We start from the raw sequence: 144,179 nt of genomic DNA, 5'->3' as shown, positions 1-144,179 counted from the left end.
TAAGTTAGTTATATGTTTTAATCGAATTTGTATGTAAATCATATGGTTTGACAGAATTTGTATTAATTTTGTTAAAAAGACGCTCAATACTCTTTGAAACACCTAGAATCTCGCTAAGTTGTATAAAGATCATCCATCCAATTTCTATGCCTATAGAAGAACCACCACCCCACCCCACCCCTCCTTTTTTGTTTGGCAATATAGGTTAGTCTAATCCACCAGGTTAGTGGACTGAGTTGAAGTAAGAGCCTGTATTTAAAAATATTCTAATCTAACAACATCCAACTAGTGAGTTGTGTTAGAATGATTTAAGGACTAATCGAGATTGGGATACATCAGGATCCCAAGGGACAACGGGTGACACCCTTACTAATTAATGGGAAAGGGCCTAAAATACCCTCAAAGTATTGAAAATTGTACAAAATTATCCTTCATCCACCTATTGGCTCCAAAATACCCTTTCCACCCACCTGTTAGGTCCAAAATACCCTTGTCATCCACCTTTTGGTTCAAAGTTGACCACTTATTTAACGGTTTTATATTTAAACTATTTAAATATTTTTTTAAAATACGCGGTGCTCAACTATTTGTTATAATTTAACTTATTGGTATAATTTATATATCAATCCATTACCCACCCGTTACTAATTAAATTCCTCTTAATAAACAGTCACGTTATTAATGCAAGCTACTGCCAATTGAGCGTTTTAAAAAATTATAGAAGTAAATTATCATACATTCATGTGGCTAAATAAAAATCACCGATAAACTTAAAAGTCTGACTATGTTCATCTTAATTATTCTTACGTCTAAATTATGTGATGTTACTTCATAAGTAACTTTTTTTCAAAATAATATATTAAAGGTTTTAAAACAAATCATAAATACTTATAAAATTATATTTATAAAAAAGTGCATGAATTAATTCAGGATGTATTACTTGTTTACCTTTAATCATAAATTTCTAATTCAATTTTGAAAGAAAGTGTCTTACTAAATAAGCGGCTCAACCTAAATTTAATTGGGGTTTCGATTCGGACTCGAATAATTTTGAATGTCATTTTCAGGAATCTATAATTTCATCGTGTTTTAGTAGTGTTTATGACAATTTTGATATTATAATTGAATCATTAATTGAGTGAGGTTTAGTTAGTAATGAGTGGGGAGTGGGTTGGTTTATAAATTATAGGGAAAATACCCAAGTACCCCCTCAACCTATGTCCGAAATCCCAGAGACACACTTATACTATACTAAGGTCCTATTACCCCCCTGAAATTATTTTATATGTAATTTTCTACCCCTTTTTAGCCTACGTGGCACTAGTTCGGAAAAAAAAGTCAACCATCGTTGGACCCACAAGATAGTGCCACGTAAGCTAAAAAGGGGTAAAAAATTATTAATAAAATAAGTTAAGGGGGTAATAGGACCTTAGTATAGTATAAGTGTGTCTCTGAGATTTCAGGCATAGGTTGAGGGGGTACTTGGGCATTATCCCTAAATTATATTAATAAATTAAAATTATAATCAATAGTTGAACGCCAAGTATTTTTAAAAATATTTAAAGAGTTTAATTTTAATTGTGGTCAATTTTGAACCCAAAGGTGGATGACAAGAGTATTTTGGACCCAATAGGTGGATGAAAAAGGCATTTTGGAGCCAATAGGTGGATGAAGGGTAATTTTGTACCATTTTCAATACTTCAAGGGTATTTTAGCTCCTTCTCCCCTAATTAATGCCTACTAGAAACATAAAGGAGAAAATGTTGAAAGGGAGAAACAAGTGAGAGCAGTAACCGACCGTTTGTACCAACTGCACCCCTTGATTCTAAGAGATGCTGTGACTTTCCTTTACCTGTCGTCAACCCCCTTCGTAGACTTCAAAGAATTCATAGTCTCAGAACTTCTTTCACAAATCCAAACTAGGATTCGTAGAAACTTTTACGGTTTATAGATTCCCTTCGTCAAACTCAGGCTTTGCAGTGCACCTTCATTATCTTGTTTATGACCCATAGACCTCACTAGCATAGTATATTTAAGGTGAAGTACACAAACAACCAATTTAAGGACCCTAATTTAATGCATAGGAGAAGTTAATATGTTTTTATAAGTCAAATCACTTTAAATGCAATTTTAGACTCGGAAATCTAAAATTTCTAAAAAATATTATTAGGACATGTTTTTTTTACAAAATGTCCTAAAATATTCATCTGAAAATTCACTTTTTGTCCAATGTTTTCCTCAAATATTTAAAACTAGCTGCAATTCCTTTGCTCTTCAGCTTCAAGTTTCGATCCAACCCTCCTTCAATCGGCCCCAAAGATTCCCCCCCCCCTTCCCCAAACCCCCAACACAAAACCAAGCACCAAGTAAATATAAATTATCTAACCTTAAATTAGCTATCATAAGCTAAAGAAAAGAATTGAGTGAAAATCAAATTACTTGTCTGTCCAAGCTAACTTGGTAAAATACAAATTGCTTGTCCAATATTGGCACAAGTTGTTTCTCTTTAAATATATTTATTCCTGAAGCATGTATGACAAAAAGCAATATTTACAATAAGCAGATTCTAAAAGCTTGGTGAAACAAATTATTACTCCGTTTATTGTACCTTCTTAAAGTGCTTGTAGTTGTTATATTCCGAGTTGGTGAATGCGAGATACATGTGAATATCTAGGTCCATTGTTGTGGAACACCTTCAATGCAATTTACATGCTTTTGCTGGTATATCTTTTTTAATTTTCATGGATTTACATTTTGTTGAATAATCATAAATTGGATTTTTATAGAGTTTTATGTTAGAATTTTGTGAGATCTAGTCTAAACATTTGAAATGTTACAGATTTGATAACATGCATGTTAAATTATGTGATCATCTGATTTAAAAGGTTAGATGACTAGAGAGAATACATTCATGGTAAATTATATCTTCTAACATGTTTTTTTAATGGGTTGAAATAGGTTGAGCTGATGAATGAGCAGGTTACAATAAACAGGTTGGGTGGGTTGGGTATGATTTCACCTCCTCCTGCACTACCTGGATTAGCTTTGCTGCAGCCATCTGTGTTGAGTTTATGCTATAGAAACATCTTGATGTTGATCACCTGCTTAGCGATTTCATGCCATTCAAGAAGAGTGTTAAAGATAGGAAAAAGACCGTTCAAGGACATATGCATTGTCTTGGTCACATGTTTACTATTAAAAATAGCAGACATCTTAGTATTATCAAATATAGCACTACAAGACATAACAATTTGTGAAATCTAAGTAGACATGTCGATAATCAAAGAAAACAATGTTCGTCTTATGAATATCAGGAAGTCATATCAGTGTATTGGAAGTTGTCACCCCCAATGCTATCTATGGATGAGTCAATCAAGGACCAGGTACCTTCACTCAATCAAGAAAAATAACTAAAAATATGTGTCCAGTTAAAATAACAAGGAGTAAAAAAGTGCTGAAAGTAATGTTTGAACAGATAACTTTACATGGAAACCTCCTCAAGGGAGTAAAACCGTGATCTGTATCAACAGGACTTTTCAAACTGCTTCTACTAATTTTCTCAGAGCAAAAGTAAAAGTTATTTTACAAAATGAGATTAGCTTTCTAATCTCTACACTAAGCAATACCACCTATTACTTAGACGAGCCAGAGGAGATGCAACATTGTACACTAAGCAATCACCTCTAGATAACTTAGACTTCAACTAAGCGGATACCACACCGCTCACTAAAACGTCTAACTCTAGATGACTTAGACTTTTAGAAACCGAAACAAGATCTGAATATTGTATAGATTAGGATCAATTTACAATGTAAGGACATAATACACAAAACTCTAAATACAACAGACTCTTCTTTACTCTATAAGGCCACTTTGTTGAGTTGAGCAATGTTCTTCCTTGAAGATGACCTTCTTTTCAAGCTTATGAATTTTCATACAAAATCCAGGTTTTATGTGCCAAATCTTAAGTTTGTATTTGTTGGAAAGAGATAATATAAATTACCACAAATTTGTTGAGACCTTCCCATTGACTGAAGGCTTGCTGTTAGAAAAGTTGTGCACCTACCGTAGTAGCTTTTCTGACAGCTGTCTTGTCACCTTTTCACGCAAGCAATGTTACAGGGATCAAGTCCCTTGCAAACTTCTTTATGAGTTCTTGAGAGGCTTTCTGGTGACTTCCTTCTTTGAATGAATGAATTTATTTGTTGTTTGTCATGTTGACTAAGTCAACCATAAAGAGTTACTGACCATAGGACAAATAACTACGTTCATTCTTATTGGTGTAGTATGTTGACGCTTTACCAACCTCCTGACGTGAAAAACTTCTAAAGTTGTGACCCATTTTGCAGGGAGTCCCTGCATTTGTGAGATACCAAAACAGATAATCTCGTCCGCTATTCCTACTAGCACCTGGCATGACAACTTTATAATTGTACCTCATTTGAATCTTGACGAGAGCACATGTCTCTGTATTTGTGAGGATCATCTAAACAGCTAAAATATATTATTTTTTCATTTTTGATGATAACACAAAAATATACCTCACTCTAAGTGTATCATTGATTCACTATCCGCAGTCACAATAACAAGAATTTGATTCCTTGTTAGATCTCTAAGTTTGTTAAATCATCAAAACTTTATATCATCTCCGAACTAACAAGTTTCTTTCATCTACGTTCTTGAGAGTGGTTTTAAGGTAACCACAATATATCTGTATTATCTTAATAAACACGTATCTCGAATGAAAATTTGGAATATGTGAATAATGTTCAATAGTTTATGAGACTAAGCCAAATTTTAATAAGCGTAAAATATAAAGAAGTGAATATTTGAAAAAATCAACGACATTCAATATCTATTATATATACATAAAACATAATTTTTATCTTATACATAAGTGTAATATCTGTTGCGTTTGATGACCTTCCTTCTTCTCCTTTGACTCTGTCTTGTATGCATCTAAGACACATGGTATACCTAGTGCTAAAGCATCCCTTCTAGCACGGTGATATGTTTGTCACTCCTGATTTTCCATTCTGTTTTATATAGTGTTTTTGAATGATTTTTCTGGTTTATGGGGCTATATTGTTTCTTGGATTATATGAAATGAATGGTGTACAGCCACACAGGTTGAACCTCTCATAGTTATGAAAATTCTGATACAAGAGAAGGGAATGTCCTATTGTTGTGCAACGCCTGAACGCTTCTACTCGATAGTACAGGTCTTGTACCTAGTGGTACAGAAACTTACTGAAAAACCTTGTTTGCTGCGTCTAAAGTATGTGACACAATGTTTTTTGAGTCTTTCAAAAGTATTCAAGTTCATCAGGTAAACATTACCGTCCTTACTGCTAAAGTTTTATGTATAATTGTGATTTTCTTTATAAGTATAATCTATATCTCTCTTGGATTTATTGTTTGATCAAACTTCACAATACAGCCATCTGAGGCATTCATAAGCAGTTCCTCCTCAGCTATTTGACAACACCTTTAAGGACATTCTTCGAGTGAGTTCATCAGCCCTTCTTAGAAGACCTTAAATCTGTATCTTCGATATAGATCTTTTCAACTACTGTCACAACTTCATATGTATAATTGTAAAACTTTTCTATATGTCTTTGTAGGATGACCACAAAACGGCATGGATGTTGCAGGTGCTACATTTCAATGTTTATGAACGTGTATTTTCCGTTGAATGAAGACAGTATCAACTATCAAGAATGCAATGCAGGATACAACAATTCAGGGAAAAAAGTGAAAATTTTCTGCAGAAAAAAACAACAAAGCATGACCTGAGTAGCTTTTAATTAAGTTAACTTTTGGAATGTTGAAATGACACTTTTGCTCTGTTGTGTGCTGAATTGTGCCTTTATGTTCAGCTGGAATGAAGTTATATGTACTTGTTGTTTTCTTTAGTATACCATTGTTTCCAATCTGTGTTATAAAACCAGAAATTACTGATTCTAAAGAATTGTTCAAAAACACGAAGTAACTGAAATTTATAGAACCAGTAAGAGAGATAAAAAGAAATTTAATTCACAAAAACAAAAATAAAAAAAATGTACCAGAATCTGAAAACCCTTTTAAATCGGAAAAACATCAAGTCCACTGAACTCATAGTGTCCCCTTAAGGAAATTATCCCCCTCTAGTATCCAAGGTTTGATTTGGAATATAACCTCCCAAGGTAAAATGATCTTAATTAGTAGAGTGTAGTTACCAAAAACTCTACTGTTAATGAACCAATCCACAACAGAAAAGTACACGAAGAAAAATGCGTCGCGTGCGGATCCAAGTAGGGTTGGCTTAGTCAACTAAAAATTTGAAATATTTCGGTTTATTTTCAACTTCTGTTATCAACTAATTAATTGAAAACATTTTTGTCCATTTAATTAATTAATTAAATAATCATTAATTAAATAATTAAAACAAACTTTGTCCAAAAAATAATCTCTCGATCATTTGTTGTAGTCGTAGCCGATACGAGCGATGACGACGACGGCGCGAGGGGTCCCTCTTTCCAACCCTTTTAACAATTAATTGGATTGTTTTTGTATTTAAACTCTCATATTTTTCTTTCTACCACCGATGAGGGACAAATGCATTTTCATTAAATCATAAGAGAACTTTTCAAGTTCCCAACTCTTCAAGTTCTCAACTTTTCAAATTCCTCTCTTTCCCATCAATTCTTGCTACATACCCAACAACCATTTGGTGTTAATTGTTTTTGTTTTTTTTCTTGTTTTATATATCTTTATTTTGACAGGTAAATGGGTTTTGGTATTATTTTGTTAGGGTGGTTAAAGTCCCACACGTGTGATTTGCTATATGGACTTGGATCGTCCTTCCCTCGTAAAGGAACTTTTGGGATTGAATTGTGTTAGGTACCATATCTTTACTTGTTTCTTCTTTGTTTGGATCTGGAAAACAAATGTGTATGTGATTTAGTTTTGGGAAATCGATTTCGAGCCTTTTAATAAAAATAAAGAATGAAAACATTATACATTAGGGGTATGATGGAGTATATTTTCAAAAAATTTCACGTTCAATAAGCTAAGCAAAAGAAGCAACTATTACAAGGTTTGTATCAAAATAACAAGTTGACAAATTTAATGTTTATTTCGGTAAACTTATATTAGAAATGCATAAAATTTATTGAGAGAATAATTTCCCCTACATAAAACTCTTTAAGAACCAGATTGTTGATGTTATTGTGTGCTGGCATGAGAAGAAAATATTTTCTTTTTTTGTAAAAATTCAAAACCTCTCTTCCAAGAAAGTATCAACTAAATAGGGAAGAAATTTTTTCCAACAAGAAACCTTTTAACCAAGAAAGATCTAATTATGGTAGATAATCAGGGCAAACCCTAACAAAACTCCCATTTTTCCTGAATTTTTTAGAAGAATAATCTTGATCTTTTTCACACAATTTTCATATATCAATGTTACTTGTCATGGTTAAAAGTTGACTTAAACTAAAAATGGAGTCATATGTGTTAAAAAATAAACACTGGTTAATAATATTGGAGTTGTATATTAAAAGTGAATAGGATTAGAAGTGAAACATATGCGTTTTTTTAATTCAAAAGTGGATTTATTAATAATAAGAAAAAAAGTATACAAGACCCGAAAGAGGCCCAAACCTTAAAATTGAAACAACAAAATTAAATAATAAAGCAGTGAAACCTTTTTGAAAATTGAATCCCCAAAAAGGTCAACCGACTTTCCTCAAATCTCCGGATAAAGCTTCGTCTTCTCCGATGGAAAGCCGGCCAATTGATCGCCCTCACGCATCCACTAGGCATAGCTTAAATCTTCAACGCATCCAACTTCTCAGAAAAATCACTTATACGTCAAAATCTTTCACTATCGCCATAAAGCAGCACCTAGGAAGACCTCTTCAAATTAATGAGTGAAAATCTTAGCTGAGATAGATCTGCAAGATGTTGAAAACCTCACACAAATCACTCTATGGAAAGATTCGTTTAGAGGTCAATTTCAGGTCATCATCAATTTTAGAGCATCTTCCTCTGTATTTCATCGCTCTTACACGAGATGAGCTCCAACGAAAGTGATACCACCCCATATGATTTTAGATCTAGAGAGGTAAGAACCCTAATCTGGATTTTATACCATAAAATAACATATTGACACACTTTATAGAGCTCTAAAGTGATTTTAATTTCTTGTTATTGTATACTTGTCCTGAATTTGTGTCCTTGTTGTTGTTCATGTCATTCTCTACGTATCGGCTTGTATTATCTGCATTTGTGGTAGAGCCTCTGTATGTAGAAGTATCTCTATATATAGTTCCTAGATATTAACATCAACTTCCAGACTTGGAACCCCTCTCCATTCCACTATCTGAGGACTATGTCTCTTGCAATACTTTTTCCACAAAAATTAAACCAAAGAGAAAAGTGATTCCTAAAATTTTACCACAATTTAGCAAATAAAGCCTTGGAAATATCAAGTAGAGATTCGAAACCCAGACTGCTTTCTGCTTTAATTAGGGAGACAAATATCATTCCATCCAATCCAATGTGTATCTCTGCTCTCTTCCTTGAAATTCCATAAGAACTTTGCCAATATTTTGTGAATATCATGTATAACACATTTTGAAGGCTCATGAGACAATAATTGGTATATGCGGGTACTTTGAACACAATTAATTAACACTACCCTACCTCCAAAAGAGAGTTACTTCCTTTTCCAAACTCGTAGTTTGTCCTTATCTTTTTTATGGGTTCAGAGAAATGAACCTTCTTCTTTTTAGCATGTCTAGATAATAGGACATCCTAAATACATCTTAGGAAATCTATCTCTAAGAAAATCAGTAATATCCTTCATTTCTTGAACCACAGAATGAGCAACCTTACTAAACATATAAAAAACCTATTTCCTTTATTTATCAGTTGACCAGACTGAGATTCATATAGAGTAAGAGTTTACATTATTAATTATAAAGATCTTTTATCAACCTTAGTAAAAATAATAGTATTATTTGCATAGGCAATTGATTGATTTAATCACTCCACTTAGGTAATCTATAACTCTTAATTTCATGATTATAAAAACAAGTGTGATAGAATGTATGCGTCCACTACCAGTTAACGGACCAGGTTCCTTCACTGCGACCGACAGATATTGTAAAGTAAATAACAATAATAACACAAGACAAATAGTTTACGTGAAAACCTTCTTGCTCAAGGAGTAAAACCACGAACTGTTGTGCAAGATTTTCAACTGCTTCACTAATCTTATCAAGCAAAAATGAACCCAGTTAAAACCAATGTGCGAAAAAGTTATTATTCTCACGAACAAGTAATCTAGCTATTACTTGAAGAGCCTAAGCGGATACAACACCTCCCACTAAGCTATTTCCCCTAGATAACTTAGACTTTATAAAGCGGATACAACACCGCCAACTAAAACACCTAACTCTAGATTATTTAGATTTTCCCTAGACAGATACAACACTGCCCACTAAACAGTTAACTCTAACTAATTTAAAATGTAGCACCAAACAACTATCTGATTCCTTTATAGATTGAGGATCAGATTTACAAGATATGTTCAGAAGAAAAAATCCTAAGACCACTAAGCTGGCAGCTCTATTGGTTCGAGTTTGATCTTGAGGATGAATCTTCACTTTTCGGTTAGCCTTTGCAAAAGTTCTTGAAAGTTTTTTCAAGTTGAAAAAACTAAGATTTTAACTATTGGAAATTAGGTTAATGTAGAATAGTCACAACCTTCAAGACAACGCCATTGGTCGAGGTCTCTGCACTTTCTGCCACATTTTGAGATTATGAACTAACCACTTGTACTTCTTCCAACCTCGCGGTGTATGTCGCACCACGGCAGTTACCTTCTCAAGGTCCCTAGTTTTATCAAGTCATCAGTTGGAGACCGTGCACCAACCACTTGTACCTTTTACAACCTTAAAGTAGAGAGAACTTTATAATACCATGGACCAGTTCCATTCACAAGTTCCCTGGGTTTAGCATAACTACAAATAACATTTTTGTCCCTTTTTGATGATGACAAATCATATACGGGTGTATGCATTTTCTTCCCCTTGTTAAGTAGACAGGCTCCTTATTTATCTTTTCATCCTCCTATCGCTCACATCAACCTTAACATCATCTGAAGACCCCCCAATTTATTCCCCTTTTTGGCATCATAAAAAAATAGTGTAGTAAAGAAACAAAAGAGGTAAGATTGATAAGTGAGACCACAGTCAAGGACAACACCAACATAGTTATTAAGATAGAAAGAAAGAGAATTTAGCCAAAACAAAATAGGATTCCATTTCATAAGCATAACAAAATTAGCAGTCAATACATTTAAGTTAAACTGAAAACTAAGAATCAATTCATTTAAGTTGAGCAATTTCAGCCTCCATGTTGATCACTAGCACAGTCATCACAACCAATTCATTCTTCAATTGGTCCTGCTTCTTAATCAACTGAGATACCTTACTCAATGGATTCCTCTTCCCTTTAATACACTCACATTCAACCAAAGTGCTTAGGGTGAACGTTTGTTTGGCATTACCAATTTTACATGCTCCAACAAGGATGATGAAATGGTGAAACACCTTCATCGAAAAGTATCCACAACTCATGCCATGTTTTCCCTTGTGTTTTATTACTGTTTTGTACATGTGTTCCATCATTAGAGCAAAAAGATCCAAAGGTTCAAACTTGCATAGTGACTCCATGATGAATAGATCACTTGCAGAGGTCACAGTCCTTTTTTCCATTCAAGGAAGAAGAACTTTGTTGACAAATTCGAAGACCAACTGATACTCACCTTTCATGATCTTCTTCTGAAATCCAGCACAACGAGCATTAGGAATCTTTGAGAATTCCTTCAAAAATTCTACACTGCATGTTTTTCCAGCAACGGACTTGATCCTACCCCTGGGTACTCCTAAAATATTCCTAAGCAAGTCATCATCCAACTTCAGACTATGATTGCTCACCCTAGTGCTAATGCTTCCATCTTCTAAAATATTAATGTTGTAATAGAACTCTCGCATTCTTCCTCATAAAGCATTAGATTTTGGTCTTAATAAGGTGGCTCCAAGATTGAATCTCCAAAAGATCATACAGTGAGTCCATCCCTGGTTTGTGAATGATATCCTTATCGAACACCCTTCCACCCCAGAACCTTCCTCAAATGCAAATTATTGAAGATGGTCTCTCTGTTTTTCTGTTTGGTCTTCTAGATTCCATTTGGAACCAGGTCTTTCTTCAGATATTTGTTGGTCAACCAGAGAAGTTTCTCTCTTCATCTTTGATGTCTCCCTCTTCTTTTGTTAATCCTTTCCTTTTCTCTTATCCAATACAACCCTTTTCCGCACAAGTCTTAGGTTTTCTTTAGATTTTTTCCTTACTCACCTTATTAGATGATTTGTGCTTTTTATCAACAGAAGCTTCACACACACTCCTCGTCAGAACCTTCTCCAAAAACCTCCACTACATTTTCAGCAGGCACTTCGAAAATTGCCACACTAGATTACCTCGTTGGATTTCATGGCATCATCAATGAGGTTTTGAGTAACTGCTCTGGTGGAAGGTCTCCTTTTAGGTGAATCTTCAACTACCTTCTCCTTTTCTTTTGTGGATGTGGGAACCATCCATCCACTTGAGGGGACAGTTATCATCATCAGTGTTAGTGGAATCAAATGAGGGATATTCACTAATCTCAAGAGTTTGGTCGAACATCGATTGAAATCTATCTAGAAAATCTTCCACACCTTGGTCATGTTCTTCATTTAACACTTTCTCCCCATACAAGTTAAACTTTCCACAACTAAGTTCTCGCTTGCAGCAAGAATTGGACTCCGACGACTTTGTCATTGGAAGGTCTCCCTAAAAAAAAGAGCAAAGAGTACTTAAGAGCAAGGACCAGGTCAGAATAAAGGTGCTAGGTTATTGATATAGAAGGTAGCAATAACTACATACTCAACCTCAGCCATTGAGAGAGCTATTGAGTTTTGCTTTTTGGTTCCCCAAGATATGAGTGAGGAACCAAGGAAATGTTCCAATCGTGAAGTGTTCTTCCTATCCACTTAATATCCTGCAAAATCAGCATTTGCATATCCCACAAATTCAAAAAAAAATACCTGCAGGATAAAAAAGAACCAGGTCCCCTATTTTTTGCACATACCTAAGGATCCTCTTAGTTGCCTTTAGATGTGATTCCCAGGGGCATGCTTGGAACCGAGTACACATTCCTATGTTGAATACAATGTCTGGCCTGTTTGCTATCAAATACAATAGAGATCCAATCATACCTCTATACATGGTTTTATTCACTAAACGATCAACCTCATTTGTCTCCATTTGCTTATTTTATACCCATGAGGGTATAAATAGGCTTAGAATCCACCATATGAAACTTCTTTAGCACTCCTTTGTATACTTCCCTTGAAAAATTGAGGTGCCACTGGATGTTTGCATGATCTGCAGACCCAAGAAGAAGTTCAATTCTCCCATCATGCTCATCTCGAATTCATTTCCCATGAGAGTGGAAAATTCTTCACACAGATGTTCAGAGGTTGCTCCAAAAATTATATCATCCACATACACTTAGATGATAAGCAATTTTTGATATCTTTTCATAAAAAATAGTGTGTTTTCAATTTTTCCCCTCTTGAAGCCATTCTTCAAAAAAAAAATTGACCACTTTTCGTACCAATCCCTAGGTGCCTGCTTCAGCCCATACAAAGATTTGTTGAGTTTGAACACATGATTTGGCATATTGACATCATTACATCTAGGTGGTTGTTTAACGTATACTTCTTCCTTTAGATCTGTCTTCAGAAAGACACTTTTTACATCCATGTAGAATATCTTGAAACCCATGAAAACTGCAAATGCCATGAGGAATCTGATGGACTCCATCCTAGCAATAGGAGCAAATATCTCGTCATAGTCTATGCCTTCTTCCTGATTATTCCCTTGTACCACTAGTCTAGACTTCTTTCTCGTGATATCCCCACTTTCATCCAGTTTGTTTATGAACACCCACCTGGTCTCTATAATGCTTCTTTGAGTAGGTATTGGGACCATGTACCACACATTGCTTCACTTAAATTGTGTGAATTCACCTTGCATATAGATTAACCCATCAGCATCCATCACGACTTCTTTCATATTTTTAAGCTCAATAGTAGAGATGAATGCTGAGAATGCAACCAAATTCCTTCTTACCAATATTTATTTAATAATTGCAATAAAAAGTCAAATTAGGCAACTTTAGTCAAAGTTTAATTGATTCTATTAAAAAATATTTATAATATGTGATAAAATTTATTCAAGACATTAGTAACTAACATTGAATATAACTATTTCAATCCATAGTTCACACTATCTAATATATAACCTCCGAAGCATTTCTTAGAAAAACATATATACATATAATTTTAAAAATATATGAAATGGAAGATCCAACTATCATTGAAAGAATTCAGTTGTTAGTTTCACCACTTGGTAGAATTCCAAAATGAAGATTTGCCCGTTTTTTAGATCTGATAGCTACTTCGGCTGAAGGAACAAATTTGAAACCTCCTTCAACCCACTTTTGATCCGAATCTGAGTGTCCATTGAAAGTCACGCTTCATGGTTGCAATGGATGGAGGGATCAACAAAAGAAATGGAAAGAATGGGTTGAAACAATAGAGGTTATCCATCGCCTTGTATGGATAGCTGCAGGATTTTACAGAGCACTAAAAGATTCAACTTATAGAGCCCATACTAACAAAAATTTAATCTTTGGGCTGGTAGAGAGGCGGTCTTTTGAGACTAACAGTTTTATGTTTCCGTGGGGTGAAGCTAGTGTTAGTCTTGAAGACATAATGATTTTGGGAGGGTGATATGTTTTGGGTGACTCAGTTAACTACCCCCCCCCCTTTCAATCCCATGAGTTGGTAGAGATTCAAGAGTATCTTGAGAATGCGAGAAAAGAACTTATCAGATCGAAGAAAAATAATCGTAGTAGGTGATTGAATCACACTGAACCACTATTCATGAAGTAATTTAACCACCTACTATGATTATTTGTCTTTGATCTGATAATTTCTCTTCTCGCATTCTCAAGATCTCTATCAAATTAGGAGATTGAAGGGGATACTTAACATAGTCACCCAAAAAAAAAACCTCCCGAAACTATCATCTCTTCAAGACTAACAGTAGGGACACACCACGAAAACATAAAATTGTTAGTCTCACAAGACCACCTCTCTACAAACCCAAAGATTAAATTTTCGTCGGTATGGACTCTATAAGTTGAACCTTTTAGCTCTTCGTAAACTCCTGCATCTATCCATACAGGGCGATGGATAACCTCCATCGTTTCAACCCATTATTTACGTTTATTTTATTGATCCCTCCATCTATTGCAACCATGAAACTTAACTTTCAATGGACACTCAGATTCTGATTGAAAGTGGATTGAAGGATGTTTCAAATTTTGTCCTTAAGCCGAAGTAGCAATTGGATCTAAAAAATAGGCAACTCTTTGTTGTGGAATTTCACCAAGTGGTGAAACCAACAATTCTACTCCTCTAATAATATTTGGATTTTCCATTTGATGTATTTTAAAATTATATGTGTATATGTTTTTCCAAGAAATGCTTCGGAGGTTATAGAGAAATAGAGTGTGAACTATGGATTGAAATAGTGATATTTAATGTTAGTTACTAATTTCTTGAATAAAGTTTACTACAGATTGTAAATATTTATTAATAGAATCAATTGAACTTTGACTGAAGTTGCTTTATTTGACTTTTAATTGCAATCATTAAATGAATATTGCTTCTTTTGTTTTTAAGTAAGAAGAAATTAATGAGGTTTATTAATTGAATATTTTGCTGCAAAGTTAATTTTAAGATAATTTACTCAAATTATGAATTTGAATAGTCATTTATCATTTGATATAATATTTAGGGATTAACACAACACATAGTGTATATACTTTTTCCATGAATTGGTGTTAATTAACTCTTTTCGAATATATGTGGCTCTTCCACTCATAACGATGTATATTACTTAAATCTTTCGTGAAAGGCTAATATTGTACCAAAAGGTACATATTGATAATGTTTTACGAAAAAATATAAGAAAAAGAAAAAAAATGACTAAGTTTCAAAAAATAAATTAATATTATGATTTAAAAAAACTCAATTTTCCAGCTGTCTCATTCTTTGTTCTATGAAACATCACCCATGTATACCTGGAAAAATCATCACAACAACAAGAATAAATCTCCTACCTTGAATGAGGACTTTGTTTGTTTGCCCTTCGCACAAGCATCACAAACTTTATCATTTGTAAACTTCACCTTGGGAAGTCTACGGACCAGGTCCCCTGACACAAGTTTGTGAAGAAGAGTAGAACTTACATGACCAAGACGTCTGTGCCATAGATTAGATTCATCAATTTGAGCACTTAGACATGAAAGGTGATATCCTTCAATGGATTCTAGGTCTACTACGTACATATTTATTACTCTTGTAGCAGACATCACTACCTTCCATGTTATGCAGTTTGTAACCAAACAATTATTAGCCATGAACTTGACTTCATTTCCTCTGTCACACATCTGAGATATACTCAAACGATTGTATTTTATCCCTTCCGCATAATGAACATTGTTGATTGAATTACTGTCAGACTTTCCTATCTTTCCAATTCAAAGAATAGAACCTTTCTTTCCACCACCAAAGGAAACACCACCACCCTTGTGTGCCAAAGAGAGGAAGTTTGAGGTATCCCCTGTCATGTGCCTAGAGAATCAACTATCCATGTACCAGCACTGACTCTTTCCTCTCTTCTGCACAATAATTACTTCTTAGTTTTAGGAACCCACTTCATGTGGAGTTCCTAGTAACTATCAAAAGTCTTAACAAGAAATCTTCCAGTCCAAGGAGGTGAGAAGTTTTTACTAAAATTAAAAAGAGAACCATGTCCCTTTTACAATTTTTCACAGGTCTGTCATTTCTGACAGATTCATCACATGAACCAGGTCCTTGCTCCCTGTTAGTCTGACGACTTTCTAATTTCACAAACTTCACATGCCTTTCCTTAGCATATTTTAATTTATCATACCTTTCTTTTACATGTACACTTCTTCCACAATGAGTACATAAGAAATTAGAAACCACAGACACATATGTGCCTTTGGGATTATATGGTGGTTCTATTCTTTTGCTCCCTAGACCTCTTTTCCCATTTAAACTTTGCTGAGAGAGATTAGAGAAAATCTTGGAAGAGTCGGTCCATTTTAGGGAGTGACTTAACTCTTCTTTGATTTTCTTAAGATCTTTCCTTAGCTAAGAATTATTTTCAAGAGAAGCAACTAATCAGATTCAGAGATTTTAAGCTTATCCTCCAATTCTTCCTCATAAATGCTAAGTTTTCTTTTATCATGTTTAGAGGTACTAAGCTCTTCTTCTGTTAGACTCCAGTATCCCTATTCTTCTACCTATTTCAAAAATCTGTGTTAGAAAAGATGCATTTTCATTTTGAAATAAACTTAATTTTTCAGTCAGCATTAAGTTTTCAGTAGATCGCTCATCTACAAAATCAATTAGTAAAGTAGCAAGTTTCCTTAGACTTTCAGTAGAGAGATTTCCCAGATCATCTTTTCATTCAAAAAATTTACCTCAAGTGCATCATCCCCGTCATCTGATCTTGCATTAATGAGAAGATTGAGTTGAAGATGCTTTCATTATCTTCAATGTCCATCATAGAAACATCTTCGTGCTCCTCAACTTCTTCCCCGGACTCACTTCAATCATCATCCCATATAGCAAAGGCCCTTTTTACCATCTGATTAGCATGTGCTTTCCTTCGAAAGTTGTTGGGACCAGTTCCTTCTAACAATATCTCACTTCATGAGATTCTTGTTTTTGACTTGGACAGTCTCTCATAAAGTGATCTGGCTTACCACATTTGTGACATAAGTCATTAGTTGCTGCCACTATGCTGGTTGTTCATTTCTTTTGGAAGCCCATTTTTTTTGACAATATTTTGGAACCTTTTTGTCATGTATATCATCTTAGCTTCTTCTTCAGTCATCTCGCTTTGTGAAAATTTCAAAGAAATATTCTTTTCTTTGTTTGACTCCTTCCTAGTTTCTCCTTGCTTCCTGTTCAACTCATCGGTCTGCAGATTTCCAATAACCTCATCCATAGGCAAGGTCGTTAGATCTTTTGCCTCAGTAATTGCATCCACCTTTATTTCCCAAGATTTTGGAAGAATCTTGAGAATTTTTTGGAACTTGCTTGAACATAGGTATAGGTTCTCCTAGACCTCTAAGCTCATCTATGATGGCAGTAAAACGAGATTCATTTCAAATATAGTTTCACCATCCTTCATCAAAAAGTTTTCATATTGAGTAGTTAGCATGTACACCTTTGATTCCTTCACCTTCTTAGTTCCTTCATGAGTAGTTTGAAGGCAATCCCAAATCTTTTTTGCCGATTCACAAGCTGAGATTCTGTTATATTCATCAACACCAATACCACAGACTAGGATTTTTTTTGCCTTGTAGTTCTTTTCATACTTTTTTAAATCAATCTCAGTAAAATCCTTTTTGGTCTTAACCACGAAAGTGGTGAGACTTCCATCCTTCACCTCTTTCATCGAAACATAAGGACAATCCAGGATAACATCTCACAACTCTGAATCCTCTGCATTAATGTAGTAATGCATTCGATTTTTCCACCACTCATAGAATTGACCATTGAAACGAGGTGGTCTTGTTGATGATTGTCCTTCCTCCAAATTTGGTGGAGCAGCCATTCCTTCAGGATCTTTCTTTTCTTGGTGTTAGCAAAAGGGAAAAGTAAAGCTCTGATACCACTTGTTGGAATGTATGTGTCCACTTATATTAGATGGGAACTGGTCCCCTTAACAATATTGTACATTTAATAAAGCACAAAACAGAAAGTAAAAGAGACAATCACTTTTACGTGGAAACCTCCTTACTCAAGAGAGTAAAACCACAACCTGTTCTCAACAGGACTTTTCAACAATCACTTTTCACTTATCTTCAACAAGCAAAAGTAAAAGTCGGTTACAAAATAAGATACTAACCTTCTAGCCTCTTCACTAAGTAATACACCATATTACTTAGCTGAGAACGAGCAGATACAACACTACTTAATAAGAACCTAAGTTACTCGTAACTAAAGCCTTTCAAATGAAACACCCAAGGTTTGAAACATTTCTATCACGTTCGAAAAAAATCTTACATTTTTATAACAATTACAAGAAAATATGAAAACAGCAAATAACAAAAAGAACTGAAAGCCCTTTGATCAATATCTTATTGTTTTGATGTTTGTTGGTATGGTGTTCCTTTTAAATAAATGAGTTGCTATGTTGTATTATGTTTGATATATATATCCTCATGATTTTTTATCCATCAAACAAAAACAACCTAGTCAGTTGTGATTGGTGAAGTACTCTGCTCCTCACATTTTTCTCGGTCACAGACAACTTTTTACAACTAGTTGTACTTTTCGCTGATAAAGTTGGTTCTTCATATTCTACAGAGGACCGGGTCCCTACACGAGTGAGGAATCATCAAAACATCTTGAGGAGAGCCTCCTGTTATGCCCCAAATATAGACATGGTAAGTAGGTAGTTCAGTAACATGCTTTTCGAGCCTTTGTTCCAACAACTCGTATGTTAGATATCATCCTCAATTTGGATGGGGTGGGTATACAACAGATAGGGATGTTATCTATCCTATTCGAGATGATGGTCAGGCTAGCAATACTTAGCCCAGTTGAGACAATTCGTAGGCAGGTGGTCAGACTCACTTCTATGGTTTTTATTGGTACAGTGAGGCAGAAGTATTTGATATAGTGACCATAGGTATTATTGTAGTCTATGATTGAATGTATACATCCTTATTTAACCCTGATTGCACCATTTCATACATGCCCATTTATTTTGTTGTGGGTTTGAGTATGATTTGTGAATCACTTGATATTCTAATTCATATTTCTACTCCTTTGGGTGATTTTGTGATTGTTGATAGAGTCTATTATTTTTGTGTGATGACTTTTATGGGGTATAAAATCTTGAAAATCTTATTTATATTTGACATGATTGATTTTAATGTCATTTTGGGGATTATTTTGTTGTCTTCATAAAATGTTGTTTTTGACGATCATGCCAAGATAGTTTTCATATCTACATGTCAGGGATGTCTAGGCCTTAGTGGAAGGGTAGTTGTAGTTCTACTAAAAAAACTCATATCTTTTATTTTTGGACAAAAATCACATATGAAAATTTATTCTATAAGAGTGTAAAAGGAATCCTATTTATGAAGTATCATTTATATTATGAGAACAAACTAAGAAAGCCCAAAACAAATGGTGGGAGGCCCAAGATAGTTTGTCAAAACGGGTCTTCCAATCAAACCCGGCCAAAGCCACGTGGTTGGCATTTGAAAGGCAAAGGCAACTTTCACTTTGCTTACTCCGAAAAACTTCCAAAGGCGTTACTCTACTCATCTTCTTAACTTCAACTCTCTCAATTGTTCAACGTCATCTTTCTTGAGGATATCATTATCTACATCATGTCAACAAACGCGAAGCTACAAATATAACTACATTTGTCAATGTCCGACTTCAATTTCTCTTAAAGGTAAACAAACAATTACTCACTGTCAAACGCGTCATTTTAGTGTCTTCTTTCTCAGTTGGAAGATCATTTAAACAAATAATTTTTTTGTTAGACTTTTCAATGGAGAATCTACCAGAGTCACCATTTTTTGAATCAACATTGGGATCTTCGTCATCATCTCCATCACAAAAAATTCCTAATGACTTGGGTGCTCTCACTCCAAATCAGTTGGTGCTATTGATCGATGATGATAGTCTTCGTGGAGAGGTCATGCATCACCTCTACGAGGTATATGACACATTTAATTTTTACAGTACTTTTTGTTATATGATCTATTTTATGTAAGTGTTAATTTTTGTATTTATGGTTGTTATATATTGTTGTTTTCTACTGGATAGTTTTTCGATGGGTGAGATAGAAAGGCAAACAAAATCATTGATATTTGATTTTTTTCGTGATTTTTTAATTGGACATTAGATTTCACAATGAATGAACTTTTGTTAGTGGTCTTTATAGAAATTATGATGATATGATTAGTTTCTCTTTCAATATCTTAAGAAAATATGTCATATTTACCCAAAATGGGCATGATGTAAATTCAACATGACCCCAATTTAACATTTTATTCAAAAATCAAATTTTGACACGTACGTTGCACGTGTATAATTCGATTAGTGCAAACTTCTTAAAACATTAGAAATAATATTCGAATAATTATGTGATGCATTGGACAAAATTGATCAAAGGGAAGGATGCATTCTCAAATTTATGAATAGTACAATCAATCGATATTTATTACCGTTATAAAGTACAATCACACCCCAAATTTCATTCAGATGAAGTTTAACTGATCCCCTTCATTCTTCTCTCATTTAAGAAAAATTAATTCTTATTTATTGAATTATAATTAAAATATACACCATGTTTTTAGGAAAAAATAATGTAACGAATGTTTTCTTGATTCAAGATCATACAAAATGTATGTACTTATTGAAAGTCAACAAAATCACTTTACTGCGGATATAAAAGAAAGTTGACCTTCTCCTAAAAAAACTTAATTGAGTGACCATCTTAGAAATATCTTAATCTAACTACTGATTTGTGTTAGGTTGACATCACAACCAAATTTTATTTGAGAGGAAGTGCACGAATAACCAATTTGAGGACCCATTTTTTTTATATTGAAAAAGAACACTTTTGAACTTATAAGTTAAAGCACAAATTGTTGCCCTAATGTTATCATGAATAATTTTCATATAAATAGTTAAACATAAATTGTTACACTTCAAAAGTATTGATAAGCATTTTTGACAAACAACACTTCCCATTTTAAGCATTTGGCAAAACAAATTTAGTCCTTTTTTAATCTTCTAAAAGTGCTAGTAATTGACATATTCTGAGTTGGTGACTTTTATATATTTCAGAAGAAAGATTCATGCAAAAATCTAGCTCTGCTGCTGTGGAATAACTTCAACACAGTTTACATGCTTTTGCTGGTATACCTCTTTTAATTTTTGCAGTTTTATATTCTGTTGGATAATCTTAAATTGAATTTTTAGAGACCTCTCATTTAAAAATTTAAGGTATTAAGTTATGTGAAATATAATCGGAAACATATAAAACACTCGCATTTTGATGTCCAAGAAGTCGTCAATGTGACCGTAATAATATTTCTTATGAATTTCAGGAAGTCCTGTCTGTGTATAAGAAGTTTTCACCCTCAACGCTATCTATAAGGGAAGCAACTCGAGTTTGTTGTGCTATTGCTTTGTTTCAGGTCAGTAATATACCATCAAATAGTGTGTTATAAATTTATTCTATTGAAGTAACAAAAAAAGGTTAGAATGATTGAGAAACAGAACCACCTCATTTTATTCGTTCTCAATAACCACGAGATGATCAATGTACTAGTAAATTACACAAAACTTGTTACATGTAGGAAATAATGTATGCATAACTAATCCAAGCATTACTAAGGACACACTCTATTGAACATTATTTTTTATACACTTTACCAAACGGTTCCTAAATGTTTTTCGAATTAACATTTTTTCTCAAATTTAAGAAAAATAACTTACCTCCAAAAAGTAAAGAAACATTTTCTTAAACTTATTCAACCTCCCACCTCAACTTTCCACCGTAACTCAAGTCTTAGGTACTGAATTCCGATACTAATACGAAATATGATCTGATTCTCGATTTGAAAACTGACTCTCGACCTTTATTTGAGATCCAACTCTATGGTCTCGAATTGGGTCGGGGTCAAATCCCAATTTGGGTGTCGGGTCTTCAATCAAAATTTGACTTTGTGTGTCGAAGTTGAGTCTCGAGCTAAGTTTTAGGGTGGGATTCATAGTCAGGTGTTGGAGTTGGATCCTAGGTCAAGAGTCGAGGCTGGGTTTCAAATCGATCATCGGGGTCAAATGTCGATTTGGAAGTTGGGTAATGGATCAGGTATCGATATCAAATCCCAGTTCGAATGTTGGATCCCGAGTCAAAAGTTGGGATCAAGTCTTGATTTGAAAGTCGATCCAAAGTCGGATCGTGTTTTGTGGTCGGATCCTAATTAATTTGGGTGTCTAGTCTCGAATCAGGATTTGATATCAAATTTGGGTCGGGTGTAGGGGTTGAGTTCCGAGCTAGGTGTCGAGATGGGGTTCCAAATCGGGTGTCGGAGTTGGGTCTCACGTTTAAGAGACGAGGTTGGATCCCTAATCGATCATTATGGCCATATGTTTGAGTCAGATGTCGATTTGCAAGTTGGGTTTCTTGTCAGGTCCAGGTTCGGAAGTCAAGTCTTGAGTCGGGATCATGTACCAATTTAGAATTTTATCTAGTGTCTGAACTCGCGGTCGGATGTTGAATCGATCATTAGGGTCGTGTCCAGGTTCGAGTGTTGGGATCGTGTCTCAATTTGGATATTAAAGTTGAGTTCAAGATCAAATATCGAGCTTGTTTTTTGGGTCAATTTCTGATTTCCTAAAAAGTATTTTCTACACTCCGACAAAAAAAACAAAACAATTTTTTGAAAAATACTTTTCAATCACCAAACCAAACACTAGAAATTAAAATACTTCCCAAAAAATAGTTTCCACTCATACCAAAAACACACCTACCTGAGTATTTTTATTTTTATTTCTTAAAACTCTTGTGGTATTAATGTTCTTCATATTAAGTTCCTGTGACACATTTTCTTAGAAAGAGTAAAAGAGTTTTAATGCAATTTTTTGTGTAAGACGACCAATAAGTGTGTGCACAACATATAATTTTCATGGTTATATTCTTCAGGTTATGGCTAATAATACAGAAACAAGAAGGGGGCTCATAAAAGGTAATATCAGTTTTAGAAATGACACCAATTGAAATGAATTTAACGCGCGAAATAACTAGTTAGAGTGAATCAAGTTTCTGAAAGAATTCTTTTTACTGTAGTGTAAGAAACAGTTAACTCTTTTAGTAATTTCATTTTGCAGCTGAAATACCATGTTATTTCTATCCATTTCTCAAGCCCTGTGGAGATGATAAGCATTTGGAGTGTGTGAGGACCACTACCTTGGGTTTTCTCAGTGACCTGACAAAGGTATCTGTCCATTTGAAGAGATATACACATGTGTTCTTCATTTGTGGAAGTGCTACTTCATGATTCAGATATTTTGCTTGCTGGTGTAGTTTGATGATCCACATGGATCAGATGCCCTTCGTTTCTTCTTGAAATCGGAAGTGGTTCCTTTGTGCCTGAAGTGCATGGATGTATGTGACGAAAAGTCACAGAAGGTTAGTCCATTCTGTTCTATTAATAGTGTTTCTGAATTACTTTGCTGGTTTGTGATGATATTCTGTTTCTTGGATCTCATATGAAATGAATGTTGTACCTCCACAGCTTGCAACTCTCATAGTTATGAATATTCTGAAGCAAGAGAGTGGACTGACCTATTGTTCTGCTACGCCTGAACGCTTCTTCGCGATAGTACAGGTCTTAAGACGAGTGGTTGAGAAACTTTCTCTAAAACCTTGTTTGCTGCATCTAGAATATGTGATACAGTGTTATGTATGTCTGTCAAAAATATATAGGTCCATCGGGTAAACATTCTCGCCCCTGCGGCTCAAGTTTCATGATTGCGATTTCTATCTAAGTATCAACTATATCTCTCTTGGATTTATTGTTTGATCAACCTTCAAAATGCAGGCCAGGTGATGAATTCATAAGACAAATTCCTTCTCAGCTATTTGACAACACCTTTAGGCGCACTCTTCTCGTGAGTTTCATCTGTGCGCTCTCCTTTACTGTTACAACAACTAGTCTTGTTACTTTAATGTTACAAAAAGTTAGTTACTTTACTCATACAGAAAATAATAGTGACTTTAGTATTGCAATGAATAAGTTTAGTGACCATCGATAAATCTCTTTTGTATCGATAAAAAAATATAGATCTTTTCAACTACTGTTACAGCTTCATGTGTATAACTGTAAACTTTTGTATGGCTTTGCAGCACAACAACGAAGCTTCGCGGATGTTGCAAGTTCTACATCTCAATATTTATGGATGTCTATATTTTCCGCCAATTGAAGAGAGAAAAAGCATTGCAAAGAAGGTTGCATCAAGTTATGCATCAAGTTCTGCATCAAGTTCAAAGGGTAAGGGAAAGAGAAAGAAGTGAAGTTGTTCTGTAGGAAAAGACAGTAAATAATGACCTCAGTAGAGGGAAAATATGTTTTAAGTTAACTGTTCAACTGTTAAAGCTCGAGAACTTCTTGAGCCTCCTTAAGACTGATACTTTGCTTTGTTATGTACTGAATGGTTGCTTTACTTGCTTTGTGTGTACTGAATGGTAGTTTTGTTCAGCTGAAATGAAGTTATCTTAGCAGTTTCCCGTATTGCAACTTTGTCAATGTCTTTCTTTCATGGCATATTTATATTTTATTTGAGACGAGGGTCTATTGGAAGCAACCTTTCTACCTTCACAGGATAAGATCTGCTCATCTGCATACACACCATCCTCCTCAAATCCCATTTGTGGGATTAAATTTGGTATGTCGTTGTTGTAGTTATTGTATGTCACATGCATCCTAAGCTTAATTAGAAAATACTCGTTCAGTTATATGAACTACAAGAGGCTCACGATAGAGATGTGCTTTTAATGGACTTAGATTTCATCATGAATGAACTTTTGTTAGCGGTCTATATGGCATTTATGATGACATGATTAGTTTTTTCTTTCTATATTATAAGAAAATATGTCATACTTACCCAAAATGGGCATGATGTAGAATTCAACATGACCTTAATTTAACATTTATTTGAAAATTAAATTTTGACACGTTGCACTTGAGAAGGGTACTCTTTCAAATTCAAGAATAGTGCAATCGATCAATAATTGTTATTGTTATAAAGTACAATCACAACACAAATTTCATTCAAATCAAGTTTAAATGATCCCCTTCTTTCTTCTCTCATTAAAGAAAAAGTAAGTTTTATTAATTGAATCACAATAAAGATACACACCATATTATTGGAAAAATATTTCAAGATCATATAAAATATATGTACTAATTGAAAGTCAAATATCTATCTCAAACTGTTATGGAATTATGATAATCATACTAGTATTTGTTTTGTCAAGATGTATCTTATGATCATATTTTTTCAGTAAATACCAATAGATATATGTCATTTTAAATACAAAATTATATGAAATATTTCGAGATGAACGTGCAACACATGTTTCTAGAACTATATTATGAGATATTTTATAATGTTGTCGTGTGGCTGAGAAACTTTGGGTATATTTTGAGCTTGGTCCTCTACTAAACTTCTGATAAAACATGAGATCAAACTGAGAAAGCCCAAAAGAAATGTTGAGCAACCCAATATATAGTGAGATGTCCGTGTCCTAGATAAAAAAAACTTTCTTAAGGTTAGTTTGTCCAAACGGGTCATCCCACCCCCAACCAGTCGAAGCCACGTGGTTGGAATTTGAAAGGCTAAATCTTTCTTTTCTTTGTTTACTCCGAAAAATTTCTCAAAGTATATTATTATTCTTCTTTAATACTGAATCATTGTTCTTTGAACTCTCTCAATTGTATCGTCGTCATCTTTCTTGAGGATTTTGAGCTCTATCATGTAAACGAAGGCGATACCATAAATATAACTAAATTTCTTTATCTCCTTCTTCAATTTCTTTTAAAGGTAAGCAAACAATTGCCCTTTGTCTTTCACTAAAATCAAACACGTCATTTTAGTATTTTCTTTCTCATTTGGAAGATTTTTTAGAATAATTTTTTAAGACTTTCCAATGAAAAATCTATCCGAGTCACCATTTTTGAATCAACATTGGGATCATCGGTATAATCACCACCATAGAAAAATCCTTCTGACTTCGGTTTTCACTTTTCATACTCAAAATTAGTTGGTGTTATTAATCAATGATGCTAGTCTTTGTGCAGAGGTTGTGAATCAATTCTACAAGGTACATGGCACATTTAAAATAATATTTTTTTATTATAGGATCTATTTTATATAAGTGTTATTTTTGTGTGTATATATATATATATATATATATCTTTTATGTACTGATGTCTTGTACTTGATAGTCATTTGATGGGTGAGATAGAGAGGAAAAAAAGTTCATTGATCATTAATGATTTTTATTCATGATGATTTTTAAATGGACATTATAATGAATGAACTTTTGTTGGTGGTCTTTATAGAATTTATGATGATATGATTGGTTTTTTCTTTCTATATTATAAGAAAATATGTCATATTTACCCAAAATTTGCATGATGTAGAATTCAACATGACCTCAATTTAACATTTTATTTGAAAAACAAATTTTGGCACGTACATTGCACTTGAGAAGGATACATCCTCAAATTCACGAATAATACAATCGATCGATATTTATTATCGTTATAAAGTATAACCACACCACAAATTTCATTCAAATGAATTTTCTATGATCCCCTTAATTGTTCTCTCAATAAAGAAAAATAAGTCGTATTTATTGAATCGCAATAAAAATATACACCATATTTAGTGTCTACTTTCTCATTTGGAAGATTTGTTATTTGCAGTTTTGATGATTTGACAAACTCAGGGACCTTGTAAAGGTACCAGGTTTCTTACTTGAGTTTTGAAGATGAAACAAACTCAGGGACCTAGTAAAGGTACCAGGTTCCCATTGTGACTAGCCGATTGACTGCCAGCTGGAAAAGGTACAGAAAGTGGGTGCACATTTCCCAACGACGTCAGAAAGTCATACTTCTCCGACCAATGGCAAAGAGCTTAAGGAAAGTGACTTGTCCATATAAAAGTCACTTTCCTAAACATTATTCCTTAGTTTTTGCAACTTGATAAAGCATTTTTGAAGAACACTTGCAAAGGCTATCGAAAATCAAACAGCAGAATTATTCAGACAACAACTGAAATCTCTGGAGAATTTAGCGTAGTTGTTTAAGAATATATTCTCTTGGTCTAACATCGTAAACTATTCCTGAATATATAAAGGAATCAGTGGGTGGTATTGAAATTCTAAGTTGTTTAGGTGAGATATCTTAGTGGATAGATTTACTTCTACTTAGGCTTATCAAGCAATATAGATTATTGCTTCAACGTGAGATTAAAAACTTCTTCTCACATTTGTTGTAATCGGGTTTCACTTTTGCTTGTGAAGATTAGTGAAAACGATTGAAAATCCTGTGAGACCAGTCGTGGTTTTACTCCCTTAAGCAAGGAGGTTTCCACGTAAAATCGTTGTGTTGTTTAAATTGCATTTACTTTCTGTTCATTCTTGTTAGTGTGTCAAGGGACCTGGTTCATTGACTGATAAGTGAAGGCACATATTCTATCAAGATTTTTTAAGCAAATAATTTTTTTATGAGACGTTTTCTGAATCAACATTGGGATCATCGTCATCATAGAAAAATACTCACCTAGGTGCTCTCACTTCAAATCAATTGGTGCTATTAATCTATAATGTTAGTCTTAATGAAGAGGTCATGCATCGCCTCTACAAGGTATATGACACATTTAATTTGTAAACTATTTATCATATGTCTATTTGATAAGTTAATTTTTTATATATGTTTGTTTTATGTTGTTGTCTAGTACTTGATAGTTGTTTGATGAGTGAGATAGAAAAGCAAAAACACTCATCGATCATTGATTTTTTCGTGATGTTTTTTAATGGATATTAGATTTCACAATGAGCGAACTTTTATTAGTGGTCTTTATACAATTTATGATGATATGATTAGTTTTCTCTTTTTATAATATTAGAAAATATGTCATATTTACCCAAAATTGGCGTGATGTAGAATTCAACATGACCTTAATTGAACTTCGTATTTGAAAATTAGTTTTGGACACGTACATTGCACATGTATAATTCAATGCTAACTTGTGCAAAACTTCTAAAAAATTAGAAATAATATTTGAATAATTGTGTGATGAATTGGATAACATTGAAAGGGATGGATGCATTTTCAAATTCATGAATAATACGAACTTCATTCAAATGAAATCTAAGGGATTCCCTTTATTTGTATCATGCAATATGTTATTAATTCATTGGGAAGATTAAAATTCAATGAAAACATGTTTAATGAGTACGAAAATGTAACAATCTCAAATAAATGTTATGGTAATAATTTATAGAAAATTAAATTAAAGAAGACTAATAGTAAAATAAAAAATAGACATAGAAGACAAAAATAACATATAAGCATCGTTCCTAAGACTTTAATCATAACATTATATAAATGAAAAAAGAAATACAAAATTGACACGTAATTTTCTATGTTTTTGTCTACACCTTATCTCATATCCAATCAAAATTCAAAAGTTTTCTCCATCTAGTCAAAATAAAGTATGAATCAAATAGAAAAATCACTTTATTTTTATAAAGTGATATATATAATCATATTAAGGCAAATATATCATATACTTTAGATGTTGATGGCTTCACTACTTTAACTATAAAATGAAAAGGATAATTTTGGATGTGAGTTTCATGAATTAAAAAAAAGATGAATTTATATAGATAAAAATAAAGAATACCAAGAGACATCTTAAAGCTTTAAATTAAATATTATTTGAAGGTTTGAAGGGGGAAAATAGATTTTAAAAAAAGAACAACTTTAAGAATATTAAATAAATGCAATAAACCTCGATCAAAATTTGAAAGAGTAAACAATCCTCCGTTGAACCCATGAACTCTCCATTTTGTCAATGTAATAATTAATTATCACTAATATTAAATATGTAATTAATTAAATATTTATAATATTTTAATCTAGTATAGGGCAAAATAGTATTTCAATTTTCAAGTTTTTTTTTCTCAATATTAGTAATAATAAAATGAATATATGATCACTAATATTTAAACATGTAATTAACTAAATATTTATAGTACTTTAATCTAGTCTAGGGGCAAAATGATAATGTGCAAGAAGTTGTCAATGAACGCATAATAAAATTTGTCTTATGAATTTGGGGAAATCATATCAGTGTATTGCAAGTTTTCACCCTCAATGCTATCTATGACGGAAGAAACTCGAGCTTGTCGTGCTCTTGCTTTGTTTCAGTTCAGTAATATACCATCAAAATAGTGCATTGAAGTAGCAAAAAAATCAGAAAGATTGAGAAATAGAACCATCTGATGTCATGCATTCTCAATAGTCACGAGATGATCAATGTACTAGTAAATTGTGCAAGACTTGTTACATTTCGTGATTGTGCTTTATGTTGTAATGTTTTAGTTCGTGGAAATCACTGGAAATATGTTGTTTATAAGCATATGATAAGACCACTACATCAAAAATGATCTTTAGCGATAATTAATTAGCGACAATAGCTCAATTCCTGCTAAATCTGTATTTATAGTGGCAATTAGCGATAAGTGTGTGCAAAAAAAGTAATTCTCAAACACTAACATACTCGGTAAAGATTTTAAATTGTAACTGGTTTTTGATGAAGCTTCTTTCTATATGAGGTCTTCATGAACTGAATTTTGATCTTTGTATGAGTATTCTTCAGGTTATGGCTGATAATTCAGAAACAAGAAAGGACCTCATAAAAGGTAATGTTAGTTCTCGAAACAATACCAATTGAAATGAAATTTATGCACAACTACTCGTTAAAGTGAATCAAGTTTCTGAAATAATTCTTTATATTGTTATGTGAGAAACAGTTAACTCTTATAGCAACTTATCTTTGCAGCTAAAATACCACATTATTTCCATCCATTTCTCAAGCCTTGTGTCGATAACAAGCCTTTGGAGTATGTGAGGATCACTGCCTTTAGTGCTCTTGGTGCCGTAATGATCTTTCAGGATTATCAAAACACTACTTCCATGTCAAGTGCCAACGATTGCTATTAATAATATAACCCAATTGAGGGTTGAAATCGTTCAAAAAGGAGTGTTTTCGAGAAATAATAAGTAGCCAAGTGAAAATCAGTTCAAGTCAATCATAGTTAAAAGACATTTATGAATGAAAACATGATTCAAATTATAGGGTGACACAAGTGTCAAATATCAAAGGGGGTTTGTAATTAATCATAAAGAAAAATGGTAAATTAATACGAGCATGGAGACGGAATTTTTGGGACGTGATCGATATGATTATGGGCTAAGGTAAATAACCGGGTAATTGCAATTAATAGTTAACTGTTGTAAATCAGTGACTAAGCTAGACTTTGCTGGGAATAAACTCTCTCTCGAGCAGTTTACCCCGAATCAAATTGGTTTCTCTCGAACACCAATAAGCCGCAATGTATCACAACATTCTATTTAGTCCATTTTATAAGTAAATAATTTGACCTAGGATTTATCTTCATACCTTTATTTCTGTAACTCTCGATTACGCTAGAATTTGTATGGTTCATTTCGTTTATCACATTGTTTTAAGTGATTTCCAATTACTATTAGGAGAAGGTATATGCATTATGTGGATTATTTTTTTTTGTTGATTAGTCATTCTTGATGGGACCTTTTGCTAAATAAAAGTATGGGCTACCAACACAACAACAACTCTCAAGTCTCAAGTCAGTCCATCATTTCAAATCTAAACAATAAATTGTAAGAATATAATTTTAGATGTTACTTTTGAATGTTTTGTAATTGAATTTGAGTGTCAGTGCAATTATATAATATAATTGTTTAGTCAAATATTTATTTGGTTATCATGAAATTGATGTAATTGAGGGTAGCAGTTAGAATCTTCCATTTCTGATGATAATTTTTTTTTAGTAATTATATGGTATAGTTATCAAAGTGACTATGTTAGAAATGTATCTACTTCTGTAATCTATAGATATGTATAGTATCAAAGTGTTGAAGTTGACACTAAGGGTGTGTTTTGGTATGAAGGAAAATATGTTTCATGGAAAATATTTTAATGGAAACAAGTCGATTTTTGACTCATTTTCTCATGTTTGGTTGGTGAATAGAAATATTTTGTGAAAGAGATTTTTATTAATGTTTTCCTTATGAATGATTTTTTTTAGAAAATATATTTTATATAAGAGAGTAAAAAATAATTTTAAAATTGAAAATGTTTTTTAAAAAAATAAACTTAATCTTTTTGGGGCAAAGATGGGGTGGGGCTGTTGGGGTGGGGGTGGGTGGGTAGGGGTGGGGTGGGGTGGATGAAAAAAATAAAAACTTGAAACCAACACATACAAAACTTAAATATCTGCATAAAATAATATCCATTTCGGTCAAAAATAAAAAGAGTGTCATTTAAATTAGAAGGGGTTAAATAATAAATACTATTGTAAAACATAACTTTTCTCCCTTAATTGTAAGAATCTACATAAGCCAAAAAATTAAATATAATTATACATTTGTCCATCTCCTAAGTTTCTTCCAATGAATTGAGCAAATAAATCTTTTTTTCTTTCACCGTTAAAAGTGAGTCAAAATGTTTCTCTTTATTGTCTTCTTTCTCATTTGAAAAAAAAATCAAAAGGATAAAGTTTTTCCTTAAAAAATTTTATGGAGAATCCATCAAAGTCACCATTTCTTGAATCTACATTGTTATCATCGCGATCGGTATGCAATATTTCCTCTTCTCCTGCGGATATGCAACAAAATTCTCATGACTTAAATGATCTCACTCCAAATCAGTTGGTGTTGTTACTCATGACAATAATCTTCGTGGAAAAGTCATGTGTCAACTCATCAAGGTATATTACATATTTCAAATATTTTTTTATATACATTTTTCTTAATTCATTTGTATACATTTGATGTTCGTGTTTGCTATTCTATATATGTGCTTGTTATGCATTTTTGAGATATAAAGACAAAGAAATTTATGGATCTCATATTTTTTTAAGATGCTATTTTAGAAAGACCGTTAAATTTCACATTAGATGAATTTTTGTTAGTCCTTCGTATAAATCACTTATATGATTATTTTTCTCGTGTTATATATTATTTAATATGTCATATGTACCAAAATGGTCATTTACAAGCCCTAATTAAGTGATTCACAAGCTAGCCTAAGGGTAAGCATTTCAATTTTTCAAAAAAGAGAAATTTATTTAATTTTGTCAATAATAAAAATTAGGAATGTAATTTCTATAAGTAGACAGATTACTAATGCAATTCTTGAGTAACATGAATACAATCATCTAATTTTTTCAATAAAATAAATAATTTGTATTGTTATAGGATGATGATTACAAGTACTTTTGGGAATTTTACGATATACAAATAAAATTATATAGTTAATTATCAATATGAGGGAAAATCCTATTTGATTACTAAATAAGTTTATTTATCATTTGTGTACAAAGTAAGCAATACTTCATTTTTCTTAATTTTAGGCTTCAATAACTTTGCTAAAAAATTTCATTGACAAACCAATTGAAGTGATCTCTCACAAAATTGTTATTTATTCGGATTGAATTTTTTCCGCAAACTATTGATGATATCCTTTGGAGTTAATTGTATCAAAATTTCAATTAGAGAGGTGGTTTCATTGAAATATCATATTGAAACTTGAAGAGGAAGACAAAATAAATTGTATACATTGAAATACACATGACATAAAAATAAATTCAATAACAAATAAAATACATACAACATCATAATTGTATGTAAGTTAGTTATATGTTTTAATCGAATTTGTATGTAAATCATATGGTTTGACTGAATTTGTATTATTTTGTTAAAAAGACGCTCAATACTCTTTGAAACCCCTAGAATCTCGCTAAGTTGTATAAAGATCATCCTTCCAATTTCTATACCTATAGAAGAACCACCATCCCACCCCACCCCTCCTTTTTTGTTTGGCAATATAGGTTATTCTAATCCACCTGGTTAGTGGACTATCTGAGTTGAAGTAACAGCCTAAATTTGAATATATTCTAATCTAACAACATCCAACTAGTAAGTTGTGTTAGAATGATTTAAGGACTAATCGAGATTGGAATACATCAGGAGCCCAAGGGACAACGGGTGTCAACCTTACTAATTAATGCCTACTAGAAACAAAAAGGAGAAAAATATTGAAAGGGAGAAACAAGTAAGAGCAGTAACCGACAGTTTGTACCAATTGCACTCCTTGATTCTAAGGGATGATGCGACTTTCCTTTACCTGTCGTCAACCCCCTTCGTAGAGTTCAAAGAATTCATAGTCTTAGAACTTCTTTCACGAATCCAAACTACGATTCGTAGAAACTTTTACGGTTTGTGGATTCTCTTCGCCAAACTCAGGCTTTGCAGTGCACCTTCATTATCTTGTTTACGACCCATAGACCTCACTAGCGAAGTATATTTGAGGTGAAGTTCCCAAACAACCAATTTAAGGACCCCAATTTAATGCATAGGAGAAGTGGATATGTTTTTATAAGTCTAATCACTTTAAATGGTATTTTAGACTCGCAAATCTAAAATTTCAAATTACATTATTAGGACATATGTGTTGAGTTTATGCCATGGAAACATCTTGATGTTGATCACCTGCTTAGCTATTTCATGCCATTCAAGAAGAGTGTTTAAGATAGGAAAAAGACCGTTGAAGGACATATGCAATGTCTTGGTCACCTGTTTACTAATAAAGTTAGCAGACATCTTAGTATTTTCAAATCTAGCCCTACAAAACATAACAATTTGTGAAATCTAAGTAGACATGTCGATATCGAAGAAAACAATGTTTTTATGAATATCAGGAAGTCATATAAGTGTATTGGAAGTTGTCACCCCCAATGCTATCTATGGAGGAGTCAACTCAAGCGTGTAACACTCTTGCTTTGTTTCAGGTTAGTAATATCCCATCAAACAAGTGTACTTTCCCATATTTGTTTACAATGCGAATGTTACGTTAAGAAAGGGAAGTTGTTTGGAACCTTTTAACTAAACATATATGTCATGGTTCCTTAATTCGATAGGATAAACATATCTAAATGTATCTGAAACAGAACATACCATATGGAAAGTGAGAATTCATATAGCAGAAATGATTGCTGTTGTATTAGTAAAAGAACATACCGGATCCCTGCCTTTTCGAGCAGCAATATGCAAGGCTTTTTTTCAACGAAGGATCAGTTCTTTTTAGATTCTCCACAACATAAGATTTTTTTTCTTTGACAGCCATATGAAGTGCAGTTTGTCCCTATTTATGTCACATTTCGTGACAGCCATAAAATTCAGGTTCATACTAAAATCACCTAAATTATACATTAGTAAATAGTTTGGGCCAACAACAGTTCTAATCACAGTCAGACCTCTCTACAACAATCACTTTATACAACAGTATTTCACTGTAACTGATATTTCATGTTATGTTATGTTATAAGTTCTCTATTAGAACATTTCACTATACAAGTAACTGAAAGTAAGTATTGAATGCTTAATTATTATTACTTACTTTTGTGGTGCAATGATCCTCCATATTCACTTCAGTTAAGTGTATGAACAACATATAATTCTCAAAAACTAACATACTGGGGTAAGATGATTTTTCAATTGTAACTAGCTTTTCAACAAGCTTCTGTTGAGATGAGGCTGTCATGAAATGAAGTTTTGATCATGTATTATTGCTTATTTCTCGCACCAATTTTCTACAACTTTGTTATTTGTATCCACCTTATTCCTTTATGGATATATTCTACAGGTTATGGCCAAAAATCCAGAAACAAGAAAGGAGCTTATAGAAGGTAAGTCAATATATGAAATGATAAAATTTAAATGAAAATAAGGTCAAGGCCAAATGACTAGTAAGAGTGAATCAAGTCTTTGTATGAATATGGAAAGATTCTTTGCTGAAGTTAAACAAGAAAGTCTTTCAAAAAGATAAATTCAACTTCACTATTATTTTTGCAGTGAGAATGCAGATCATGCGCCTGCAAATTATTTTTGATGGAAATATGTCCTTTCAATGGTCTAGTTTACCTCAAATTCTAACTTTGTGCCTTTAAAGAATGTTTTTTACTTTTGTATGAGAAATAGTTAACTCTTCTAGTAATTTCATTTTGCAGCTAAAATACCATGTTATTTCTACCCATTTCTCAAGCCTAGTGGACACGACAAGCCTTTGGTATATTTGAGGCTCACCATCTTGGGTGTTCTCGGTGCCCTAGTAAAGGTATCCGTCCATTGAACAACTCTTTTCACTGTTGTCACTACGTTCATTTGATAGATTTACTTTTTCTAGTTTTCTTCAAGATTGAATGTGTTCAGTGATTATACTTTGTTGTTTAATTTACATATGCCGTAGAATCTCATAGGTTTTGGGAGGGTACAGTAAATATATGCAATACCTCTACCTCAGAGGTGAAGTAGAAAGGTTGTTTCCGATAGACCCTCGTCTCAAGACAAAAACAGTCCAATAATGACAAAAGTAGCAGAAGAGTGTTAAAATAAAATAATCCTATAATCAGACTATATATAACCATAGATAGCAAAAGAAACCTAAGAATATGAAATTATGAGAGTACTACTATGACTACCAGGGGCAGCGAGACAATGCAGTCCAACCTACTAGCTAATATGGACACACTCTTACCAACTAACATTTTACCGTATTTTGTATCTTTCGCACTTTCCTATCTGAGGTCCAGTCCTCGAGAACTGGAAACTATGTCAAGTCCCGTCTAATCACCTCTCCCGATACACTTTCGGTCTACCTCTACCTCTACTAAATCTATCCATAGTCACTTCCCTGCACCTCCCCCCAGAAATCCTGCCTTTCGACATTGTGATAAGAAACTCAAGGAGATGGAACTAAAAAGGACATTATGGCATCCATGCATCTCCTCATCACATGTTCAGAGCGCATCTTGTCTTCCACCGAAGTTACTCCTACCTCGTCTAAGATATCATATTTTTTATCAAAAGACCAACTGTCTTTTGTTTTCTTTTTGGTGGAGTAATCAAAATTATCTCTATTTGTTTGATAAAGTGGATTGAACTAAACAAATGTACTATTTTTCCATCATCTTTTACTTCCCCTTCCCCTACTCTTCCTTGTTAAAGTTGGAAAATGAAACAACTAAAAAAATGAGTAATAACTTCTACAATAGACTGGTACAATTCATTTTGTTGTTTATTGAAGTTTGATTTTGTCGTAGCTCTATAATTCTAATTAAGTTTATTGTTAGACAAATTGTATTCATGATATTGATCCCCATTAAAAGATGTTAGGTATATCTAGGCTGTATTATAAAACTTGAATAGGTTCGATCTATAGCATCCTTACCAGACATAACGTGCATATAAATAAGGTTAATGGCTTAGAAATTATGAGTTTTGTTGGAATGTATGCGCCCACTTATAAATCAAGGACCAGGTACCTTCACTCAACAAGAGCAATAACTAAAAATATGCATCCAATTAAAATAACAAACAGTAAAATAAGTGCTGAAAGTAATGTTTGAACAGATAACTTTACATGGAAACCTCTTCAAGGGAGTAAAACCAAGACCTATATCAACATGACTTTTCAAACTGGTTCTACTAATTTTCTCAGAGCAAAAGTAAAAGTTATTTTACAAAATGAGATTAGCCTGCTAATCTCTACACTATGAAATACCACCTATTACTTAGACGAGCCAGAGCAAATGCAACATTGTCCACTACGCTATCACCTCTAGATAACTTATACTTCAACTAAGCGGATACCACACCACCCACTAAACCACCTACCACTAGATGAATTAGAATTTGACTAAGCAACGACAATATTGCTCACTAAATCGCCTAACTCTAGATGACTTAGACTTTTAGAAACCAAAACAAGATTTGAATATTGGATATATTAAGATCAATTTACAATGTAAGCACATAATACACAAAACTCTAAATACAACAAACACTCTTCTTTAGTCTATAAGGTCACTTTGTTGAGTTGAGCAATGTTCTTCCTTGAAGATGACCTTCTTTTCAAGCTTATTTTCAGACAAAATTCAGGTTTTATTTGCAAAATCTTAAGTTTGTATTTGTTGGAAAGACATAATATAAATTAGCACAAATTCGTTGAGACCTTCCCATTGACTGAAAGCCTGCTGTTAGAATAGTTGTGCACCTACAGTAGTAGCTTTTCTGACAGCTGTCTTGTCACCTTTTCACATAAGAAATCTTACAGGGATCAGCAGGTCCCTTGCAAACTTCTTTTTGAGTTCTTGAGAGGCTTGCTGGTGACTTCCTTCTTTGAATGAACAAATTTATTTGTTGTTTGTCATGTTGGCTAAGTCAACTATAAAGAGTTACAGACCGAAGGACAAATAACTGCGTTCATTCTGATTGGTCTAGTATGTTGATGCTTCACCAACCTCCTGACGCGAAAAACTTGTAAAGTTGTGCCCCATTTTGCAGGGAGTCCCTGCATTTGTGAGACACCAAAACACACAATCTCGTCCGCTATTCCTACTAGTGTAGGACACTGCACTTTTCACTTAATCACCTGACATGACAGCTTTATAATTGTACCTCATTTGAATCTGCACGAGAGCACGTGTCTCTCTATTTGTGAGGATCATCAAAACACCTAAAATATAACATTTTTCCCTTTTTGATGATAACACAAAAATATACCTCACACTAAGTGTATCATTCATTCACTATCAATAGTCACAATAACAAGAATTTGATTCCTTATAAGATCTCTAAGTTTGTTAAATCATCAAAACTTTATATCAGCCCTGAACTAACAAGTTTCTTTCATCTACGTTCTTCAGAGTGGTTTTAAGGTAACCACAGAATGATGTAGTTTAGTTTTATTGTTATTCATCAGAAGAATGTATCTGTATTATCTTAATAAACACGTATCTCGAATGAAAGTTTGGAATATGTGAATAATGTTCAATAGTTTATGAGACTAAGCCAAATTTTAATAAGCGTAAAATATAAAGAAGTGAACATAGGAAAAAATCAACGACATTCAATATCTATTATATATACATAAAACATAATTTTTATCTTATACATACAGTGTAATATCTGGTGAATGGTGTTTGATGACCTTCCTTCTTCACCCCTGACTCTTTCCTGTATACATCTAAGGCACATGGTATACCTAGTGCTAAAGCATCCCTTCTAGAACGTGTGATATGTTTGTCACTCTTGATTTTCCATTCTGTTTTATACATAGTGTTTCTGAATGATTTTTCTAGTTTATAGTGCTATATTGTTTCTTGGATCATATGACATGAATGTTGTACATCCACACAGGTTGCAACTCTCATAGTTATGAAAATTCTGATGCAAGAGAAGGTAATGTCCTATTGTTGTGCAACGCCTGAACACTTCTACTCGATAGTAGAGGTCTTGTACCTAGTGTACAGAAACTTACTGAAAAACCTTGTTTGTTGCATCTAATGTATGTGATACAATGTTTTCTGAGTCTTTCATAAGTATTCAAGTTCATCAGGTAAACATTCCCATCCTTACTGCTCATGTTTTATGTATAATTGTGATTTTCTTTATAAGTATCATCTATATCTCTCTTGGATTTATTGTTTGATCAAACTTCACAATACAGGCCATCTGAGGCATTCATAAGAAAAGTTCCTCCTCAGCTATTTGACAATACCTTTAAGGACATTCTTCGATTGAGTTCATCAGCCCTTCTTAGAAGACCTTAAATTTGTATCTTCGATATAGATCTTTTCAACTACTGTCACAACTTCATGTGTATAATTGTAAAACTTCTCTATATGTCTTTGTAGGTTGACCACCAAACGGCATGGATGTTGAAGGTGCTACATTTTAATGTTTATGAACGTCTATTTTCCGCTGAATAAAGACGATATCAGCTATCAAGAATGCATTGCAGGACACAACAATTCACGGAAGAAGTGAACTTGTTCTGTAGAAAAAAACAACAAAGCATGACCTGAGTAGCTTTTAATTAAGTTAACTTTTCGACTGTTGAAAATGATACTTTTGCTCTGTTCTGTGTTGAATTGTGCCTTTATGTTCAGCTGGAATTAAGTTATATGTACTTGTTGTTTTCTTTAGTATACCATTGTTCCCAATTTGTGTTATAAAACCAGAAATTACTGATTCCAATAAATTGTTCAAAAACACGAAGTAAATGAAATTTATAGAACCAGTAAGAGAGATGAACAAAATTTTAATTTACAAAAACTAAAATCTATAAAAAAAAATGTACCAAAATCTGAAAAAACCTTTTAAATCGGAAAAAGATCAAGTTCGCTGAACTCACAGTGTCCCCTTAAAAAAATTATTCCCCACTTGTATCCGAGGTTTGATTTGGAATATAACCTCCCAAGGTAAAATGATATTAATTAGTAGAGTGTAGTTACAAAAAAACTCTACTGTCAGTGAACCAATCCACAACAGGAAAGTACACGAAGAAAAATGTGTCGCGTGCGGATCCAAGTAGGGTTGGCTTAGTCAACTAAAAAGTTGAAATATTTCGGTTAATTTTCAAATTTTGTTATCAACTTATTAATTGAAAACATTTTTGTCCATTTAATTAATTAATTAAATAATAATTAATTAAATAACTAAAACAAACTTTGTCCAAAAAATAATCTCTCGATCATTTGCCACAGCCATAGCCGTAACCGAGACGAGCGATGACGACAGCGGCGCGAGGGGGTCCCTCTTTCCAACCCTTTTAACAATTAATAGGATTGTTTCTGTATTTAAACTCTCATATTTTTCTTTCTACAACCGATGAGGGACAAATGCATTTTCATTAAAGCATAAGAGGACTTTTCAAGTTCTCAATTCTTCAAGTTCTCAACTTTTCAAATTCCTCTCTTTCACATCAATTCTTGCTCCATACCCAACAACCATTTGGTGTTTGAGTGAATTGTTTTTTTGTTTTCTTTTTTTATATATATTTATTTTGACAGGTAAAGGGGTTTTGGTTTTATTTTGTTAGAGTGGTTAAAGTCCCACACGGGTGATTTGCTATATGCACTTGGATCGTCCTTCTCTCGTAAGACTTTTGGGGTTGAATTGTATTAGGTACCATATCTTTACTTGTTTCTTCTTTGTTTCAATCTGGAAAACAAATGTGTATGTGATTTAGTTTTGGGAAATTGATTTCGAGCCTTTTAATAAAAATAAAGAATGAAAACATTGAACATTAGGGGTTTGATGGAGTATATTTTCAAATTTTTTCACGTTCAATAAGCTAAGCAAAAGAAGCAACTATTACAAGTGTTTGTATCTAAATAACAAGTTGACAAATTTAATGTTTATTTTGGTATGGTCAAGTAGTAGCCTACATACTCGAAAGAAAGTTGAAACTTATATTAAAAATGCATAAAATTTATTGAGTGAATAATTTCCCCTACATAAAACTCTTTAAGAACCGGATTGTTGATGTTATTGTGTGCTGGCATGAGAAGAAAGTATTTTATTTTTTGTAAAAATTCAAAACCTCTATTCCATGAAAGTATCAACTAAATAGGGAAGAAATTTTTTCCAAAAAAAAAACCTTTTCACCAAAAAAGATCTAATTATGATAGATAATTTGGGCAAACCCTAACAAAACTCCTATTTAGCCTGAATTTTTTATAAGAATAATCTTGATCTTTTTTCACACAATTTTCATATATAAATGTTACTTGCCATGGTTTAAAGTTGACTTAAACTAAAAATGGAGTCATGTGTGTTAAAAAATAAACACTGGTTAATATTATTGGAGTTGTATATTAAAAGTGAATAGGATTAGAAGTGAAACTCATGTGTTTTTTTTATTCGAAAGTGTATTTATTAATAATAAGAAAGAAAGTATACTAGACCCTAAAGAGGCCCAAACCTGAAAAATAAAACAACAAAATTAAATAACAAAGGAGTGAAACCCATTTGAAAATTTAATCCCCAAAAAGGTCAGCCGACTTTCCTCAAATCTCCGAATAAAGCTTCGTCTTCTCCGATGGAAAGCCAGCCCATTGATAGCCCTCACACATCCACTAGACATAGCTAAAATCTTCAACGCATCCAACTTCCCAGTAAAATCACTTATACGTCAAAATCTTTCACTATCACCATAAAGCAGCACCTAGGAAGACCTCTTCAAATTAATGAGTGAAAATCTTAGCCGAGATAGATCTACAAGATGATTAAAACCTCACTCAAATCACTCTATGGAAAGATTCGTTTAGACGTCAATTTCAGGTCATCATCAATTTTAGAGCATCTTCCTTCGTATATCATCACTCTTACACAAGATGATCTCCAACAAAATTGATACCACCCCATATGATTTTAGATCTAGAGAGGTAAGCACCCTTATCTCGATCTTATAACATAAAATAACATATTGAAACACTTTATAGAGCTCTGAACTGATTTTTAATTCCTTGTTATTGTATACTTGTCCTGAATTTGTGTCCTTGATATTTTTCATGTCATGCCCTGTGTATCGGCTTGTATTATCTGCATTTATGGTAAAGCCTTTGTATGTGGAAATATCTCTCTATATAGTTCCTAGCTATTAACATCAACTTCCAGACTTGGAACCCCTCTCCATTCCACTATCTGAGGACTATGTCTCTTGCAATACTTTTTCCACAAAAATTAAACCAAAGAGAAAAGTGATTCCTAAAATTTTACCACAATTTAGCAAATAAAGCCTTGGAAAAATCAAGCAGGGATTAATAACCGAGACTGTTTTCTGCTTTAATTAGGGAGCCAAATATCATTCCATCCAATCCAATGTGTAGCTCTACAGTCTTCCTTGAAATTCCACAAGAACTTTGCCAATATTATGTGAATATCATGTATAACACATTTTAAAGGCTCATAAGAGATAATAATTGGCATATACGGATACTTTGAACACAATTAATTAACACTACCCTACCTCCAAAAGAGAGTTACGTCGTTTTCCAAACTTGTAGTTTGTCATAATCTTTTTGATGGGTTCAGAGAAATGAACCTTCTTATTTTTAGCATGTCTAGCTAATAGGACATCCTAAATACATCTTGGGAAATCTATCTCTAAGAAATCAGAAATATCCTTCATTTCTTGAACCACAGAATGAGCAACCTTACTAAACATATAAAAAAACTATTTCCTTTATTTATAAGTTGACCAGACTGAGATTCATAAAGAGTAAGAGTTTCCATTATTAATTATAAAGATCTTTTATCAACATTAGTGAGAATAATAGTATCATTTGCATAGGCCAAATGATTGATTTAATCACTCCAGTTAGGTAATCTATAACTCTTAGTTTCATGATTATAAAAACAAGTGTGATAGAATACATGCGTCCACTACCAGTTAACGGACCAGGTCCCTTCACTGAGCCCGACAGATATTGTAAAGTAAATAACAATAATAACACCACACAAACAGTTTACGTGAAAACCTTCTTGCTCAAGGAGTAAAACCACGAACTGTTGTGCAAGATTCTCAACCGCTTCACTAATCTTATCAAGAAAAAATGAACCCAGTTACAACCAATGTGAGAAAAAGTTATTAATCTCACGAACAAGTAATGTACCTATTACTTGAATAGCCTAAGCAGATACAACACCGCCCACTAAGCTATTTTCCCTAGATAACTTAGACTTTTCAAAGCGGATATAACACTGCCCACTAAAACATCTAACTCTAGATGATTTAGATTTTCCCTAGACAGATACAACACTTGCCACTAAATCAATTAACTCTAACTAATTTAGAATGTAACACCAAATAACTATCTGATTCCTTTATAGCTTGAGGATCAGATTTACAAGATAGGTTCATAAGAAAAAATAATACGACCACTAAGCTGGCAGCTCTATTGGTTCAAGTTTGATCTTGAGGATGAATCTTCACTTTTCAGTTAGCCTTTGCAGAAGTTCTTGAAAGTTTTTTTCAAGTTGCAAAAACTAAGATTTTCACTATTGGAAATTAGGTTAATGTAGAATAGTCACAACCTTCGAGACCACGCCATTGGTCAAGGTCTCTGTACTTTCTGCCACATTTTGAGATTATGAACTAACCACTTGTACTTATTCCAACCTCGTGGTGTATGTCGCACCGCGGACAAGTACCTTCTCAAGGTCCCTAGATTTATCAAGTCATCAGTTGGAGACCGTGCACCAACCAATTGTACCTTTTTCAACCTGAAAGTAGAGAGAACTTTATAATACCATGGACCAGGTCAATTCACAAGGTCTCTGGGTTTAGCATAACTACAGATAACATTTTTATCCCTTTTTGATGATGACAAATCATACGCGGGTGTCTGCATTTTCTTTCCCTTGTTATGTAGACACACTCCTTATTTATCTTTTCTTCCTCCTGTCGCTCACATCAACTAAAACATCATCTGAAGACCCCCTAATTTATTCCACTTTTTGGCATCATAAAAAAGTAGTGTAGTAAACCAACAAAAGAGGTAAGATTGATAAGTGAGACCACAGTCAAGGACAACACCAACATAGTTATTAAGCTAGAAAGAAAGAGAATTTAGACAAAACAAAATAGGATTCCATTTCATAAGCATAAAAAAATCAACAGTCAATACATTTAAGTTAAACTGAAAACTAAGAACCCCAGACACTTTTTGTACAAAGAAAAGACATAGCAGGGACTAAGAGGAGGGAGGCATATGAGAGAGGGAGTTGATAACAAGGGTGAGCCAAGAGTTTGCTGCATTATTATGCTTGATCATCTTCTCTTGAAAAAAAATCCTTGGTCGTGGGCTCAGCATTCTACTTGTGTAACTCCTGGACAACCTCATTATAAGGTCCCTTTGTTTGCGCTTTGAGCAATTTCAGCCTCCATGTTGATCACTAGCACAACCATCGCAACCAATTCATGCTTCAATTTGTCCTGTTCCTTAATCAACTGAGATACCTTACTCAATGGATTCCCCTTCCCTTTAATACAATCACATTCAACCAAAGTGCTTAGGGTGAACGTTTATTTGGCAGTACCAATTTTACGTGCTCCCACAAGGATGTTGAAATGGTGAAACACCTTTGTCGAAAAGTATACACACCTCATGCCATGTTTTCCCTTGTGTTTTATTACTGTTTTGTACATGTGTTCCATCATCAGAGCAAAAAGATCCAAAGGTTCAAACTTTCATAGTGACTTCATGATGAATAGATCAGTTGCAGAGGTCATAGTCCTTTTTTCCATTCAAGGAATAATAACTTTGTTGACAAATTTGAAGATCAACTGATACTCACCTTTCATGATCTTCTTCGGAAATCCAGCACGACGAGTGTTAGGAATCTTTGAGCAGTCCTTCAAAAATTCTACACTGCAAGTTTTACCAGCAACGGACTTGATCCTACCCCTGGGTACTCCTAAATATTCCTAAGCAAGTCATCATCCAACTTCAGACTATGATTGCTCACCCTGGTGCTAATGCTTCCATGTTCTAAAAAATTAATGTTGTAATAGAACTCTCGTATTCTTCCTCATGAAGCACTGGGATTTGGTCTTTAAAAGGTGGATCCAAGATTGAATATCCACAAGATCATACAGTGAGTCCATTCCTGGTTTGTGAATGATATCCTTTTCGAACACCCTTCCGCCCCAGAACCTTCCTCAAATGCAAATTATTGATGATGGTCTCTATGTTTTCTGTTTGGTCTTCTAGATTCCATTTGGGACCAGGTCCTTCTTCAGATATTTGCTTGTCAGCCAGAGAAGTGTCTCTTTTGCATCTTTGATGTTTCCCTCTTCTTTTGTTAATCTTTTCCTTTTCTCTTATCCAAGACAACCCTTTTCCGAACAAGTCTTAGCTTTTCTTTTGATTTTTACCTTAGTCACCTTCTTAGATGATTTGTGCTTTTTATCAATAGAAGCTTCTCACACACTCCTCGTCAGAACCTTCTCCAAAAATCTCCACTACATTTTCACCAGGCACTTCGAAAATTGCCAAACTAGATTACCTTGTTGGAATTCAAGGCATTACCAATGAGGTTTTGAGTAACTGCTCTGGTGGAAGGTCTCATTTTAGGTGAATCTTCAACTACCTTCTCCTTTTCTTTTGTGGATGTGGGAACCATTATTCTTTGAACCATCATCCACTTGAGGGTACAGTTATCATCATCAGTGTCAGTGGAATCAGATGAGGGATATTCACTAATCTCAGGAGTTTGGTCAAACATTGATTGAGATCTATCTAGAATATCTTCCACACCTTGGTAATGTTCTTCATTTAACACTTTCTCCCAATACAAGTTAAACTTTCCACTCTGACGACTTGGTCATAGGAAGGTCTCCCTAAAAAATTGAGTACTAAAGAGCAAGGACCAGGTCGGAATGAAGGTGCTAGGTTATTTATATAGAAGGGGGATAAAGGATTAGGGGGACTCAATGATCCAATATTGACTGGGGGAATGGTCAACGGTTTGGACAGATACAGGACTTTAGAAGAGGTGAAAAGTGCCACTAGGTCTATCTTATTTAGAGAGTCGAGCATTTTCTTTGAGGAAGATGGATCTTGATACATGTTGTTAGAGAGAAAAGACATAAATGCTGGAGAAAAATATAGAGAGACACTAAGGGTTTTTATGCTAGACTTAAGGGAGATTTTGAAATGTAAGGAGATGGAGTGGAGAAATATCACTTTAAAAAGAACTTGAAAAGATTTGTTAGGTCCCTGAAGAGATGTGTCACTTGGTTTAAAGGAGATGGAACAACATTAGAAGGACCGATGACTGACACGTGGCAATCTGGAAGGTTCTCATTAGACAGTTTAAAAAATATCTAAAGAGTGATAAACTATGGAAGGATCAGGTCCTCAACTGCAAATGAAATACAATTCCTGAATGGTTCTGGCGATTCTATGCTCCTATGATTTGCATGGGTGTATACGTGCAGTCAGGTACATAGATGATCTTACATTAAACAATGCATTACAAGATCCATGGATACATTCCCTCCAAATCTTAGCCAAAGCAGGAATTAGAGGCTTCTTGATGAGATTAGGTTAGTGCATGTTCATCATCCCTGACGTCAGCCTGTTTCACTCAAATTAATCCTTGTTGAGAGATTTTTAAAGATATCAGCAATCTGATCTTCAATCCTGTAGTATTTCATGATGATTTTCCTTTTTCTCAACAGTATCTCTCAAAAAATGATGCTTGACATCAATGTGCTTTTTTGTTTTGTATTGGACCGGATTATTTCCCATGTTGACTGCATTGGTGTTGTCACACATGAGAGGAATGATGTTGATGTGTATTCCAAAATCCTCAAGTTGTTGCTTTATCCAGTTGGGAACAGTAGGTAGCAGCAACTACATACTCAACCTCAGCCATTGACAGAGCTATTGAGTTTTGCTTTTTGGTTCCCCAAGATATGAGTGAGGAACCAAGGAAATGTTCCAATCGAGAAGTGTTCTTCCTGTCCATTGGTATCCTGCAAAATCAGCATTTGCATATCCCACAAATTCAAAAGAATTACCTGCAGGATAAAAAAGAACCAGGTCCCCTATTTTTTTCACATACCTGAGAATCCTCTTAGTTTCCTTTAGATGTGATTCCCAGGGGCATGCTTGGAATCAAGCACACATTCCTATGCGGAAAACAATGCCTGGACTTTTTGCTATCAAATACAATAGATATCCAATGATACCTCTATACATGATTTGATTCACTAAAGGATAGGCCTCATCTGTCTCCATTTGTTTATTTTATACCCATGAGGGTATTAATAGGCTTAGAATCCACCATATGAAACTTCTTTAGCACTCTTTTGTATACTTTCCTTAAAAAATTGAGGTACCACTGGATGTTTGCTTGATCTTCAGACCCAATAAGAAGTTCAATTCTCCCATCATGCTCATCTCGAATTCATTTCCCATGAGAGTGGAAAATTCTTCACACAGATGTTCAGAGGTTGCTCCAAACATGATATCATCCACATACACTTAGATGATGAGCAATTTTTGATATCTTTTCATAAAAAATAATGTGTTGTCTATTTTTCCCCTCTTGAAACCATTCCTTCAACAGAAATTTTGACCACTTTTTGTACCAATCTCTAGGTGCCTGCTTCAGCCCATAAAAAGATTTGTTGAGTTTGAACACATGATTTGGCATATTGGCATCCTTAAATCTAAGTGGTTGCTTACCATTTACTTCTCCCTTTAGATCTGTCTTCAGAAAGACACTTTTTACATCCATGTAGAATATCTTGAAACCCATGAAAATTGCAAATGCTATGAGGAATCTGATGGCCTCCATCCTAGCAATAGGAGCAAATATCTCTTCATAGTCTATGACTTCTTCCTGATTATTCCCTTGTACCACTAGTCTAGACTTCTTTATCGTGATATCCCCACTTTCATCCAGTTTGTTTCTGAACACCCACTTGGTCTCTATAATGCTTCTTTGAGTAGGTCTTGGGACCAGGTACCACACATTGCTTCACTCAACTTAATGGAATTCATCTTGCATATATATTACCCCGTCAGCATACATCACAACTTCTTTCATATTTTTATGCTCAATAGTAGATATGAATGCTGAGAATGCAACCAAATTCCTTCTAACTAATATTTATTTAATGATTGCAATTAAAAGTCAAATTAGGCAACTTTAGTCAAAATTCAATTGATTCTATTAAAAATATTTATAATCTGTGATAAAATTTATTCAAGAAATTAGTAACTAACATTAAATATCACTATTTCAATCCATAGTTCACACTATCTAATATATAACCTCCGAAACATTTCTTAGAAAAACATATATACATATAATTTTAAAAATATATCAAATAGAAGATCCAACTATCATTGAAAGAGTAGAGTTGTTGGTTTCACCATTTAGTGGAATTCAACAATGAAGATTTGCCCATTTTTTCTATCCGATTGCTACTTCGGCTGAAGGAACAAATTTAAAACCTCCTTCAACCCACTTTTCATCCGAATCTGAGTGGCCATTGAAAGTTACGCTTCATGGTTGCAATGGATGGATGGATCAACAAAATAAATGGAAAGAATGAGTTGAAACAATAGAGGATATCCATCGCCTTTTATGGATAGCTGCAGGATTTTACGGAGCGCTAAAAGGTTCAACTTATAGAGTCCATACCGATGAAAATTTAATCTTTGGGCTGGTAGAGAGGGGCCTTGTGAGACTAGCAGTTTTATGTTTCCGTGGGGTGAAGCTACTTTTAGTCTTACAGACAATGATTTTAGGAGGGTGATCTGTTTTGGGTGACTCTTTTAAGTCCGCCTCTTCAATCCTATGAGTTGGTGGAGATTGAAGAGTATCTTGAGAATGCGAAAAGATAACTTATCGGATCAAAGAAATATAATCGAAGTAAGTGGTTGAATCACACTGAACCACTATTCATGAAGTAATTCAACCACCTACTGTGATTATTTGTCTTCGATCCGATAAGTTCTCTTCTTGCATTCTCAAGATACTCTTCAATCTCTACCAAATTAGGAGATTGAAGGGGGTACTTAACATAGTCACCCGAAAAAAAAAACCTCCCGAAACTATCATCTCTTCAAGACTAACAGTAGGGATACACCACGGAAACATAAAATTGTTAGTCTCACAAGACCACCTCTCTACCAACCCAAAGATTAAATTTTCGTCGGTATGGACTCTATAAGTTGAACCTTTTAGCTCTTCGTAAACTCCTGCAGCTATCCATACAGGGCGATGGATAGCCTCCATCGTTTCGACCCATTATTTACGTTTATTTTATTGATCCCTCCATCCATTGCAACCACGAAACTTAACTTTCAATGGACACTCAGATTTTGATTGAAAGTGGATTGAAGGATGTTTCAAATTTTGTCCTTAAGCCGAAGTAGCAATCGGATCTAAAAAATAGGCAACTCTTTGTTGTGGAATTCCACCAAGTGGTGAAATCAACAACTCTACTCTTCTAATAATAGTTGGATTTTCCATTTGATATGTTTTAAAATTATATGTGTATATGTTTTCCCAAGAAATGCTTCGGAGGTTATATAGAGAGAGTGTGAACTATGGATTGAAATAGTGATATTTAATGTTAGTTACTAATGTCTTGAATAAATTTTACCACGGATTATAAATATTTATTAATAGAATCAATTGAACTTTGACTGAAGTTGCTTAATTTGACTTTTAATTACAATCATTAAATGAATATTTCTTCTTTTGTTTTTAAGTAAGAAGAAATTAATGAGGTTTATTAATTGAATATTTTGCTGGAAAGTTAATTTTAAGATAATTTACTCAAATTATGAATTTGAATAGTCATTAATCATTTGATATAATATTTAGGGATTAACACAACACATAGTGTATATACTTTTTCCATTAACTGGTGTTAATTGACTTTTTTGAATATATGTGGCTCTGCCACTCATAGCGATGTCTATTACTTAAATTTTTCGTGAAAGGCTATTATTGTACCACAAGGTACATATTGATATTGTTTTACGAAAAAATATAAGAAAAAGAAAAAAAATGACTAAGTTTCAAAAAATAAATTAATATTATGATTTAAAAAAACTTAATTGTTCAGCTGTCTCATTCATTGTTCTCAGAAACATCACCCATGTATACCTGGAAAAATCATCACAACAACAAGAATAAATCTCCTACCTCGTCTGCTCAACACTCTTATTGGTCCACATAAGTCCATGTGAAGCAGTTCAAGGGGTGTTGATGTACTGACTCCTTTCTTGGCCTTTGATGAGGACTTTGTTTGTTTGCCCTTCGCACAAGCATCACAAACTTTATCATTTGTAAACTTCACCTTGGGAAGTCTACGGACCAGGTCCCTTGCAACAAGTTTGTTAAGAAGAGTAGAACTTATGTGACCAAGACGTCTGTGCCATAGATCAGATTCATCAATTTGAGCACTTAGACATGAAAGATCATCTCCTTCAATGGATTCTAGGTCTACTACGTACATATTTTTTACTCTTGTAGTAGACATCACCACCTTCCATGTTATGCAGTTTGTAACCAAACAATTATTAGCCATGAACTTGACTTCATTTCCTCTGTCACACATCTGAGATATACTCAGAAGATTGTACTTGAGCTCTTTCACATAATGAACATTGTTGATTGAGTTACTGTCAGACTTTCCTATCTTTCCAATTCCAAGAATAGAACCTTTCTTTCCACCACCAAAGGAAACACCACCACCCTTGTGTGCCAAAGAGAGGAAGTTTGAGGTATCCCCTTTCATGTGCCTAGAGCATCCACTATCCATGTACGAGCACTGACTCTTTCATCTCTTCTATACAATAATTACTTCTTAGTTTTAGGAACCCACATCATGCGGAGTTCCCAGTAACTATCAAAAGTCTTAACAAGAAATCTTCCATTCCAAGGAGGTGAGAAGTTTTTACTAAAATGGAAAAGAGATTCATCACATGAACCAGGTCCTTGCTCCCTGTTAGTGTGACGACTTTCTGATTTCACAAACTTCACATGCCTCGGCTTAGCATATTTTAATTTATCATACCTTTCTTTCACATGTCCACTTCTTCCACAATGAGTACATAAGAAATTAGCAACCACAGACACATATTTTCCATGAGGATTATATGGTTGTTCTATTCTTTTGCTCCCTAGACCTCTTTTCCCATTAAAACTTTGCAGAGAGAGATTAGAGAAAATCTTGGAAGAGTCAGTCCATTTTAGGGAGTGACTTAACTCTTCTTTGATTTTCTTAAGATCTTTCCTTAGCTGAGAATTTATTTCAAGAGAAGCAACTAATCAAATTCAGAGATTTAAGCTTATCCTTCAATTCTTCCTCATAAATGCTAAGTTTTCTTTTATCATGTTTAGAGGTACTAGGTTCTTCTTTATCAACGTTGTTGTTAGACTCCAGTATCCCTATTCTTCTACCTATTTCAGAAATCTGTGTTAGAAAATATGCATTTTCATTTTGAAATAAACATAATTTTCCAGTCAACATTAAGTTTTCAGTAGACCACTCATCTACAGAATCAATTAGTAAAGCAGCAAGTTTCCTCAGACTTTCAGTAGAAGATTTCCCAGATTTATCTTTTAATTCAAAAAAGTTACCTCAGGTGAATCATCCTCATCATATTATCTTGCATTAATGAGAAGATTGAGTTGAATATGCTTTTATTATCTTCAATATCCATCATAGAAACATCTTCGTGCAACTCAACTTCTTCCCCAGACTCACTTGAATCATCATCCCATACAGTAAAGGCTCTTTTTACCATCTGATCAGCATGTGGTTTCCTTCGAAAGTTGTCTGGGACCAGTTCCTTCTAACAATATCTCACTTCATGGTATTCTAGTTTTTGACTTGGACAGTCTCTCATAAAGTGACTTGGCTTAACACATTTGTGACATAAGTCATTAGCTGCTGCCACTCTGCTGGTTGTTCCTTTCTTTTGGAAGCCCATGTTTTTTGATAATCTTTTTGAACATCTTTGTCATGTATGTCATCTTAGTTTCTTCTTCAGTCATCTCGCTTTGTGAAGATTTCTAAGAAATACTCTTTTCTTTCTTTGACTCTTTCCAAGTTGCTCCTTGCTGCCTATTCAACTCATAGGTCTGCAGATTTCCAATAACCTCATCCATAGGCAAGGTCATTAGATCTTTTGCCTCAGTAATTGCATCCACCTTGCTTTCCCAAGTTTTTGGAAAAATCTTGAGGATTTTCCAAACTTGCTTGCACATAGGTATAGGTTCTCCTAGACCTCTAAACTCATTTATGATGGCAGTGAAACGAGATTCATTTCAAATATAGTTTCACCATTCTTCATCACAAAGTTTTCATATTGAGTAGTAAGCATGTCCACCTTTGATTCCTTCACCTTCTTGGTTCCTTCATGAGTAGTTTGAAGACAGTCCCAAATCTCCTTTGCCGATTCACAACACTGCTCAGTAAGAACCTAAGTTACTCGTAACTAAAGCCCTTGCAATGAAACATCCAAGGTTTGAAATTTTTTCATCAAGTTCGAAACAAATCTGACAATTTTATAACAATTACAAGAAAATATGAAAACAACAAATAACAAGAAGAACTAAAAGCCCTTTGATCAATATCTTGTTGTTTTGATGTTTGTTGGTATGGTTTCCTTTTAAATGAATGAGTTGTTATGTTGTATTATGTTTGATATATATATCCTCATGATTTGTTATCCATCAAACAAAAACAACCTAGTCAGTTGTGATTGGAGAAGTACTCTGCTCCTCACCAACTTTCTCTGTCACAGATAATTTTTTACAATTGGTTGTACTTTTCACAGATAAAGTTGGTTCTTCATATTCTACAGAGGACCGGGTCCCTACACTGGTGAGGAATCATCAAAACATCTTGAGGAGAGCCTCATGTTATGCCCCAAATTCAGACATGGTAAGTAGGTAGTTCAACAACATGCTTCTCGAGCCTTAGTTCCAACAACTCGTATGTTAGATATCATCCTCCATTTGGATAGGGTGGTTACACAACAGATAGGGATGGTATCTATCCTATTCGAGATGATGGTCAAGACATCAATACTTAGTCCAGTCGAGACAATTCGTACTCAGGTGGTCAGACTCACTTCTATGTTTTTTAGGGTACAGTGAGGCAGAAGTATCTGATATAGTGATCATAGGTATTATTCTAGTCTATGATTGAATGTATACATCCTTATTTAACCCTGATTTCACCATTTCATACGTGCCTATTTATTTTGTTGTGGGTTTGAGTATGATTTTTGAATCACTTGATGTTCGAATTCATATTTCTACTCCTTTGGGTGATTTTGTGATTGTTGATAGAGTCTATTATTTTTGTGTGATGACTTTTATGGGGTATAAAATCTTGAAAATCTTGTTGATCTTTGACATGGTTAATTTTGATGTCATTTTGGGGATAATTTTGTTGTCTTCATACAATGTTGATTTTGACGAGCATGCCAAGATAGTTTCATATCTAAATGTCAGGGATATCAGTCTTGAGTGGAAGGGTAGTTGTAGTTCTACTCCAAATGTCACCATTTTTTAATCAACATTGGGATCATCGTCATCATCTCCATCAAAAAAAAGTCCTAATGACTTGGGTGCTCTCACTCCAAATCAATTGGTGCTATTGATCGATGATGCTAGTCTTCGTGGAGAGGTCATGCAACACCTCTACGAAGTATATGACACATTTAATTTTTACAGTACTTTTTGTTATACGATCTATTTTATGTAAGTGTTAATTTTTGTATATATGTTTGTTATATATTGTTGTTTTCTACTTGATAGTTATTCGATGGGTGAGATAGAAAGTTAAAAAAAATCATTGATATTTGATTTTTTCGTGATTTTTTTAATTGGACATTAGATTTCACAATGAATGAACTTTTGTTAGTGGTATTTATAGAAATTATGATGATATGATTAGTTTCTTTTTCAATATCTTAAGAAAATATGTCATATTTACCAAAAATGGGCATGATGTATAATTCAACATGATCCCTATTTAACATTTTATTCAAAAATCAAATTTTGACACGTATATTGCACGTGTATAATTCGATTAGTGAAAACTTCTTAAAACATTAGAAATAATATTTGAATAATTATGTGATGAATTGGACAAAATTGATCAAAGGGAAAGATGCATTCTAAAAATTAGGAATAGTACAATCAATTGATATTTATTATCGTTATAAAGTACAATCACACCCTAAATTTCATTCACATGAAGTTTAAATGATCGGCTTCATTCTTCTCTCACTTAAGAAAAAGTAATTCTTATTTATTGAATTATAATTAAATTATACACCATATTTTTAGAAAAAAAATAATGTAATGAATGTTTTCTTGTTTCAAGATCATACAAAATATATGTACTAATTGAAAGTCAACAAATTTATCTATCTATCGCAAATTGTAATAGAATTACATTTATGGGATATAAAATCTTGAAAAACTTATTGATCTTTGACATGATTGATTTTGATGTCATTTTGAGAATAGTTTTCATATCTATGCCAGGGATGTCTGGGTTTGAGCGGAAAGGTAGTTGTAGTTTCAAAAAAAATCATATATTTTATTTTATGCCAAAAACCACATATGAAAATTTATTTTAGAAGAGTGTAAAAAGGAATTCTATTTATGAAGTATCATTTATATTATTAGAACAAAGTGAAGCCCAAAAGAAATGCTGGGCGGCCCAAGATAGTTTGTCAAAACGGTCAGTCCAGTCCCACCCAGCTGAAGCCACGTGGTTGGCATTTTAAAGGCAAAGGCTTCTTTCACTTTGTTTACTCCGAAAAAGTTCCAAGAGCGTTACTCTATTCATCTTATTTACTACTGACTTCAACTATCTCAATTGTTCATCTTCATCTTTCTTGAGGATATCGATCTCTACATCATGTCAACAAAGGCGAAGCTACAAATATAACTACAAATATAATAAAATATGTCATATTTACCGAAAATGGGCATGATGTAGAATTAAACATGACCACAATTTAACATTTTATTCGAAAATCAAATTTTCTCACGTATGTTGCACGTGTATAATTCGATGTTGATTAGTGAAAACTTCTTAAAACATTACAAATAATATTTGAATAATTATGTGATGAATTGGACAAAATTGATCAAGGGGAAGGATGCATTCTCAAATTTATGAATAGTACAATCAATCGATATTTATTACCGTTATAAAGTACAATCACACCCCAAATTTCATTCAGATGAAGTTTAAATGATCCCCTTCATTCTTCTCACATTTAAGAAAAATTAATTCTTATTTATTGAATTATAATTAAAATATACACCATGTTTTTAGGAAAATAATGTAACGAATGTTTTCTTGTTTCAAGATCATACAAAATGTATGTACTTATTGAAAGTCAACAAAATCACTTTACTGCGGATATAAAAGAAAGTTGACCTTCTCCTAAAAAATCTTAATTGAGTGACCATCTTAGAAATATCTTAATCTAACTACTGATTTGTGTTAGATTGACCTCACAACCAAATTTTATTTGAGCGGAAGTGCACGAATAACCAATTTGAGGATCCATTTTTCATATATAGAAAAAGAACACTTTTGAACTTATAAGTTAAAGCACAAATTTTTGATCTAATGTTGTCATAACTAATTTTCATATAATTAGTCAAACATAAATTGTTACACTTCAAAAGTATTGATAAGCATTTTTGACAAACAACACTTCCCATTTTAAGCATTTGGCAAAACAAATTTAGTCCTTTTTTAATCTTCTAAAAGTGTTGGTAATTGTCATATTCTGAGTTGGTGTCTTTTATATATTTCAGAAGAAAGATTCATGCAAAAATCTAGCTCTGCTGCTGTGGAACAACTTCAACATAGTTTACATGCTTTTGCTGGTATACCTCTTTTAATTTTTGCGGTTTTATATTCTGTTGGATAATCTTAAATTGAATTTTTAGAGACCTCTCATTTAAAAATTTAAGGTGTTAAGTTATGTGAAATATAATCGGAAACATATAAAACACTCGCATTTTGATGTGCAAGAAGTCGTCAATATGCCCGTAATAATATTTCTTATGAATTTCAGGAAGTCAAATCTGTGTATAAGAAGTTTTCACCCTCAGCGCTATCTATGAGGGGAGCAACTCGAGTTTGTTGTGCTATTGCTTTGTTTCAGGTCAGTAATATACCACCAAATAGTGTGTTATAAATTGATTCTATTGAAGTAACAAAAAAAGGTTAGAATGATTGAGAAACAGAACCACCTGATTTCATTCGTTCTCAATAACCACGAGATGATCAATGTACTAGTAAATTACGCAAGACTTGTTACATGTAGGAAATAATGTATGCATAACTAATCCAAGCATTACTAATGATACACTCTATTGAACATTATTTTTTATACACTTCATCAAACAGTTCCTAAATGTTTTTCGAATTAACATTTTTTCTCAAATTTAAGAAAAATAACTTACCTCCAAAAAGTAAAGAAAACATTTTCTTAAACTTATTCAACCTCACACCTCAACTTTCCACCGTAACTCAAGTCTTGGGAACTGAATTCCGATACTTATTCGAAATATGACCTGATTCTCGATTTGAAACCTGACTCTCGACCTTGATTTGAGATCCAACTCTGTGGTCTCGAATCAGGTCGGGGTCAAACCCCAATTTGGGTGTCGGGTCCTCAATCAGGATTTGAGGTTGTGTGTCGAAGTCGAGTCTCGAGCTAAGTTTTAGGGTGGGATTCATAGTCATGTGTTGGAGTTGGATCTTAGGTCAAGAGTCGAGGTTGGGTTTCAGATCGATCATCAGGGTCAGAAGTCGATTTGGAAGTCGGGTAATGGATCAGGTGTCGATATCAAATCCCAGTTCGAATGTTGGATCCTAAGTCAAAAGTTGGGATCAAGTCCCGATTTGAAAGTCGATCTAAAGTCGGATCGTGTTTCGGGTTCGGATCCAAAATAATTTGGGTGTCTAGTCTTGAATCAGGATTTGAGATCAAATTTGGGTCGGGTGTAGGGGTGGAGTTTCGAGCTAGGTGTCGAGATTGGATTCTGAATCAGGGGTCGGAGTTGGGTCTCAGGTTTAAGAGACGAGGTTGGAACCCTAATCGATCATTATGGTCATATGTTTGAGTCATATGTTGATTTGCAAGTTGGATTTCTTGTCAGGTCCAGGTTCCGAAGTCAAGTCTTGAGTCGGGACCATGTACCGGTTTGGAATTTTATCTAGTGTATGAAGTCGCGGTTGGATCTTGAATCGATCGTTGGGGTCGTGTCGAGGTTTGAGTGTTGGGATCGTGTCTCAATTTAGATATTAAGGTTGAGTTCTGGATCAAATATCGAGTTTGTTTTTTGGGTCAATTTCTGATTTTCTAAAAAGTGTTTTCTACACTTCGACAAAAAAACAAAAGAATTTTTTGAAAAGTACTTTTCAATCACAAAACCAAACACTAGAAATTAAAATACTTCCCAAAAAAAAATTCCACTCATACCAAAAACACACCTACCTGAGTATTTTTATTTTTATTTTTTAAAAATTTTATGGTATTAATGTTCTTCATATTAACTTCCTGTGACACATTTTCTTAGAAAGAGTAAAAGAGTTTTAATGCAATTTTTATGTAAGACAACTGATAAGTGAATGCACAACGTATAATTTTTATGGTTATATTCTTCAGGTTATGGCTAATAATCCAGAAACAAGAACGGGGCTCACAAAAGGTAATATCAGTTTTAGAAATGACACCAATTGAAATGAAATTAACGCGCGAAATAACTAGTTAGAGTGAATCAAGTTTCTGAAAGAATTCTTTTTACTGTAGTGTAAGAAACAATTAACTCTTTTAGTAATTTCATTTTGCAGCTGAAATACCATGTTATTTCTATCCATTTCTCAAGCCCTATGGAGATGATAAGCATTTGGAGTGTGTGAGGACCACTACCTTGGGTGTTCTCAGTGACCTGACAAAGGTATCCCTCCATTTGAACAGATATACACACGTGTTCTTCATTTGTGGAAGTGCTACTTCATGATTCTGATATTTTGCTTGCTGGTGCAGTTTGATGATCCAAATGGATCACATGCCCTTCGTTTCTTCTTGGAATCGGAAGTGGTTCCTTTGTGCCTGAAGTGCATAGATGAATGTGACGAAAAGTCACAGAAGGTTAGTCCATTCTGTTTTATTAATAGTGTTTCTGAATTACTTCGCTGGTTTATGATGATATTCTGTTTCTTGGATCTCATATGAAATGAATGTTGTACCTCCACAGCTTGCAACTCTCATAGTTATGAATATTCTGACGCAAGAGAGTGGACTGACCTATTGTTCTGCTACGCCTGAACGCTTCTTCGCGATTGTACAGGTCTTAAGATGAGTGGTTGAGAAACTTTCTCTAAAACCTTGTTTGCTGCATCTAGAATATGTGATACAGTGTTATGTATGTCTGTCAAAAATATATAGGTCCATCGGGTAAATATTCTCGCCCCTGCGGCTCAAGTTTCATGATTGCGATTTCTGTCTAAGTATCAACTATATCTCTCTTGGATTTATTGTTTGATCAACCTACAAAATGCAGGCCATGTGATGAGTTCATAAGACAAATTCCTCAGCTATTTGACAACACCTTTAGGCTCACTCTTCTGGTGAGTTTCATCTGTGCGGTCTCCTTTACTGTTACAACAACTAGTCTTGTTAGTTTAGTGTTACAAAAAGTTAGTTACTTTACTCGTACAGAAAAGAATTGTGACTTTAGTGTTGCAATGAATAAGTTTAGTGACCATCGATAAATCTCTTTTGTATCGATAAAAAATATAGATCTTTTCAACTACTCTTACAGCTTCATGTGTATAACTGTAAACTTTTGTATGTCTTTGCAGCACAACCACGAAGCTTCACGGATGTTGCAGGTTCTACATCTCAATAGTTATGGATGTCCATATTTTCCACCAATTGAAGAGAGAAAAAGCATTGCAAAGAAGGCTGCATCAAGTTATGCATCAAGTTCTGCATCAAGTTAAAAGGGTAAGGGAAAGAGAAAGAAGTGAAGTTGTTCTGTAGGAAAAGACAGCAAATAATGACCTCAGTAGAGGAAAAATATGTTTTTAAGTTAACTGTTCAACTGTTAAAAGCTCGAGAACTTCTTGAGCCTCCTTAAGACTGATACTTTTGCTTTGTTATGTACTGAATAGTTGCTTTACTTGCTTTGTGTGTACTGAATGGTAGTTTTGTTCAGCTGAAATGAAGTTATCTTAGCAGTTTCCCCTATTGCAACTTTGTCAATGTCTTTCTTTCATGGCATATTTATATTTTATTTGAGCCGAGGGTCTATTGGAAACAACATTTCTACCTTCACATGATAAGATCTGCTCATCTGCATACATGATAAGATCTGCATACACACCATCCTCCTCAAATCCCATTTGTGGGATTAAATTTGATAAGTTGTTGTTGTAGTTATTGTATGTCACATGCATCCTAAGCTTAATTAAATAATACTCGTTCAGTAATATGTAATACAACAGGCTCACGATAGAGATGTGCTTTAAATGGACTTAGATTTCAATGAACTTTTGTTAGTGGTCTATATGGCATTTATGATGATATGATTAGTTTTTTCTTTCTATATTATAAAAAAATATGTCATACTTACCCAAAATGGGCATGACGTAGAATTTAACATGATCTTAATTTAACATTTTATTTGAAAAATAAATTTTGACACAGTGCACTTAAGAAGGGTAATCTCTCAAATTCAAGAATAGTACCACCGATCACTCCACAAATTTCATTCATATCAAGTTTAAATGATCCCCTTATTTCTTCTCTCATTAAAGAAAAAGTAGGCCTTATTAATTGAATCACAATAAAGATACACACCATATTATTGGAAAAATAATGTAATGAATGTTTCTTGTTTCAAGATCATATAAAATGTATGTACTAATTGAAAGTCAACATATCTATCTCAAATTGTTATGGAATTATGATTATCATTCTAGTATTTGTTTTGTCAAGATGTATCTTATGATCATATTTTTTCAGTAAATACCAATAGATATATGTCATTTTAAATACAATATTATATGAAATATTTCGAGATAAACGTGCAACACACATTTCTAGAACTATATTATGAGATATTTTGCAATGTTGTCTTGTGGCTGAGAAACTTTGGGTCTATTTTGAGGTTGGTCCTCTACTAAACTTCTGATAAAACATTAGACCAAATTGAGAAAGCACAAAAGAAATGTTGAGCGACCCAATATATAGTGAGATGTCCGTGTCTGAAATAAAAAAGACTTGCTTAATCTTAGTTTGTCCAAATGGGTCATCCCACTCCCACCCAGCCGAAGCCACGTGGTTGGAATTTGAAAGGCTAAATCTTTTTTTTCTTTGTTTACTCCGAGAAATTTCTCAAATGGTATTCTTCTTCTTTAATATTGAATCATTGTTCTTTGAACTCTCTCAATTGTATCGTCGTCATCTTTCTTGAGGATTTTGAGCTCTATCATGTAAACGAAGGTGATTCCATAAATATAACTAAATTTCTTTATCTCCTTCTTCAATTTCTTTTAAAGGTAAGCAAACATTTGGAAGATTTTTTAGAATAATTTTTTTTAAGACTTTCCAATGAAGAATCTATCCGAATCACCATTTTTGAATCAACATTGGGATCATCGGTATCATCACCCCATTGAAAAATCCTACTGACTTCGATTTTCACACTCAAAATCAGTTGGTGTTATTAATCAATGATGCTAGTCTTTTTGAAGAGGTTGTGCATCAATCTACAAGGTACATGGCACATTTATAATATTTTTTATCATAGGATCTATTTTATGTAAGTGTTATTTTTGTGTATATATATTTTTATGTACTGTTGTCTTGTACTTGATAGTCATTCGATGGGTGAGATAGAGATGGAAAAAAGTTCATCAATCATTAATGATTTTTATTCGTGATGATTTTTAAAGGACATTATAATGAATGAACTTTTGTTGGTGGTCTTTATAGAAGTTATGATGATATGATTGGTTTTTTATTTCTATATTATAAGAAAATATGTCATATTTACCCAAAATGTGCATAATGTAGAATTCAACATGACCTCAATTTAACATTTTATTTGAAAAATAAATTTTGGCACATACATTGCACTTGAGAAGGATACATCCTCAAATTCACGAATAGTACAATAGATCGATATTTATTATTGTTATAAAGTATAACCGCACCATAAATTTCATTCAAATGAATTTTCTATGATCCCCTTCATTGTTCTCTCATTAAAGAAAAATAAGTCGTATTTATTGAATAGCAATAAAAATATACACGATATTTTAGTGCTACTTTCTCATTTGGAAGATTGTTTAAGCGAAATTTTTTTTTGTAAGACATTTTTTGAATCAACATTGGGATCATAGTCATCATCGCCATCATAGAAAAATACTGACTTAGGTTCTCTAACTTGAAATCAATTGGTGCTATTGATCTATAATGCTAGTCTTCATGAAGAGGTCATGCATCGCCTCTACAAGGTACATGACACATTTAATATGTAAAACTATTTTATCATATGTCTATTTTATATAAGTGTTAATTTTTTTATATATGTTTGTTATATATTGTTGTCTAGTGCTTGATAGTTGTTTGATGAGTGAGATAGAAAAGCAAAAAAGCTCATCGATCATTGATTTTTTCGTGATGTTTTTTAGTGCACATTAGATTTCACAATGAGCGAACTTTTATTAGTGGTCTTTATACAATTTATGATGATATGGTTAGTTTTCTCTTTTTATACTATAAGAAAATATGTCATATTTACCCAAAATAGGTATGACGTAGAATTTAATATGATCTTAATTTAACCTTGTATTTGAAAATTAGCTTTGGACACGTACATTGTACATGTATAATTCAATGCTAACTTGTGCAAAACTTCTAAAAATTAGAAATAATATTTGAATAATTGTGTGATAATTGGATAAAATTAAAAGGGAAGGATGCATTTTCAAATTCATGAATAATACAAATTTCATTCAAATGAAATCTAAGTGATTCCCTTTATTTGTCTCATGCAATATGTTATCAATTCATTGGGAAGATTAAAATTCAATGAAAACGTGTGTATAATGAGTACGAAGATGCAGCAATCTCAAATAAATGTTATAGTAATAATTTTATACAAAATTAAATTAAAAAAGACTAATAGTTAAATAAAAAAATTAGACATAGAAGACAAAAATAGCATATAAGCATCCTTACAAAGACTTAAATAATAACATTATATAAATGAAAAAATAAATACAAAATTGACACATAATTTTCTATGTTTTTGTCGACACCTTATATCATATCCAATCAAAATTCAAAAGTTTTCTCCATCTAGTCAAACTAAAGTATGAATCAAATAGAAAAATCACTTTATTTTTGTAAAGTGATATATATAATCAGATTTAGGCAAATATATCATATACTTTAGATGTTGATGGCTTCACTACTTTAACTATTAAATGAAAAGGATAATTTTGGATGTGAGTTTCATGAAATAAAAAAAACATGAATTTATATAGATAAAAATAAAGGAATGCCAAGAGACATCTTAAAGCTTTAAATTAAATATTATTTGAAGGTTTGAAGGGGAAAATAGATAAAAAGAACCACTTTAAGAATATTAAATATATGCAATGAACCTCGATCAAAATTTGAAAGAGTAAACAATCCTACGTTGAATACATGAACTCTTCATTTTGTCAATGTAATAATTAATTATCACTAATATTTAAACATGTAATTAATTAAATATTTATAATATTTTAATCTAGTATAGGGCAAAATGGTATTTCAATTTTCAACTTTTTTTGTTCTCAATTTTAGGAATAATAAAATAAATATATGATCACTAATATTTAAACATGAAATTAACTAAATATTTATAATATTTTAATCTAGTGTAGGGGCAAAATGATAATGTTCAAGAAGTTGTCAATGCACGCGTAATAAAATTTGCCTTATGAATTTCCAGAAATCATACCAGTGTATTGCAAGTTTTCACCCTCAATGCTATCTATGAGGGAAGAAACTCGAGCTTGTCATGCTCTTGCTTTGTTTCAGTTCAGTAATATACCATCAAAATAGTGTGTTGAAGTAGCAAAAAAATCAAAAAGATTGAGAAATAGAACCATCTGATGTCATGCGTTCTCAATAGTCACGAGATGATCAATATACTAGTAAATTGTGCAAGACCTGTCACATTTCGTGATTGTGCTTTATGTTGTAATGTTTTAGTTCGTGGAAATCACTGGATATCTATTGTTTATAAACATCAAAGTGAAATGCATTAGAGATACACTTCATCTGATAAACTATATCTGATAAGACCACTACATCAAAAATGATCTTTAGGGATATTTAATTAGAGGCAATAGCTCAATTCCTTCTAAATCTGTATTTTTAGTGGCAATTAGCAATAAGTGTGTGCACAAAATGTAATTCTAAAAAACTAACATACTCGGTGAAGATTTTAAATTGTAACTGGTTTTGATGAAGCTTCTTTGAGGTCTTCATTAACTAAAAATTTTGATCTCTGTGTGAGTATTCTTCATGTTATGGCTGATAATTCAGAAACAAGAAAGGACCTCATAAAAGGTAATGTTAGTACTCAAAACAACACCAATTGAAATGAAATTTATGCCAAACTACTCATTAAAGTGAATCAAGTTTTTGAAATAATTCTTTATATTGTTGTGTGAGAAACAGTTAACTCTTTTAGTAACTTATTTTTGCAGCTAAAATACCACATTATTTTTATCCATTTCTCAAGCCTTGTGTCGAGGACAAGCCTTTGGAGTATGTGAGGATAACTGCCTTGAGTGTTCTTGGTGCCATAATGATCTTTCAGGATTATCAAAACACTACTTCCATGTCAAGTGCCATCGGTTGCTAGTAATAATATAACCCAATCAAGGGTAGAATCGTTCCACAAGGTGTGGTTTCGAGAATTAATAAGTAGCCAAGTGAAATTCAGTTCATGTCAATCATAACTAAAAGACATTTATAAATGAAAACATGATTCAAATTATAGGGTGACACAAGTGTCAAATATCAAAGGGGGTTTGTAATTAATTATCAACTAAAACGGTAAACTAATACTAGTATGGAGACAGAATTTTTTGGGACGAGATCGATAGGATTATGGGCTAAGGTAAATAACCGGGTAATTGCAATTAATAGTAAACTGTTGTAAATCAGTGACTAAGCTAGACTTTGCTGGGAATAAACTCTCCCTCGAGCAGTTTACCCCGAATTAATTTGGTTTCTCTCGAACACCAATAAGCCGCACTGAATCACAACATTCGCTTTAGTCCATTTTATAAGTAAATAATTTGACCTAGGATTTAGCTTCATACCTTTATTTCTGAAACTCTCGATTATTCTAGAATTTGTATGGTTCATTTCATTTATCACATTGTTTTTAAGTGATTTTCAATTACTATTACGAGAAGTTATATGCATTATGTGGATTAATTTTTTTTATTTGTTTATTAGTCATTCTCGAAGGGACTTTTTGCTAAAGAAAAGTATGGGCTACCAACACATCAACTACTCTCAAGTCTCAACTCAGTCCATCTTTTCAAATCTAAACAATAAATTGTAAGAATATAATTTTAGATGTTACTTTTGAATGTTTGGAAGAATATCTTGTAATTGAATTTGAGTATCAGTGCAATTATATAATATAATTGTTTAGTCAAATATTTATTTCGTTATCATGAAATTGATGTAATTGAGTGTAGCGGTTAGAATCTTCAATTTCTGATGATAAAAAAAATTAGTAATTATATGGTATAGTTATCAAAATGACTATGCTAGAAATGTATCTACTTCTGTAATCTATAGATATGAATAGTATCAAAGTGTTGAAGTTGACACTAAGGGTGTGTTTGGTATGAAGGAAAATATGTTTCATGGAAAATATTTTAATGGAAACAAGTCGATTTTTGACTCATTTTCTAATGTTTGGTTGGTGAATAGAAATATTTTTTGAAATAGATTTCTTAGTGTTTTCCTTATAAATGATTTTTTTTTTTGAGAAAATTTATGTTATTTTTATTAGAGAGTAAAAAATAATTTTAAAATTGAAAATATTTTTTAATAAAATAAACTTAATCTTTTTGGGTCAAAGATGGGGTGGGGCTGTGGGGATGGGAGTGGGTGGGTAGGGGTGTTGTGGAATGGATGAAAAAAAAAACTTGAAACCAACACATACAAAACTTAAATATCTGCCTAAAATAATATTCATTTTAGTTAAAAATAAAAGGAGTGTCATTTAAAATAGAAGGGGTTAAATAGTAAATACTACTGTAAAACATAACTTTTCTCCCTTAATTGTAAGAATCTACATAAGCCACAAAATTAAATATTATACATTTGTCCATCTCCTAAGTTTCTTCCAAAGAATTGAGCAAATATCTCTTTTTTTCTTTCACCGTTAAAAGTGAGTCAAAATGTTTCTCTTTATTGTCTTCTTTCTCATTTGAAAAAAAAATCAAAAGGAAAAAGTTTTCCCTTACGAATTTTTATGGAGAATCCATCAGAGTCACCATTTCTTGAATCTACATTGTTATCATCGCGATCGGTATGCAATATTTCCTCTTCTCCTGCGGATATGCAACAAAATTCTCTTGACTGAAATGATCTCACTAAAAATCAGTTGGTGTTGTTACTCCATGACAATAATCTTCGTGAAAAGGTCATGTGTCAACTCATCAAGGTATATTGCATGTTTCAAATATTTTTTATATACATTTTTCTTAATTCATTTGTATACATTTGATGTTCGTGTTTGTTATTCTATATATGTGCTTGTTATGCATTTTTGAGATTTAAAGACAAAGAAATTTATGGATCTCATATTTTTTAAGACGCTATTTTAGAAAGACCGTTAAATTTCATATTAGATTAATTTTTGTTAGTCCTTCATATAGATCACTTATACGATTGTTTTCTCGTATTATATATTATTTAATATATCATATGTACCAAAATGGTCATATACCAGCCCTAATTAAGTGGTTCACAAGCTAGCCTTAGGGTAAGCATTTCAATTTTTCTAAAAAGAGAAATTTATTTAATTTTGTCAATAATCAAAATTAGGAATGTAATTTCTATAAGTAGACAGATTACTAATGCAATTCTTGAGTAACATGAATACAATCATCTAATTTTTTCAATAAAATAAATAATTGTTATTGTTATAGGATGATGATTACAAGTACTTTTGGGAATTTTAAGATATACAAATAAAATTATAAAGTTAGGGAAATTCCTATTTAATTACTATATAAGTTTATTTATCAATTGTGTACAAAGTAAGCAAGCAATACTTCATTTTTCTTAATTTTAGGCTTCAATAAGTTTGCTAAAAAACTTAATTGACAAACCAATCGAAGTGATCTCTCACAAAATTGTTATTTATTCGGATTGAATTTTTTCTGCAAACTATTGATGATATCCTTTGGAGTTAATTTTATCAAAATTTCAATTAGAGAGGTGGTTTTCATTGAAATATCATATTGAAACTCGAAGAGGAAGACATAAATAAATTGTATACATTGAAATACACATGACATAAAAATAAATTCAACAACAAATAAAATACATACAACAACATAATTGTATATAAGTTAATTATATATTTTAATCGAATTTGTATGTAAATCATATGGTTTGACCGAATTTGTATTAATTTTGTTAAAAAGACGCTAAATACTCTTTGAAACGCCTAGAATCTCGCTAAGTTGTATAAAGATCATCCATCCAATTTCTATGCCTACAGAAGAACCACCACCCCACCCCACCCCTCCTTTTTTGTTTGGCAATATAGTTTAGTCTAATCCACCAGGTTAGTGGACTATCTGAGTTGAAGTAAGAGCCTCGATTTGAAAATATTCTAATCTAACAACATCCAACTAGTGAGTTGTGTTAGAATGATTTAAGGACTAATCGAGATTGGGATACATCAGGAGCCCAAGGGACAACAGGTGTCACCCTTACTAATTAATACCTACTAGAAACATAAAGGAGAAAAATGTTGAAAGGGAGAAACCGACCGTTTGTACCAATTGCACCCATTGATTTTAAGGGATGATGTGACTTGCCTTACCTGTCGTCAACCCCCTTTGTAGACTTCAAATAATTCATAGTCTTAGAACTTCTTTCACAAATCCAAACTACGATTCGTAGAAACTTTTACAGTTTGTGGATTCCCTTCGTCAAACTCAGGCTTAACAGTGCATCTTCATTATCTTGTTTACGACCCATAGACCTCACTAGCGAAGTATATTTGAGGTGAAGTGCACAAACAACCAATTTAAGGACCCTAATTTAATGCATAGGAGAAGTTGATATGTTTTTCAAAATCTAATCACTTTAGATACAATTTTAGACTCGGAAATCTAAAATTTCTAAAAACATTATTAGGACATATGTTTCGAACAAAATGTCCTAAAATATTCATCTGAAAATTCACTTTTTGTCCAAAGTTTTCCTCAAATATTTAGAACAAGTTGCAATTCCTTTGCTCTTCAGCTTCAAGTTTCGATCCAACCCTCCTTCAATCGGCCCCAAAGATCCCCCCCCCCCTTTACCCAAACCCCCAACACAAAACCAAGCACCAAGTAAATATAAATTATCTAACCTTAAATTATCTATCATAAGCTAAAGAAAAGAATTGAGTGAAAATCAAATTACTTGTCTGTCCAAGCTGACTTGGTAAAATACAAATTGCTTGTCTAATATTGGCACAAGTTGTTTCTCTTTAAATATATTTATTCCTGAAGCATGTCTGACAAAAAGCAATATTCACAATAAGCAGATTCTAAAAGCTTGGTGAAACAAATTATTACTCCATTTATTGTACCTTCTTAAAGTGCTTGTAGTTGTTATATTCCGAGTTGGTGAATTTTTCTATACATTTCAGAAGCGAGATACATGTGAATATCTAGCTCCATTGTTGTGGAACACCTTCAATGCAGTTTACATGCTTTTGCTAGTATACCTCTTTTAATTTTCATGGATTTACATTTTGTTGAATAATCTTAAATTGGATTTTTATAGAGTTTTATGTTAGAATTTTGTGAGCTCTAGTCTAAACATTTGAAATGTTACAGAAGAGAAAATGTTCGATACCATGCATGTTAAATTATGTGATCATCTAATTTAAAAGGTTAGATGACTAGAGAGAATACTTCATAGTAAATTATATCTTCTAACATGTTATTTTAATGGGTTGAAATAGGTTGAGATAATCTAAAATTTCTAAATACATTATTAGGACTTCTGTGTTGAGTTTATGCCATAGAAACATCTTGATGTTGATCACCTGCTTAGCTATTTCCTGTCATTCAAGAAGAGTAATAAAGATAGGAAAAAGACTGTTGAAGGACATATGCAATGTCTTAGTCACCTGTTTACTAATAAAGTTAGCAGACATCTTAGTATTATCAAATCTAGCACTACAACACATAACAATTTGTGAAATCTAAGTAGACATGTCGATAATCGAAGAAAACAATGTTTGTCTTATGAATATCAGGAAGTCATATAAGTGTATTGGAAGTTTTCACCCCCAATGCTATCTATAGAGGAGTCAACTCAAGCGTGTAACGCTCTTGCTTTGTTTCAGGTTAGTAATATCCCATCAAATAAGTGTACTTTCCCATGTTGGTTTACAATACAAATGTTACGTTAAGAAAGGGAAGTTGTTTGGAACCTTTTAACTAAACATATATGTCATGGTTCCTTAATTCGATAGGATACAAATATCTAAATGTATCTGAAACAGAACAAACAGGGGCGGACCCACATGGTGTCTGTCGGGTGCTCGAGCACCCACTAACTTCGTTACGAAATAAATATATCTATATAGAAATCAATAGGTATTTGTATAAAATTAACATAAAGCACCGAATGAATAAATCATATAGTTGGCCCAATGGTTCTAGGATGGGTACTTAAGACTCTTTTAGAGTTGTTGTACCAAGGTTCGAATCTCATTGTTAACACATTTTTTTATAGTTTCACTTCAGAGCACCCACAACCTTAAAATCCGTTGTTGTATTAGAAAAAGAACATGCCTTTTCGAGCAGCAATATGCAAGGCTTTTTTTCAACGAAGGATCAGTTCTAGTTAGCTTCTCCACAACTTAATATTTTGTTCTTTGACAGCCATATGAAGTGTGTTAATCAATCTGTGCTATCAAAACCAGAAATTACTGATTGTAATAAATTATTCAGAAACACGAAGTAACTGAAATTTATAGAATCGGTAAGCAAGATGATCAGAAATTTATTTCACAAAATAATTAAAACAAACGTACCAGAATCTGAAACAATCTTTTAGTTTGGAAGAAGATCAGATCCACTGAACTCACAGTGTCCCCTTAAGGAAAATATTCCCCTCTAGTATCCGAAGTTTGATTTGGAATATAACCTCCCTGGGTAAAATGATCTTAATCAGCAGAATATAGATACCAAAAACTCTACTGTCAGCGAATCAATCCACAGCAGGAAAGTACACCAAGAAAAATGTGTTTAGAAGAAGAAGGAAGATCAGAAAATTCGTTTTTTTAAAATATCTGAAGACTGGGTGGTATCAAGAAGAATAGGTTTTTGAAAGGTTGCAACCCTTTCAGAATTGACACGACCAGTAATGAAATTTTGCAACCTTTCGAATGGTATTGGTTGTTCTTGAAAGTTGCAACCTTTCAGAACAGTCATGGCGGGAAATTTAAATAAAATGGGAAAGTTCAAATAAAACGGTTTGCGTGCGGATCCAAGTCGGGTTGAGTTAGTCAACTAAAAAGTTGAAATATTTTGGTTATTTTTCAACTTTTGTTATCAATTAATTAATTGAAAACATTTTTGTCCATTTAAGTAATAAATAAATTAAATAATTAAAACAAACTTTGTCCAAAAAGAATCTCTCGATCATTTGCCGTAGACGTAGCCGAAGCCGAAGCCAATGCGAGCGATGACGGCGTGAGGGGGGTCCCTCTTTCCAGCTCTTTTTGACAATTAATACGAGTGTTTATGTATTTAAACTCTCCTATTTTTCTTTCCACCACTGATGAGGGACAAATGCCTTTTCATTAAAGCATAAGAGAATTTTTCAAGTTTCCAACTCTACAAGTTCTCAACTTTTCAAATTTCTCTCTTTCCCTCTATTTCCCATCAATTCTTGCTACATACCCAACAACCATTTGGTGTTTGAGTGAATTGTTTTTTTGTTTTCTATTTTTATATATATTTATTTTGACAGGTAAAGGGGTTTTGGTTTTATTTTGTTAGAGTGGTTAAAGTCTCACATGAGTGATTCGCTATATGGACTTGGACCGTCCTTTCCTCGTAAGGTAACTTTTGGGGTTGAATTGTGTTAGGTACCATATCTTTACTTGTTTCTTCTTTGTCTCGATCTGGAAAACAAATGTATTTGTGATTTAGTTTTGGGAAATTGATTTCGAGCCTTTTAAGGAAAAATAAAGAATGACAACATTAAACATTAGGGGTATGATGGAGTATATTTTCAAATTTTATCACGTTCAATAAGCTAAGCAAAAGAAGCAACTATTACAAGTGATTGTATCGAAATAACAAGTAGACATGTGAAAATTAGTAATTGCAAAATTTGATAGTGATAAATCAGACAAGAAAATATAAATAAAAAAAATTAATGTTTATTTTGGTATGGTCAAGTAGCCTACATACTTGAAAGAAAGTTGAAACTTAAATGAAAAATGCATAAAATTTATTGAGAGAATAAATTCTCCTACATAAAACTCTTTAAGAACCGGATTGTTGATGTTATTGTGTGCGGGCATGAGAAGAAAATATTTTCTTTTTTTGTAAAAATTCAAAACTTCTCTTCCAAGAAAGGATCAACTAAATAGGGAAGAAATATTTTCCAACAAGAAACCTTTTCACCAAGAAAGATCTAATTATGGTAGATAATCAGGGCAAATCCTAACAAAACTCCTATTTTGCCTGAATTTTTTATAAGAATAATCTTGATCTTTTTTCACACAATTTTCATATATCAATGTTAATTGTCATGGTTAAAAGTTGACTTAAACTAAAAATAGAGTCATGTGTGTTAAAAATAAACACTGGTTAATAATATTGGAGTTGTATATTAGAAGTGAATAGGATTAGAAGTGAAACTCATGCGTTTTTTTAATTCAAAAATGGATTTATTAATAATAAGAAAGAAAATATACGAGACCCGAAAGAGTCCCAAACCGTAAAAATGAAACAACAAAATTAAATAACAAAGCAATGAAACCCATTTGAAAATTGAATCCCCAAAAAGGTCAGCCGACTTTCCTCAAATCTCCGGATAAAGCTTCGTCTTCTCCGATGGAAAGCCGGCCAATTGATCGCCCTCAAGCATCCACTAGACATAACTGAATTCTTCAACACATCCAACGAAGTTGATACCACCCCATATGATTTTAGATCTAGATAGGTAAGCACACTAATCTCGATCTTATACCATAAAATAACATATTGAAACACTTTATAGAGCTCTGAAGTGATTTTAATTTCTCGTTATTGTATATTTGTCCTGAATTTGTGTCCTTGTTGTTGTTCATGTCATGCCCTACGTATCGGCTTGTATTATCTGTATTTGTGGTAAAGCCTCTGTATGTGGAAATATCTCTCTATATAGTTCCTAGCTGTTAACATCAACTTCCAGACTTGGAACCCCTCTCCATTCCACTATCTGAGGACTGTGTCTCTTGCAATACTTTTTCCACAAAAATTAAACCAAAGAGAATAGTGATTTTAAAATTTTTACCACAATTTAGAAAATAAAGCCTTGGAAATATCAAGCAGGGATTTAAAGCCCAGACTGCTTTCTGCTTTAATTAGGGAGACAAATTTCATTCCGTCCAATCCAATGTGTAGCTCTGTCCTCTTCCTTAAAAATTCCACAAGAACTTTGCCAATATTCCGTGAATATCATGTAATAACACATTTTGAAGGCTCATAAGAGATAACAATTGGCATATACGGATACTTTGAACACAATTAATTAACACTACCCTACCTCCAAAAGAGAGTTACTTCCCTTTCCAAACTTGTAGTTTGTCCTAATCTTTTTGATGGGTTCAGGGAAATGAAACTTCTTCTTTTTAGCATGTCTAGCTAATAGGACATCCTAAATACATCTTCATATATCTATCTGTAAAAAAATAAGTAATATCCTTCATTTCTCAAACCACAGAATGAGCAACCTTACTAAACATATAAAAAAACTATTTCCTTTATTTATTAGTTAACCAGACTAAGATTCAGAGTAAGAGTTTCCATTATTAATTATAAAGATCTTTTATCAATATTAGTAAGAATAATAGTATCATTTGCATAGGCCAAATGATTGATTTAATCACTCCACTTAGGTAATCTATAACTCTTAATTTCATGATTATAAAAACAAGTATGATAGAATGCATGCGTCCACTTCCAGTTAACGGACCAGGTCCCTTCACTGAGTCTGACAGACATTAAAAAGTAAATAACAATAATAACACAACACAAACAGTTTACGTGAAAACCTTCTTACTCAAGGAGTAAAACCATGAACTGTTGCACAAGATTTTCAACTGCTTCACTAATCTTATCAAGCAAAAATGAACCCAGTTACAACCAATGTGAGAAAAAGTTATTAATCTCACAAACAAGTAATCTACCTATTACTTGAAAATCCTAAGCGGATACAACACCGCCCACTAAGCTATTTCCCCTAGATCACTTAGACTTTTCAAAGCGGATACAACACCGCCCACTAAAACACCTAACTCTAGATGATTTAGATTTTCCCTAGGCAGATACAACACTGCCACTAAATTAGTTAACTCTAACTAATTTAGAATGTAACACCAAACAAATATCCGATTCTTTTATAGATTGAGGATTAGATTTACAAGATATGTTCAGAAAAATAAATCCTAAGACCACTAAGCTGGCAGCTCTATTGGTTCAAGTTTGATCTTGAGGATGAATCTTCACTTTTCGGTTAGCCTTTGAAAGAGTTCTTGAAAGTTTTTACAAGTTGCAAAAACTATGATTTTAAGTATTGGAAATTAGGTTAATGTAGAATATTCACAACCTTTGAGACCACGCCATTGGTCGAGGTCTCTGCACTTTCTGTAACAGTTGGAGATTATGCACCAACCACTTGTACTTATTCCAGCCTCGCTGTGTATGTCGCACCGCGGACCAGGTACCTTCACAAGGTCCCTAGGTTTATCAAGTCATCAGTTGGAGACCATGCACCAACCACTTGTACTTTTTCCAACCTGAAAGTAGAGAGAACTTTATAACACCATGGACCAGGTCGCTTCACAAGGTCCCTGGGTTTAGCATAACTACAAATAACATTTTTGTCCCTTTTTTATGATGAAAATTCATATACGGGTGTCTGCATTTTCTTCCCCTTGTTAAGTAGACACACTTCTTATTTATCTTTTCTTCCTCCTAATGCTCACATCAACCTAAACATCATCTGAAGACCCCCCAATTTATTCCCCTTTTTGGCATCATAAAAAAGTAGTGTAGTAAACCAACAAAAGAGGTAAGATTGATAAGTGAGACCACAGTCAAGGACAACACCAACATAGTTATTAATCTAGAAAGAAATAGAATTTACCCAAAACAAAACAGGATTCCATTTCATGAGCATAACAAAATCAGCAGTCAATATATTTAAGTTAGTCTTAAAACTAAGAACCCCAGACACTTTCCACACAAAAAAAAGACATAGGAAGGACTAAGAGGAGGGAGACTGATGAGAGAGGGAATTGATAACAAGGGTGAGCCTAGAGTTTGCTACATTATTATGCTTGATCATCTTCTCTTGAAAAAAAAAAGCAACCTTTGCCATGAGCTCAACATTCTACTTTTGTAAATCCTGGACAACCTCAGTACTAGGTCCCTCTGTTTGCGCTTTGAGCACTTTCAGTATCCTTATTGATCACTAGCACAGTCATCGCAGCCAATTCATGCTTCAATTGGTCCTGCTCCTTAATCAACTGAGATGGTGAAATGGTGAAAACCCATCGTCGAAAAGTATCCACAGACCATGCCATGTTTTCCCTTGTGTTCTATTAATGTTTTATACATGTGTTCCATCATAAGAGCAAAAAGATCCAAAGGTTCAAACTTGCATAGTGACTCCATGATGAATAGATCAGTTGCAGAGGTCAAAGCCCTTTTTTCCATTCGAGGAAGAAGATCTTTGTTGACAAATTCGAAGACCAACTGATACTCACATTTCATGATCTTCTTCAGAAATCCAGAACGACGAGCGTTAGGAATCTTGAGCATTCCTTCAAAAATTCTACACTGCAAGTTTTTCTGGCAATGGACCTGATCCCACCCATGGGTACTCCTAAAATATTCCCAATTAAGTCATCGTCCAACTTCATACTATGATTGCTCACCCTGGTACTAATGCTTCCATCTTCTAAAAAATAATGTTGTAATAGAACTCTCGCATTCTTCCTCATGAAGCATTGGGATTTGGTCTTAAAAACGTAGCTCCAAGATTAAATTTCCACAAGATCATACAGTGAGTCCATCCCTGGTTTATGAATTATATTCTTATCGAATACCCTTCCACCGAGAACCTTCTTCAAATGAAAATTATTGATAATGGTCTCTCTGTTTTCTGTTTGGTCTTCTAGATTCCATTTGGGACCAGGTCCTTCTTCAGATATTTGTTGGTCAGCCGGAGAAGTTTCTCTCTTCATATTTGATGTCTCCCTCTTCTTTTGTGAATCCTTTCCCTTTCTCTTATCCAAGACAGCCTTTTCCGCACAAGTCTTAGGTTTTCTTTTGATTTTTCCCTTACTCACCTTCTTAGATGATTTGTGTTTTTTATCAACGGAAGCTTCTCACACACTCCTCGTCAGAACCATCTCCAAAAACCTCCACTACATTTTCACCAGGCACTTCGAAAACTGCCTAACTAGATTACCTCGTTGGATTTCATGGCATCACCAATAAGGTTTTGAGTAACTGCTTTGGTGGAGGGTCTCCTTTTAGGTGAATCTTCAACTACCTTCTCTTTTTATTTTGTGGATGTGGGAATTATTATTCTTTGAACCATCCACTTGAGGGGACAATTATCCTCACCAGTGTCAGTGGAATCAGATGAGGGATATTCACTAATCTCAGGAGTTTGGTCAAATATCGGTTGAGATATATCTAGAAAATCTTCCACACCTTGGTCATGTTCTTAATGTAACACTTTCTCCCATACAAGTTAAACTTTCCACAACTAAGTTCTCACTAGCAGCAAGAATTCGACTCCAACGACTTGGCCTTGGGAAGGTCTCCCTAAAAAAGAAGAGCAAAGAGTACTTAAGAGCAGGGACCAGGTCGTAATGAAGGTGCTAGGTTATTGAGATATAAGGGGGATAAAGGATTAGGGGGACTCAATGATCCAACATTGACCGGAGGAATGGTCGACGGTTTGGACAGATACACCACTTTAGAAGAGGTGCACTTGGTCTATCTTCTTTAGAGAGTCGAGCATTTTCTTTGAGGAAGATGGATATTGAGTTATGTTGTTAGAGAGAAAAGACAAAAATGATAGAGAAAAATATAAAGAGACACTAAGGGTTTTTATGCTAGACTTAAGAGAGATTTTGAAATGTAAGGAGATGGAGTGGAGAAAGGTTACTATAAAAAGAACTTGAAAAGATTTGTTAGGTCCCTGAATAGATGAGTCACTTGGTTTAAAGGCGATAGAACAACGGTCAGAAGGACTGATGACTAACACGTGGCCATCTGGACGGTTATCATTAGACAGTTTAAAAAATTTCTAAAGAGTGCTAATCTATAGAGGGATCAGGTCAACTGCAAATGAAATACAATTCCTGAATGGTTCTGGCCATTCTACGCCCCTATGATTTCCATGGGTGTATACCTGCAGTCAGATACATAGATGATCTTAAATTAAACAATGTATTACAAGTTATGTGGATAATGCCCTCCAAATCTTAGCCAAAGAAGGAATTAGAGGCTTCTTGATGAGATTAGATTAGTGCATGTTTATCATCCCTAACGTCAACCTATTTCTCTCAAATTGATCCTTGCTGAGAGCTTTTGTAAAGATATCAGCAATCTGATCTTCAGTCCTATAGTATTTCATGATGATGTCCTTTTTCTCAACATTATCTCTCAAAAAGTGATGCCTGACATCAATGGGCTTTGTTCTTTTGTATTGTACTGGATTATTTCCCATTTTGACTTCATTGGTGTTGTCACACATGAGAGGAATGATGTTGATGTGGACTCCAAAATCCTCAAGTTGTTGCTTTATCCAAAGAAGTTGGGAACAATAGGTAACAATAACTCCATACTCAACCTCAGCCATTGAGAGCTATTGACTTTTGCTTTTTGGTTCCCCAAGATATGAGTGAGGAACCAAGGAAATGTAACATTCGAGAAGTGTTCTTCCTGTCCACTTGATATCCTGCAAAATCAGTATTTGCATATTGCACAAATTCAAAAGAATTACCTCCACGATAAAAAGAACCAGGTCCCCTATTTTTTTCACATACCTGAGGATCCTCTTAGTTGCCTTTAGATGTGATTCCAAGGGGCATGCTTGGAACCGAGCACACATTTCTACACTGAATACAATGTCTGTCTGTTTGTTGTCAAATACAATAGAGATCTAATGATACCCCTATACATGGTTTGATTCACTAAAGGATCAGCCTCATCTGTCTCCATTTTTTATTTTATACCAATGAGGGTATAAATAGGCTTAGAATCCACCATATGAAACTTCTTTAGCAGCTCCTTTGTATACTTCCCTTGAAAAATTGAGGTGCCACTAGATGTTTGCTTGATCTGCAGACCCAAGAAAAAGTTTAGTTCTCCCATCATGCTCATCTCGAATTCATTTCCCATGAGAGTGGAAAATTCTTCACACAGATGTTCATAGGTTTCTCCAAATATGATATCATCCACATACACTTAGATGATGAGCAATTTTTTATCTCTTTTCATAAAAAATAGTGTGTTGTCAATTTTGCCCCTCTTGAAGCCATTCTTCAATAGAAATTTTGACCACTTTTCGTACCAATCTCTAGGTGCCTGCTTCAGCCCATACAAAGATTTGTTGAGTATGAACACATGATTTGGCATATTGGCATTTTTAAATCTAGGTGGTTGTTTAACGTATACTTCTTCCTTTAGATCTGTCTTCAGAAAGACACTTTTTACATCTATGTAGAATAGCTTGAAACCCATGAAAACTGCAAATGCTATGAGGAATCTAATGGCCTCCATCCTAGCAATAGAATCAAATATCTCGTCATAGTCTATGCCTTCTTCCTGATTATACCCTTGAACCACTAGTCTAGACTTCTTTCTCGTGATATCCCCATTTTCATCCAGTTTGTTTCCAAACACCCACCTGGTCTCTATAATGCTTTTTTGAGTAGTTCTTGAGACCAGGTACCACACATTGCTTCACTCAAATTGATGGAATTCATCTTGCATATAGATTACCCCGTCAGCATCCATCATGGCTTCTTTCATATTTTTAGGCTCAATAGTAGAGATGAATGCAGAGAATGCAACCAAATTCCTTGTTTTTGGGCTGATTTGCATCACAAATTCAGTAGAGAGATGAGATTTTCAACCAATTCACTAAAAAAATGTAGATACTATGTGTACTATTGAATCTCTAAATATTATATCAAATGATTGAGATGATCGACATTCATATTTATATCCCCTAAAAAAAGATTTTTGTTAAGTATTTTAAATAAGTCCTGAAATCATGTTATAAATACAATTGAGTGAATATATATATGTTGTAGTTAGAAGGATACTTAATATTTTGTTTTGTTATTTCCATCACAAATTCACAAGTTTTACTTTAGCGATCAGCATACTGCAATCATCTTCATCATCATTAATGATAGAGGAACATGTATTCAAAATGTGTCAACTGACACCACTTCACTGAAAAAGTATTTTACGTAGATATCTGAAAAGTTTTATCACGACAATAAAATTAGCTTTTAACAATAAAAAGCATACACATATATAAAGACTGCTAAAATCTTTACCAGCATTAGTTAATTTTTATTAGATCCAATGTCATTAAATGCTTTAGCGACATTTACCAAAAAAAAGTGCTAATTGCCACTATATTTAATAGCAATTAAGCTATTACAGTTAATTAATTACAGCTAAAGATCATTTTTGGTGTACTGATTATTATACATATATAGTACTTATTGAATCCCTTAATATATTTACTCATATATTTCGTCGGATTTTGTTTTTGTTATCACCATTACCAAATTCATCAATTTTACGTTAGTAATCAATCTAATGCAATCGTTTTCCTCTAACGGGGATTAGGATTGAGCTCATGCCTGTAAAATTCAAGTAATGTCAATATGTATCTTGTGGTACAATATTAGCCTTTCACATAAAGTTTAAATAATATACATTGTTATGAGTGACAGAGCTACATATATTCAAAAAGAGTCAACTAACACCCGTTCATAGAAAAAGTATATACACTATGTGTTATGTTAATCCCTAAATATATATCAAATGATTAATGACGATTCATATTCATAATTTGAGTGGATTATCTTAAAATTAACTTTTCAAGAAATATTCAATTAATAAACCTCATTAATTTCTTCTTACTTAAAAACAAAGAGGCAATATTCAATTAGTGATTGCAATTAAAAGTCAAATTAGGCAACTTTAGTAAAAGTTCAATTGATTCTATTAAAAAATATTTATAATCTATAATAAAATTTATTCAAGACATTAGTAACAAACATTAAATATCACTATTTCAATCTATAGTTCACACTATCTAATATATAACCACCGAAGCATTTCTTAGAAAAACATATATACTTATAATTTCAAAAATATATCAAATGGAAGATCCAACTATCATTGAAAGAGTAGACTTGTTATTTTCACCACTTGGTGGAATTCCACTATGAAGATTTGCCCGTTTTTTAGATTCGATTGCTACTTCTGCTGAAGGAACAAATTTGAAACCTCCTTCAACCCACTTTCCATCCGAATCTGAGTGGCCATTGAAAGTCACGTTTCATGGTTTCAATGGATGGAGGGATCAACAAAAGAAATGGAAAGAATGGGTTGAAATGATAGAGGTTATCCATCGCCTTGTATGGATAGTTCAGGATTTTACGGAGCGCTAAAAGGTTCAACTTATAGAGTCCAAACCAACGAAAATTTAATCTTTGGGCTGGTAGAGAGGTGGTCTTGTGAGACTAACAGTTTTATGTTTCCGTGGAGTGAAGCTAATGTTAGTCTTGAAGACATAATGATTTTGGGAGGGTTTTCTGATTTGGGTGACTCTGTTAAGTCCCCCCTTCAATCCCCTGAGTTGGTAGATATTGAAGAGTATCTTGATAATGCGAGAAAAGAACTTATCGGATTGAAGACAAATAATCGCAGTAGGTGGTTGAATCACACTGAACCACTAGTCATGAAGTAATTCAACCACCTACTGTGATTATTTATCTTCGATCCGATAAGTTCTCTTCTCGCATTCTCAAGATACTCTTCAATCCCTACCAAATCAGGAGATTGAAGGGGGGACTTAACATAGTCACCCAAAACAGAAAACCCTCCCGAAACCATAATCTCTTCAAGACTAACAGTAGCTACACCCCACGGAAACATAAAATTGTTAGTCTCACAAGACCACCTCTCTACCAACCCAAATATTAAATTTTTTTCGGTATGGAATCTATAAGTTGAACCTTTTAGCGCTTCTTAAACTCCTGCAGCTATCCATACAGGGCGATGGATAGCCTCCATCTTTTCAACTCATTCTTTCTGTTTCTTATATTGATCCCTCCATCCATTGCAACCATGAAACGTAACTTTCAATGACCACTCAAATTCGGATGGAAAGTGGATTGAAGAATGTTTCAAATTTGGTTCTTTAGCCGAAGTAGCAATCGGATCTAAAAAATGGGCAACTCTTCGTTGTGGAATTCCACCAAGTGGTGAAATCAACAACTCTACTCTTCTAATAATAGTTGGATCTTCCATTTGATATATTTTTAAAAATATATGTGTATATGTTTTTCCAAGAAATGCTTCGGAGGTTATATATAGAGAGTGTGAACTATCGATTGAAATAGTGATATTTAATGTTAGTTACTAATGTCTTAAATAAATTTTATTACAGATTATAAATATTTATTAATAGAATCAATTGAACTTTGATTAAAGTTGCTTAATTTGACTTTTAATTGCAATCATTAAATGAATATTGCCTCTTTTGTTTTTAAGTAAGAAGCAATTAATGAGATTTATTAATTGAATATTTTTCTGGAAACTTAATTTTAAAATAATTCACTCAAATTATGATTTGGAATAGTCATTAATCATTTGATATAATATTTAGGGATTAACACAACACATAGTGTATATACTTTTTCCATGAACTGATGTTAGTTGACTCTTTTTGAATATATGTGGCTCTACCACTCATAACGATGTATATTACTTAAATTTTTTGTGAAAGGCTAATATTGTACCACAAGGTACATATTGATATTGTTTTACGAAAGATATAAGAAAAAGAAGAAAAATGACTAAGTTTCAAAAAATAAATTAATCTTATGATTTAGGAAAAATCGATTTCCAAGTTACAGAGTTGCCACTTAATTTTTAATAAAAATAAAGAAAAAACTTATAATTATTTTCACAGGACTTAAACAGATAAAATTAGTTGAAAAGGGTTCGAAGTTCAATACATTCCGAGAAGGTGTTATATATATATATATGGGGCAAAACTTAGATTACAGTTCTATCCTTACATTTTAATGAATCAAATATTGAATAGTAAATAATATATTAGTACGTGTGGAGCTCAAGATCCTCAAGAAACGATGATACAATATCTATAATCGAGAGAGTTGAAGGAACAATGATTCAATATTTTAAAAGATGAATAATGTAATGTTTGAGAAATTTTTCGGAGTAAACAAAGTAAAGAAAGGTTTAGCCTTTCAAATTCCAGCCACGTGGCTTTGGCTAGGTGAGAGTGGGATGACCCGTTAGTGTAAGTAAGTCTATTATATTTCCAAAAAGGACATGCTTGTTGGGTTTTATTTGCTGTAAATTTCTTATCATAAATAGGTTTTCCTTTTAGGAAAAGGTTTTGGATTTACTAATCCTTTTTCTGATAGGAAAAGGTTTAGGACTCTATAAATAGAGGCATGTTCCTTCTAACTTAATTAGTATTCACAATGTAGTCTTAAGGGCTTTGAGAATTTTGGTTAGAGGGAGAATTGTGGGTTACAAGTTTGATACATTATCACTTGTGTGAACCTTCCATGTATTCCGAGTGAATTGATTGAGGTTGTTTCCCTCTGTATTTTGTACTCTCATATTTATAGTGGATTGCTCATCTCCTTTGTGGACGAAGGTCGATTGACCGAACCGCGTTAAATCTTTATGTCTTTTGGTATATTTTTCGTTGTCTTCTTACTCGTGGTCTTTTGAGGTGTGCGTTGCTAGCTTCCGCATTTACACCTGCTTATTTTCGATCCTAACAATGCTCACTATATATTGGGCCGCTCAACATTTCTTTTGGGCTTCTCAATTTGGTCTCATGTTTTATCACAAGTTTAGTATATGACCTACCTCAAAATAGATCCAAAGGTTATCATCCACACAACAACATTGTAGAATATCTCATAATACTATTCTAGAAATGTGTGTTAAACATTTATTCGTTGATTTTTGTTCGTGATGTTTTTTAATGGACATTGTAATTAGTGGTCTATATAGAATATGATGGTATGATTAGTTTTTTTCTTTCTATATTATAAGAAAATATGTTATATTTACCCAAAATGGACATGATGTAGTATTCAACATGACCATAACTTAACATTTTATTTGAAAATTAAATTTTGACATTTACAATGCACTTGAGAAGGGTACATTCTCAAATTCATAAATAGTAAAATCAGTTGATATTTATTATCGTTATAAAGTACAATCACATCACAAATTTCAATCAAACGAATTTTCTATGATCCCCTTCATTCTTCTCTCATTAAAGAAAAATAATTCTTATAATTTATTGAATTACAATAAAAATATACACCATATTATTGGAAAAACAATGTAATGTATGTTTTCTAGTGTAAAACTCACACAAAATGCATGTACTAACTGAAAGTCAACGAATTAATCTATCTCAAATTGTTATGGAATTATATTGATTAGACTAGTATTTTTTTTGTCAATATGTATATTATGATCATATATTTTTAGTAAATACCAATAGATTTTAAACGGATAAAATATGTCATTTTCAATATGGAAGTTATATGAAATATTTTTGAATAAACGTGCGTCCATTTTCAATACAAAATTTATACTCCCTTCGTTTCAAAAAGAATGACCTAGTTTGACTTGGAACGGAATTTAAGGAAAAAAGATTTTTTAATCTTGTGGTTCTAAATTAATGTTATATCAAATGTACCAAAATGTCATTTAATCTTGTGGTCTTAAACATGTCACTTGGAAAGTTAAAGTTAAAGTATTGCTAAAAAAGAAAAAAATCATTCTTTTTTCAAACAAATTAAAAAGGAAATAGGGATACATCACCTCTAACTTAGGTGATCTCACTTCAAATCATCGCCATCACAAAAAAATCTTACTTAGGTGATCTCACTTCAAATCAGTTGGTGCTATTAATCCATAATGCTAGTCTACATGAAGAGGTCATACATCACCTCTACAAGGTATATGACACGTTTAATTTTAAAACTATTTTTATCATATATATATTTTATATAAGTATTATTTTTTGTATATATGTTATATATTGTTGTTTTGTACTTGATAGTTGTTTGATGAGAGAGATAAAAAGGCGAAAAAATTCATCGATCATTAATTTTTTTCGTGATGTTTTTTAATGGATATTAGATTTTACAATGAAAGAACTTTTATTAGTGGTCTTTATACAATTTATGATGAGTTTGCTCTTTCTATATTATTAGAAAATATGTCATATTTATCCAAAATGGGCATGATGTAGAATTTAGCATGACCTTGATTTGACCTTTTATTTAAAAACTAATCTTGGACACGTACACTGCACATGTATAATTCAATGTTAATTTGTGCAAACTTTTAAAAATATTATAAATAATATTTGAATAATTGTGTGATGAATTGGACAAAATTGAAAGGGAAGGATGCATTTTCAAACTTCATTCAAGTGAAATTTAAGTGATTCCCTTTATTTTTTTCTAACTACTTTCTGGACACTTGCATTGCACGTGTGTCTCATGCAATATGTTATAAATTCTTTAGGTAGATTAAAATTCAATGAAAGTATGTATGTAATGAGTACTAAAATGCAATAATTTCAAATAAATGTTATGATAATGATTTATAGAAAATTAAATTAAAGAAGACTAATAGTATTATAAAAAAAATAACATGACATCCTTCTTAAGACTTTAATCATAACATTATATAAATGAAAAAAGAAATACAAAATCGATACATAATTTTCCAAGTTTTTGTCAACACCTTCTCTCATATTCAATCAAAATTCAAAAGTCTTCTCCATCGATACAAACTAAAGCATTAATCAAATAGAAAAATCACTTTATTTTTTGTAAAGTGATATATATAATCAAACTAAGGTAGATATATCTCATACTTTAGATGTTGATGGCTTCACTACTTTAACTATAAAATGAAAAGGATAATTTTGTATGTGAGTTTCATGAAACAAAAAATATGAATTTATATAGCTAAAAATAATGGAATACCAAAAGACATCTTAAAGTTTTAAATTAAATATTATTTGAAATTTTCAAAGGGGCAAAATAGATAAAAAGAAAACAATAAGAATATTAAATATATATAGTGAACCTCGATTAAAATATTAAAGAGTAAACAATCTTCCGTTGAACACATGAACTCTCCATTTACTCAATGTAATAATTGATTATCACTAATATTTAAACATGCAATTAACTAAATATTTATAATATTATACTCTAGTGTAGTTTGTTCTCACTTTTAGTAATAATAAAATAAGATATAAAGATATGATCACTAATATATATATATATATATATAAAGTAATTCTTATTAACTTAATCATAATAAAGATATACACCATATTTAGGAAAAATAATGTAACTAATGTTTTCTTGTTTTAAGATCATACAATATGCATGTACTAATTGAAACTATACAAATTTATCTATCTCAAATTGTAATGGAATTATATTTATTAGACTAATATTTTCTTTGGCAGGATGTATTTTATGATGAGTTAGAAAGTGCTGACGCCTTTTTGTAAGTTCTTATTAATTAGGGCTAATTTGGTTTAGTACTTAGTTTATTAATTAATCCTATGTTTTACCCATTTTAATTATTGTTTAAACTTACATAAAATTCATCTACTATAAAAAGTAGTTGATAAGCATCGAGTATTGAGTGTGGTCCTTGCTAAATTTGTGATAAAACATGTGCCCAATGTGAGAAGCCCAAAAAAATGTAGAGAGGCTCACCATACTTAGCATATAAATGCCTGAAACAAACAAACAGACTTTAATTGTTTTATCATGGTTACCGGTTCTTAAAGAATTGGGGGGTTTTTTAACAGATCAACTGATAATTTGATAACAAATTAACTAATTATATATATATATCATTTAATGCATAAAGTTTTTGACATAGAGTGTCATACTTATATTTTTAGTTGTGATCTGAAACTTTTGATTATTCTACAATGTGTCAGTATTACTCTTTTAACAAGATGCAGTCTGTCAACTTATATGTATGTTTTATTTGGTTTGTCACCGTGTTTTTTAGTGATTTTTAATTATAATTTTGTGTCAAATTTTAATGGTTAAACTGATAATCAAACCAATCTATATATATATATATATATATATATATATATATACATAAAGCAGAAACATTGGCCAGCTGATGTGGCATAGCTAAAAAATCAGCATTTCAATTTTCCTTTTTTCCTCATTTTTTAAAAATATTTTTTACTAAGTATTTCTACGTAAATTATATTATTAAATAAATTGTAAACGAACCCATAAATTCTTCTTTTTCCGAAACGACTATCCTCACTAATTATACTATTTACTTTTTTAAAAATGGCTGCTTCCACGATCTTTCAATTATTTCGACAATTCAAGTTGTCATTTCATACATGTGCTATATGTAAGCATTTTTTTCTTTTCAATTTTATTTCATGTAATCTAAGGATTATGTATATGTATTTATATATTTCTTATCATTGTTTATTACATATATTTTCATTGTAAGCATTTCATTTTGATTTGTAATTTTATGGTTTTTTTACATTGCTCCGTTTAAATATTTTTATAGATGGTCATTTAAAATTATCACCACATATCTTTCCAACTATTACAAATATATTACTTGAAGATTGAATTCAAGTGATGTTAAATTATGAGAGAAAATTGCTTTTGACGTTCGATGAGATGGTCATAGAAAAATTATGTGAGCTGCTTTAAAAAGATTGCTGCAAAAAGTATCTTTGTAAGGTATGACTGCTTTGAATTTGATGACCCTATTAGAGGTTGATTAGGAACTTGAACGGATGATAGAGCATATTGTCTGCGTAAGTGTAAAGGCATCCATCAAATTATGATAAATTTTTAGGTGTTCTTAGTACATGCTTTAGTAGGTCATTTTATTGGTGGTGCAACTGCTACTTACTTGTGAATATATTTTATGCAGGAAGTTCTAGCATCTTTTTAGAGTGGATGCAATTCATATGTTTACACAATAAATAAGGAGGACAATATTCAATAATATGGGTTCGTTTACAGTTTACATATACATATATATATATATATATAAAAAAAAAATTAAAAATTATAAAACATAAAAAAAATATTATAAAACTCAAAAAAAAACTTTCTTAAATTTCTTATCGAGTCAAAACAAGACAATCAATTTGAAATGGAGGGGGTAGATGAAAGAAAAATATGGAAAGGTGATGCCTTTATATATTAACCCGAAGACATTTTCAAGTCTAATTTTGTGATTAATTGATGACAGATACATTTGTGTAAAAAAAAAATTGTTATGAATATTTATTAAAAGAATAAAGATTTTTATAGTGCAAAAAGAAACAGAAAAGAAGAGGAAGCAGAGGACGGTGGAGTTGAAAAAGGTAGAAAACAATACTCGTACATGGATGAGCTTAAATTATCTACCCTTTGGAAATTTCTTATGAGATATCATAATTATCCTTAATGCTTTAGGTTTGATGTATTATAACTTTGTAGCTTTTTAAGTCAAACCTGATTGTTTATCAATACTTTTTACGTTTTACTTAATAGTAGATTTTATTAGTTTTTCGATATTACAATACCTACAAATTTATTTTGCGGTTTTAATCTTTTATAGAAAAGTTTGCGTTGTGAGCAAGTTAAAAACTTATATGTTGACAAAACTTATGTTATAGATGTTTCGTTGTCAAAGAAAATACTTGCTTCACTTATAGTTGATGAACTTTATAAAAACTTTACATTTATTATCACTTTGCTCAATATTGGCAATGGACAGTGGAACTTTTATTTCCATTTAGAAAACATTTGGTCACAGATTACAAAAGTTCAATACTTGAATTACCAATCTTAATTACCACGATATCATTTTCTCGTAGGAATTTCTTGAAGGTCATAAATAACTTTTAAATTATGAAAGTACTTCTCCATGATCCTTATGTTGTTACTAACTATAATTAATGGCGACTTTCCTGTCTTTTACAGCAATATTAGTCTATCCAATTGCTTATAGTGACATTCACATATTTATACCTCCTAAATGTCATTTCAAATTTATAATACCAAATAATATTCTACTTATAATTTTTACACTTTATCAGAATTTTCTTATCATAAGTTTTTTGTTTGATCACAACTCACAAGTGAAAAAAACATGAAATACATAAGAAACATGTTCTTACCTAACTGGGAGAAAGTGATAAATCTGAGAATGAATTTTAAACTATTTGTACTTGATGATTCTAACATCATTATTTGTTAAGAAGGTAAAAGAAAAACAGATCAGTTAATTTTTATTCTTATATTTTATTTTTTTATTTTGAAAATATTTTCCTTTCTGATTTTAATTTTTATTCTACTAACATGTGTATTCTCATTTTTCAATAAAAAGATTTTGTATTCTTACCTAACAGGGGAGAAGATAAAAGGATTGAATTTTTTGTAAAACCATTTATTGGACGATTTCGACATCAATTATTACTAAGAAGGTAAAATAAAATAAATCATTTTACAAAATACATAATTTATTTTGATAAAGAATACACTATCCTTATTTTTAAAATATTAAATTTATTAAGTGTTATTTTCTCTAATCATTTTAAAATACTCTTCATAATATAATTTAAATATATGATAATTTAATTAAGATTGATTAGAGAGGAAATATTGATTCTTTAACAATTGCGCGTAGCGCAATCAAGTTCCCTAGTAAATAAATAATTGATAAGTTAGTATCTTAGGCCCCATTTGTTTCTACTAAGATTAAGAGCTCTGAATCTAAATACACATCTGAATATTAAGATTATCTAAGTGTTTCGATCTGAATACACATCTGAATATTAAGATGTGGTCTCTAAATCTGAACACTAAATAATTAATGTTATTTGTTTTCAATATCTGAATGTGGAAGTGAAATTGAACATTATATTAATAAAATATTATAAAATTTTCATTTCAACAAAATATATCACTTTTGATTAAAAAAAGGTTTTAAAAAAGTTTTAATAATCATGATTTGGAGTACTATTTTTTCATTCAAAAACCTTGATAAACAACAAGACACCAAAAATATTATTTACACACATAAATACAAGAAAATTATTAATATACAAAAAGTATTTGAAAGGATTTATGAAAACTTATCAATTGGAAAAAAATGGTGTTTGATTGAGAAAAGAGAGAAAGGAAATTTTCAGTTATAAGATTAAAAGGCGCCCAAAGCCTATGATTTGTTATTTGATAACTTATCAAATGAGTCTGAATGTTGTTGAGAGTCTCCTACAGATCTTATTCGTTCAGATCTCTTCAGACCCATTAAGAGGTTTTCTAAAAATTAAAACAAATTAACTTAATGGGCTGAATCTGAATGATTCACATTCAGACCTAAAAATCAAACGTACTTATTGGGCTGAATCTGAATTATTCAGATTCAGACCTTCATTAAGTGCAAACAAATGAGACATTAATGTTCTATAACGGCTTAGCTTATCTACTAAGCGGTAACCGATATATCGAACCAATAACTTTAAAACCGAACTGTACACAAATATATCATACGTACCCCTAATGAACATGTAAAACTATAAACCTAATTATCAATATTAGGGAAATTCCCATATATCTACCAAACATAAATATATTTATCAATTGCTTGCATAATAAGAAATTCGACTTCAATCTTCTCAATTTAGGCTTAATAATATTATTAGTCCTTATTCTCAAGTGTCGATTTCAATCCTCCAAGTAGGTTTCTAACAAATCCAAGTTCGCATCAATTTTCAACCTTATAATTGCAAAACCTAATTCTAATTTTTACTACACAAAGGCAAAAAACAATAGATTCTTCAATTCAAGTCAAATGAGTCGAAAAGGAGCTATTATTTATATTTTGTGATTTAGAAATTTAATCTTTATTAAAAAGTTCAGGAAACTTAGTTTAGTTAAAATGTGTCTCTGAGATTTCGGTCATAGTCTAAGAATACTTATATATTTTTCCTTTGCGGTTTATATTTTGTTGGAGACTCTCGTTTAAAAGCTTAAGATGTTACGGAGAGAAAAATTTCGACACGAACATATCAAACATCTCACATTTTGTTGTGCAAGAAGTTGTCTGTCTTACGAATTTCAAGAAATCATATTACTATATTGGAAGCTTTCACCATGAATGCTATTTATGGAGAAATAGGGTGTCAAATGGGCGGGTTGGGTTGAAATTGAAAATATTATAATGGATTTAATAGAAATTGGATTGGGTCTTGACCCGCTCAAGTTTACTTTGGGCTCAAACTAGTTGAGCTCAAATGGGCTAAAAAACGGGTTGGGTCTTGACCCGATTAATTTCAATAATTTAACATCTTGATAATTAACTTTTATAGTCACAATTTGAATTTCCGCTCAAGAATTTTTTGTTTAAAAAAGTAACAAATTGATAGATAAATCTAAAAAATGTTAAATAAATAATAATCCATACCTCTAATATAGGAACATACCTTAATAAAATAATTTAAAACAGTTTGAAATTGGAGATTGAATTGGGCTTAATTGAGAATTTCCTTCAAATGGGTTAAGCTTGAATGAGTTGAGATTGAATTCAATTTAAATTATCTTGGATCCAATCCTTAAAATTCTGAGCGGATTGGGTGGATTACATATGTTTGGGTTCATTTTTGATACCCCTAGGAGGAAGCAACTCGATCTTGTCATGCTCTTGCTTTGTTTCAGGTCAGTAATATACCATCAAAATAGTGTGTTATAATTTATATTATTGAAGTAGCAAAAAAGTCAGAAAGATTGAGAAATAGAACCATCTGATTTCATTCGTTTTCAATAGCCACGAGATGATCAATGCAATAGCAAATTGTGCAAGACCTGTTACATTTGGTGATTATGCTTTATCTTGTAATGTTTTAGTCCGTGGAATCACTTGAAATCTGTTGTTTACAAAAATCAAAGTGAAATGCATTAGAGATACACTTAGATTTTTGTAATTTGATTTAGATGAACTATATCTCATAAGACCAAATGATCTTTAGCAGCAATTAATTAATGGCAACAACTCAATTGCCGCTAAGTCTGTTTTTTAGCGGCAAGTAGCGATAAGTGTGTGCACGAAATGTAATTCTCAAAAACTTACATACTCTGTGAAGATTTTAAATTGTAAATGGTTTTTGATCAAGCTTCTATTGATATGAGGTCGTCATGGACTGAAATTTTGACCTCTCTGTCAATATTCTTCAGGTTATGGCTGATAATCCAGAAACAAGAAAGGATGTCATAAAAGGTAAAGTTAGTTCTTGAAATAACACCAATTGAAATGAAATTTACGCCAAACTACTTGTTAAAGTGAATCAAGTTTCTCTAAGAATTCGTTATATTGTTGTGTGAGAAACAGTTAACTCTTCTAGTAACTTATCTTTGCAGCTAAAATACCACATTATTTCTATCCATTTCTCAAGTCTTGTGGAGTATGTGATCATCACCGCCTTGGGTATTGTTGGTGCCCTAACAAAGGTATCCGTCCATTTGAACAAATATACACACACACGATGTTCTCCATTTTTGGAAGTGCTACTTCATGATTCTGATATTTTGCTTGCTGGTGCAGTTTGATGATCCATATGGATCACATGCCCTTCATTTCTTCTTGGAATCGGAATATGTGATGGATTTATGTGATGAAATGTCGCGGAAGGTTAGCCTTCTTATTTAGGTCCATTCTGTTTTATAAAATAGTTTTTCTGAATTACTTCGCCAGTTTATGGTGATATTCTGTTTCTTGGATCTCATATGAAATATGAATGTTGTACCTCCAAAGATTGCAACTCTCATAGTTATGAAAATTCTGATGCAAGAGAAGGGAATGTCCTATTGTTGTGCTACGCCTGAATGCTTCTACTCGATAGTACAGGTCTCGAGACTCTTGGTGGAGAAACTTTCTTCAAAACCTTGTTTACTGCATCTAGTATATGTGATACAGTCTTATCTATGTGCTTCAAAAATATTAAGTTTCATGGGGTAAACAATCTTGTCCCTGCTGCTCAAGTTTCATTATTGCGATTTCTCTGTAAGTATCATCTATATCTCTCTTGGATTTATTGTTTGATCAACCTTCACAGTGCAGGCCATGTGAAGCATTCGTAAGACAAATTCCTCCTCAGCTATTTGATAACACCTTTAGGTGCACTCTTCTTGTGAGTGTCATCTGCTCTCATTTACTGTCACCAAAAGTCAGTTAAAAAAAATATTTCTGACTTTAGTGCTGCAATGAGTAAGTTTAGTAACCATTTATAAAATTAACCCATATTGTTTTTATATATCATTCCTATATCAGAATACCTTAAATTTGTATCATCTATATGTCTTTTCAACTACTATTACAGCTTCATGTGTATAATTGTAAACTTTTGTATGTCCTTGCAGCATGACCACGAAGTTTCATGGATGTTGCAGGTGCTACATCTCAATATTTATGGATGTCTATACTTTCCACCGATTGAAGATAGAAAGAGGATTGCAAAGAAGGCTGCATTAAGTTCAAAGCGAAAGAAGTGAAGTTGTTCTGTAGGAACAGACAGCAAATAATGACCTCAGTAGAGGGAAAAATATGTTAACTGTTCGACTGTTAAAAGCTCGAGAACTCCTTGAGCCTCGTTAAGACTGAGACTTTTGCTTTGTGTGTGCTGAATGGTATATAGCTTTGTTCAGCTTAAATGAAGTTATCTGTTATTGCTGAAAAAATAACAATTTCCTGTATTGCAGCTCTGTCAATATCTTTCTTTCACTGTATATTTATGCTTTATTTGAGCCTACTTGAAACGATGTATTTACGTTCACAAGATATAGACAATATTTGTGTATACATCATCTTCCCCAGACCTCACGGGTGGAATTTCATTGGACATATTGTTATTGTATATTGCATACATTCTAAGCTTAATTAAAAAATACATGTACCGTTATATTTGACAAATGTTCATAGTACTGTTCTATCAGACATATGTTCATTGTTTCATGTTTCCGCAGTGCATATGTAATACAAAAGACAATTAGAAAAATATGGTTCTGTTAAGTTTGGGATGTTAAGAAGTTCAAAATATTTTTTTTGTTAGAACATAATCTGCTTTTTATATATATTTTTCCTAGACACATCCCATACAGAGGTCCATTGAGAATACCATATCAAACCAGAAAGTATACTCAAGGGATGTGCGGAAGTTCATGTCTACCTCTCCAAAGAGAGAGAAAAAAAAAAAACAAGCTCTTCTACTTCTTCAGTTACAACAAAATATCCGGAGATAAACGTCACTCCTTTGCACCCATTCAAGAAATTTAAGATAATAAGCTACAAAAACAAGCATATTCTCTTATTATAAAATACATGAACAGGTACAGCTTGATTACATGAATATTGAAGTCAAACCACACGAGCAAAGTGATGTATCAATCTTTGGGAGAAGAAATGTTGGATTTTGAGGGAATGGATAGATTGGTCTCGAGCATAAAAGAAAGATCATGCATCTGTGACATTATACTTTCTATATTCATATCATTCTTCAATGGATTTGATTCAGCATGAATGGCTGCATTCTCTGAAGCATGTCCAGCATCGTCACCAACCTTGCTTGGGGTATCAACGGTACTAAAAGATGTAAAATGAATTATTAGAAATTGTTGATTGAACTAGAGTGTAGGAAGTTAACAGTTAAATAGTAGTAACAAGGAAAACAAGAATTCAATCATGGTTGAACAAGGTAAAACTCTCAAAGGTCAGATGTATCATTATTTCGCCAGCTTGTTAAAAAAAACCTTTTCCATCTATTTCTGAATCTCTTTCTTCTACTGCTCTGTCTCAGGCAGTGTACATCCCAGCATCCCTAAGTTATACTCCACTGAAGAACAATAGATAATCTCAAATTTCACCTTGGATACTCCAGCCACATCCCACGGTTACACTATCTCAAGAACAACAGACAGACTTAACCAGCAAACTAATACAAACCAACTGTCCTGGACAGAAATCAAATCTATTCTAACAGGCCTTTTTTACCTTTTGACAAGCTAGAAATGGTTTAACATTTTTTTTTCTTTTGAGGGGGAGGGGGGCTATCGAAAACAGACTCTACCCCCCCCCCCCACACACACACAAGCACACGCATAGGTAGGGTAAGGTCTGCATACAGCCCACTCTCCCCAACCTCACTTGTGGAACTATACTGGGTATGTTGTTGGGGAACGAGCAGGGGTGGTTGGATTTGAACCATCGTTGCTATTGTTGCGAGTTTACTTTTCTGGGAACAAGGGAACACACCATCCTCAGCCCCTGCTCCCAAAGAGCCCACGTAATCTTACTTCTCCAGGCTCTTCCCTTTCAATCTCTAAGCCATTAAAAAATTTAAGAACTCTTCCGTGAACATGACGATCTTTTTTCCCATGCTTTGAAATTCTTGTTTTCAGGTGTGGGTAGGTCAAAGGGGAAGAGGAATCCAATGAGAATGTGACCTTGCACCACAAGGATGTAGACACTTACCACTCAACATCCAGTTCCTACTTCTTCAGACTCAAATTCGCACTAAAGTTGAACCATAAAACTTCTAAGCTATCTTAAGCTTATTATATGCTTAGCTACTCCAAGGAACTTTCAGTGGATACTGCAGTATTTTTTTTTCCTACAAATTTCTGACTAAATTTGTTATATTTTACTTTCAGAGCCATGGTAGAAGCCTGTGGTCTTCCAGATTCTTTCTTTTCTATTGCTTTTTCTGACACTCGTATTCTGTTATTTTAATATGTTCAGAATTCAGATCTAATTCCTTTATTTCTACTTTAATTCTATTTTAGTTCTACGAAGGGGAGCAAGGGTGAAAGAGAGAAATTAACTTAATTCTGTCCCCAAGGTAATATTCAGATAATTTACTTCCAATCATTTTGTATAGAAGGAAGTAGATCCAAAAAAAATTCTACTTCCTTTCCAAATGGGAAAAGCTTATGTGGAGGGATATTCTGACCCCTTTAAATTTACTTCACCTCCTTTACTCTTAATAAGGGAACTCAACCTAATCTCGCATTTCCTTGTGCTCTTCCAGCTCCTTCTCTTTTCAACCCAACCACAGTATAAGAGCCATAGTTGATGCCTATGTTCTTCAGAATCTCCACAAATAAAATCAGCCAATATTGAGGCCATATAATGAAATAATAAAAACATGCGCACACCTGAATATGGTAGGAACTTCCAAAATATCTCCATTCCCTTCCGCAGAAACACCTTCTTTGCCAGGTGCACCTGAAAAAGGATCTGACTGCGAAAAACTGCCAAAATCCATATCTTCAAGATTTGAACTAAAATTTGTTAGTTCTGCGTCATTGTTATTGTCACTGTTGCTTTGCGCCAGCATATTCTCAAATGGATCTTTGCTGGGTGTAGAGGTGGCAAAAGTATTCCACTCATCAAAAGAATCATGATCACCATTTGTTGTATCAAGTTCAGGTGCAGGTACATTCTCAAATGGATCTTTGGTGGGTGCAGAGGAGGTAAGAGTATTCCACTCATCAAACGAATCAAGATCTCCATTTGTTGAATCGTGTTTAGGTGCAGGTGCATTATGAGTCTGCCATGTGTCATCTTGAAACCAATCAATGCTAGTTGAGGGGTCCTCTGAACTATTTTGTAATTCAGCATTCTTGGGTCTGGAAATTGGAAGAATTTCCCCAGCTTTCTGTGATGCTTCCAGATTTGCACTATCCCATAGGTCAACTGCTGGCCAGTCATTCGCTGCAGGAGGAACATCTACAACGTCCTTCAGTTTCCCATCTGTTGGGCCTTCTGTGGTTCCAAAAACTGTGTCTAACTGAGCAGAAAGATCAATATCTGCGCCAACCAAAGCATCAGTTGATTTGGAACCCTCATGGTTTCCAGAACTAACTGTGGAACTCGTATAAGTGTCAAACGCTGCAAAGGAATGCTGAACCCCAGAACCAATTGCAGAACTTAGAGGAGAGATAGATTCGTTGGACACATTCTGCTCTCCTGAACCAGCAGCTTGAAAATCTGCTTGCCATCCAGAAAAGTCATCACTTGTTTGGATAGTAGACGAGGTCACGGCTGGTTCAGCAGATCTGAGATTCTCAAACAAACTAAGATCCTCGTGGCTTCCAACTGTTTTATTTGCTGCAGACCCAATATTATCGCTTGTGACGGTCTGTTCTTTGTGCGCACTGGATATGTTCTCCCTCTTTGGAAAAGAAAGAAAGTTATCCAGGTCAAATCCAGTCGGATCATAAGAGCTTTTGCTTAGCTCTAGCTTCTTGGTCATGATAGTGTTGTCTGTCTCCAGCTCAGTTGGCCATCTTATTTTCAGATCAAGGAAATCAGATAAAAGAACTTCATCATGAGGTGAACTCGGCCCCTTGTTCACCTGATTCTTTTCAGTAGCTGCTCCAACCTTCTCCTGGAAACCAAATGGGACAAGTTCTTAACATATACTCCTAATTCAACAAGTTAACAAGAGTCTATCAGAAATACTAGAAGGCATAAGAAAAAAAGGAAGATTTAGTGAGAAACAGAGACTGATTACACTTTATGGATAGTGGATTCGAGTAACATTCAACCAACTAAGTCTTTTTTATATATAGATTTTCAACAAAACACAAAGAAGCCCAGTCTTGGATTATCTGCCCTCTATAACTGGAAGCAAGCCAGACATTGAGATAGAGCAATGAGCAAAATTGTGATTTGAGATAGAGGAAGAAAAAAACAATATAATCTAGCAAGGTGGACTCGAGGCACCACTGCACTTACTAATTCCTCACCATTGGTTAGAATTGAGTGTAAATATACCAGTTTCTAAAAAGAATTTTAAGAAAATCTCTCATCTTGCATTATTGTTCTTCCGTAACTGGTAGGAATAACCATACTCATATAAAACCCAGAGGTGTGTCCTACTAATCAATAAAGTGGGTTGAGCATCATAAGGTCTCAGGTTCAAGTCCTAGAATATACAAAACACCAGGTGATTTCTTCTCGTTGTCCTAGCCTTGGTGGACAAAGCTACATGGTAACTGTTGGTGGTGGGAGGTGGCAGATATCCCATAGAATTAGTGGAGGTGCGTGCAAGCTGGTGTATAAAATAAACTACCCCTATAAAGCAATAAGCAGAAGGCACACCCCATACGATCTACCAAGGATACTAAGTTAGAAGATTTGAAGAACACCAGCACTCACTAATCGCAGGTCACATAACTCCTTCTGCAATAGTGATCTATCCCGTCAATCCCACCTGCGACTATCCATTCTAACCTATCTTTGCCTAGCAAGACATGTCTAGTTCTCCCTCCACTTGCCTATCTCGGTAGGAAATTGGTAGAGTCTCTGATTTCAAGAAAAAAGCTGAGGTGAGAGCTATACCTTCTGGAACCAGAACAATAACTGCTATAAAGTAAGGAGATGCCCAGGAACGATACCTAAAACAAAGACCCGGAATGCTCCACGACTAAGTATACTCATTCAGACTTGCTTTTGTTCAATTATTAAAAAAAAACGCAAAAGTAGGTTAGAATCCAGTATAAATATAATATATTTTCAAAATAAAATTCAAAATCCTAATCTGCAAAACATAATAGAGAAGATCTGATCTTGCATTATCAATACCCATAACAGGAAGCAACCAAAACTATTTCATAGAGAAATAAGCAAACTGAGTGTGTTTCAGGTAGAGAGACTCGACATACCGATCCATCAAGGCGAAGAGCTTGGAGAAACCATTGATAGCCCACAGTGGACTTAAATGAAATGGGTTCAGGAGCAACGTCAGGGTTTTGGTGCAATTTGTGGCCACAATATATGCAAATCAAGGACTCGAGCCCTCTGAGAAGCCTACCTTGGCAGTGCTTACAGCGGAGATAGGGTGGAGAAGGATCGAAGGCGGCGACGGTGGCGGAAAGAGAAGGCATGGCCGGAAGTGATGAGTCATCAGGGAGGTAGTCGGGTAGACCCGCTTCGGTTCGGGTCAAGATCTTGGCTTGTTGGATCAGATCACTTGGGAGCTCGAATGCCATTGTCGAGCAAATTGAAAAGAGTGTTGTGTTCAGTCAGGATTTTTTTGTTCTCTTCACTGAAATCTACTGTCCGTTCCCAGATGTAAATATACCTTTTTTTATTATTTATTTCGAGAATTGTTGAAAACATTTTCAATACCATCCAAATTCTAAACCGTGGAAGAATTTATTTTTTATATCTACTATAAATTGTTGTTATATTTTGTGTTTGTTTTACGACATCTTCATTTTACACGTAATAATAAATTTGAAAAGATATTTTCTCACCAAATTATTATTTTTTTGCAATTACACTTGATTATCTACTATTCTCTTTGTCTATCTAAACTATCATATACATCTTGTCCACACGAGAATAAGAACCAGCATTGACACTTGCAAAAAAAATTAGTTGAAGTATGTTTTGGACCATTTTAACTTTTATTTCTTGTGCTTGGCACATTATTCTTTCCATTTCCAATTTGGACATCTGCTTTCATTTCCCTTCTTTTTTTCTTTTGTAACTCCTGTCAAAATAGTCTCTCCGGGCTCACTGTACCCGAGAGACTCGAAATCGAGACATCTGGCTGAGGATGAACTGATGAAGGAATATTTACCACTCCCCTACAAGCATTTTATCACCATACTGAGAATTACAAAGCAGAAAAGACGAAGAACAAGTGTCCTATGGATTCAGGAGCATCAAAACATAAAGGACAATCCATTGTTTTTTGTGATTTCTACAAACCTATCTCTAACATACAATCTTCCATAGTGTTACGTTATTAATAGAAAGAGGCACTAGGGAGCATCATACCATATTGTTGAATCCGAAGGCAAAAGGGACACTTCTGTAAGCTAAAATGTCTAAACAGACAATCAATTCGTAGAAAAACCAAAAGGTAGTTGACGATGAACCAACCACTGAAATTATTCAACTGCCTTTCAATTGCTAACCTCCAAACAATTAATCTTCAAACCTTTCCACCTGCATCTTATCTCCATTTTGCTCATGATAACCACTTGAATTAGAACAAAGATCTTATTCCAGCTTCTTCTGATAATACAGTACTGCATATGCTGCAACCATACTTGGTGTACAATCAGAAAGCGGAATACTCATCTCCACCCGAGTTGAGAAACCCAAGCTAATCTCTGGAGGCCTAAGCAGCTTAATAACCTTCTCAGCAGCAATAATTTGTTTTTCTCGAAGGTTGTCATCAAGTATTAAATCCCTGCAATTTAAAGATTCCCAAGTGATACTGTAAGCCATTTTAAAGATTTATAGCATGTACTTTCAGACACATAGTCACACAATTGCAGCTCTCTAATTTTCATCTTGAAAAACCTTTTGTGCCATCTTTGATTGGTTTCATCTGCATTTTCTAACAACGCCAAATAACAAACTGCAATGTGGAAGAAAGTATAATCTCCTGCATCATGGTCAGCTCATCCATTTCTTTAGTATATATTCTTTTGATGAAAACATGCACCATGAAGGTGCTGTGTGCAGTACAAAATCTCAGTTCCTTACAAATGCAGGGAGCTGAGAAAGGCTAGCATGGACTCCATGTCACATACATTCAAAAGATTACACCAGAACTCCTAAAAATACAAGGACTTATACTTCAGCCTGTGTATAGGTATAACTTTTCCTTCAATACTCTCTCTTAATTCTGCCCCTTCTTTTCCATATTAGTATTATTATTGTTACTCTCTAATTATCTTTTTCTTCGATTATATCGTTAACTGGCAACTGTTGTTTCCTTTGCTTCGGTCTATTTTGATGTTGTTACTGTTCTTTTCTCCATTATTTTCAACGTGGCTTCTTCACTACAGTATTTACTTTTCACACATGCTTTAAAATGCTTAACTTGAGCCAAGGGTAATAACGAAAGCACTCTCTACCTTCACAAGAAAGGGGTTAGGTCTCTTACACACCATCCTCCTCGGAATATACTTGTGAGATAACATTGGGTATGTGGTTGTTGTTGTAATAGTACCCAAAAAAGGGCAAGCAGCTTATGCATTTCATTGGAAGATATTGTCCAAGACAGTCATATTACACATCACCAAAGTTTACCTAAATTGCTCCAGATAGAGTGAGAAATCAAAAAGGGATAAAGATCATTTAGAGGAAGCTTACTTGAGAAATGATGCCAATTTCGAAGGTGTGCATTCCTGGAATAGAGCTTCAGGAATTACGGCTGAATCCAATAGAATATTAGGAAGAGAGATGTATGGTATAATAGCTTTGTAACGTATGAACCATTCTGTCAGGAGATGGGCTCGATATGCAACAACACATGGCAGTCGTGCAAGCTGCATCTCCATTGCAACTGTACCTGAAGTACATAGTGCTACACTGCTAGCCTGCATTATGCAGAAACGCAGTTCAAGTTATCAACTCCACCTTGAAACATGGCGTAACAATTTGATATTCAACAACAAAAAATTCAATGTAATCCAAGTGGGGTTTGGGGAGGGTAGGATGTATCCCGACCTTACAGGCCTTTGTATGGTAGGGCGGTTGTTTCTGATAGACCCTCGATTCGAAGGACAAGTTATAGAAGTACGAATGGCAATGGCAAAAAATGAACAACAATAAAATGGACTCCACGGCCTATACCACAGTTAAAGCAGCAGCAGCTAACTGTATAGTTTTTTAACATTATCTTTATTCTACAGATGAACTACTCCTGCTTCAAATTATGTGACATATTTTGACTCAGCACAGAGTTTAGGAAGGAGGGAAATACTTATGAAACTTGTGGTCTTAAATATGTCATACATTTGTGTGGCTATAAAACGTCCGTTAAGGGAAAAATGAAAAAGTTTAAGTCAAATTGTTTCCTGATATAGAAATGTGACAATTCTTTTTGGAACGGTGTAATGGAGAAATTGTTTCACATAAAATGGAACACTCATGAACAGTAAAATAAAGGGAAAAGAAAGGACAGTCATACACATGGATCCACGTATTATCTCCATCATTAATTTAGTCAAACACAAAAAATGTCACTTCTTTATGTCTGAAAAAAAAGTCACTTCTTTATTCATAAGATGATTTAACAGCAGAAAGATGCCCTTAGGCTTTGTATGTCCCCCTAAATAATTACAAACAATGAACTAAAGTTTCAGTGTTTGGTAAAATATAAAAGAGAAAAGTAATGGTGACAAAGCGTCTAGTAAATAATGCACACACAATCCAAATACTAACAACTATATTTAGGAAAAGTCTTGTTGGTTAGACAAAGATTATCTAAACCCAATCTTGGTGTAACTAATGACTACTGAAACATCCTACACCAGTTAAGAATCTAATCCACATTAGAACTCTTTGGATCACTAAAAGCAATGAAACAACTTGAGAAAGACAAGAAAAAGTTTTGTGAAAGATTTTACCAATTGAAAAGAACTTGAAAGCCAAGTGTCAAGTCCTTTTCACTTGCTTTTGTTCTAGATTTTTTAATAAGCTTCAATCTGCCAAGAGCTTGATATATGCTACCTCTCATCAAGGATAAACTAGAACTGACAAAATGGTTCCCAATTGACCAGCCTTTAGTAGCAAAGACTTGATCATCATCCTTGGATAAAAAGATCTCTCCCCCCCCCCCCCTCCCCTTAGACTCATCAATGTGGTCCAAGTGGCTGACTATTCCCAACTAACAGTGACTATCAGCCTCTCAGCATTGCGAAGAACAATTCCATGCAAAGAAGAATGAAAAGATGCTAGCATTCCATTGCAAGGTGTAAGTAATTGAGGTTTGTACCTTATGAATACCACCAAGAGACTTGCCCCTTTTTCCAGTTACACCATATTTCAAAATTGAATCATTTTGGTCACGATATGTCTCAAAAGAGTTGAGCTATTCTAGAATAGTAAACATTCAAACTTTTCCTGAGGCCCAAAAGTACAAAGCCTGAATAGAATACATAACTCTAGTTCTAGCTACTTAACTAAAAACTGTATAGGTACAAGCTCAAGTGCTTACACTAAATGAATCGTATTTCATCTGGTGTGATCCTCCAGAAACCAATACAACAGATGATGGCCACTTACGAACAGCTTTACTGATGTAGTCTTCCACATGTTTATTGGGTGCCACATGAACTGCTGCTACCAAGTTCGGAAAAGAACCTTTTAATTGCTCCAAAGTTTTTGAGAATATGGGGAACATTCGAGTAACCTCCTGTAATCTACTTCCAGGAAGCAAGGAAATAACTGGGGATCCTTCAAATTAAATAAGAAACATAATTAGAAAGCTGACAAAGATAATTGAAACTGAGGGATTATTAGCACACATGACACAACCAACCAATGAAAAGAAAATCGATATCCATTATTTTGTGTAAGACACTGGAAGGAGAGAGAGATTTTAACATATGACTGGTGAACACGGGAAGCAAAATCTTGCATTGTTAGATAAATGTCAAATTACAGCGAAAGAATAGAAATACACATTGTTCATAAAAATCGAAAGCTTTTCACACATTAAACACCTTTGTACTTTCATCACGAAAATAAAACTGGGTAACAATATGCACAAACATAGTCTACTATGTTACGGCAGAAGCTTTCTAGAAACAGCATCTTACGAGTTAACATACCCGATGATATTCCAAAACCAGTTAAAAATGCTTCAGCATTTCCTTCAATTCTGTGTCTTCTTTCAGTGACATCCTTCCCCTAAAATTCAATATAAAACTACATTAATATTCCTTCCGTCATTCAACTATATTAGATCAAATTCAATGTTGCGTGGTGGAATAATTTTGATCCCTTCTTGTTCATATTTCTTATTCATTTCTTGTTTCCTTGCTCCCCTGGTGTGATTCACCAGGATTCATACAGAATTAGTTAGAAGTTGTTAATTGGCAACAGAAAAATGCAATTTCAAATGTTAAAATACCATGCTCTGACCTGAAGACATTATGATGGAATCACTCTATCAGAAAAATCATACAGAATTTCTAAGTGAGTCGATCCTGATAGGAGTTTATCTATCGTACCAGCGAAATCATACATGAATTCTCAATAAATTGCTTCTTGAAAAGAAAGAATATCTGCATGCCCAAAAGCTAAAAAGCCAGATTATAGTACTAGAACTTAGGAGGCATAATTTGAGTGGTGAAGGATGCACAACTACGTCATTAGTTGTTATTACTGCTTGTCATGTACCAAACGTTGAACAGAACACATATCAAAATACTAATTTACCTGGCATTCCGGGATATCTTCAAGGGTGGGATGACCAACAAAGGTTGCTGCTAGGCCATTTGATCTACAGACTTCTGCCTCAAATGGAAGAATGCATAATACATGATCCACAAACTGAAGAAGTCCTTTAAGTCTTGCTTCACCACCTTTCCAGGCCCAAAATGATGGTGATACATAATGGAAGTGCAGCGGGCTAACCATCCCCTGTTGAACACAAGTAGCTGCAAAATGTATTTCTTGTATTCCTAATACCTTATATTTCCCAGTGCAAAGGTAAACTTGAAAATCTCTTTCGAACTTACAAAAGCTACAGAGCGTTACCCCTCAAATGCTTTAGGAAACGGAAGGAAAATCCTTTAGCGTCTACAGTGAGTACGACATGAGGCTTAAAAGAAAGAGCAGCTTCTATAGTTTGCTTGAGCCTAACCTGTCATTTTAAAATCCAAATAAGCTCCTTAGTTCATGCATATATCATACCATTCAGACAGCATAAATCTTTTTCCTTCAAAATGTCACTTCAAGTAATCACTTGGAAAAACCACAACTTGATTTTCTTTTTGCAGATATTCATAAGTATCCATACTCTAAATTGATTAAGATACGGCAGCAGCTCCCAAATGCCCATTACTGCAATATCCTCCATCGGGAACAAAGGATTCAACCCTTGCTTAGACATCATCTTCCTGTAAACATACACAGGAAAAACAATGATAATTAAGGAGTTGACAACTTGACTTATGCCTGCTGCACTATTGACTAGTGAAAAGCATAAGATACTTTCAGGTTTCAATTTTAACTTTAACAAGCTACAATTAATAGTAAATAAGGGTTCTGAGAAAGAATGAAAACATCTCAAGACATAGTTATCCATTATGCGAACACTATAGCAGTTTAGAATCTTAAGAGAGTACCTCAAATTTCCTACTGAAATTAAAAGTTACTCCTCCCTTTCAATTCATTTGTACTACTTTCCTTTTTAGTCCATTTAAACTACATATCTTTTAGTTTTAAGATTACCAAGATTCAGAAGTCTTTATCATTTTTTAAACTATGCGTCAAGTCAAAACCACGACAAACAAATTGAAAGTGGGGGAGAACATACAAAGTTGCAAAAAAGAACTGTTATTGGCAGACCTAAAAAACGCAGAAAATATGATAAGCAGATAACTAAAAGAAAGTTAAACGTTACCCTCCAACACCAGCAAAACGAACAGGCAAAGGAGAAAGCTTTATTAGAGAACCCATTACACGGGACCCAATTGTATCACCAGAAACCTCCCCAGCAACAATGAAGACCCTGAGTTCGCCATCTTTTGAAGCAAAATCAACTGCAGATTGACTTGAAACTGAGAATGTTCGTCTCATCTTCCGCATCAACTTCATGTTTACCACCCAATTCACATTCCAAATTCTTCTAAAAACCATATCTTTGCAAACCTATCATCAAAATAATATACACAAAATCTTAGAGACACCCTTAATTTGGTAAGTACTAAAGCAGTAAATGAAATGGGAATTTCATCAAATTACTGAACTTGATCTTCTTTTTTCAAAAATGGCACAGAGTGAACAGATTCACTAGCTCTCCTTCTCTTCTTTCCCTTCTTTTAGAGAACACTAGCAAAAGCACCAATGAGAATTTGGTTCAAAATCAAATTGTTTTCAAATCGTAAAATATCATTTATAATTTATTTTAATTCAATAAATGATTTTGTGATTGTAATAATGTATGTATGTTTACTCAAATGCAAAATAGATTTAATTGTAGGAATAAGATACAAGTATCCCTATACTAATCGAAATTTTAGAGATATATTTATTATTTTTTAAATTTACTTTTTATAATTTTGTACATCTTTTGTTTTACGTGGTACATTTCGTAACTCCATGAAATTGAGACGTGATAGATATATTTAGATGTCAGATAAGCTAAAAGATACACAATATTACCAAAAAAATGATTTTAAAGGTAATAGAACCTTAATTTTTTTAACATATGATTTTTACATTTCGACATAATCTAAAACTCTAAGGGATATTTCTACCTTTTCCCTTAATTTTATATTCTATATACGTATATTATCTATTTAATTTCTTTGAGTTCCAACTAAACTTCTTGAATTTGAATTAAGATCTAGGACATAAAATCAATAATCATATATTACTATAAGTGGGACAAAAAAAAGTTAAAGTTGAATTACGATTTTACTCCGACCATCTATCTATCTATCTATATAAATTATCCTTATTATAAATTAAAATGTTATAAAAATATTTAACCATTTTTTTTAACCATTTAATTTAAATATTAAATTACATTATTTTAATAAAAATGTTAATGACTTTTGCACTTCTTTAGAATAATTCATAATTAAAATATCTAATTTAATTTATTTTTTTGAAATTATTTAAAATATTATTTTTTCATTTAATATTTATTTCGGGATTCAATAAATTTTGATTGTTCGTATTATGCATTATGAAAGTTGAATTACAATTTTATCTCTATGTTAATTAAAAAAAGTTATAAAACATCACACACACACACACATAAGTGAGAAGCTCCAAAGTAAAAGATTAAATTACCATTTTGCCCCTATACTAAATTCAAATGTTATTAAATATTTAATTATATTAAACAGTAAATAGTAGAATTTCTATGATATTTTTAGTTGGTATACATGTGAGTAAATTAAATAGAAAAAAAAGGTTTATCTCTTTAAATAGATACATGCATATGGTTTATCTTCTAAATTAATTTGTGTTCTTAATTAATATTTGTCTTTAATTTTTGTAACACTTGACCTTTCAACTTTGTCAGTGAATCTTCATATTTCAAAGGACATTATTTTCATAGAAAGATTTATATGATACAATTTTTGTGTGTGGAAGACTAGAGAAGGTTTAACCAAGTGAAGAAAAAGGCAAGAGGATTTGTGTCAAGAATACAAGTGTAATGTGATTATAGGGATAAATAACACTTTAATTACTAGAATATCGAAGCTTGATCTATTTGTTTTTTTTTACTTATTTGTCGAGATCAGAACTATGATAAGACCCCTCCATTTATGTAGTTGAATATCACTTCCCTTAACTTGTCTTCCAAAGATTTTAACTTTTTGTTATGGTCAAAAGTTGAATATTTATTACTATAACTTTGTTTCGATTTGCATTATCAACAAAAAACAGGGAAAAGATTGTCTCAGAATTTTTCTATTTTTCATCGTAGTCTTGTGCTAAACTAACTCCTATATATGATACTTTTTCTTTGTATTTGTAATTTTGTTTTAAGAATATATTTGATTGATGGGTGTAATTTTTTACTTTAGAAAATGAGACAAATACAATCATAAAAATAGTGTATAAGGCATATAAAACAATTAATGCCTACAAAATATTCTAATTTCAAATTATCAATAATTACATTTTTGCATCTTAAATTTTAAATATTTGTAAAGAATCATTCTTACATGTGTTTGTGGATAAATTCTATAATTGTTAGACAATTTTCATTAAAATTATCATGAGATTCAAATCCCAAAGTAAAAAAAAATGATACACCAAAATGCTTAAGAAGTTAGAAGATCTTTTATCCTTTGATCAAATATTGCTCCTATTAATTTTTTAACCAAAAAAACGTAAAATATATTTTAAGAAACTTTTAATTATAAGAATACTATATTGTCATTTTGACTCTCCATTACATTAAAATTTGATTTATTTAATTAAATATTAATATTTTATTTGTACAATTACATAATTTAAATACCTTCGAATAAGTTTCTTATTTATAAATTTGAATTACTTAATTGCATTCTATTTAATGAGAAGGAGAATTTCAGCTTTTACTAATTAATGTCAAACATTTTATCTTCTTGAAACGTATATCCTGTGTAACTATTAATTTAATTTCAACATTTTTACTCTATCTATGAGACAAGAGAGACATTTTAAGGAAGAATTTCAATATTTTTACTTTATTCTACGAGACAAAATTTTTTTTTTAAGGAAGTTAATTATAAGATAGTGTGCCTCGATGTTTGTTTTTGCAACAATATTTTATCTTTTAAAACAAATATAAAATTTCTATATCAAAATTATAATAAAGGGAAGACTAAATGCAAAAAAATTCTTCAAGGTAGTTATACACTACAAACATTTTTTTAAAAATTAAATTGTGCATTGCCCTTTTATTAATAAGTTTATACACAAAATGTTTGTCATTTTACCTTTCATATTTATATTGTAACTCAAATATTATTTTTCAAAAAATTATGTAATTTTTTAATGATTTATATTCATCGTTATAAATTAAACGTGTAACACGTGTTCATATACTAGTTATAAATAAGGGTGAATGAATGGAGTGTTGTGTTAATTATAATGTTATTACTCAAGTGTAATGCAAAGACATAAATACAATATACATTTCAAAGGAAAAGATATATTTATTTCAAAAACAAAAGTGATGTAATGGCATTTAATGACATTAACCTTGATAGTTGTTTCTAAAAAATTAGTAACATTTCTATTTGCAAACTCTTTCTTTTGCAATCCTATGTAAAAAGTAATTTTGGTGAACATAAAACAGATCACACTATCAACAGAAAAAAGAGAAAAAAATTTATTCTTATTTCTTCTTAACTTATTTTTAGAATATTTTTTTGGACAATCTCCAATCTTTCAGCCATGAATGCACGTATTTGAGAGAAATTGTGAAACTGTGAAATCATAAAAAGCGACCGGCTAAAACAATTTGCATCGGAGTCGAACCAAAATCACTTTCAAGGCAGTGATTTTACCACAAAATAGTACTTGTAATAAGTTATTTACTATTTTGTAATTCCAATTCAATGTCAATTTTGTAGTAGTATTTTTCCAACAATCAACTAGTGATTTTCCTTACCTACAATAATATTGAGAAATAGTTATTTCCTAGAAAAAATTTGTTTTGATCTCTCAAAACTTTGACCCTTTGGACGGAAATAATTTTATACACTTGTCACAAAAAAATTTAATTTTCTTTGAACAATTAGGAGTTAATTATTTTTTATTTAACGAACCTTCAATAAATTGTTCTAACAGTATAACGGATTCTAGAAATATTGTGGTTGTTGATGATGTTGTTAAGAAGAAGTTTAAAAAGGATACTAGAACTGTAAAGGAAAATTTGCTAAATCATATGACTAATCATTTATTTGATTTATTTGTTACTTATAAATCTGCGATAGAAATATGGGATAATTTGAAAAAGATAGTGATGATACAGGAAAAAAAATTTATGTTGTCGGTCAGTGGATTAAATTTCTAATGGTTGACAATAAGACAATTATGGAACAAGTTCACGAATATGAAAATTTGGATGTTGATATTCTCAACGAGGATATGAAGATGTATGAGATATTTCATGCTAATGTTCTGCTTGAAAAACTCTCACTATTATAGAAATCAATTGAAGCATAAGAAAAAGAATTTAACTTTCCAAAAACTTATAAGTCATATGAGAAATGAAGAAGCGAACAATCTCACTTCTTGTACTGTTGTGGGAGAGTTTCAAAGGCAAACAAAAGAAAGACTTGAAAAAGAAAAATCAATTTAACAAGTCGGAGAATTAAATTCAAAAATCTAAAGGTCTTTGTTTTGTTTGTGAAAAACTTGATCACAAGGTTGCCATGTGCTACCAAAGAAAAGGGCAAGACTCAAAAGCAGGAAGGATAAAGTGATGCCCAAGTTCATCTTGTTGAGGGTAATGAAGTGATTGATGTTATAGTCGTTTAGACAAATTTAATGGCTAACAAAACTGATTGGAGCTAGACACATGCGTTTCAAGAAATTTCTACGTCAATAAGGAGTTATTTCATGGCTTTGAAGAGTCCACTAATGACGAGTGTGTATATATGGATAACTCCATTATTGTTATAGTAATTGAAGAATAATTTTTTTCACTTAATAACTTTTGACTTTATAGTCTTGAACAATGTTTTGTATGTTTTTTCCCTCCATAAAAGCTTAATTTTCAAAGCATTTCTTGACAAGTAGACCTTAAAGCTATTTTTGAAGATGACAAAATAAACATTTCTCGTGGAAGAGGCTTTTTTGAAAAGAGATATCTTAGTGGAGGCTTCTTTGTAAATTGTACTTAACATTATTCAAAAGATTGTCAATAACGTAAATATTTCAAATTCTACTTATATTTTTGAGTTTATTAATTTATAGCATGGTAAACTAGATCATGTTAATATTGATTCTGTTAAAAGACTTAGAAAAATAAAATTAATTTATATGATAAAAATTGATGATTCTTCTAAATGTCATATGTGTAAAAGTAAAGCATGCCAAGAAATCTTTCAAATCTATTATAGGAGAAAATTTGAATTGTTTGAACTAATACATTCAAATGAAGTAGACTTTGACAATTAGCATAGGTGAAAGAAAGTATTACATTACTTGTGTTGATGACTTTTCTAGATACACTAAGGTATATCTTCTTAAGTCTAATGATGAGGTTGAGGGCATATTTTTGAAATTCAAAACAAAAGTAGAAAATTAATTAAACACAAAAATCAAGAGATTTTTTATCTAATAGGAGCGATAAATATAGTACTAAAACTCTAGAGGATTTCTGTGAGAAAAATAATATTATTCATGAGGTTAGTGCTCCATATACTCCCTAACTAAATGTGTAGCTGAACGAAAAAAGAGAATTCTTAAGGAAATGATGAAGTTTATACTTTTGAGCTCAATGTGGGGAGAAGCAGTCTTGTATGCATGTTATAATTTTAATAGAGTTCCTCATAAAAAGTTAGACAAGACCGCAATAAGTGCTAACTCGAGTGGCAAAAGGTGAAAGATTTGTGTCTTAGATCGCAGGTTCAAGTCACACACCATGCAAAGTGAAGCCCGATATTTAAGTGGAGAAGGATAGAGGGACGGATCCATTATCCATCAAATTTAAAAGATTGTGATTGATCCAAAGGACGGGTCTCAGACGGATTTCTTATTTATCAACAAAAAAAGTTAGACAAGACCTTATATGAGTTGAGGAAAGGGTTTGCCTCTAACTTTAATTTTTTGAAAGTGTGAGGATGTTTGTCTAAGGTTGATCTACTTTATTTTACTGATTTTAAGACTTCTGATAATGTTTTTACTGCTTATGCTCAAAATAGTATTGCATATACATTGATGTCTCTAAGTGATCATTTTATTTGAGATAGACTTGATAAAATCACCTACGCGGGTGTAAAGATGTGGTTGGAGCACTCATAAGATTCAAAGTGTGTGTGCGCATGACCATAGAAACACTTTATATTGCTTAAGAATATGGTATGTGTTATGGGAAACTCAATTTATATCTACTCAGTTCAAGAGTACTTCACATTGTGGATATTAAGTTGTTATTCATATCACTACGTGTCAATTCAAGTCGAAAGATATGACACTCAAGTACCTTGTGTCCAAAAGTTAATTCTTACTCTCTATCTTTGCATTAGTAGGGTATTGTTGAGCTAATTCTATTATCTAGTTAATTATTCTAACTTTATTGAGTAAGTGTAATGTAAAGACACAAATATAAAATACATTTCAAAAAAGAAGATACACCTGTTCCAAAAACAAAAATGATGTAATGACCTTTAATTTCATTAACCTTGACAATATGTTTCTAAAAAAATTAACTCTTCTATTTGCAACTCTTTTTTTAAAAATTTTTTATATAAAAAGTGACTTTACATAAGGCACACCACGCTACCAACAAAAAGAAGAGAAACTTTTTCCTTATTTCTTCTTAGCTTGTTCATAGAATATACTTTGGGTAACCTCCAAACTTTCAGTCACAAGTACACGTATTTGAGAGTAACTGTGAAAACTTAAAGAGCGATTGGTTACAACGATTTGCATCGTAATCGGACAGAAATTACTTTTGAGGCAGTAACTTATCACAACACAGTATTTGTAATAAGTTACTACTTTATAATTTCAACTCAATAGGAATATTGTATTATTTTTGCAACATAAAGTATTTTAGAATTTGAAATTACCTACAAATATTAATTTGAATGATGTGTGTTTCAAACAAAAAAAGAATGATGTGTCATTTATTTACCTTAAAATATTTGAAACAAATTAAATGAAATTATCATTTCTATATGACTAATTGGTGTGTGTTTTTTAGAAAATGGTTTAAAGCCCCCCATCACCCTCCCACTAATTTATACCCGAAATTTCAACTACACACTCCAACTCCACAGATATCCTATTATCCTCTGAACATTTTATTTTTCTATTTAGTGTGTACCTAAGTGCTGACTTGTTATAAGTGGTGATTACACCTCCATCTTCCCAAATTAAATAAATCTTTGTTCCTTCTTTTCCACCATTAATCTTATTTCTTCAAGTGTGTCCCAACTACTGAATAACATAATGATTTTCATACCACAAGCCATTACTATTAGACAATCGAAACCACAAGTCATTACTATTAGACAACAGAAAAAAATAGAGAAATAATTAATCTCTATTATTAAAAAAAAGTTATATTCTTTGAATATATTGTGATAAATAATCATAACATTAAATTTAAGGATACACGCGAATATAAAATATATAAATAACTTAAAAGGTTGATCATTTATTTGCAATACATTATGCTTATTGAAAATTTTTATTTATTAATATGAAGCTCTGAATTATTTAATTTAAAGTTCTAAAATATTTTTTTATATAAAAAAAATAGATAGTTTTCTTTTTGTTTTGTTTTTTAAAAATATTTCTTGCATTTTTTATAAGGTTCAATATTGTTAGGAAATGAAAAATCATAAAATTCATTATTAAATTTTTTTTGATGCCTTCGAATGTTTTTTCAATTTTTACCTTCATTATTTATCGTTTAATTTTCAGATTCATTATTTATTGAATTTATTGTTCAATTTTTACATCCATTATTTATTGAGAAATGAATTCTATTTTCGCACTCATTATTTATTGAATTTATTGTTCAATTGTTACATTCATTATTTATTGAGAACTTAAAGGTATTACACATATTAATATTGGCGAAAGCTAAAATTTTTAATAAGAGATTCAAATTTAAAAAAGTAAACTACGAATTAACTAAAAGAATTCGTTATCTAATATATATAAATAATTTTAATAATATATAACTAATAATATTTTTCGCTGTATGAAAGATGAATCTCTAACAACCTGCATTACCAATTAGAACAACAATTTCATTTGAAACAAAGAATCCTTAAGTTGATTTTGGGTATATAAAAAGAAATTTTAATATCAGATAAAAAAGAGGAAGAATTGAGTTGTTTTTTCGAAACAATCCCAATGATTAAAGTGTGTTTGGAGGATTTTTTTTTATTGGTGACTTATTATCTCTCATTTTTTATTTTTGACTTTCTGAATATTTTATCCCCTTAAAAAGTTTAAAACATTTTTTGAGTTATTTTAACACTTTTAAAACTTATAACAGTACAAAAATAAAAATATCACTAAAAATAAGTTAATATACACATCCAAAACTCTTTTTCCAATTTAATCAAATCAGTGACTTTCAAAGATTTTTTTTTTTTTAAAAAAAGTAAATAATTACATTTTAATAGGCTGAAATTCGAACTTTAGTAGGCGTCGGCGGATCTGGGCTAAATTCCCAAACGCGTCACAGCAGTTGAAAAGCGGAGAAAAAAAAAACAGCTGATCTTTCTTCCACACTCTCATTCATCTGCTATTGGTCTCCATAAGTAAGCACAAAACTAACAATTTAACTCAAAATTGTTTTTTCCAACTTCTCCGTTTACTGGCCAGTAGAAAAAGCAAACAGAACGACCAATGGCGTTGAATCAAGCAGGAAGATCATCACCATGTAGTCCTAGGGTGTTGAAATCTGTATTGGGTCTAATGGCAATTAGTTTGGCAGCCTATATTTTGGGTCCTCCTTTGTATTGGCACTTGATGGAAGGTTTAGTTGCTGTTAGCCGTTCTTCTTCTGTTACTACTTGCCCTCCTTGTAATTGTGACTGCAATTCGGAACCCTTCTTTTTTATTCCCCCAGGTATACATTTTCCCTGATCTGCTGTAATATGTGCCATTAACTGTCAAGAATGGTCTTTTTGTGCGGATATGGTAATTTAAAGAACCCTTTTTTATTTGCTTAAAGACCCATTTGTGAATCTGGTGGTTTAATTGAAAGATCTTAAAAAAAATTGTACCTTTGTTGGTTCTGGCTTTGGATCTGCTTTCTAAAGGAAGCAGAATCCAATTGATTGTGCTTTATGTGATATGCTGCGTATATTGAATCATAATCCTGCTAAAATGATACAGTGATTTGAAATTGTAAGTTTATACTTCTAATTTCAGGCTAAATTGGGAAGTTTACACTGTTTGAAGTTCAATTATTGCAGATTGTTAGTTGTTGTTACTACTGTTAATCATTTTTGTTCTTTTTATATTTCAGGCAATATTTCCATGGCTTGTTTCATGAATGTGTTAACGTGAATTGAACTATTCCCCAATCATTCTGCTTGTTGTTATATGTCGTTTGGGATTATTTGGAGGAAGGGCGGGAGTCAGGATGTGTGGGTTAGAAAATTTGCTATCAACTTTGAATAATGTCTAAAAATACTATTTGCTTTTCCTCCTTATGAGTTATGAAACCTGTTGTCTTGAAGTCGTGGCTGATATGGTTAATTAGTTTGGTGACCTTCACATGTTTCTTGTGAGTTTGAGATATATTAAATTCTTCTGGTTTTCCTTTTCGTAATATAGTAAATCTTGAACAATTTGGAACTCACCTATCTTAAAACTGGGAGTTTTTAGTGATAGCTTTTGGTCTTTGTCCTTTGAATGGACCATAGTGGAGCCATGGAAGATTTCTCTTGCTTACTTGCCATGCTTGTTCAGCAGAATTGACATTTCCTATGATCTGGACACCATGTCTTTTTCTTAGGGTTGTTTAGAGTATCTGGTTACGTGAGGATATTGGTTTGTCGAGTATTGCTCCCATTGACTTCTTATTTTTGTATGTCTTGCAGGTTTGAGCAATGTTTCTTTGACAGGTTAGTGTCATGAGATCTTTGGCAGTTCTTTAGTTTTCTTTGATTATGGTATCATTTATTTTTTGATCCGATGGAAGATTTCATCAAGTCATCATTTTCTTCTTCTAGCTTTTATCATTTACCTTTCTTAACATTGAGATCATCAACACTTTGTATTCTACGTTTTCATGAACTTTATTATCATAGGAATATGTTTGGGTTCGTATTTCGACTTTGAGCTTGAGGGGTTTTTAACCATTCTAGGTTGGTGTTGTCAAATGCTCTCTCCCTCTAAGTTATGTCAGAGATTTTCCGTTGGACTCCATATTTACCTTAATGTAAATAGGCCTGCAGATGAAATATTAGTAAGGGCTTCTAATATGATTTGTGTTTTTTTATAAGGAAAAAAAAAAACGAACCCGTATTTTCTCTTGAATAACCTGCTTATGTACTGATCGAACCCTTATATTTTCTTGAATAACCTGCTTTCTTCTGTTATGACTCTCAGAATGATACCTTGATTGGAAGCTATTACGTGACACATGAAAATATTAGCTTTGGCAACTTAACACCTGAGGTGATATAACCCTTGGATTTCCCTTGTATGACACCTGCCTTCGTCAAGGACATTGTTTTGGACTTTTGATGGATCCCCTGATTGCCACAACTACATTTAACATGAAAAAGGCAGTAGCTTGATACTCCCTTTGTCCAACAATAGTTGTCCACTATTGACTTGCCACACCTTAAAAAACAATAAATAATAGGGGTAATATTACTATATTATCATTTGAATTTATTAAATTTTATGCTTTGAGAAATGTGTAGATGATAAATAGTATTTAATAGCAAGTTTAAAATAGACACAAAAAGGTAAATTATTTCTTGGTTTTCCAAAAGGACAAGTATTGTTGGACAACTATTTTTAGTAGAGTGGACAACTATTGTTGGACAGAGGAGCATAGAAGCTACTTACAACAACTTAATGGATCCAAAAATTCGGACAAGTATTTCTACGAAATTCTATGAGCATTTCCACTGGTAGCCTGATAACAACTTCGAAGAATTTCTGGACATGCCTTCCTCGTCCCCCTCTCTATCTTTTATCAGTTTCTCTCCTCAATATGGATTCATTTTGGCTACTAAAACAACAATAGCATACTTTTTCTGCAGAAGATTACCAGCTCTTTTTTTTTTGTCGAAGTGGAAGGATCGCAGCATAGTTGTGATTAATTTAGTTGTGAAAATTATCTGAGGAGACGTGTAACATGTATTATTATAAATCTGAGATTTTTTGGTTTGAAATCTGAAAATGGACGAAAAAGGAAGAGTTCTTATGAGTTTATCTGATGCATCTAATCTCTGTTGTGGTAGAGCATATTGTATGACTTCAGATGAGACCTTTTAGTACTTGGTAGGTTAGGAACTACTGTTAGTTTAAATAGGACATTTTGCAGAACTTTGTTGTTGTAAAAACATTTATTTAGTTGCATCCCATAAACGACCATCTCAAGTATGATGGTTGAGTTCGAGGATGGCATGATTTCTTTGATTCTGTAATGAGTTGAAACTGTGCAAATATTTGGATGATCTGCAAGACTGCAAATGCTTGACATCTTAATAAGCTGAATATGTTCAAAATATCGTATAGTTAATGTGAACCTCCTATATTTTAGTTTTGTTGCGTTGAAGTAGCCATTTACTCTTTCTTTTTATCATTAAAATCTATATTTTGTGACTTGACATCTAAAATCTTGGATTTGCCTTCTTATTCAATGTTTTGCAGATTGTGCTAAGCGTGATCCAGAAGTTGGTGAAGACACGGAAAAAAACTTTGCTGATTTGTTGTCTGAGGAACTTAAACTGCGAGAAGCTGAAGCCTCAGAAAATCAGCGGAAGGCTGACATGGCACTTCTTGAAGCAAAAAAGTTGACATCCCAATATATGAAAGAAGCAGACAAATGCAATTCTGGAATGGAGACATGTGAAGAGGCAAGGGAAAAAGCTGAGGTTCTTTTATTGGCACAAAAGAAAATGACTGCTACATGGGAGATGAGGGCGCGTCAAAAAGGATGGAAAGAAGGGGCAGCCAAGTCTCGAACTCAGTCTCAGGGGAATGTACAGACCATGTAACATGCGCATGGTCTCAAGTAGCTTGTCTCGACTTGATCTGATGCCAAGTTCCGGTGCAACAAAGTTGTCTATAATTGAGTCCCAGCTCAAAAATGTGTTAGCACATGAATGGATTCCATTTATTTTGAATCATATGCACGATTTTAGTTTAGAGTTCACTATAAGATATCCCTCTCTATATGCGTAGTCATCTGAAACAGATTGCCATTTGTTCCACTATAAGGCAAAGCCTTTCCATATATCCTGCTGAGTTGAAATTCCACTAGTAAAAGTTTGAGTGAATATTGCAATCAACTGCCTTACAAATTTTCATCTGGCTGAGTGGCATTTGTCAACATTTCTATATCTATATATGGGTGAAGAAGATTAACTGTGAAGTGTCACAACTTGTTCTATTTATTTGTCTTTTTGGCAGGTGATGCAATTTACAGGCTAGTTTATAACTTTTTATTCCCACTCTTGCTGATTTACCTGCTATGCCCAAGTAGACAAAGTTGAGATGACTTTAACCTTGTGTTCTTGACTTCTGGCCTAAACTCTGTGAAACTGATGGTGACAAAAGCATTATAAATGTAGATTGAAGTTGGTAAAGATTAGCACATCTGAGCTTGGAATTCAGTGTCTACAACCATGTGTTTTAATTTTTGATAGCTAGTACTTGTCAACTATTGACTTGACACATTGTTTAAGAAACAATAAATAATGAGTAATTTCATATTAAGGTTAAAATAAATACAAAAGGTAAATTATCTCTTGATTTTTTAAATTGAATAAATATTGTTGGACAACTATTTTTAGTACAGTGAACAACTATTGTTGGAAGAAGGGAGTGTTTACGATATTCCTGAATCAGAAACAAAGGAATATAAAGGCTGAGTTCTGGATCCACCAACATTGCCTGCTAACTTGCTAAGCTATACTACCTTGAAAGACCAAGGTAACCTTAGGCAAAAGCCCACAATTCTTTGTCCTCGAACTAAGGTTTGGTATTTGATCCATTGTTAGCTCAGGAGTGATGACATCACGGGTCACGGATGTGTATTGAAGAACTTATTTTTCTTTGATAATCGAGAAATTTAAATGTCAACTATGGGTAATGGTTAATGTATATGCTCCTTCTAATTGTTCTACTTAAATATCATAATTTTATCCGTTTATCCATTGCACAATTTTACTTCTGACATGAGTATAACTCTCATATCATACTTGACATGCTTATTAATAAGCCAAAGTCATGGGGCATGTATTTTGATGTATAATTAGGATAAGATGGTAACTAGAGTTGACACAAATTTAAACACCTTAATTAATTCATATACATATTGAGGATTTACACAACTTGAAAGTTGTGTTATTAAACACTTTTTTGATTATCACTTAAAATTATAAGGTTTATATTACACAGGACAGAAGACATGTGACATTTGAGTGCAAAATAATAATTCAAAAATAAATTATATAAGAAACAAAAGAAATAATCTTACTTGTTTCAACGTTTTACCTAATGTCATATGAGTCAAACTCAACCTCATTACCCTTTACCAATAATCACTTTTATCTCTCTAACCTCGACTTGGACTTTGGATGCATCTGTCTCCACTAATAACTCCCGAAACATTTGCAAATATAGACATACGATTAATGACAATGAAAACTAGCTATGCATATGATTACACCAAGAGAGAAAAGTTTTTCAATTTTTGCAAACACTAAAAGATTATTTATTCTTTCTTGTATCTTTTTGGTTGAAAATTAGTTTTGCAAAAATAAATAATTAAATTTAGGGAAAATTGTATATAATAGCAAACTACCTAAATTAAATGGAATAGCTAGGGTTTGATTTAATTGTGCTCCATAGCAAACATTAGCTAAAATTTGCCAGTTTCTCTCTCCCAAAAATCTCGCTCGCCACTCTCTATTCTCGCTCGCCTCGCTCGCTTTATACACAGAAGTGTATAATTCTGTTTCTGTTTTGTAGAAAGCGAGAGAAAATTGTATATACACATACAAAAATGTATATCTTCGTGTTATACACTTAATTATACAATTTACAAACATTTTACTTCAAATATTGCAGAGAAAAAGGCCAACAAATTATACAATTGCGAATTATACAATTGTAGTGAAATACAATTTTCTCTAGCTTTATACAACAGAAGTGTATATATTGTGTTTCTGTTTTTGTATAAAACGAGAAAAACATATATCTTCTTACTATACACTTAAAATTATGCAATATACATACATTTTAATTCGATTCAACTGTATGCAAAACAAATTATACAATTGCAGCGAAATAGGCCAACGAATTATACAATTTAGGCCAGCGAATTATACAATAGTATATATATAGCAAACTATACAGTTTTATGTTTGCTATGGAGCGCAATTATGTAAAGTTTGCTATAACATACAAATATGAATTTGCCCTTAAATTTATCATAGGAAACAGTAAAATGTGGGCCCATTTATAACAAGTAGACTCGAAGGCCCAATATCCTTGTAGGTCACAGAAAGCCCAAATCCAACCTAGCCGTGTAACGGTGAATGGCGGTCGAATTCGGACCCAAATTCCGATTGGCCTGCTAAGATGAATTGAAATTGGAATGTCGATTTCTTCGGCCATTACCATTGAATGACCACCACTCTTCCTCGCCTACGAACTTCCTCATCCCCATTCTCCTCCTCCTTCCGATCTCTTTCTCCGGCCAAATTCATCTCCGTACGTTCACCTCTCTTTCTCTCTCTCTCTCTCTCTCTCCTGCTCTATATCTTTCCAATTTCATCTATCTGAAACAAAAACCCTAATCCCCCCCTTTTTTTTTTCATGTAATAATTAAAATGTGAAATTGTTCTAATGATTTATCTCTTATCTCTCCACTTCTTAATGAAAGCTTAAGTTCCGATTTGTTAATTCTTATAACTATTTTTATATGCTTACTAGTTAATTTGTACATTTTTGGTTTTTTTTTAAACCATCTTAAACCACTTCCTTAAAGCTCCGATGGTCGACTAATTTGTCTTTTCTAATGCTAATCAGTTTTTATTACATTTTATCTGAAAATTTGATTTTTTTTAAATCTTTAATGTGCATGTATATTTCAAGCTCACAGTTACCAGGAGCCTACTGTTTAATTTGCTTCTAGATTTGGGGTTATAGTATGTGTTGGAATAGAAAGGAGAAATTTCCATATGAAGAAATTTTATTTAGCTTGCTCTGCGGATTTTATGTTTCATACTGCATACAAAATGAATGGAGAGGGGAACGGATCCTGTCTTATTTTTGTGTTTGTGTGATGGGGAGAGAGATGCCCTTTAAAGAAGCATTGAGTCCTTGAGGATAAGTGCCAAGTTAATGAGAAATAAACTTACTTTTTGGAAAGAGAAAACATAGATGAAGTAAATTTAAAAAGAAACTTGAACTGCATTTTAAAAAATGCTGGAATTGTGTTTGGCTTGATAGGTTATAATACCTATACTTAAAGTACAACTGGACTAGTTGTTAAGAGGAAGAAACTAGATTTATGTTTTCTTGCCATATGTTGGGGTTATAGATTCGTTTCTCCCTTGTGGCTTTCTGTTACAGCCTTGTTGCAGTGATATACTTCAATTTTTTGTTCTCTAGGTGTCCTTTGCTTTTTCCTTTTTATTGTATTTTAACTGCCCTATAATTATGAAAAAATGTTTACAGATAAAGGAGAACATTATATGACAGTATAGCATAGAGAAAGATCATGGCTGTAGAGGCTTTTGCCAAAACAAATTTGATGGAAGATATGGATGATGACGATGACATGCCTTTAGTTTTCAAACGAAGTAGTACCACATCAAAGCAAAATCAGTCCAATTCATCATCTCAGAAGCAGGATGGAAGATCGGGGCGGCAAGTTCCTGATATACGTTCACCTAATGGCCAGAGCTCTAGTACTCATAAAGTTAAGACAGTCACCTCTTCTAAGGCATCTCCAGCAGTTTCACCTTTAACTAGTCCAAAAGCGTCGCCTCTGTCAAGCAGGACATCTCCTGCACCAAACTCAAGGCCGTCATCTTCTGCAGGTAATCAGGCAAAAAATGTTAATCAACAATCCAATGTTACTCCTAAGGAGTCGAAACAAGCTGTTGAACCAAAATCTGAACCTAATGATGAAGCTGAGGATTCTGATGATGATAAACTATTGAGTTCTAGGGTCCCTTCTGGGTTATCTAAGAGCACTTCTGTTCATGCCAAGAAAGTGCTTTGTACTTCAACATCAGTTCAGAAGTCTAGACCTCCCAAAAAAGAGGATTCAGATGATGAAACTCCCTTAGCATCAAGGTTTCCAATGAAATCCAATGCAGGGGCTTCCACTAGCAAGTTTTCTAGTTCTGAAGAAGTTAAGCCTAAGATTCGTCAGAATGGTTTGCCATCTGCGACAGTTTTAAGTAAGAGACCCCCTGGTGAGGTCAAGTCTGCTGCTCAGGCTTCAGTTAAAAAGCCTAGACTTTCTGATGCGTCCACACCTGTTTCTAGTAAGCAACCGCCTTTCAAAACTGAAAAGAAGACAGAGGACGATGACGACGATGTTCCTATATCTCAGAGGATAAAAAAGGCAGTAGATTCAGCTTCAGCTTCAGCTAGTAAAGTGTCATATGTGAAGAAAGCAACTAAAGTTGTTTCGTCATCGATGAAGAAAACAAAGAAGAAGTTGAAAAAACCCAAGTACTCTAAGTCGTCAAAACTGCAGCCAAGCTCTGGTGATGGGCAAAAATGGACTACACTGGAACACAATGGTGTGATTTTTCCACCTCCATACAAACCTCATGGGGTTAAGATGCTCTACAAGGGAAAGCCCGTGGATCTTACTCCAGAGCAGGAAGAGGTCTCAATCTGTCTCTGATTGTATGTGTCTCATTCATGTCTTTGTGATTTTATTCTTAGTACAGCAATTTCTCTGCAGGTCGCAACAATGTATGCCGTGATGTTAGACACTGAATACATGACTAAAGAGCAGTTCAAAGAGAATTTCATGAATGACTGGAGAAAAATACTTGGAAAAAACCATGTCATTCAAAAGTTAGAAGAGTGTGATTTTACCCCAATATATGAGTGGCATCAGAGTGAGAAGGAGAAGAAGAAGCAAATGAGTTCAGAAGTAAGTGAATTAATAAATATTTAAGTTACAAAATATGGTAATTTGTAGTTATCTTGTCACTTAAACCGTGGTTAATTTCATTTTGCTTATACTTTTCCATCTTCTAATCACTTGTTAGCTTTCTTTAGGAGTTGCCGAACTGTTAACTCTAAAAAAATTTCTGATCTTTCACTTGTGACGAAGTTCTGAATTTGTTTGGCAGTTGTATGATCTCACTTGGTAGAGCCAATATATCCCAGTCACCTTTGGACTAAAAAACATCTCTGCTTACTGTGTAGAAATTCATTGATTTCCTGTGTGGGGGATATGTTACTTGCTAATCTTATGGTAGTTAGTTGTTTGGCAGGTGATCTTTTGTGTAGTCATTTGATGCATACATTTGTCTGACCAGCATGAAACTGGCATTTCTGTCAACCTTATAAAATAGATTTAGCTACATTTTCTTAATTGAGAAGATTTGCAGAGACTACTTCATAGGATATTATCTAAGACATCCTTACAATGCAAGAGATTCAGCCACAGTATTGTTTTATATACAACCTCTACCTCTTAGTATATGTTGCTTCGACTCGCCAATAGTGTTGCTGCACTAGTGTCCCACCCTTCAAATATGTACTGCTTTTGAAAGATCCGACATGTACATGTAAACATTTTTGAAGAGTCCGAGTGACATAGCTCTTCAGTGATGTTAATGCTGGATAATCATAGAACTTCATTTTTCATAGCAAGTGGATTTAACCATTACGTTTAGTAGAAGTCTAGTTAGCAATTTTATGAGGGAACAAGTTCCCTTCATTTTGATGGTGGAAGTGTTTTTAGCTCACTTAAAAAGGACTCATTTGGGAAATGATTTGTCCTAATTTTTTTTGTTTTCTCTGGCTGCTTGTCCCTTTCTCCTTTTGTTTTTAATTCTTTTTTCTTCATGGATGGATCGGGGGGGGGGGGCACTTTCCAGAATATTGGTTTTGTTTTCCACTGTTGCCGTCAATTAGTTGAAGCTTGGATTGAATTTGGTTGATGAATATATCTGTGTATGATGATAGCAACCACTTTCAGCTTGACAACATTCTTAAACAAACTTGCATGTAGAGTTTCAAAAAAAATATGTCTTCCACTATCGCAAACTGATCACTTATAAGATGTTCGGCATTTTGTCAAATTGGCTGTTATTTTACCTAGTCTCTGACATTTTTGATTCTCAGTCTGATCAAGATGGGACCTATGTTTGTGGTTTAATCTAATAGCACAGTACATAAAGCTCGTAGATGCTTCAAGGTTTTCATCTAAAACATTGCTTACCTATTTTGCAGGAGAAGAAGGCATTGAGAGAAGAGAAACTTAAGCAAGAAGAGAAATACATGTGGGCTATTGTGGATGGTGTTAAAGAGAAGGTTTGGTTCTGTTTAGCTTTAGCTTTTAGCTTTCATACATGGTACTTTAAGAGAAATTATGTTGTGCTATCTTCTAAATTTATCCCAATGGGATTATAAGATGGTCTTACATCTTTTTTCTCTTAAAAAAGGTCTTATGTCTTCTTTTCTAGGGGATGTTTCTTCTGTCTTTTTCAACATCATCTGCTGTTATTGTGGTAATTTCATCTTATTCACAATGCATTTATCCAGCTAGCACAATTTTTTGGTTGGAGTTGTCCAAAATTCTTTTGTGTTTCATTTTTCTAATCTGGTGCTATTCTTGTAATGATTTCCTCTTGACTGATCTTAAACAACATTGGGGAGCTTTATTTCCTTTATGGCTGTGAATAGTTTTTAGAGAACATATTCTCTTCATCTTTGGAATTTACTTTCCTCTGATTAAAGATTCTTTTTCTTATTGGGAGTAATTAAGTTCTTTTTAAAATTGCATTTAAATGGTGTTAAAAGGTTTTCAAAGTAGATTTTTATGAATACCTAAATGTATTTCCCTGTTATATTTCCCTTCCACGAACATTCCATTTTCAGTTTCTGTAATTCTGTTGAGATTTTTGATAGGGCCTGATGTGTTTTTTGCATCTTAATAGTGATTGTTCGAATTGAACCGTACTTCCTGCTCTTATTTGATGGTTGGTTTTCATGGGATGACTATTCTAGGCAGAATTCATCAGCTGTAAAGAGAAAAAAATTGTCTTCCCATTGTCATGTATTGCTGAAGTACATGGACTTGATTTAAGAAAGAAAATAGAAGTGGAAACATTATCAAAAAGATAAGTGGAAAGACGAGCAAAAAGAGTTAGAATGTTCATTCCTGAGTAAGAACAAGGAATGAGGTTCATTAACTTGGATGAAAGGGCTTTCCCTAGAATGAAATGCCCTCTTTTTTACAACTCCAAATTGAAGAATGGACGTAACCGAATGATGGTTTGTTGAATCTTACGTTAGAAATATCTCTTCTTTTATATGTATGTGTGGGGGAAGAGAGGATAGTCTTGTTTTTGGAACAGAAGGCTTCTAGCTCTGGTCTGATGGAGCAAGTTTTGTTTGTTATTGTTAGTGATTTGTGTACTTCTGAGCTCTTGGGGAGTTGGATCGAATTTGCAGCCGTGTTGATAGGTGACGATCTCGAAAATAAATTGATATAATGAAGATGTTGTAATCCATTGTTACATATTGTTTTCACATGTGTTTGCTGATTGCTTCATAGTCCTTTTCTGGATGTTTCTTTGTTTTCATTATTTAGCTGTTTCTTGTGCCATCAGTACATCCTCTTTTTGGTATTTTTTTGTTTCTTAGCCATATGATATTGAGCCCCCTAGCTTTATCTTAACTCTCAAACTTGAGCTTCCCCTTCCTTTTGGTGATGTGCCAACATGGTGTTCTTTATCGTGTTTAACCTACCTATGTATCCACCCCTAAAATCAGAAAGGCCCATAGTATTCGGAGCATGGAAAACTTATAAACCAACTGCGAAATGGTCTGACCATTTCGTTATGTGCAGGTTGGGAACTTTCGGGTTGAACCACCTGGATTGTTCCGAGGCCGTGGGGAACATCCAAAGGTATGTTGGCCTTCTATTTATTGGGTTAAACTGCCAAGAACATTCTACTATGTGCAGAATGGTGTATTATTTATGTTTAGGTACTTCCATGTTTCGCTGTGGTATTGATGGATGTTGCTTTGAATGGTATAGATGGGAAAGCTAAAGAGACGGATCCGGCCAAATGATATCACAATAAATATTGGAAAGGGTGTTCCAGTACCGGAGTGCCCCATCCCTGGCCAAAGGTTCTCTTCATTTTCTCTGTTATCCTTTTGAAAGAATTGTCTATCCTTTGGAGGGTGGTAAAGGAAGTAAGAAATATACTTTTTGCACCATATACAAGGTAAAAAGCTAGAGTTTCACCTTCATTTATTTTCCTTCCCCTTGTTGGCTTGGCAGGTGGAAGGAAGTAAGGCATGACAACACAGTAACATGGTTAGCTTTCTGGAACGACCCTATTAATCCAAGAGAATTCAAATACGTTTTCCTAGCAGCCAGTAGTTCCTTGAAAGGGCAAAGTGATAAGGAGAAGTATGAGAAAGCTAGGCGTTTGAAGGTACAATGAAGCAATTGGCAAGTTGATTTTTTTTTTTTGACTGGTTGCACATGATGATTGGTGGCTATAAACTGTCTCTCGGTTGCAGGATTACATAGAAGGCATTAGATCTGCATATACAAAAGATTTTGCAAGTAAAGATCCTGTGAAGCGTCAGATTGCAGTTGCAACTTATCTTATCGATAAATTAGCTCTGAGGGCAGGGAATGAGAAGGTATCAGGAACACTAGTTTATTTTTATTTTTCCTGGATACTTAACTAGGGGCAGCGTAGATCTCAAAAGAGTCTGAAAATTCCAAAACTGGTTGTCAATGCTGGTTTAGTATCTCTTTCAAAAATATTTTTATTAGCATAGAAGCAGGAAGTTATGGCAATATATGTTGCTCCTCGCTTTCCAATTCATAAGTTTACCAAGAGGTATAAAACCATAAAGCAAAAAATAATTTAAGCAGAGATCAATTTATCCAAAAAAACTGAAGGTGAGAGATCAGTTTTCCAGTTTTTTATATTTTTTTTGTATGAAGAACCCATGCTTTTGCCTGCAGAGGCATGGGACAATGCAAAGGTTGCGCAAGTGTTCTTAGTTATATCAATGTGATGCAGGATGATGACGAAGCTGATACAGTTGGTTGCTGTACTTTGAAAGTAGAGAATGTAGAGCCAGTACCTCCAAATATTTTGAAGGTATTGTGGTTTTAAAAGCTAAATTGGAAGAGCTCTCGGAAATTTACTCCTCTACAGGTTCTTAGTTTTGTGCTATTAATTGCAATGCATATAATTGACTTTGCTTTCTTCAGTTCGATTTTCTTGGTAAAGATTCTATCAGGTACCAAAATGAGGTGGCTGTGTATGAGCCTGTTTTTAAAGCTATTCAACAGTTCCGAAGTGGTTAGTAAATGCTGCTTTTGTGCTAGAATATGTGCTTTTTTTAAAAAAAAATCCGTTCTTGAAATACATGGATACACTTGATTTCAGGAAAAAAGGGCAGTGACGATCTTTTTGACAAGCTTGATACGAGTAAGCTTAATGCCCATCTAAAGGAACTCATGCCAGGGCTCACAGCAAAAGTATTTCGTACATATAATGCATCTTTTACATTGGAGCAGCAAGTAAGTTGCTTTCAGAGACTAGACGTTTTTTTTGACTACTGTGTTACCCGTGACTAAGCTGCTTGTCAACCGGAGCTAGTTAGGGTTGTGAAGATTCATTATAAGTTGACGAGTTTTTCATTGGCCATCAACTTACTACAACCTTCCCACACATTGGGTATGGGTCCAGCAATCTGAGGCAGAGTTACCCCTCATCTCCTAAAAGGAGTGAAGGTTGCAGTTCTATATTGGAACTGCCTGTCAGGTTTTTGAATATTATATTACCTTTTACTGATCAAAAAAAGGGGGAAGGCTGCTTCTTTTTCATCTTGGTCAAGTTGCACATATGTTGTAAGAAGTTTGGTCTGAGTTTAATAACTAAGAGAAGGGATCTGCTTATCTATTTGTGTTTTTCTTATATGAGTTTGATTGGTTTGGATTAAAGTAGGATAATGCACTAAAGTTGTTTTTGCTTTGTTTAGAGTTAACAACCTGCTTGGTTTTCTTAGAAAGCTTGATGAGCTATACTATGTGATACTCTTTCTCTGGCTTCTTTTAGATATTTCGTCTCATTTGCCAGGGGAATGGATGATATGAAATTGTTACTTAAAGAATTAAACAGGATGGTTAAAATAGGGAAGTGTTTTCGGAGTGTCTCTTCTATAGAACTATTGTTAGATGGACAATGTTATGTGAGAGTGAATATTGGAATTGTCTCTTAGGTCAACCTATCTGCAACACAAGTAGCCGATATTAACTGGATGTATGGTCACGCTAGATTAGAGAGAATTAATAATGATCACTTTTGAAGAAAGATGCAAGTAGCACAGATAAATGATGAAATAAGAGGGTTCTTGAGATGCTTTTGTCATGTCTCAACCTCTAGATGTAGCTGCTTATAGGTGTGAAATAGTGGGGATAGAAGGTGTTATAAAAGACTAGGTGGTCTAAAATTAAATTGAAAGAAGTCCTGAATAACCTACAATGATTCGTGTAGACTTAGTAAATAATAGGACATAATGGAAAGGAAAAGAAAAAACCCATACAGATGACACCACTTAGTTGGTTGCTAAGTTTGTCTTGTTGGTACATTCTTAAGGTCTGAGATGTTTGCTAGGAGTCTTTTAGTCTTGTTAAAACTGTATATGCCAGTAAAGAGTCTTTTATAAAATTTATATGCCAGTAGAAAATGGAAGAATTTCTTTTATAATTTTTTTTTATAGAATTTCTAGTGCTAGAGAACCTACATTGTTGAATATTGGATTGAAGCTGATTGCTTTGTGGAGACATGAATAGTGAGGATTCACATAGCCCAGCCTAATTAGCTTGGGATTTAGGTGGTGTTGTTTTGATGTGGCTGCTTTTGAATTGTGTTAGTTAAGTGTAGCAGAAATGGATGTTAAATGTTTGATTTATAGAAGTTGGAAACGATCACATTCAACAATCAGTATAAATAGTATATATATAGGATAAAAGTTGTCGTTATGGCAATTCCACCAGTAACAAAATTTTGTGCATTGGTCTGGAGATCCATTATGCCTTCCACATTACTAATGCACAACCTTTTTTTTTCCTGTGGTGATTTACATTGCTACTGATGGCAGTTGACTAAGCTCACACAAGGGGGGGAGCTTGCTGATAAAATTGCGGTATATAATGTGGCAAATAAAGAGGTAAGACTTCCATGAAAAATTGTACTAATGATTATTGAAACACTGTTTAGAATTTCCCTTCACTATGTATATATTTCTTGTTGCAGGTTGCAATAATTTGTAATCACCAGCGTACTGTCTCGAAGTCCCATAGCGTGCAAATTTCAAGGTTGAATAACAAGATAGATGAGTTAAAGGTGATTACTTTTTGTTATCAGTGTTCATTCTCTGTAGTTCCATTTCTGTCTGATAAGTTTCTATAATGTGAGTGGCTAGTTTTTATTTGTCATCAAAATAGAAGAGGATTGCTTATTGATGATATTTTACATAAAGTTGACGTGTATTCAAAATACTTGCATTTCCTTAGGTTGTGATTGTGTTTTTATTAGGCTATTTTGGAAGAATTCAAAGTAGATTTGGCTCGGGCCAAAAAAGGGAAGCCTCCGGTGAAAGGCGCCGATGGCAAGGCGAAGAGGAACTTGACCCCTCAAGCGTACAATTGCTGTCCTTGACTCGAGCCTTTCTTCCATTCTTTGTTTTAGTTGCTGACATATAAGTGTAATTGTTTGCAGATTACAGATAAAAATAGACCAAACTAATGTGAAGATTGATAACATAGAGAGGCAAATAGATACTAAAGAAGAGTTGAAAACTGTGGCTTTGGGCACATCAAAAATCAACTATTTGGATCCTAGGATTACTGTGGCATGGTGTAAGCGCCATGAGGTTCCCATTGAAAAGGTATATGCCTCGTTTACAATGTCTTATGGCTAAGTGTACTTCCATGAATTTCATCTCCTCTTATTTCTAATTGACCTCATGCATTGTGGTTACGTTTTGATCCTTCTTTATCCCTTGCAGATGTTCAACAAGTCTCTTCTAGCAAAGTTTGCCTGGGCGATGGATGTTGAACCTTCCTTCACATTCTAAATTTTTGGTGGTTGTTATAGTGTAGGACATCTCTTCAAAGTCAAGTCTCCCTCCTAATACCCAATTGTTCACATTTCCCCCTTCCTCCCTCCTGGAAAGAGAATAGGAAAAAAGTTCTATTATTTTTGCACTTAAAAAAGAAGAAAAAAAAAGAGATCTTTGATCGTTGTCTGACAATATTTAAACTTGTTTACCCTGACAAATTCCTGTTGTAATTTGAGCTTCTGAATTTATGGGGTAAGTTTTCCTTAATCGCCTCTCTTTCAAATTTAATTTCCGTTTGTGAATACTCTTAGATGTTCTAACTTGTTTAAAAATGATCAAGTGCCATGTTCTTCAGGAAGGAATTTCAAGTTTTCTGGGTAATGTGTAAGCTAGCATCAACGATAATTTATGATAATTTTTTTTTTTGGCACCAAGTGTACGAGCTGAAGGGTATTGCCATTCATATTTTGCTGAAATTGTGCAATCCCACGGATTCTTCACTTGAGTAATTGTAGTTGGGTTGATTCTTGGAGATTTCGAATTTGGATCTTAAGAGTTATAACAGTTTCCTTTTATCTGCAAATGTTTGCTCCTATGGATTAATTTTTGCTATCAAGTTAGGTATAAAGTAAAGCAGGGTGATAGTAGGCAGTACAAAGGAGGAGTTGGGGATATTGCCATTCATATTTTGAGTATCAAGAATTGGCAATAAACTCACATGTATATAGGAGCACAATGTCAATAGTAAGAAAAAACTTAGAAATTGAAGCAAAAGAAGAAAACGTTATTGCTATACAACTACGTTTTCTTGATTTTATAGAGAAAATGGTCAAAACGGTGCCTAGCTTTGGTTCCTTTTGGTGCTTAATGCGAAGGCTTAACGATCCTTAACGTATTTGAACAAGTGATTAAGACTTCTATTTCCCTGAAAAGTAGATTGATATAGATCAAATTTTGATTTAATATTTTCAATACAAAAATCACTTTATAATTTCCAAAGTAACTTGAAAAAGTCGTGGACAAACTTTTCTTGTTTGAAATTGTTTTACGTAGTTTGATCTTTGATCATAATTTTTTTTTTATTTGAAAAGTAATTATCTCATGCTCTATTTATTTGACCGTAAAAGGATTGGGTGTTAGTTATTGGGTTTAAGACCATACTGATCACAACTTAAAATATATTAATACTTGTTTATTTTTATTCGTAATGTTGCGTTTTTCGATTAAAAAAAATTGATTAAGAAGGTTAAATTTAGAATACATCAATTCAATATTTTAAATAAAATATTTTAGATATTCAAAAACAGTATTATTAATTGTAAATTTTTGCATATTAACATGATGAAAAAATTCATCGTAAATGTTAGTTAAATTTTTGTAATTTAATTCTAAAAAAAAATTATGACAATTAAAAGTGAACAAAAATAATAAAAAGTAAGAACAAGAACTAAATAAAATCAAAACTTTTACATGAATAAGGACCATTTTATATCCCGAACTACAATGACTGGATTACCCCTTTGAAAACTGAAAATTTCAGAATACTACCCTCAATGATTTGATCACATATTGATCCACCTCAATCCAACTTCCGATCCAGCTTCTCTCTCTGTTTCTCTCCATAACTGTACGTCTTCGTCTCTGTATATCTCCATTAGTTTTTGCAGTATACATCTAGTTCATATTATGTGCTTTCGTTCAATTTGATTCTTCCATTTTAAAGTCGAACATTTTTTTGTAATGCAGAGAATAAGAGGCATCTGAGAGATTGTTGGTTAGATCCATACCACAATGGGATTCCTGGTGACAACTCTAATTTTTGTTGCAATTGGTGTTATTGCATCTCTCTGCGCCAGAATCTGCTGCAATAGAGGGCCTTCTACTAATCTGTATGTTATTTTTTTGTTTCATATGGTCTAGATTTCTTTAGTATGACGATACTTACTTTTTTTCATGGATTAATTTACTTGGAACTACTCATAACAGACTTTTATATTTTGTTTCCCAAGTTTAGTTTTCTATGTGCATCTGTAATGTATCAGCTAATGCTGTTTGGTACTTTGGTTATTTCCATCTAGAACTGCTAACTCAAAGGTGAATTCTAAGTCTAGATTAATGATTTATTAATTGTATCTGGCAAAAAATAATTGGGATAGTAAAGTAGTTTTTCCTTCTTCATCAATGGCTTGAGATATTTGAGACTGAATCCTTTGTTAATAATGCTGTGGAAGTATTTAAACTTTTTCTCCCCCTTAATGTTGTTGGTTGTGTTTTATAATGCAGGTTACACCTAACATTGATTATCACGGCGACAGTGTGCTGTTGGATGATGTAAGTGTTATATATGGTTGAAATTTCTGTTATACTTGCGAGACAAGATTAGGAGTAGATTAAAGTATTGCACCATGAAATTCTTATACTTGAATATGTTTGGATGCCTTTAAGTAGAGTATGTAATTTCATATTTTGTCCTTTTGAAGTTTTGGTGGATAAGATAGACTCTTAGTTCGAGGCAACATGGGCAGAAAGAAAAGATTTGTCTGAACCACTGATCGGTCACTAATGCTAAAAGCTTTCCAAATCTAGCAATCAATTAAGCATGTCAAAGAAAATTTGTTTCTAACATTTGTTACCTTTGTCAAAAAAAAAAAATTGTTTCTAACACAATGGAATATGTCTTATCCAATGGATCATAATATGAAGCATGGTTAACTGATTCTTTTCTAGAAGAATGAAGTTATCACTTTAGTCTTAGCTTTGGCTGAAGATGCACCTGAGTCTCTCATAATAGCAAGGCAATATTGTCAAAGGTGCACTTAAGGCATGGTGATTTCTACAGTTAGGCTTAATAAAAACTATTACTTTGGATTGCTTAGGTAGCGTTTTAAGGAAGATATAGGATGTTAGGAAATGCGGCTCAGAAAAAGTTAATCAACCAGCAGTTTGTAAAAAAATTAGGTGAATTTGGGTGGCTCTTGGCTCTACCTTGAAGAGGACAACACTTAAAAGATAAATATAATAGAAAAATGACGTCTTAATTGATAAAACAAAACATTGCAGATGAACACAAATATTATTAAGAAATACTGTTTTCTTAACTTAATAACTTTGATATTACCAATACTGTTTAAAATGAAGTTATTAATAAGGGATAAGAAATTAGAATTTTGTTTAAGAAATACTACAACAACAATAACAACTACAACTATACCTCAATCCCAAGCAAGTTGGGGTTGACTATATGAATCCTCATTGTCCATGTCGATCCATTGAAACTTATCTCAGTCCAGAAAAGTACATCTTTGCTTCTGCATTTAATTGACTTTGAACTCAATTATTGGTTGCGACTTAATATATTATGTCATAACAAAATTTTCAATTATCTATTTAAAAAATTGTTGTTTCATTATCATGGTTATTGTTTCTAGCTTTATATTTTTTTATTCATAATGATTTATGTGCATTTCTACACTAAAGCACATTTTTTTTTTAATTTTTTCATAGAAGCTCCAGCAGACCTGTAACATTTAGCAGTTAAAACTTAGTTAGTGTAACCTAAACATCAGCTTGTGTGAGAAAAAGCAAATGATATATACGAAGCGAACAATGTTCAACTTGAGCTAAGGCTCAGTTGGAAGAAAATAAATAGATATCTTGATTCCTTTTTCTTGATAAAGAAGAGGCCATGTTAAAATTGAGATTGAGATAGAGAATGCAATATTTCGAGAAGATTTAGGGGTGTTGTAACTTTTTTTTTTGTTATAATAAGGGAAATACGCAGCCGTTACCCTTTGGGTGCGCACAAAGTAAAGCCCTTTACCCTGCTCTTATGCAATAGTTCACAAACCACACAGGGAGGTAACCCGCATTAGGCAAGCCCGGTGCGAAGAGCTCGACCCAAAAGGCTAACCCCTTGCTTTCGCTGGCAAGGGATTACGAACTTGAGACCTCCAACATGGAAGTCCCAAGCCCAAACCAATGCTGCGGAAAGGTTGAAAATATAGAAGACTCGAGAATTGACATAATTTTTTCATGTGTTTATTTACTTGTAAAATAATACTATGTGAAGCAGCGGAAAGGGAGCAATAAAACCTTACTCATGTTAGAAAATGATTCTCCTAGCAATAGTTTATGGAGAGTAGAGTCAGTAAACTAGGCGAGCTCATCTGCCTGTTACCTATTTGGCCACAAGGTTCTGAAGTGCAAGCATGCACCAAATTGAATTAACAATTTTATGAAATTACTCATTCAACTTCTATCACATGAAATACTCCACAAGTTTTCTGGTAGACTCATAAAGAAAAATATTGAAAGTTTACATTCAAATAGGAAAAGCTGGATCAGGTTTAACTGTAAACATAAAAAATCCTTCTGCCCTAGCCTATTTGACGAAATATGACTTTAATGGACAAATTTCTGATATGATCAGGATGCTTTAATAAATTTGTGAATTACTACCTCAGATGGGATATTTAACTTCTCTCTAAATACTCGAGGTTCAATTTCAAAGTTAGTCTTATCTTTAACTTACTGATAATTTTTACATAACCATATTGCAAAGAGAGTGACGTAGGTTTGATTTGCAGTTTTGTTCCAAAAAAGGAAAAGAAAGAAGTTTGATTAGCAGCTGTCCCAAGGGGATGGTTGAATGGTAGAGGTCAAGTGTTCAATGTCAGTTGGAACACTCCCTTGAGTCTATCTAGTTAGCCATGGTGACATGTTTACCCAACAATGTTCTTGTAGGTTGTAACAGGTTGCAAAAGTGAATTAGTCAAGTAGTCAAGGCTGGTGCAAATTGGAAACTTGAAAAACTGAAATTAACTTTTTTTAGTTTTCATGTGACCTAAAACCTGTAAAACACAATTTGAAGGTCAAACTCTCTTCCTTGATAGTTGTCTCAGGAAGGAAGAATGAAATGCAAATAATGTGATCCAAAAATATGGTTTTGACTTTTGTCTCACTTTCCCCACCTTTGCTTTTAAGTTGTTCAATATCTTTTAGGTTCGACTCTTCTGAATAACTTGAATCCAACTGTCTTCTTGCTTCGCTTCTATTATTTTTCTAATTGCTTCATCGAATCTAAGTTTGCGGCAGCAATCCTTTTGCAAAAGCACAGCTTCATCTTGTGAATCTTGCCAAAGGAATCTGAAGAATACCACTGTTGGCAAATATTAACACCTTCACTCTGATTGATTCACTTGTATTGGGAATTAAACACTGTCCACCTATCAATATGTTTTGTTAATATTTCCAAAGGAAACCCTCTCGAGTGGTTTTGTAATCGTCTAATTAGGGGCTTTCTATGTTAGCAGCCAGGCATATACTATGATAGTTTTCATTAATCCTGAAGACAGATTAGGAGTCATCATTCTTAAGGAGGCCACACTTTTTGTGTCATTTTACGTAGTCATTGATGGATCATGAAATGCTTTTTGTTGCTCTCCTAGTGAGTTGTATCTTAGTACACATAGCCTGAGGGGATCATAGAACTCGTGGTGACAAGAAAGTCTGTCTAAGAGATTTGATATCCAATTTCGATCAGGGGCTGTTATTACTGTCTGAACAGCTGAGAAATGAGTGAACATGAAGTGGTCTTGGAGTAATCCCAACTACAAATTTTTGGACTCCTAGTGCAGCATCCGGTTGGGCAACTGTCCTCCAAATTTGGTCAACTCCTTGATATAGAACTAGAAAGATATATGATATCTCTTTTTTGTATCGTGACAGACAGCTCTCGAATACTAAACATTGACAAGTACAGAGGTCTTTTCTTTAATTCTGCCCTTTTTAAAATGCCTCAACTAGGTATTCACAAACGTACAGCTTTATTATGCTGCCGACAGATATCTACATCTTTGAGCTTGATAATTTTCTGTCGAACTTATGACGGGACATCTGTTGTCCCTGTTAGGGCAGGAAGCAAATTTACTTGAAGGACTTGGTCCTAAATTTTTCCAATTACTGAGGTTTACCTACACAGGCACACAAACTTACCTGTCTTATTCATAAATTATAGCTTGAATGAAATCCATTTTTTGTTTTATCAAAACATATGAAACATTCCTTTGTTTTCTTAAATAGGTGGGCGATTGTATATCTTGCACAGCTGAAACCACTCATCGTTCCAGTTTTGAGTGAAGGGGAGTGAGTGCATTGTACGTCAAATTTTGTGTTGATAGTTACTGGAGATTGCTGGACCCTAAGTATTCTTCTCTCAGGCTCTGTAAACTTTTCATCTGCTGCGAATAACTTGATAATTTAATTTGTATATTGTTCACCTCTTATAAAATGGTTCTTTATGAACCACCATTATAATATCCGCAGTCAATTCTGGGCTGAAGGTGAGGACTGTATGTATTTTGGATTGGACTCTGAGTTGGATCAAGGATGATAAATAATCAAATGGCTGTATGTTCTTGCATTGTTTTTATGAGCTCATATCTACTATTTGTTATGATCTTAATTAAGTTTTACACATTAATACATTAATTCATATTGAAAGTGTCTGGTTTAAATGAACTCGGTATTGTAACACATGATCCATCATAGTTGGGTAGTTTATCATATTTATAGCTTTGCTTCTGGGAATTAAAGGCAAGGTTGGTGGAGAATTAAATTAGTAGCAGTACAATTGTAATAGTAGTCTAAAGCTAGTGGATTGCATTGTCAACAAGCTAGTTGGCAATCCATTGACTTAATCAAAGAAAACAACATTACATTAGATGAGTACTACTTCCTCAGGCAGTTTGACTAATGGAGCTTAAGAAACAAAGGGAGATTTTTGAATCTTGTGGTCTTTAAACTTTCCGTGTAGAATGTTGGAATAAAAACACGTAACATAGAATGAGACACTCTTTTGGGATAATACCAAATGAAAAGTAAGACACTTAAATTGAGACGGAGAGATTAGTTTGATTGATTATGAGAAAATGACTCTATAAGAAAAGTCAATTGTGTGGGAGGTATTACTTCATTCATGTGCTTCAACTTCATGACTGTTTCATATATTTGACTAATAAAGCCAAGTGCTCACAGAAAAAAGAAAGCAAAGAAACATAAAATTCAAAGAGGAAACAAAATGGCTTATGCTGCTCTTTCTTCTCTTATGCATACACTGCAACAACTCCTTCAGTCTAAATCACCTTTGATTTGCACTGGAAACACCTCTATACAACATGTTGAATCTCTTTATCAAGATCTATGTGATCTTCAAGTTTTTCTTGAGAACACCACAATCGAAGTCAAAGATATTGAAGATGTCAAGGCTTTAGAGGAGAAGATCAAAGATGTAGTCTACAAGGCAGAAGATAGAATTGATTCAAGCTTGAGAAGCATCATTCTACTAGATAATGGAGACGATGATCGCGAAATGGCTTGTAATGTCTTCAATGAGGAATTGCAACAAGTGGAAAAAGAAGTTTGTTTTCTCAAGCAAGAGGTGATGGTGATCAAGTTTGACAAGCATATTGGATTTAGCAAATTACCAGAATCAACAACTTTCCCTTCATCACGAAAAAGTACAATCGAGGAAAAGACAGTTGTTGGGATGAAAGATGACCTCAATTCCATACTAAATTGCATCAATGCTCATACAAAAGAGCTAATAGTCATATCAGTTGTTGGTATGGGTGGTATTGGTAAGACAACTCTTGCCAGTAAAGTTTTTGATGATTCAATGATTCGTTCTCAATTTGATAAACATGCATGGGTCACCATCTCTCAAGATTATAATAAGAGACAAATGCTTCTTGAAATTGTCTCTTCAATTACTGGAATCTATCAAGAAAACATGAGCAATGATAAATTACTAGATACTGTGTACAAAGGTCTAAAGGGTAGAAGATTTCTAATTGTCATCGATGATCTTTGGAGTACTGAGGCTTTGGATCTGATGCGAAGAATATTTCCAAATGATCACAATAAAAGCCGAATTATATTAACCACTCGTCTCAAAACTGTTGCTGATTATGCTAGCTCCCCTGATTTTCCTCCTCATGATATGTCTTTTCTAAGTTTAGATGATAGTTGGAATCTATTTACCGAAAGACTATTCAAAAAAGATCCTTGTCCTCCACAACTAGAAGTAATAGGGAAGCATATAATACAACAATGTCAAGGATTACCTCTATCCATTGTTGTCATTGCTGGACTTCTTGGCAACATAGGACGGACACCCGATAATTGGAAGAAAATTGAGGAAAATTTGAACTCATTCTTTGGTAAGGCTTCAGAAAAGTGTCAAGCTATTCTTTCTTTGAGCTACAATTGCTTGCCTCAATACTTGAAGGCATGCTTTCTCTATATAGGAAGTTTTCCTGAAGATATGGAGATTCATGTTTCGAAGTTGATTAGCTCATGGATTGCTGAGCATTTCATAAAGGCAAGAAGCAATACAAGGTTAGAAGTGGTGGCAGAGGAGTATCTACAAGAGTTAACAGATAGGAGTCTAATTTTGGTTCGTGGACGAAGGGCTAATGGAAGGATCAAAATTTGTAAAATTCATGATCTTCTAAGGCAGATGTGCATAAGAGAAGCTCAAATTGAAAATGTTGTGCATTTCACAAACAATGATATCTCAGATGGTATAAATGATCATCGTCGAGTGATCATTCCATATCTTATTCAGGATTATTTTCGTGATCATCCAAATCATAGGAATGGTAAGATTACAACCCGCAGCTTGATCTTTTTGGGACGTCAATCTTATGAAGTTACTGGAATATATTACTGGCCCTATAGTATTTCAGATTTCAAGCTGCTTAAGGTGTTGGATGCACATGAAATCGGCTTTGATTTCTCTCGTATAATACCTCAACTTGTACATTTAAGATACGTTGATGCAAGAGTTAACGATCCTTCTTCACTGGCCAAGTTGTTCAATCTACAATCCATAATCATTTATTCACAGAAGAAGAATGTGCAGCTCCCAACGGAGATTTGGACAATGTCCGAGATAGAACGTGTGGATATAACAGATGTGGATATGCCTAATCCTCCTATTGGAGAACAGCCTCTGTTTATGAATAACTTGCATACACTTGCTGTCAAGTCTTCTGCTGTTGTGTTGAAAATCTTGAGAAGAATTCCCAATCTGAATAAGCTAAAGATAAACGATGTACGGAGAACTGAGTGGTATGCTTTTCTTGACTGTCTTATTGTTCTACAGGGACTTGTGACACTAAATATACAAGCAGCAGCATCACTCAATAGTCCATTCTTTCTCTCTAGAGATATTTTCCTGCCTAATCTTACCAAACTGAGTTTAAATTCTACATTTTTTCCATGGGAAGATATGGCAGTGTTGGCTAAGTTACCAAATCTTGAGGTGCTCAAAGCAGATAATGCATTCTGGGGAACAGATTGGAAACTAGATGAAGATGTTGTGTTTCCTAAATTAAATTGTTTAGCAGTTCGTCATGGAAATCTGGAAAGATGGGAAGCAACAAGTGATAATTTTCCGATGCTTGAGGAACTATACCTGTCTTGGTTGCATCTCCTAGAGGAGATTCCAGAGAGTATTGGAGAAATAATGACGCTGAAATCAATCGAAATAAGAGGTTGTAACTCTGCAGTCATCACTAGTGCAAAGCAAATTCGAGAAAATCAAGAAATCTATGGTAACTACGAGTTTCAACTTCGATTTGTGAGATATTGAAATAAGGTACTTGTACTCTTTGATTATTAGCCAATTCTTAATATGCTCATAGTGTGATTTTTTGTTTTCATTGGTGACTCGAACCCATAACCTTAGTGTTTGAGGTTCACTGAGATTGTATCCTAGGCAGCCTCAGTCAATTTTTTAAAGTACGGGGGAAGGAAAGGATGATCAAAGATGAACTTCAGTCTGTTGGTGTTGGTGCTGTTTACACAGAGTAAATGAGATGTAGTAGTATTTTTGAATCTTTGATCCAAAACAACTGATCTTGAGAGTTTAAGCATGTTTCTTTCTTTATAAAAAGTAGTTACATACATGTATATGACATAATACATAACTGTGTCCTTTTAACCTGGCTTCAATTCGCATCTATGCCCTACAACTTTAGTTGTGCACAAGTAGACATTTAAACTTGTATAAAGTTGAACGAGTACAGACACACGTCCTGTAAGACTTAATACACATAGGATGCCATGTAATGTACTTGTTCAATTTTTGGATAGTTTAAGTGCCTACTTGTGCACACTCACAATTGGAGTGCATAAATTTCCGTTGAGTCCAAGTTAAAGGGCAAATATATGTATTAATATATAGATAGATAGATATAATGGTTGTTGGAGCCTTGGTGATGAATTAAAATTTCTGTAATTATAACTTAGATTCATGTTCCAACTTAATTTGTAAGAGGATAGACAATAGTCATAAGTCAGAACAGAAAATAAGTACACTCATGTTGAACTTTTATTTGTGAAATTATATTACACAATAGGGGGAGGAAGGAAAAGCCAGCCACCGAGACTTAAGATCAACATGTCTAGCAAGCTTAGATTTTGCAGCTACACAGCCCAGAACTCAACTAGCCTTTTTCACAGATGTGAGTGAACCAGATGAGAAACTCACAGAATCGTACTTTTGGAAAATGTAAGCCACAATCAAAGAAGCAGTTAGAGTAACCATATCTTTAGCAGCACATTGCTTGTTTGATTCAGTAGGTCTCCCAGTTTGTGGACCATTAGACCAAAACAAATAATTCAGCAATTCTTTCCCTTTTTCCTTTGTAAATCTCTCCAACACAAACTTTTCAGGTTCATCAAACACCTTTGGATCTTTCATAACTAAAGGCTGATAACCACAAAGAAGCTCCCCTTTCTTGATTTCGTAAACTGAATCATGTGAACTCAGTTTAAAATCTTTTCTTGCTCTTGCATATTGACTTGGTACTGGTGGACTAAGCCTAAGTGTTTCATAAACAAAAGACTGAACAAGTTCCATTTCTTTAACACTTTCAAAACTCAAGTTTTCTGGATTTACGCCGACTTTGTCTCTCACTTCTTTTCTCAGTTTCTCTTGCATATCCGCGTTTTTCTCATCTCCAAGATTTCCCAAAAGAGTTGGCAAGAAAATGGAGAAGCCACCAAAAGCATTGAACCCAAGAATGAACAAAAGGTTATGAATGGCTTCTTGTTCTGTGAGTTGAAACTCTGTTTGTGCCCTGCTTAAAACTTCCTTGGCTTCATTTTTGACGAATTGAACGAGTTTTTCATAATTACCTTTGACAAGAAAAAAAGGGTATGCAAAAGAATGGACTAAAATTTCTTCAAGAGGTTGAAGGACACCAATGCTGACAGTAGGTGCTAATTGAATAGCTAGCCATGAATCAAGAAAGATGTAGCCAGAATTGGCGATTTCTGGGGAGACAGATGGATCAGCGCCGAGGATAGTGAGGGAGAAGAAGTTAAAGAGGAATTTTTGGAGTGCAGGAAGAAGAGAAGCTGTATTGGATTTTGAAAGATCTGCTTCAAAAGTTGTAAACATTGTATCAAGCTCTTTAAGTAGTGTAGGCACCCATGTTTTTGAGCCTCTTTTTAGAATATCCTGTGAAAAATTCTTAATCTGCAAAATCAACAATACACAATGTATAAGAATTTCTTATTCCATTTTCTCTAAAACAAAAGAAAGCAATCAAGTTGCTAGTCAAGAAGGTAGTTAAGTGCATGAATAAACTTGTGATCATGCAGGGTTCTGGAAAGAGTCGTATTCTAAGAAGATGTACATAAGCTATGTTGATGCATCATATCTAGGTTGATTCTGTGGATTTTACTGCTTGAATTACACATGACAAGTAGACCATTTGGAGTGGCGCTTCTAACAGGATTTTTTCAATATTCAAAGTTAAAAATTCGAAACCTCAAAACCTCTAATCAAGAGTAAAGCAATCTCATCATAACTGTATTACAACTCATGCTGGTTACATGACCTATATAAAATTCAAAACAAAGGAGTATCAAAATTGTTTTAACTACCAATACATAATGCTTATATTTTTTGTTTAATGAGTCTGTTTGGATTGATTTTAAAGTTGGTCAAACTTATTAATAGCTTTTGGAAATGTTTGGCAAAGTATACACACAACATGTTGAAAGCCACATAATTAAATAACATTTTGGTATATTCTACATGTCTTTAATTTAAGATCACAATATTCAAAACTCTTCTCTACTTTCTTAAATTCATGTCAAGTTAATACAAGACAACGGTTGATTGAACGTATGCAATAGATTAAAGCATCTTATGCAATTGGAAAACACGAAAAGGACAAGTTACTCACCAAACAATCAAAATGAAATGGAGAGAGTGAATAATAGTCCTTCTGTCCCTAATTATTTGTCCATTTTCTTTTTCTTAGTTGTTCCTAATTACTTGTTCATTTTGACAAATAAAAAAAGAATAAAAAAGAATTTACTTATTAAACCCTCAATTTATTATATTGAAAAAGACAGAATTTTTTGAAAATCTTAAAATTTTAATTAGTTCACTTTATGATTTATAGGAACAAATCAATTTAAAATGAATAAGTAATTAGAGACCGAAAGAATAACAATTACTAAATGAAGGAAATAAAACTCAAAACACAAGATATTCTTAGACAAATATTGGTTTTATCAAGGCATAAGAGCCACACGAGTCAAATCATGCACAAATAACAAACAAAAGAAATTTAAAAACTGTCATATTTATGTTCTTGAAAAGACACATTTTTTTGGTTTTAAAAAAATAGTCTCCTTTCTTTTTTTTAGTCTGTTATAGAAAAATTAATCTCTTTTTTTTATTGTAATATTTTAATTTTAATTTTTTACGTGATATATTTAAGGTGAGAAGATCAAAGAATAATTTTTTACATTTAACTTAATTTTAATTTAGGATAACAAGATTCAAAACTCTTTTTATACTTTTAAACTCCATGTCAAGATTCTTTATAAATCAGAAGGAGTAATAAAAAAAATCTACAAGTGATTTAAGGTGGATATTTTCACATTGATTGTTGCTAACTTGCCATGTATAAAATGTGGACGCTCCTAGACTGGTTGTTACACTGAAATGTCAGCTCACTTGTCATCTATATCCCAATAATAATACGAGGATAATACGTAAGACAAATTTGTGACTTGGCCCAATAGTAGCTTTAGGACAACATGCACATGATCCCGTGGTCCTTGATACTCCTTTAATTTACGTGATTTAAATTTAAAGATTTAAATAAATTTATTTTTATTTAAATTTTTTAATAAATTTTTAAATATTGTAATTTATTTTAATATTTTTTACGTAGTTTACAAATATATATAAATTTCATTCAAAAGAATTAAAATTTTCATATGTAAATTCTTGATCAAACTTAGATTTGACTCTCAAGAAAGAAACAAATGTCACATAAATTAAAGTAAAAAGAGTGTATAGTGTTCATAAGATGTGAGTAATATTATTAAGATGTAAGTGATTTCTCCAAAGAGTTACAAAACAAGGCATATCCAATTCAGACTCATCGAGGATTCTAGTGGATCATGGAAGGAGTGTTCAGAATCATTCACCATACAATTGGATTCGCATCTATATGAAATATATAACAAATTTCGATCGTTACTTTTCTATTTATTTGGTATCCTAGATATATTTGAATCACACTAAATTGATATACATGTATTTGGTGTGATTCATATTTATCTGAGATGCATGACAATCTTGTTCACCTTTCTCTATTTTTATATTTCTGATAGCAAAAATATATGTAACTAGGTGTATGTTTCTCAATATATGATAGAAAATTCTTAATTGATAGTAAGATCAGGGGCGGAGGTAGTCGGTGAAAAAGTATTACTATTTATACATGATTAAAATTATTTTTTAGGTATATACAATAGATGTCGAACCCCCTCCCACTAGTTCGTATGTTTACTTCTCAGATTTTAAACCCTCATTAAAATATCTAATTCCGCTAAGTAAAATATGTATAGTTATCAGAAAGTACAGATAGAATTAGTATATATGATATGAATGTGGTCTTATCAAGTAGTTTTCCCAAAAAACTTCCCCTCTTGTTATTATAATGCAATGCAAAAGATTAGTTGCTTTTATAATGATTGGAACTTTTTTCTTATGTGAAATTTACGTAAATACATTGGAAATAATATATTGATAATATTAACTAAGAAATCTGGTAGGATTGTATAAAAACTGAAACTTTTGATAGTAGTCATAATTTGTGAAGTTATCATGAAGAAAAGTATACAATTTAAGAGACTCAAATTGCGAATTCATAATCCAAAAAAAAAAATTCATATTAATTTAATTTGATACTATAATTTTGTATAGTATTTAAACGATGTGAAGACTGAAAGGAGATATTCAATGTCATTACTAGTAAAATGTTGGCACCTGTGCTAATATTTTCAAATATTTGGTTCATAAGATAAAGATATCTCACTATTATATTTAAAATTAAATTTATAGTGCTTTATTTAATTAAAGAGATAACTAAATTTAAGAAAAAATTATACCTCAAATTTAATGTTATTTGATCTCATCTAAAAAGTAAAATAAATAAATTTCAAGACTATAATTTTGAGATAACTTTGTTATCGACTTAGAGTATCAAAATCAATATCAATTGTCATTTGTAGTCATTTTCTTCTACTATTTTTAATCTGCAAGTGATCAAAACATACTATTTTCTTCATTGTGAGGACAAAATGTAAAGGAATGGCTGAAGCTAGCTTACAAAGATCTTTTAATCTCCGTCAGATATTTTCTAATTTTTATGATTAAATTACGAAATGGTGAAAATTTTAGAAAATCAAATATACACCTATTATTATCAACATATTCAATAATAAAGAAAATTACCCTCATTAAGTTAGGAATTTCCCAAATCAACTAAAATAAAATGATTCAATTTAAATTTATCTATTTTGAATTAATCCTCAAAACACAAATTTATTTTCATTGTATAAACATTTAGCCTATAGTCGACGAAATTATAATAAATTTTTAAATGTCACAGAATTTTTTTTCTTTTCTTTTTAACCCCAAAATAACTCGCAATCGCTACAACTTCTGCCATAGCCTCTGCCCTTTTTGGGTGAGCACTCTGTGTGTATTGGGTAAACTCCCACTATGTAATAGCCTGCAAACCACACAGGGAGTGTAAACTGCACTAAGCAGCCCTATGCAACAAGCTCGACTCAGAAGTTATTGAGGAAGAATCAATTTCGAGTCATCCGTATAAACAACTATCCTCTAAACTAACTAAATGATATCCTCTAAACTAACTAAGTCATCTCGAAGGACCGCGAAAAATTTTAATCCCAAATATCTTAATTGATTTAAACTTAATACGTGCAGCAATCCTATAGGCTATAACAATCTCCTCATTACCCCACTACTATTAAATTATCGAATCATAGTACGAGGACTCTCAACGGCCAAAAGGAAAACAACATTTTGCATCGTGGAATGCATTTGGAATATGCGGAGCCAGAATTTTACTTGGTTAAAAAATATCATTCAAATTTTAATTTGTCACATCACTTTATAAGAATCTTTATTTTTGTTTATGTCAGAAATTAAAAAACTTAATTATAATTTTTCTTATAAAAAAACCTTAATTTTGATATTCAACATATTAATCACCTTTCCCCAAATTAACCAGTTTAGATTTGACTTTAAAAAAAATAGTTTTTAAGTTAAAAATAAAAAAATCAAATTAAAGTAATTTTATAATCAAAATATAAAAAGTTTATTTTTAATTTCTAATTTATTTTAAGTTAATTTTTATTTTACTTTGTAATTTATTTTAAATATTTTTTTTATGTTTATCTATTACTTTTAAAAATCAAAAATTCAATTAAAAGTAGATTTGATCTAACTTTTTAAGTCAATCCAAACAGATTTTAACGGACTTTGAGCACAAGCCTCGAAAAAAATCGTGTGAATTCGAGTAGATACTATTGGAATTGTGTTTACACATGAATACAAATCAGAGATATTTATGAATTTCTGTCGGTGAAAATATGTTTTTGGAAGTTTTTTCTAATCCGAAATTCAACTAACAAGTCTGTGTTCAAACAATTTTCATGGTTGATTTTTGCATAATTCAGGGAGATGAAAAAGTGTACCTGGGCATGTTTAGGTTCAGAAGTATCGAGATAAGCACAAACACGCATATCTCCAGTATAAACAACACTGGGCATGAAATCCCCAACAAGCACATTAGCTTTCTCTACAATCTCCATATCAAACAGATGCGAAAACGATTTCACATCTAAAACCGCCACCACATTTGGATTCACACTACCGAAAAACGGAAAACACGGCGGCACGTTCGTTCTGAAAACCGTGCTCTTGTGCTTTTCCATTCTCTTGGTGAAGAAGTTTTCCGGTTTTTGGAACCAGAAGTAGTCTAATCGATCCGCGATTGGCCCTACTAACGGCAATCCGTAGCTGCCCGGAATCGAACGGACGGGCAGAGTAACCGGCGCCGGAGTTGATAGAGGAGCAGAATTCATTATCGGTATCTTCTTTTTTTTTTCGATCTGCTAAGGGGATACGATTGCTTGAGGGAAATAAATACGCCGTGTGTCTATTGTAACGTTTGTTTCAGAAATTTCATAGCTCTTGTGTGGATGTGCTTATCACTATGAAACCTAGAAAATACTATTTGGAGAGTGAGATTGGTGAAAAAGGAGAGTTTGAGGGAGGGCTAGTCAAGGTTGAGGGCGTTGGGTGGTAAGCTGAATATCATTATCAATATCAGTTGTGGTACAATGATAAACTATTTTATGATTAATTTGAATTTTAGTTTGAGCACTGAATATAAAAACAATTATATCTACGTCATTCTCATTCTGGATGACCTCTAGGATGCATGATCTCGATTTACTCAAAACTCTAATGTAAACTCTTTCAGATATGATGTGAATTTTTTATTTCAAATCATTACTAAAAGGGAGAATGGCCTAAAACATTCCCTTAATTATAAAAGTGATTCATATAGACTCTTACCGTTATAAAAAATGAATCACATATACATCTATCAT

The 144,179-nt window shown here is 33.1% G+C and overlaps 9 protein-coding genes across 11 annotated transcripts; 6 read left to right on the top strand and 3 right to left on the bottom strand.

Moving 5' to 3' along the window:
* Positions 1-7,722: 7,722 nt before the first annotated feature.
* On the top strand, positions 7,723-24,518 carry LOC101257283 (uncharacterized). Its single transcript, XM_010325542.4, has 11 exons — positions 7,723-8,104; positions 18,570-19,671; positions 19,763-19,938; positions 21,075-21,146; positions 21,338-21,427; positions 22,939-22,981; positions 23,124-23,230; positions 23,320-23,424; positions 23,531-23,730; positions 23,837-23,906; positions 24,142-24,518. Exons 3-11 carry the CDS (start codon positions 19,771-19,773, stop codon positions 24,307-24,309), a joined length of 1,023 nt encoding a protein of 340 aa, XP_010323844.1. The 5' UTR covers positions 7,723-8,104; positions 18,570-19,671; positions 19,763-19,770; the 3' UTR covers positions 24,310-24,518.
* A 29,452-nt stretch (positions 24,519-53,970) lies between these two features.
* On the top strand, positions 53,971-58,514 carry LOC112941881 (uncharacterized). Its single transcript, XM_026032223.1, has 8 exons — positions 53,971-54,043; positions 55,313-55,407; positions 55,576-55,665; positions 57,175-57,217; positions 57,360-57,466; positions 57,556-57,660; positions 57,767-57,859; positions 58,374-58,514. The coding sequence occupies exons 1-8, from the start codon at positions 53,971-53,973 to the stop codon at positions 58,512-58,514; spliced, it is 747 nt and encodes a 248-aa protein (XP_025888008.1).
* A 33,241-nt stretch (positions 58,515-91,755) lies between these two features.
* On the bottom strand, positions 91,756-96,850 carry LOC101260063 (uncharacterized). The gene is made up of 3 exons (XM_004243441.5): positions 96,137-96,850; positions 93,623-94,857; positions 91,756-92,051 (listed from the first exon to the last, which is right to left on the bottom strand). The coding sequence occupies exons 1-3, from the start codon at positions 96,461-96,463 to the stop codon at positions 91,853-91,855; spliced, it is 1,761 nt and encodes a 586-aa protein (XP_004243489.1). The 5' UTR covers positions 96,464-96,850; the 3' UTR covers positions 91,756-91,852.
* Positions 96,851-97,114: 264 nt separating this feature from the next.
* On the bottom strand, positions 97,115-103,333 carry LOC101259762 (probable lipid-A-disaccharide synthase, mitochondrial). 2 transcript variants are annotated; one of them, XM_004243440.5, is made up of 9 exons: positions 103,199-103,333; positions 102,853-103,100; positions 102,247-102,346; positions 101,985-102,090; positions 101,664-101,884; positions 101,054-101,132; positions 100,438-100,676; positions 98,589-98,815; positions 97,115-97,677 (listed from the first exon to the last, which is right to left on the bottom strand). In XM_004243440.5, exons 2-9 carry the CDS (start codon positions 103,086-103,088, stop codon positions 97,485-97,487), a joined length of 1,401 nt encoding a protein of 466 aa, XP_004243488.1. In that variant the 5' UTR covers positions 103,089-103,100; positions 103,199-103,333; the 3' UTR covers positions 97,115-97,484. The 2 variants fall into 2 exon arrangements, with proteins under 2 accessions (XP_004243488.1, XP_069143126.1); XM_069287025.1 differs by having other exon boundaries at positions 100,438-100,667.
* Positions 103,334-111,200: 7,867 nt separating this feature from the next.
* Positions 111,201-115,212, top strand: LOC101260358 (uncharacterized). The gene is made up of 3 exons (XM_004243442.5): positions 111,201-111,720; positions 112,700-112,723; positions 114,489-115,212. The coding sequence occupies exons 1-3, from the start codon at positions 111,498-111,500 to the stop codon at positions 114,833-114,835; spliced, it is 594 nt and encodes a 197-aa protein (XP_004243490.1). The 5' UTR covers positions 111,201-111,497; the 3' UTR covers positions 114,836-115,212.
* Positions 115,213-117,366: 2,154 nt separating this feature from the next.
* LOC101261043 (DNA topoisomerase 1 alpha) lies at positions 117,367-127,418 on the top strand. Of its 2 annotated transcripts, XM_010325545.4 has the most exons (16): positions 117,367-117,557; positions 118,527-119,694; positions 119,773-119,967; positions 121,278-121,358; positions 122,899-122,958; positions 123,091-123,185; positions 123,340-123,496; positions 123,585-123,710; positions 124,100-124,180; positions 124,294-124,384; positions 124,472-124,605; positions 126,189-126,257; positions 126,344-126,433; positions 126,626-126,729; positions 126,809-126,977; positions 127,098-127,418. In XM_010325545.4, exons 2-16 carry the CDS (start codon positions 118,570-118,572, stop codon positions 127,164-127,166), a joined length of 2,646 nt encoding a protein of 881 aa, XP_010323847.2. In that variant the 5' UTR covers positions 117,367-117,557; positions 118,527-118,569; the 3' UTR covers positions 127,167-127,418. The 2 variants fall into 2 exon arrangements, 1 of the variants encoding a protein (XP_010323847.2); XR_011210799.1 differs by lacking the exon at positions 126,626-126,729.
* Positions 127,419-128,729: 1,311 nt separating this feature from the next.
* LOC778317 (V-type proton ATPase subunit e-like) lies at positions 128,730-133,532 on the top strand. Its single transcript, NM_001247181.1, has 4 exons — positions 128,730-128,778; positions 128,898-129,040; positions 129,435-129,482; positions 133,233-133,532. Exons 2-4 carry the CDS (start codon positions 128,943-128,945, stop codon positions 133,297-133,299), a joined length of 213 nt encoding a protein of 70 aa, NP_001234110.1. The 5' UTR covers positions 128,730-128,778; positions 128,898-128,942; the 3' UTR covers positions 133,300-133,532.
* A 174-nt stretch (positions 133,533-133,706) lies between these two features.
* LOC101261341 (putative late blight resistance protein homolog R1B-16) lies at positions 133,707-138,764 on the top strand. The gene has a single exon (XM_004243445.5). The coding sequence runs from the start codon at positions 134,230-134,232 to the stop codon at positions 136,804-136,806; it is 2,577 nt and encodes an 858-aa protein (XP_004243493.2). The 5' UTR covers positions 133,707-134,229; the 3' UTR covers positions 136,807-138,764.
* On the bottom strand, positions 137,446-143,818 carry HPL (fatty acid hydroperoxide lyase). The gene is given in 2 exon segments (NM_001247491.2): positions 137,446-138,699; positions 143,259-143,818. Coding segments are annotated over 2 exon segments (1,431 nt in total). The 5' UTR covers positions 143,649-143,818; the 3' UTR covers positions 137,446-137,658.
* Between the last annotated feature and the right edge of the window lie 361 nt (positions 143,819-144,179).

The sequence above is a fragment of the Solanum lycopersicum genome, chromosome 7, assembly GCF_036512215.1.
Source record: "Solanum lycopersicum chromosome 7, SLM_r2.1".
Classification (NCBI taxonomy): Eukaryota; Viridiplantae; Streptophyta; class Magnoliopsida; order Solanales; family Solanaceae; genus Solanum; species Solanum lycopersicum.
The sequence above is the reverse complement of the archived record's forward strand: the minus strand, read 5'-3'. Positions and strand labels throughout refer to the sequence as shown.

Bases quoted from the DNA above. Each gene is read 5' to 3' on its own strand.
- LOC112941881 (XM_026032223.1), top strand. From the start codon at position 53,971: ATGATTGATTTTGATGTCATTTTGAGAATAGTTTTCATATCTATGCCA. The intron at 55,666-57,174 runs GTCAGTAATATA...TATATTCTTCAG, and splicing joins GTGCTATTGCTTTGTTTCAG to GTTATGGCTAATAATCCAGA. The intron at 57,467-57,555 runs GTATCCCTCCAT...TTGCTGGTGCAG, and splicing joins TTCTCAGTGACCTGACAAAG to TTTGATGATCCAAATGGATC.
- LOC101261341 (XM_004243445.5), top strand. From the start codon at position 134,230: ATGGCTTATGCTGCTCTTTCTTCTCTTATGCATACACTGCAACAACTC.
- LOC101257283 (XM_010325542.4), top strand. From the start codon at position 19,771: ATGGAGAATCTACCAGAGTCACCATTTTTTGAATCAACATTGGGATCT. The intron at 19,939-21,074 runs GTATATGACACA...TATATATTTCAG, and splicing joins TCATGCATCACCTCTACGAG to AAGAAAGATTCATGCAAAAA. The intron at 21,428-22,938 runs GTCAGTAATATA...TATATTCTTCAG, and splicing joins GTGCTATTGCTTTGTTTCAG to GTTATGGCTAATAATACAGA.
- LOC101261043 (XM_010325545.4), top strand. From the start codon at position 118,570: ATGGCTGTAGAGGCTTTTGCCAAAACAAATTTGATGGAAGATATGGAT. The intron at 119,968-121,277 runs GTAAGTGAATTA...CCTATTTTGCAG, and splicing joins AGAAGCAAATGAGTTCAGAA to GAGAAGAAGGCATTGAGAGA. The intron at 126,258-126,343 runs GTAAGACTTCCA...TTCTTGTTGCAG, and splicing joins ATAATGTGGCAAATAAAGAG to GTTGCAATAATTTGTAATCA.
- LOC101260063 (XM_004243441.5), bottom strand. From the start codon at position 96,463: ATGGCATTCGAGCTCCCAAGTGATCTGATCCAACAAGCCAAGATCTTG. The intron at 94,858-96,136 runs GTATGTCGAGTC...TTTGGTTTCCAG, and splicing joins CTCTTCGCCTTGATGGATCG to GAGAAGGTTGGAGCAGCTAC. The intron at 92,052-93,622 runs GTGTGCGCATGT...TACATCTTTTAG, and splicing joins GAAGTTCCTACCATATTCAG to TACCGTTGATACCCCAAGCA.
- LOC101259762 (XM_004243440.5), bottom strand. From the start codon at position 103,088: ATGGTTTTTAGAAGAATTTGGAATGTGAATTGGGTGGTAAACATGAAG. The intron at 101,133-101,663 runs GTAAATTAGTAT...ATTGAATTTTAG, and splicing joins AAGATATCCCGGAATGCCAG to GGGAAGGATGTCACTGAAAG. The intron at 98,816-100,437 runs GTAAGCACTTGA...TGCATAATGCAG, and splicing joins TGAAATACGATTCATTTAGT to GCTAGCAGTGTAGCACTATG.
- LOC778317 (NM_001247181.1), top strand. From the start codon at position 128,943: ATGGGATTCCTGGTGACAACTCTAATTTTTGTTGCAATTGGTGTTATT. The intron at 129,041-129,434 runs GTATGTTATTTT...TTTATAATGCAG, and splicing joins AGAGGGCCTTCTACTAATCT to GTTACACCTAACATTGATTA. The intron at 129,483-133,232 runs GTAAGTGTTATA...TTTCTTAAATAG, and splicing joins ACAGTGTGCTGTTGGATGAT to GTGGGCGATTGTATATCTTG.
- LOC101260358 (XM_004243442.5), top strand. From the start codon at position 111,498: ATGGCGTTGAATCAAGCAGGAAGATCATCACCATGTAGTCCTAGGGTG. The intron at 111,721-112,699 runs GTATACATTTTC...TATGTCTTGCAG, and splicing joins CTTCTTTTTTATTCCCCCAG to GTTTGAGCAATGTTTCTTTG. The intron at 112,724-114,488 runs GTTAGTGTCATG...AATGTTTTGCAG, and splicing joins GAGCAATGTTTCTTTGACAG to ATTGTGCTAAGCGTGATCCA.